This window comes from Haliotis rubra, unplaced genomic scaffold (genome assembly GCF_003918875.1).
Source record: "Haliotis rubra isolate DU_JTF1 unplaced genomic scaffold, ASM391887v1 Scf619, whole genome shotgun sequence".
NCBI lineage: Eukaryota > Metazoa > Mollusca > Gastropoda > Lepetellida > Haliotidae > Haliotis > Haliotis rubra.
The window spans coordinates 523,615-662,252 of record NW_025767323.1 but is presented as its reverse complement, the minus strand read 5'-3'; the positions used below and the strand labels follow the sequence as shown (position 1 = coordinate 662,252).

At 40.6% G+C, this 138,638-nt stretch overlaps 3 protein-coding genes and 1 long non-coding RNA gene across 9 annotated transcripts; all 4 read left to right on the top strand.

Moving 5' to 3' along the window:
• Positions 1-367: 367 nt before the first annotated feature.
• Positions 368-3,001, top strand: LOC124256120 (1,5-anhydro-D-fructose reductase-like). The gene is made up of 5 exons (XM_046690074.1): positions 368-385; positions 1,464-1,625; positions 1,718-1,834; positions 2,111-2,161; positions 2,948-3,001. The coding sequence occupies exons 1-5, from the start codon at positions 368-370 to the stop codon at positions 2,999-3,001; spliced, it is 402 nt and encodes a 133-aa protein (XP_046546030.1).
• A 53-nt stretch (positions 3,002-3,054) lies between these two features.
• Positions 3,055-9,968, top strand: LOC124256121. Its single transcript, XR_006892829.1, has 6 exons — positions 3,055-3,072; positions 3,228-3,334; positions 4,279-4,359; positions 6,315-6,398; positions 8,225-8,310; positions 9,358-9,968. It is a non-coding gene; the product is annotated as an uncharacterized LOC124256121 (long non-coding RNA).
• Positions 9,969-45,258: 35,290 nt separating this feature from the next.
• LOC124256119 lies at positions 45,259-66,079 on the top strand. Its single transcript, XM_046690073.1, has 21 exons — positions 45,259-45,391; positions 45,732-45,760; positions 46,434-46,539; positions 48,244-48,405; positions 48,498-48,614; positions 48,891-48,941; positions 49,728-49,850; positions 50,004-50,110; positions 51,055-51,136; positions 53,057-53,140; positions 53,824-53,909; positions 59,857-59,956; positions 60,684-60,845; positions 61,135-61,251; positions 61,657-61,707; positions 62,083-62,205; positions 62,555-62,661; positions 63,755-63,836; positions 63,962-64,045; positions 64,280-64,368; positions 65,124-66,079. The coding sequence occupies exons 3-21, from the start codon at positions 46,456-46,458 to the stop codon at positions 65,158-65,160; spliced, it is 1,848 nt and encodes a 615-aa protein (XP_046546029.1). The 5' UTR covers positions 45,259-45,391; positions 45,732-45,760; positions 46,434-46,455; the 3' UTR covers positions 65,161-66,079.
• Positions 66,080-68,065: 1,986 nt separating this feature from the next.
• On the top strand, positions 68,066-138,281 carry LOC124256117 (aldo-keto reductase family 1 member B1-like). 6 transcript variants are annotated; one of them, XM_046690068.1, is made up of 11 exons: positions 68,066-68,377; positions 68,775-68,880; positions 70,722-70,883; positions 72,420-72,536; positions 73,730-73,780; positions 74,418-74,540; positions 74,716-74,822; positions 75,340-75,421; positions 76,249-76,332; positions 76,564-76,652; positions 77,160-77,830. In XM_046690068.1, the coding sequence occupies exons 2-11, from the start codon at positions 68,797-68,799 to the stop codon at positions 77,194-77,196; spliced, it is 936 nt and encodes a 311-aa protein (XP_046546024.1). In that variant the 5' UTR covers positions 68,066-68,377; positions 68,775-68,796; the 3' UTR covers positions 77,197-77,830. The 6 variants fall into 6 exon arrangements, with proteins under 6 accessions (XP_046546024.1, XP_046546021.1, XP_046546023.1 ...); XM_046690065.1 differs by lacking the exons at positions 68,066-68,377; positions 68,775-68,880; positions 70,722-70,883; ... (6 more) ...; positions 76,564-76,652; positions 77,160-77,830 and adding exons at positions 68,391-68,511; positions 131,174-131,280; positions 131,992-132,153; ... (6 more) ...; positions 136,904-136,992; positions 137,760-138,281; XM_046690067.1 differs by lacking the exon at positions 68,066-68,377 and adding an exon at positions 68,412-68,511.
• Positions 138,282-138,638: the final 357 nt, after the last annotated feature.

The window sequence follows — 138,638 nt, the reverse complement described above, 5'->3', positions numbered from 1 at the left end:
AAGGCAATGTAGGGCTGACCCTGGCAGGCATATTAGCACCAGTTATTAATTCTGTCGATACCGTTAATACTTTGATGGCGTAACACAGGCAGTTAATGTTTGTATCAAATAAGTCCCTACCTTTTTTTAAAAGTTTTGGTATTTTCATCAGTAAGCATTTTAGGGCATGTCTCACAATTTATTCCCTCTGTCTACATTGGGTAAGATGTTTCTTAAAGATATATTTGCTATTTAAGTAACTGTAATACCTCTGAATTTTAAATATAGAGTCAAAAGTAGACCTCGAAGTTAGATGTTCAATCTAGAACTCTGTAGGAGATCGAAGGCCTCAGGCAAAGATGTTTACTAATGGACACACAGGTAGATAATGAATGTAGACCTCCAGGTACGTGATGACAGTAGACTTCGGTGCTCCGTTTCACAAAGCTGTCGTAGTGCTACGACTGTACGCAACTGTATATTTACAGTTACAGGAGTTACGACAGTCGCAACGCTACGATAGCTTTAATGGCTGGGAGCCCAAGATAGTTATTGTTGGAATCTAGACCTCGGGGTATATGTTCAATCTAGAACTCTGGGAAGATTGAAGGCCTCCAGGCAGATGTTTTGCTGTACACCTCCGGGCAGATGTTGACTGGAGACTTGCACGTTTAGGTAATGGACTGCCATGAATATCGGGCAGATGCTGACTGTAGACACCAGAGAAGATGCGGACTGTGAGACTCCCCGGTTGATATGTTGCTATTGAATAATTTGTTGGCGATTAGTTTCATTTTCAAAACCCACGAACCCAGCTGTGGTTTCGGACAGACAAAGGATCATTATTGGGGAATGTGGAATTCAAATACACGGATCCTGGCACCACTAAAGGTCGCAATAGCCTTTAAAAGATAACATATATGCAGTGTTACACGTTATTCAACAATGTTTCAACAGTTATACAACAGTAAAGCAGTTAATGGATCCATTAAGGGGCAGTTGCGTGCCATATTTAGACTTGCGCTATATTTAGACATAGTTCTAGTCGCTTCCATCGCGTTCTCACCCACAGAACTTTTTAGAAACTTTTTTTTGTGTATATGAAGCGAGCTAGCTATTGCCCCTCATCTCACATTACATCACAAGTTACCAGAATACCAGCTTTTTGTGTGATGGCCATATACCCTGCTTAGGCCTAGAGTTACTGGTCGGATTACCGTTGCTGAAGGTTAATATGCCTTTAATATATATTTATGGACTGTTATAATCACCGCTCGTGTATTATACTGCCTCTTGATATGTACTATTATATTTTGTAGTCTATGTTGTACTGTCATAGTACTAACTTTGTATTGATTTTATAACTTATTCAATTATAGAATGCAGTTGTTAATTATGTTACATTGTAATTTGTTTATTGGCTTCACACTCACTTCTTTTACGGACTCAGTAACAGTAGACACTCAATCTGTTTTTCCCAACAGCCAAACAAGGTTGGTGATGCAGTGAAGGCCGCAGTACAGATGGGATACCGCCATGTTGACACAGCCTTGATCTATAAAACGGAACCGGAAATTGGGGTCGCCGTTAAAGAACTGATAAAAGAAGGGAAAATAAAGAGGGAAGAGCTGTTTATTGTGACGAAGGTAGGATGTAAACAAGGTTAATTTGATACTGTCAACACCCTTTCACAACAGCTTTACATGTATGTCATCATTCTGGTGTGTTATCATTGCAGATGTGGGTGCACTGTCACGAACCAGATCAGGTGGAGCCAGCGTGTCGCCAGTCACTGGAGGCCCTAGACATGGATTATATAGATCTGTACCTAATACACTTTCCCATGCCTTTCGTTGTGAGTCAAGACGTCTCTGCCTTTTGTGATTTAACCATCCATGTTGAAGTCGGATATCAAATTATTGGTTATCTAAATGTTATGAAATATTGACATAAATTTGTCAACAGTTTAGTCTTTATCTGAAGGTGCAATGGAAGTTTGAACTTAAGAGACCACTTTATACTAAAGATTAGTTATCAAACGATTGTTTGATGTATTTAATGTCGTAACGAGAATCATGTTTCATTCCAAAGGATATTGTATGTATATGTCTGCATAATTGTGTTTCCCCAGGACAGGGAACGGACCAAGCCGACCATGACGGACTACCTGGACACGTGGAAAGTAGGTGCCTCCAGCCCAACTCTAACACTGAACCGTATTAGTGTACGCTCACAAACGTGGTGTGCTTGTTGTTTAACGCCGCATTCAGCAATGTTCAAGCTATATCTGTGAATAATAAAGTCTGGATGAGGCAATCCAGTGACCAACATCATGAGCATCGATCTACGTAACTGGGAAACGGTGACATGTGTCAAGTCAGCGAGTCTGACCGTCCGATCCCGTTTGACGTCTCTTACGACAAGGATGGGTTGCTGAAGACCAATGACAATCAGGATCTTCCTGGATTATAAACAGCACCGCCTCCCTTAGAAAACGAAACATGAGGAAAAGTCAAATCATGAAAATATACAATTCATTCAAAGTCAATTCAGTCAAAGTCAAAGCTGTGTAAGACAATGGGAAGGTATCAATACATACAGCAGAAACGAATCTGAATCTCAACTGCCACCACTCTAGTTGTTTTTAAGCTGTTCTGGTGTTGATGTTATTTGTACTTCAATTGTAAGTGTCCAATGAACATAAGAGGAACATACTTTAAATGCTTCGTTGTAACTTATTTCATTGAAGAATATAGTTTACCTTTGATTTTTTAAAGCTTTAGAAAATACAAGATTTAAGTAAAATAATGTATTTTGTCTATGTGCCCAAAGGAACTTTGTTTAAAATGTTAGATATTTTCTGGATCCAATGATTACTTCTTTTACTCTGAGAATAACCTGTGGTAGGAACTCGTTATATATGGCAAGGGAATACATAAGGTACTTAATATGACTCTCCTCCCCGCAGGCCATGGAAAGCTCGTGGACAAGGGTCTTGTCAAGAATCCATTGGTGTTTCTAACTTCAATAAACAACAACTGGAGAGGATACTCAAAATGGACGGTCTCAAGTACAAAGCCTGCGAATAACCAGGTAGATATGACACCACATGATTCCCCATATAATGCTTCTAATATGCCCTGTGCTCGTGGAGTTAACCAGACTAGTAAACATCCGATGCCTGCATCACTTCCCCTAACACATGGTTCAAAGACCTGACATAGTGTTGACAACGTTGTTTGTTTCAGGTGGAGATAACTCCATATCTGGCAGAGGACGAACTTCTGCAGTTCTCCCTCAAGAACGGCATCTCAACTACTGGCTACGCGCCGTTCGGGGCACCAGGACAGAACTAGTAAGTTGAGTTATCTACGCCTTTGATGCCAGTAGCAAATGTCCTTGCCTACATGAACACTACCAAGCCAGCTGTCGTCCATTTTCCCTGTTGTAAGTCCAGCGCAGGTTTACAGAACTACATTGGGCAACAATGTCTAAAAATAGCGTCCCACTGTGATGGTACCATCATATCAACTTTAAGGTAGATCGAGTATATATGAAGGATTACCTAAATGAAGCGTTATTTGCTTTTACAGAGATGTTTTACTTTCCAACCAACGAAATTTCACAGCTTCACACTGTCATGTGTGACATCGTGAAATACAACCGCCACTAGCGGTCACATCGGAAGTTAACGGAACGGATATTCATCACTTTTCAGCATGATTCGGGTCTGGATTTGATTCCAGTTCCTACATTACTGGATGTAACTTCCATTTCAAGTGTAGCACCAAGGACGTAACCCAAATGCACTTGTAGTAACGTTACGATGACGCCTCGACAGAAACTACTATCCGCGTAAATTAAGTTGGCTTTAAATAATTACGTTTTGTGTTTCATTGGCTTGTCTTGTTAAGATCTCCTGATGAACGTCAACAAACACACCTGCGCATTTTAGAGAATTGTTACAAACACACTCACTACCACACCAGGAAGAGTACCTTTATCAAAGAGTTCAAATGGAGAGTTGTTTTGTGTTAATCCCCAAGCTATGTACGTCCAGATCTAATCTGTGTACAAAATCAATAAATAGTTAACATATTTGCTATACCAAGCCTGCACTGACGAGCTCATCGATGAGTCTTACCATCAAATATTTCAGTATATCCAAAGACGTACCAAAGCTGCTTAGTTCCATATAACAGTTAAACACAGTTATAACTGTCAGAAGACAGCATGAGAATTCCGACACGACCCTGCATTGCAGAGCTCTTTGATGACGCTTGCCTTCATATATTTCAGTGTATCCAAGGATGCACCCAACCTCTGGAAAACCCGACCATTGTCGAAATAGGAAGGAAATACAACAAATCCTCAGCTCAGGTATACTGTCTTTTTAAAATAATATGCCAAAGAGTCACCCATACATACATCTTAATTATACCATGACTTTGGACAGTCAGAGGTTACATATTGCAGCAATAACATATATTGATAGGGACTTTCTAATAGTTGTATTCAGTCACGTTGTTATGAGAGTGTGTGTTTTGTATTTTGTAATATCACATTGATTAAGTGATAGTTATTATGGGTCACAATATTTAAAGTTTTGAGTGTGGGTTGTGGCTCACATCTCGCATCATATATGTTCCATGGCAATAGTCTTTTTAGCGGCACGCCTTTTTGATAGCGCTTCAGAGTTGCCTCTATTGGCTGGCTTTATGTTGCTTTGACTTCCGGGTCTGGTCGCGTCTTGTGTATACGATGGCTTTCGTGAATGTTCGTGAGTGTATAACGACGGAGCCTAGTTTTGCTAGAATGCTCGAGAACTCTGCAAGAGCTATGCAAAGGCTGGTTGTTGCGTTGTGCGACGGGACTTATCACATCACTGGAGTTATACACATCTGTCTGCCATCGTCAAGCCGACCTACATTTCAAGACTGACCGTGCTCGTCTATATTCAACTATTGTCATTGTAAACAACCTTCAATCAGTATATTTGTTCTCACTGTGAATGTCAAGACTCTGGTGAGCTAATATGTTATATTTGTGACGCAATACTGTAGATTTGTGACTCAATTACATTGTACTAGATATCAGTATTGTCATTCATTGTCGCTTGCTCATTGTTTGCTCAATATATTATTGAATATTTTAGACTTGTCTGTTTTCTATTTTGCTAGTTCAAAGGGGATTCTTAAACCTTTTGTCACGGCAAATATTAACCGTAACAACGTATATAGTGGATTGCGGTGGTATGTAACAAACAGGTGCAACAGAGAGGTGTGTCATCTTTTCTTGCTTTAAATGGGAGAATATAAACCCCATTGGCTCAGGTCACAATCAGGCGATGTCTGCGGGGACATAAAGACACTGTTACGTATATTATGGGCGAGGCGTCCATGCATGTCTTACATGTGTCATGACGTCTTACGTTACTGGTGCTTACGTCGTTCACTGACAGCCCAATGTCAATGTTTATCTCAGAGTTGAGTAGCTGGATATCTATAGAATAACCAACATTGGTGACAACAGTGTTTTTAGTCATTTGAGTGGCGGATGCTACCAGCAGGTGAGGACATGCAAACACCTGGTGTTCAGTGGATAATCTAGACTGGTTTTTCCTTTGCGTTGACAGAAGTATAAAGAAGATATTGGATGTTTTGGTTTTAATATTCAATTACTGTCTAACTGGTATTTAATGTTTCTTTAGCAACCGCCAATTAATCAGGTTTTCTGTTCCAGAAGACACACTTTAGACACGCATATATGCAGATGTGTTTTCCATTTTGTTCACTATTTCTTTGCACCACAACTGAGTTATTTACGATGTAATAACAACAAATATGTTATTTATGATATGTAATACGTGTCCTGACAGATTTGTTATTGACGATGTAATACTGTTCTCAACAGAAATGTACCCGTGAAGATCCGGGTTAGAATGACCCTTCAGTAACCCATGCTTGTCGTAAGAGGCGACTAACGGGATCGGGTGGTCAGGCTCGCTGGCTTGGTTGACACATGTCATCGGTTCCCAATTGAGCAGATAGATTCTCATGCTGATGATCACTGGATTGTCTGGTCCAGACTCGATTATTTACAGACCGCCGCCATATAGCTTGAATATTGCTGAGTGTGGCGTAAAACTAAACTCACCCACCCACTCAACAGAAATGTCACAGACGATGTTCTGCAGCTTCTGCTAGATGTGGAGATTTGTTCGATGTACCACCCACCACCACCCCCACCCCTGTAGAAAGGTTGTTATGATTCCAAACAAGATATCTGTTGCTACTTCCGATGTACTACTGACCCGAAGTATTCTTGTGCATCAGGTGATCCTCAGATATGGCATACAGAGAGGCTATGCTGTAATTCCCAAGAGTACGAATCCAGCTCATCTGGCCCAGAACATGGATGTGAGTATTTGTTCTCTTTGGAACTATACTTTCCATCAAAAGTTTAGACTCACTGAAAACAGTCATTATATGTTAGGTATATATATGGTTACATCGAAGATTGATTTCTCCACTAACTTGGGGGAACCAACTGCAAACCTGATGCAGATGAATTGCACGAGGATCATGCATCAAACAGCTGAAAAGCATGTGCGAATATTATACATGTGACCAGGTGTGTTTTGGTGTAAAGTTTTGCCAGGAATTCGCCAATTTACTGAGTTTTATCATTTCTTGAACTCATGACTCATTTTCAACTGAACGAAGTTGTTTTACATCAGTTCAGGTATAAACAGTATCTTTAAACAGAGTGGAATATTTTGCAAAATTTCAATAAGAACAGTTGACTGAAGCAAGTGGCTATATTTACATTTGTGAGTCTAAACTTTTAATAGGAAGTATATGTAATAATTCACAGGAACATGTGGCCTAGTTCGCTGCGTGTGTTTTGACTGTTTTACAATACATCAGTTCAGGTATAAACAGTATCTTTAAACAGTATGGAATATTTTGCAAAATTTCAATAAGAACAGTTGACTGAAGCAAGTGGCTATATTTACATTTGTGAGTCTAAACTTTTAATAGGAAGTATATGTAATAATTCACAGGAACATGTGGCCTAGTTCGCTGCGTGTGTTTTGACTGTTTTACAATACATCAGTTCAGGTATAAACAGTATCTTTAAACAGTATGGAATATTTTGCAAAATTTCAATAAGAACAGTTGACTGAAGCAAGTGGCTATATTTACATTTGTGAGTCTAAACTTTTAATAGGAAGTATATGTAATAATTCACAGGAACATGTGGCCTAGTTCGCTGCGTGTGTTTTGACTGTTTTACAATACATCAGTTTAGGTATAAACAGTATCTTTAAACAGTATGGAATATTTTACAAAATTTCAATAAGAACAGTTGACTGAAGCAAGTGGCTATATTTACATTTGTGAGTCTAAACTTTTAATAGGGAAGTATATGTAATAATTCACAGGAACATGTGGCCTTGTTCGCTGCGTGTGTTTTGACTGTTTTACAATACATCAGTTCAGGTATAAACAGTATCTTTAAACAGTATGGAATATTTTGCAAAATTTCAATAAGAACAGTTGACTGAAGCAAGTGGCTATATTTACATTTGTGAGTCTAAACTTTTAATAGGAAGTATATGTAATAATTCACAGGAACATGTGGCCTAGTTCGCTGCGTGTGTTTTGACTGTTTTACAATACATCAGTTCAGGTATAAACAGTATCTTTAAACAGTATGGAATATTTTGCAAAATTTCAATAAGAACAGTTGACTGAAGCAAGTGGCTATATTTACATTTGTGAGTCTAAACTTTTAATAGGAAGTATATGTAATAATTCACAGGAACATGTGGCCTAGTTCGCTGCGTGTGTTTTGACTGTTTTACAATACATCAGTTTAGGTATAAACAGTATCTTTAAACAGTATGGAATATTTTGCAAAATTTCAATAAGAACAGTTGACTGAAGCAAGTGGCTATATTTACATTTGTGAGTCTAAACTTTTAATAGGAAGTATATGTAATAATTCACAGGAACATGTGGCCTAGTTCGCTGTGTTCGTTTTGACTGTCTATATAATCTGCTGTTCTCAAGAGAAAACAAGGGACCGACAGATGAAAAAAATGTTTTCTTCTCATATTGAACGAAGATAAAACCAGGTTTTATTGATATTCCAGTGAAATGCCTTACTCAGTATCTGCAGAATGACACGTGAAGTGTATTTTGCATGTTGTTTCACATATCAAATCTACTTGTTTCAGATATTTGACTTCAAGCTCAGTGAGGAGGATATGAAGACAATGCTAGCTCTGGACAGAGGCCTTAGAAACAACTATCAAAAATTCGAGTAATCACAGTTGTTTATGTCAGTCTATAGAGGAGGGTGATGGAAACATGTACACTTATTTTAGGCTTATGTTGGTAGGATGGACTGACTGACTGAGATTGGTTTTACGCCGCTTTTAGCAATATTCCAGCATAATCAAGGCAGAGGACACCAGAAATGGGCTTCACTCATTGTACCCATGTGGGGATTCGAACCCGGGTCTTCGGCGTGACGAGCCAACGCTTTAACCCCTAGACTACCCCCCGCCCAGGATGGACTTTAAGTAACAAACATAAAGTGCTTTTGTAATTTGTTTCGGGGACATGTAAAAAGTGTAAAACAATACCCTATTTTGATGATTTTCCGAAACATATTCTGTTTGGTGTAAAGTACAAAAAAATGGTGTCAAAAATATTTGAATGTATTACTAAAATCAGGGTTTGTGGTGTTTGTGACAAACCAGACAAGCAAGTGATTGATGGTCTGGAACATACAGTTAGATTGTGAGCTTCAGATGCAAATAGGTAAAGAAACACGGGAAATGCTTTTTGTTTTTGAACATATTGGAGCTCAGTTTAATACTGGAGGGGTATAAATTCAACTGACCCAGAAAAATATATATACTCAGGGAAACGAAAAAGGGAACAAATGAAAGTACAAGTGTTCCTTTATTCTTTTCCAGGTTTCTTCACAAAGTATGTATTGCACTGTGAGTGGAATTCTGAAATTATATAAAGGAACACTTGTACTTTCATGCGTTTCCTTATTCGTTTCTATGGGTATATTTTGTCAGTAGTGTTGGGTTGGAACATCAGTAGTGGTTTTGCATGTCTTAGAGTTAGAGCATTTCTCCATCACTCGTACTCATTTGCCAAAGGGGCGCAACTCTGATGAGAATCGCGTAAGACGACTGAACCACCTGTAGTGAAAATAGTGACATACTGTATGCGGTCAATTGTCTCTGACTACCGTACAGGTAAAGAAAATACGGTAACATATGGTGGTGATAGAAAATACGTTGAACTTCACACTCTCGTCCAATCAACTGTCATGCTTCCTGTGTTCCAGATGGAAAGATCATCCCTTCTTTCCCTATAAGGAGTGACCTTGGACGGCGCTGAAGATCACACGGTCAGACAATCTACGGGGTCGAGGACGACTATTATCTGCACCAGTTGTTCCTGATATGTGTGTGATCGTCTTCAATGTGTAGCGAACACCGTTCATAATTTATGCATAGAGGGGATGATGATGATTTTAAGGGGGTGGGCACCCATTTGTCCTGGGGAGCATAATTACACAACAAATGTACACACCGATTCATTCACCTTTGTAATAATGGGGCGACTTGTGCTTGCTTTAATGGCGTTCTTAAAATCCTTAAAATGGTGCTCTGTATAAATGGTACAAAAGTGGATATATTGTACCTTCGCGTAACTTTTTATGTTACAAGGAATATTACAAACAAAACAATAGTTTGATTAACCGAGTTTATCCTGTGTTATACAATTATTCAAATTGCTGAACCAATATGTAATGGTTGTTGCTGCAGTAGTATAAACAATGGGGGTACGGGACCAGCCTATATAAGGCAAGGAATCAATAAGTATCCATTCCTAACTCATATTAATTTATAAATCCATAACACAACTACTTTTCATCTCCCCTGTAAAAAGTAACCACAGTCTTACTCGAAAGACTATGTGGTACGGGAACCATAAACCCATACACAAATACTTTTTATCTCCCATGTAAAAAGTAACCATAGTCTTACTCGAAAGACTATGTGGTACGGGAACCATAAACCCATACACAAATACTTTTTATCTCCCATGTAAAAAGTAACCATAGTCTTACTCGAAAGAGTAAGACTATGGAGTATGGGGTCATCCTATATAAGGCAAGCAATCAATAAGTATCTATTCCTCAATTTGTAAACCCATAAGATCACATCAATTTTAAATATTGACTTAAGCAAAACAATTTAATGTGTATCTTCTATGATGTCTTTGGTTTTCGTAATAAATGCTTGTTGGGCTTGTTGTATCCCTTGGTTTATGTTGGTTTTTTTCTCGTTCTCGCAGATAGCAGAACTTTTTTAATGAAACTTTGATCGAATCTCTTCTTTCATTTTGTTGTATTTTTTTAGTTCACATAGGATCAAACGAAACTCTTCCTCTGAGATTTTATTATCATTGAGTGCGGTGGAAATATGGTCTTCTATAGTGTTTAACTTTGCTTCAGCAAAAATTCTAATTTACGTTTCAATTTGCGAGATACAAATTTAAACACTGACCCAGCTATTCTTGTCACTACAGCTGTTATTTCAAGGCCTAACACCACTGGTGCGGCTACGATGGTGGTCAACAATCCAACTCCGACTGCTCCAAATCCCATGCTAGTTGTCACAAGAGTGGTATCAGCCCCATCCATGTAGTTTAAAGTTCTATTGTATTTTTTGTGTAGCGATGCCCTGATGCCCTAATATCACGGTCTTGTTCTAGCTGACGTTTTATTTCACATATCTGTTTAAGTCGAAACCCTTCTACACTTCCCTTTATATTTCCTTCTTCATCAAAGACTGGGTATAGCCCCATTTTATGTGTTTATAATATATTTTATAAATTATTTTTTAATTATATGTCATTTAATTTTTGATTAATATATTTGAGGCTTATAAGGTTTAGATTATTGTACAGGTAAATGGGTGAGACATTAATAGGTATGTTTTCGTCTAAAATACTAACCCCATCTAGGCTTATTAATGGTTTATAACCTTGTCTTATTATGATTCGGCAACGTTTATTCTCGTGTCTTTTAAACCAAATTATTCTCAGGCCGTCTAAAAGTATTCTTGGACTGGACATCTCTGCGAGATATAAGTCTATAACTAGCGTGGTGTGTGATTTCATACCATAATTTGAATCTGAACAAAAATCACGTTGGTAATCGTAAATGCTGCGAATGAATAAACTGGCATTCAAGTCGACTGGAGCTAACATGTTACCAGTGTGCCCTGGTATTTGTAATACTTGAACAGTATTTTCTTTGAAGGGATTAAAGGACGTGAGAAGAATCCCGTTGTTTGTAATTTTCGAAATGAAATCATTTTGATTAAAAAAGATGTAAGGTGAGGTTAGTGTTATTTTAATTAACCATTCAAGCTCTGAAAAATCTGCTGGTGGCATTCGTTCGTATACGTCGTCTTTATAGTATAGTAGGTACGGGGTGTCTTCCTCACCAGGTAAATTGAACCGCTTTGTGTCTCCTAGATCACCGAGTGTTACATTGGTGTTATGACTTACCATTGTTTATATACTAGTAACTGTTATAAAATAGTTTCCAATTGTTTTTCTGATAATTTCTCAGGCGTTAACGTCAGTTCCATAAAATGTATGTTCTCAGATAGAAAAATACTAGCTAGAGATATAGTGTCTTCCACGTTAACGGTGACATCCTGCAGACTGGTGTGTGAATCGTCTCTCACCCGCACGTAAATAGAGCAAACGCGATACTGGTGTTTTTTAGCCCACTGGAGTTTGATTCCCTTCACGATCTCAATCTCACTCTGCGTTGATTGACCTAGGTAGACTTGGATGAACAGCGTGGAATTCTCCGGTAGATTTTGCAAGATGTTGATCACGCCGTCGAAATCAGAAACCAACTTCAATACCGCGTTTTTCTCCCCTGGTTTAACCGATAGCATGTGGGCTGACATAGCCGAGTGTGGGCTGATGATTACACTACGTCTCTCTGATGGGACGTAAGCCACGATTAGGGTTCCGTTGTTAACGACTTTGTTTAGTAAGTGGTCTTTGTTTTCCGTGAATACGTATGGGGAACTTAGTGTGATGTTGAGAAACCAGTTGATTCGAGATGGTAACATCATCCACTTGTTATCGTTAGTGAGCATTAGATAGTACGGTTTGTTTTGATCAACGTTCGTTCTGTCAAAGTCTTCTAAATCGAACAATTTACCACCGAACGATGGGTATATTCTCCATTCATCCTCGTCGTTGCGAACTATATCGTATCGAGTGTTGCTGACAGATCTTGATGTGTCTAGGTTAAAAGTACTACCAGATCCACCGACGACGGGAACTTCAACTCATTTGTAAATGCTGTTTACAAGCTTTAAAGCGTAAATTTTACCATCTATTCCTGAGTCATCAAACCCCCTAGTATCACCTAGGTCTGATAATCCTACATTACTGCATCTTTTTACTCGCATTCCTGGGCCTTGATTGCTAGCCATTATTGTATATGTAGTGTTACGCTGAGTTATCCCAATTTATATTATTATTTTTTGTATCTAAAATTGATATTTTTAATTCAGAAATATTACCATTTATCAATTTTCTATACTGTCGCGATGAAAACGACTTGTATTTTTCTGTTTTAACCGGGACAGCCCTCAACAACGTGGAAGGACGTTCACTTTGTACATTATCTGTTGTGCTAAGCTGATCGAGATGAACGTATAGCTCGCGGTATAGAACTAGATCTGGTAACTTCGTACCTGTAACGGTAATCTTAGGGTTTATTTCTTCTGGTGTCAGCCCTAGTATCTTCACCAACGGTCGACCGAGTCTCAATTTGTTTGGACTGTTAATCAACACCACTGTTCCGTTTGAGTGATTTATTTTGAGTTCAGCTCCTAATGGTTTGAAAACTTCATCATTTAGAGAACACACGCTGTAGTATCCATATGTTATTTTATGTAGGAATCCACCAAAGAACACCTTATTATTATTGCTGTTGATGTTTGTCCATCGCGGGTAGTAGGTTATATCATATAGTGCTATTTCGAGTTGACCAGACGTGTTATCAATAACGTGCATAAGTTGAACGGCCTCACCGCTCGTTACACCCGGAAGCGTAATGTACATATTTATATATATTTATATATTATATAATATGTATAAACCCGAGGTACGTTACCCAAAAAACGACAACATAAAGGCTTATGACTTCACACACATAAAAATAGTGGTTGACACGGCTGGTTCGTACTTCAAAACCCAGTTTATAGACGTGTTTAAAAATTATAGGTTTTCGGTCACTAATGTTAAAACGGTTCACGATTGGTTTCACAACCCTGTGCAGTTCTGTCAGAATCAATTCAATTTTGCCGTGTGGTGTGCGACAACTGGATGTGGTTTGACATTGACAGACACTAGGCGTAATGAGCTAAGTAAATCCGTTTTCACTTTCCACGTGTATTACCGGGTAAGACGTATCCTCAAAGAAATCAGCGCCCCAGTCCCACAGGACAAGGCATGGGATGCAGTAAACAATCCGTACGATCGACGTGCGTATGAACGGATTTGTAATGAATTCGAACTAGACCCAAAAACGGATTGGCGTTTGACGAACCCGAACCATGGTTTGGGTATCCCTATCGTTCACAACATGCCCCTCGTGGAAGCCAGCAAAAAGCTAAAAGAATGGGGTGGTAAAACATATGCGAATGCTTACGTCACGAGTAACGAGTGGAGAGATGATCTCATGTCTTTCGACGGCAGCAAGGATTACCGAGTATGGAGGTTCGAGCAGGGTCCGAATGACTGGAAAATATTTATGCTGGACACGTCGAAGGGTTTTACTCCTGCTGGTGTTGTCAGATTGAACGATTCGATTCGAACGTACGTGTGGGCTATTCTAGGATCTCAATCACAGACGCGTTCTAATATTATAGGTAAGGGAACGGCTTACGATTCTCAAAAACAGTTAGTGGCTAATATTGAGGACGCTATCGCATCACCAGTAGATTTACCTAGTGCTATAAACGATATCAGGATACGTTGCAATACGCCAGGTCAAAAGTCGACTACGTGTTCGGTGTTGGATTGTACATGGCTCCGAGTGATATGCGTCTGAGAATCAATAAAAAAACAGGCTACAACAATGAAATAATCATCGACACAGCCGACCAAAAATTGGGTGTTAACGCCGACGTCTTCGTCTCCCATGTACCACCACCCACGCATACTGGTGAAACGGGTATAGTGGCATCACACCCAGAGTCTAGGGTTCAGTCCACACCACCACAACCCCAACCACCCCCAACCACCACACGTGCAGATGTCTAATCAGCAGCACATCGACCGTAAAACAGCGCTGGTGGTTGTTGGGACGGCGGTTGGCTTGGGTTTCATCTGGTTAAAATTCCTTTAGCGTACGCATTACACCAACCCGCAACGGCGACGATGAACGCATACAGGTTTTGCCACGTGACTGTTTTCGAGAGAGTGCTAAGCAACCACGAGACGATGCTACCCAGGATACCTGGCATGGCTTCGGCGGCTTTACCGGCGAGTTTAGCTAGGGCTTCCCCTAGTGATTTCAGATGTTTTTTATCCAGTCTCTGACGTCACCACCACTCGGTGGTTTTGGTGGTGTTGGTGTTCCTCCACCACCAGTCAGCGATACGACCATGGTCGATATGATGAAGCCAAATGCTGTAAGAACGCTGGCAATGGTGATGCCTTGCTCTCGGAACAATATTCTGATCCTTTCAGCCAACGTGGTATCCTCGTTCAGTACTTTCGATCGATGGTTTCCGCGCGGCTGATCTGAGATCGGCTGTTCTCGATTCGAGGAAGCGGATTCCAATCGGGTCTGTCTCTCGTCTTGTAAATTATGTAGTCGTTCTGTGATACGACGCTTCATATCATCGTCTTAAGTTTCGGTGAGTTTGGTTTTTTCACTTGCGATGTGATCGTCGAGTTCGTTCAGTTTACCCATGTTGTTCACGAGTTCTCCACGTACATGTTTCAAGGCTTCATCTAAGCCGTACAGTTCCCTCATTGGAAATTTAAAACCAGGCAATGGTTTGTCCCAGTACGTGCCCAACAGTTTTTCGATGCTGTCTGACGCTTCTGTAGCACGCTGTGTCATGTCACCACCACTACTGAGCTTGCAGATCTTGAACTACCTTCGGAGGAATCTTAGGTTTTGCACCACCATAATCCTGCATGGTTAGTTTATTACGGATAAATTCGGTACCATGGCGACTGGTTAGCGTTGACAAGGCAAGTGGTTTTCTAGTGCGCGTGTTCATGATATCAACCTCCGAGTTATCCTTAAGGCGTAGAATGCCCTTATCATCTATGGTAAACTTCGAATAGCCTTTGTACTGAGGCTCGACGTAGTTTCTATCGTTTTTTAATCCATCGTAATAATCGTCTACTGTTGTTTTAAGTAGTTGGCTGCTCAATGATGAGTTAGTAAACGAAATGTCTTCATCGTAATCAACATCAGCAGAGGCCATAGATCCAAAATCATCCATCGGAATATCGTCCATATTTTTGAAATTATATTATATTAATACAAATATATAACAATGTCATATGGTAGAAAACTAAATCCTTTTCGAAGATTAAGAGAACCACTAGGCGTCAAAGCCGTGCGTCAGTCGGTGACTATTACAAACACCCCAGCAAGATAGACCAGAACCAAGTACTGTTGGTTAGATTCCCCAACTTGGGGGAGAACGACGTCATAGTACCAGGTACGGTACGATTGGCATTTAACATCACGTTGAAATCAGACAACGACAAACGTGAGCTAGTGAATAATGTGGGCCGTTCTATAGTCAAGAGGACCTCCATAAAAATTAGTGGTAACGAGGTGCTTAGCATAGACGACAGCGATGTATATTACTGTTACATAGACCTATGGAAAAGTGAGGGAGAACGCGCCAACGACGTGTACCAGGGAATCAGTAAATCGACTAGGTTACGTATCGGGTACGCCTTCACACAAGACGAGACAGCCAAACTATCGAATAGTGAAAAAGCCATCGCCGAAGCGTATGGAAACAGGTTCTGTATCCCGCTAGACTTTGAGTTGCTAACGGGGCACGCACCATTTTACCAAGCCGCATTAGGTGACAGGTTGGAATATGAACTCACGTTCAATGATTACAGCAAAGTCGTGTATACGCCGAACGGTGAAGAGGGTAGTTACGAGATCGATAACATCTCGTTGGAGTTCGACATGGTGACTAATCCTGATCTCGCCCGGCAGATTCGAAATCAGTACTCTGGGAAAATGACCATCCTGTACGATAGGATACTGCGACATAGAATGATATTACGTGACAAGAGCGACACGGTATGGAATATCAACATGAACGTGCCGGCGCGATCGATGAAAGGTATATTAATCATACCCGTGGAGGAATACGATCCATTCGAAAGAGACAGCGAGAAATTTTTCAACCCAGGGATCACCAAAGTGGAAGTGACCATAGAGGGAGTGCCTAATCAGCTATTTAGCCATGGAATGAAGGCATATCAGCAGTGGGATGAAATAATGAAGCTACCGGCTATCAAACGAAACTCAATAGTCAACAACGTAGTCAATGACCTGGATCTATCCTCCGTGCATATCGGGGATTACCTAACCACAAAGTACGCGTTATGGTTGGATATGAGATCGACAGATGACGACACTCTTCACGGTAGTGGTCGTCGTATCGACAACGGAAGCGAGGGTATAACCATTCAAATAATGAAGAAGGCTCAACCAACTGGTAAATTAAAATTATATTTATATGTAATTATGGATGCGCAACTTAATATAGAGAATGGTAGATTTGTGCAAGCCATCTATTAATTTACCACGAGATCCGCACTGCGCCATAATATGTGGGCAGACGGGTTGTGGCAAGACAGTTTTCGTACTAGATTTGTTGGAGGGGTACTATAAAGACGTATTTGACAATATCATTATCTTATGTCCTACTATAAATATGAACAAGACTTACACGGATAGATCTTGGGTGATGACGGATCCCGATGTATATAAAATCGATCCGGGAACACACCTGCAGGACTATTTGAAAGTTTATCACAACAAATATAAAGGGAAGCCGACGCTATTCATCCTGGATGACTGCAGCGCTAATAGAGAGATAACGATAAAGAGAGATATGCTGTCCTACCTAGCGTTTTCAGGTCGACACGCAGAACATAGCGTCTGGGTGCTGACACAAAAATTCAACTCTGTGTTAAAGGATTTACGTGAACAGACGCTATGGGTAGCTCTATTTCACTGCAAGGACAGGGATTCGTTCGAGGAATGCTTGAGAGAGAACGATGTGATGAATAAAATAGACCGGGAACGGGTTAAGAAACAGCTCGCCAAAACTAAACATGCCAAGCTCGTGTTGAAAACCGACCAACCAGTGGATTACCAAGTAATAGTTCAGTAATTGTTAGTAAATTTTAGTAATGTTTTAGTAATTTTTAGTAAATTTTAGTAATGTTTTAGTAATTTTAGTAAGTTTTAGTATACATGTCGGTTTTTGAAGTTATAGTCGTGTGTAACCTAACCTTTATCTCTCTGTATTTAGTGTGAGTTGGTTATTATTTAAAAAAAAATTAAAACTAGATTACTATATTATAAAATGGATTGTGATGAATTACTAGAACAGATATTAGTTTCAGATGAACAAAAGGACGACAAGCAGCGAGACAGACTGGTAACACTAGTTGTGGGTGGTAAGGCAAAACAATATTTAGGAGATAATATAACTACTGATAAAATTCAGAAAATGTCAGATGAGGAAATAAATGAATTATACGCCAGGTATGAGTCAAAACTCGGGGCTGAGATGACAAAAGTTATAGGTTCTACTATTACCCAGATTTACACAGGTATAGCGTCATTATTTTTACCCATCCCACCGGAACGTCGACTCCATTTGTGGGAGGACCTAGAGAAAGACCCGTTTATTGAACACGCCATGAGCTCGATCAGCTGCGTGCTGTACCACAAATACGGGATGTTTTTAGCCCCGGTGACGGCGGCGATTATCACAGCAAAGCATTGTCAATTTAAAGAGGAAAAAAATAATAATAATAATATACAAGATGGATACTACCCAGGAAGAAATAACCAAGATTCCAGAGGAGGAAACACCGAAGACGGAGCCAGTGACGCATGTCACAAAGAAGAACAAAAAAAGAGTTGAAGCTGGTAGAAAAAACGCCTTAGCCAGGCACCATAAAAATAATTACACAATGTGGTTTACCGTAGGTGGTGTAGTAGCCACTGCTGTTGTTTCATTATTTATGTTATATAAACCAAAACAAACACAACCACAGCCATCACCAACACCCCCAGAGGAGATCAACCCTCATATTATGTTATAATTAAAATTATATTTCTATTAATATATATTATGTCTGAGGGAAAAACATTCGTTAATGATGCATACCACGCCTTAGTGGTTTCCGGATTAGCAGTAGGATACGCTCGGTTGACTAAAATGATTATAAAACAACCGACTATAAAACTCGACTTCGACCTGCAGGATATTGCTTAGTCTCTCGTACAGACCCTGAAGCAAATATATCCAAGAAAGCCCACACAAGTCTAGAAAATGTGGCAAGTCTAGATTTCCTCAGCTTCAGGAAAATGAAGAAAGTCTCAGGGCTCCTTTTCATTATATTTTATATTTTTTTTTACTATGAACTTTTTTCAGTAAAATATGTTCATTTCAGAGACTAGTTGTTAGTCTAGATATTGCTATGCTTACTATGAATATTGGTATGGCGATGGCCACCAAGGACGTTCTGATAAAACAAGGTATTATACCTGAAAATATTTTAAAGTAATATATATAATATGACCACGATAGCAATGATGGTTGGTGGAGCTCTTGTGAATGCCCTAGCATTTTCCGGGAGTAATTATCTATTTTCTAAATAACGAGAGTCAAACTCGGCTGAGGTAGAAGCGGAGAGAAAACGACACGATATAGCTGTAGAAAAACTGCAGACCGCACAGGCTGAATACACTAAGAGACGCATGAAGAGATTAGATTTTATCAATAATCAACTACAACGCGAAAATCATTCTCTTAGAACTTTCAAGGACGTCGATGAAGCTATGAAAGAATACTACGTGCTAACAGGTAAACAACTAGAACCATTAGGCAATGCACCAACGATTTCACAGTATTACACTCCTTCCGATGGGCAAAAAGATCGTGAGTTGGTATTCGTGGCACTGGGTTTAGCATCGACAGTGTTAACTGTGAAACAATTAGACTAATTACACAAATTATTATATCAAAAATGAGATACGCACCATATCTTTGTCAATGGGTTCTTATGGGGAAAACTGAAATTTGTGGTAATAAAAGCCGCATTGAGGGTTATTGTTGTTTTCACCGTAAAGGTTATACTAACTATATGTGTTCGGTGTGTGGTATAGGAGTTAAAGGTAATTACCGATTATGTAAATCCCATGGCGCGGACAAATTACGATTTAAACTTATTTATGATAAGAAAAAAGACTACATCTGCGAAGTTAAACGTTTGTTAAAGATAATGGTATAAGTATATTTTTTTTATCACTGTGGTATGATTTGTAATTCCTCTCGTACGAATCCTCTACGTGGTCCGTCTTTCAAGAAGTATAAGTTAGGTTCCCCGTCTTTGACATCCACTCGACTGATATTGTACGTTTTCATAGACCATATAGGATCTGTAGCACGTTTACGGGTGTCTCCCTCGTATTCACCTGGTTGATATAAATATCTAACAAGCGCGCGATCTGGAATTTCTTTTCTCCAGCCCCCAACATTCCACTCTAACAAACGACACAACACATTGTATCAACACAGGGCTCGCTGTGCGCTACACGGCCGAGATTTATTACATTAACCACCATCATCATAGTCATCATCATCATCCCATTGTAGTTTACATGTAAGATACTTATTTACACAATATGTAATATATACCACGCATGACAAGTCACAGTTACACCATGCCGAAGCCCGACACGTAAAACCAGAGATAAACTTTTAAAGAAAAACTCTGGAACCGTGTTCCCTCAACGATGCAGCAGCACATGACTGGAGGGTTTACAGTAACTGTGTAAAGCACAAATATGTACATTATATACAATCTCAACCTCAATCCATCGTTATTATAACAGTATTATAACGGCTCTTCAGCCCATATTACACAAGTCGTTCAATCCCAACATAGTATTATAACGGCTCTTCAGCCCGGAATACAACCGAGTTAATTCAATCTGAACACAGTATCACAGCGGCTTTTCAGCGCTGAAAACACGTGATAGAACGGCTCTTATCTCCAACTAGGACATAACATCCATTCATTATCAACACGGTATTATAATGGCTCCTCAACCAAAATTCCACATTTATTTCATTCAATCTTAAGATATCATAACAGCTCTTCAGCTCTTAGCAGGCACAAACACATAAATTGCATGCATGCAGTATTATAACGGCTCTTCAGCACCAATACAAACCACCGTCTGTATACTTCTTGTCAAGATTCTATTCACACTTATTTACAATGTAGAGAACCCAAGTATTCTCATGGCTCTTCAGCCAGCAGGAAACATACCCCTGAAACACAGGAAATTATATCATTCATACATATATATAAATGTTACAGATTTATAAAAGTTGTAAGTTAAAACAATAAATAAATCAACAGACCGTAGCTGCACGTGATGCGAGAATGACGTACACGGCTTACACTACCTTTATATACCCTTATAGCAACGCCACCTATCAACATCCACACCTACCCTGTCCAGAGTTACATACCCTGGAGCAAGCAATTCCTTCTTATTCATCCTTCAACCGAAGGAAATATAATTTCTCCAGCCCCCAACATTCCACTCTAACAAACGACACAACACATTGTATCAACACAGGGCTCGCTGTGCGCTACACGGCCGAGAGAAACAAAGAAAGTCAGAGCCCGAGAGAGGGAAACCTTTAGCCTGTTTTCTAAACTATCCTTGATGTATCCATCTTTAGCTTTCTCACTTCGCCAGCGTCCATGTCTCTTAAACATCCGATCTGGAATTCCATTGTTAGCTGCTGCAGTAGCTCCACCACTACGCAGGCTGTGCAGTCCATATTTCTTAATGTTATCAACAAAAGGACTGAAAGCTTCTAAAAATATTTCCCTCAGCCTACTATATGACATAGGCGTATTAACCTTCCTTAGTCTATAGCCACTGGCACATTTAGATAAATTTCTGAAGACAAAACAGTCAGAATATGGATCAATATTGGCTTGAACCAAATACCTTTCTAGACAACTTACAGGACACAACTTTGTACCTGTCCGACCAATAACCAGCCAGGCACCATCCCTGTAGATATCTGTTTTAGATTTCTCAATAAACAGCATCATGTGAGACTGGCAAAATACAATATCAGCTCGAGTGATATTCAATAACTCAGCAGATCTAAGAAATCCCGCATACCCAAGCAAACAAATAGCTAATATTCTCAAATCCATTAGAGAATCACTATGACCCTTTACATCATACAACTGCTCTAAAACAGACACTGTAACTGGTTCTTTCTTATCTACTTTTCGAGTCAATTTTCTCTTTGCAGCTTCTACAACATTTTTAACTAAGCCATTCTCTGTAGGACTAACCAAGCCAACACTGCAATGAGCATGTCTCAACCCATAATAAGCATTTAAAACAGGCGATACTGAATCACTTTCTTGCACAATAGACAATAAATAAATTGCACAATGCAAAGGAGATATAGGGAGCGCATCAGACATGTTATTACTCTTCGCCCACCTTTTCCATGCTGCATAACCCATACTATACTTCTTTGTTGTGGACTCAGCTCTTGCATGAGATATTAAATCAGGCAGTTCATATGCGAGATCCCGAACATGGGAAGGGAGACAACCAATCTCATCTTGATAAACGTCGTGAAACACACCTGTAACAGGTACATCAACATTAACGAAAATCAAGCAACAATGCTAGCATGTTGAAATGCAAATCATGTTCACCAAACAGACCTCCTCTTATTCTACTAGCAACATATGCTTCTTTTGATCTTGGCAGATATATGCAATCTTTCACTTGTGATATGTACCGAGACTGTGAGCACAATATTGGCCAAAAAGCAGACGACTTCCACTCTGGAACAACAAGCGTGCCTACAGCGTGACATTCAGACATGTGTCCAATAACTCTGGGTATCAAACACACAGGGGGGGGACAACCCAGTTCATGACTCCTCTCCAGCTCACAGTGAAACAATCTACAGCCGAACACCCTGGGTTGCTATAGCGGGAGTTAAAAGTTGTCAGCTTAGCATTGTAGTATGAAGCACATCGATCAACCTGATGTGGTCCCCATTTCTTGTCAACACTCTGAAACACACCTTTACTAATCCCCCAATCGTCATGGTCCACTAATCGACTGAGAAAATCAGCTTCTTCATTTTCATTGCGAGGGATCCACTGGATTTGCAAACCTATATTGTACTCAAAACAAATATTGAATACTTGTAACGCAATAGATTGCAGGTGTGTTTTCATCCTACCTTTTTTCAACGATGTTAACTACATTTTGATTATCAGTAAACCACTTGACCCTTTCATGTCTCAAACCTGGTGCTAAGCTCTTCAAAACCATATTCACTGCTTGAAGCTCACGCCAAGTGGAACTATTACCACGCTCTTCATCAGACCACTGACCATGTGACACCACCTTGTTCACATCCACACAATAACCACCATACCCAGTGTCACTCGCATCTGAATACAACAGCTTCCTCATACCTGCTGATTGAATCAAACGTCTTGACACGTAACGCCCAGTGTTATCTAGCCAAAACTGTAACTGGTGCTTACTACTGTCAGTAAGTCTTATTTTACTGCTCCAAGACCTAGCAGTAATAATATCCATACTCAAAGATCTAGTCATTAATTGAGCAAGGCCACCAACCACCAATTTCATAGAAATGATCTGCCCTACAACAGAGGCTACACTCTTCACTGGCACCGGATTCCAACTAAGACTCTGTACATGACGTATCGTACTGAGAAGCTTGTCAATTTTCCTGTTAGGCACACTCAATGACATTGTTGTAGTGTCAATGCTAAAACCTAACCACTCCAAAGATTGTGAGGGAGACCACAAGGACTTCTCTACTTTTGGTACAAAATCCGAAGCAAGAATGTCATCTTTGACAGCAGAACCTATAGGCAAGTGTATGCAGATTCGAATCTCCTGATAAAATACCATCGTCCAAAAGTAACAATCCTGTAACCTTCTGCCCGCCATTTCCTTACAAGCTGTCTAGTAATCTTAGTAAATACATACGGTGCCGAAGTCAAGCCAAATGGCAAAACCAAAATTTGTAGAAATGTATCATTCCAGTACTATCTGGCCAAGCAAAACCAAGGAAACCTGTATGAGATGGAAAAATGTCAACATGGTGATATGCCGAATGTATATCAAATTTAACCAAATAGTCATTCTGACGTATATAAACTAAAGCCGTTTTCCAGTCCTCATATTTCACACTAGATTTTGAAACATAGTTATTCACTTTCGACAAATCAAGAATCAACCGTTTTTTGCCTGAGGACTGCACTGATACAGAGAGCGGGTTGACGACAACAGGGGCGTATCACATTTACAAATCAATTTTTTCTTCTTCAGCTCATCAATAGCTTTTTGTCACAAAACTTGCATGTTGTATTGCCGACTGGTTGTTTCTGGAAAACATATCAGGAGGTCTGGTTAAAAAAGGAATTTTATATCCATTTTCAATAATATCGATTACAAATTGTGATGCACCCATGGATATCCAAAATGGTAAACAGCGTTTAAGCCGACCCTTGACCAAAATCTCCGACATTCCCTGTTCATATTCAGAATAGTTGTCAGTAAGGCTTTCAGTATAAATATTCTCGACAGCATTTAAACATTCTTGAAAAGTATACTTAACTGACAAATCCTGCCTCTGCTCACTGGCCCGACTGGCCTGCACTAACTCCGATTGACGTTCCCTGACTTCCGCAACTGGTATAGGGGCAGTCTCTTCGGAAGTGGGTAAACTCGCCACAGGCGAAACAAGCTCCTGAACGCTGACCTCTGGTACGAAAGGGCTGGTTAACAGACTGGATATGCTGAGGGCCGTTAGAAACGCTAGCCGCTTGCTGCACGGGACGACTAACTGTAGAACTCCTACGAGCAGCTCTACTTGCATACGGCGCGTATCTTCCCCGCTTTTGTCGCAATTTCCTGACAGCTCTGCTGTTAGCACGGAAAATAGCCCGATCATCGTCAGAATTGTCAGCGAGTTCATTAGAAACATATTGTCTCACCGTCTCCCAACTGCCTTCAGAGGAGTCCGCGATCCTGATGTGCTTGTTCCTCAGTTTCAGTCGGTCACATTCTGATACGATCATGGACTCTGCCTGTTCAAGCATCTCGTTGTGAATAGATGAAATTACATGATTTAAACACTGAATAGTCTCTTGATTAAAATTGTACTGAATCTTATTACCCTCCTTCGACCAAATATAGTCCTTGTCCGCCTTAAGCTTCTTAACGTCAGTTGTGGTTTGACTGAACTCTTCTCTGAGGGCCGATATCTTAGTATCCAGAGCATCATGAAGCTCTCGCTGACTTGTCTCCAAGTTCTTCAAAATGGCGTCAATCTTAGCCTCCATTGTAAGGTTTGAAAATAAATCAACAGACCGTAGCTGCACGTGATGCGAGAATGACGTACACGGCTTACACTACCTTTATATACCCTTATAGCAACGCCACCTATCAACATCCACACCTACCCTGTCCAGAGTTACATACCCTGGAGAAAGCAATTTCCTTCTTATTCATCCTTCAACCTAAGGAAATATAATTTTCCTGTTTACGACGGGGTGCTGCTGCCTCTGATACAACGGATTTCATACGGATTGCTTGGACTGGTCTCTTATCAAGTAGTCTTGTTATTTCATGATTCATGAAGTCAACCACCCGTGGAAGTCGTTCTACCCATTCAGTGTTTCTGTTATTAGGATCCGCTAAATCACGTGAATATTGGTGTGAAAACAAACGTTCGGCTATGGAGCGATTGAATCTCTCTACTATAGCTTGACTTCGATGGGCTCCCACCTCACCGCGTCTAACTTCTACGTTATGCTTGGTTAGCAGTTTCGACACGGATCCCATGAATTCCCGGCCTGGATCGACTTGCAATAAATCAGGCCATGTAAGCCGACTACGCTTGTATTCTCGCTTAAACGCTTGTGCTACTTGATCCGAGTCTTTCATGGTTAATGGTTCAGCTTCCTTGTAGCGGCTGGCTACGTCTACAACTGTCAGGGCGTACTTATAGGTTTTACCTCTCACCCTGTCTTGTGGAAGAAACAACAGGTCGGCCTGGTGAACTTGATTAGGTGTATGTATACCGAATTTTCTCCTCGGTATATATTTTGGTGCTGGTAAGTATATTTGCCATATAGCTTGTTTTTTGTAACCAGGCTTTGGCTTTTTCTTCCGAAACACGTGCGGCTTTAGATAATTTTGTAATAGCGTCTACCCCTTTCCAATATCCTCGTGGGCTGTAGTAAATTTTCTCCATTATATATATAAATTTAATTTTTTTTATGACCGTAAGCAAAGGTTTTGACACCATCTGAAGCTATCCATCGTTTTGTATCCATTGGTGATAGAGACGTCTTATTTATAGTCATCCCGTATATCTTGTGCCCGTACTACGAAGTATGTTCATCTGGTGATGGAACGTTTTCTTCTCGAACAGGGTCTGTTTGTAGAGGGTATGTTTAATATTTCGTTTCACCACGTTCTTTTTCACCCCTTTAGCCTTTCTTATTTCAGCGTCGTCTGCTTTTTTGATAGAATACATCTTAGGTCTCAATCCAACGTATTCGGTGATTGGTGTGCCAGCACATTCATCCTTCATCTTACCTAACACCTTTTTGTTGACTTGGCTATGCATGGGGTGGTCTTTTGGGCAATCGCTGGTATCGTATAGGTGTATATTGTTTTTAATATCCTCGTACACGTCCTCGGTTTGAATTTCCATGAGTAATGAATCCGTATCAGTGTACAACACCTCACACCCTTCACCGTATTGTTTCTTGAGCTCGTTATAGTAGAAGTCATACATGAGATGTTTGGATAGGTCTAGAATGCTCATACCAACATAAACCGGTCGATTAAGTATAATGTGGCTCTTTTCCATATGTATCGCTGCCAAGTCATCATCGAATATAATACTTCTATTGTACGCCGGGCTGGATATCAATTTCCTGAGTTTGTTTTCCTCACTCGACCGGACTAGCTTCACGTTAACGCGTTTTCGTAAATTCTCCATCGTTTTACCAAATACAGAGTTGTTCATGAGTTTATACAGGTTTTTCTCGAAGTCGCTGGTGGCTATCTTACGTAAATCCGTGTTCATTCTGATGTATGGTTCCATCCACTGGCTTTGATTGAATTTTAGTACCCTATGTATTTTAGTCAGCTTCATACCCAGCGACAGATATAGTTGTAAATTGCGATAGTGAATGATGTACTTGGTTTTATTCATCAAGTTAGGTACGAGTTTTTCAACGTTTACCACCCGTCCTGTAGGACCCAGCAAATTTCGTTGGTAGTCAGACATCCATTCCGTATTCACCTTCAAACGCTCTGGAGCCAGGGGATAACTGTTGTGTGAGGTGTGTAACTCCTCCGGATATTCTAAATCCACTTCGAGTATATAACCCTTGTTCGAATCCGGTGCGATGATCATAACATCATCGATCTCAGACGTCCACTCGAAACCACAGGTAGGTAGATACTGGCTCATGGCCCAGCCGTACAGGTTGTTTGCATCGAGGTAGAGTAGATAGTTTGTAGGTTTTTTAGGGTTGTAGCCTTTCACATACTCGTTGTTAGCTTTGGCATAACGTTTTGATACCATGGAAATACCACCGCGTAACCCTTTCTCTATAAACAGATGCATATCGTAATCGGTGAATAATTCTAATTTCACACCGGTTTTCTTCAGTAGGGCATCCCACGAGAGCCCAGGACTTGAATAATACCATGCCGGGTCCAACCTGTATTGCTTCGAACACGTTTTTCTGAATATTTCGAAAACATCAGCCAGCAATAACACATCTGTTTTCAAATACAAATCGTGATAATCACCTAGATTCTGACACCCCAGTTTTTCCCATACTTTTTTCGCGTGTTCGTAATCGTCTTGTGTGATAGACGCGTCAGACAGCTTGCTATAGAAGCGGTCAATGGGAGGTAACTGTATCTCATTAAACTTAGACCAGTCATCCATATATTCATACGGGTAGATCCCCTTAATAATAATAAAAATAATCATAGGCCATTTATTTATATAGCGCCTTTCCACGTCACAGGGATATGCTCAAAGCGCTTCCTGAGCTCAAGTTAAAACTATATACAGTTGGCAGGTACGGATGATTGGAAGTCACTTGTAGCGAAGAAATAGATGAGTCTTTAGTCGTGTTTTGAATGTACTTAGGGAAGGAGATGATTTTAACTCGATAGGGAGAGAGTTCCACAGAGAAGCTGCTGCATATGAAAAGGTCCTTGAGCCAAAGGATTTGAGATTGTAGCTCGGGACAGCAAGTAACAGTTGTTGTGATGAGCGCAGGGTTCTTTCTGGAGAGTAATGTGTCAGAAGGTCTTGAAGGTAGGAAGGTCCTGAGTTGTAGAAAGACTGGTAGGTGAGGCAGAGAATCTTGAAATCAATCCTTTCACGAATACGGAGCCCGTGTAGAGAGTTTAGAATGGGAGAGATGTGACAGTGAGTACTGGTGAGAGTGATGATGCGTGCAGCTTTGTTCTGGATTTTCTGAAGACGATGGAGTTGAGAGGAAGAGATGCCAAACAGTAAACTGTTGCAGTAATCCAGGCGGGATAAAATCAGTGTCCGCACAAGGGTGACAGTGGCTTCTTTTGTTCGGACTTTGCGGATGCTGCCGATGTTCTTCAGATGGTAGTGGTAGGTCTTTACTAGATGATTTATTTGCTTGTCCATGCTGAGGTTTGAGCCCAAAAGAACGCCAAGGTTTTTCACAAGAGGAGAAAAAGGAATCGAAGATTGCCCAATGGAGATATCTTTGATGATAAGGTTTCGTTGTCTTGAGATTGTGGAGATGACCATTGTTTCTGTTTTATAGTCGTTAAGTTTCAGCTTGTTAGCAGACACCCAGGATCTTGTGCTGGAGAGGCATGCTTCAAGGTTGGACTTGCACTCTAACTGACTTTGTTCTGACGACTTAAAACTGTCAAACAATTGGCTGTCGTCCGCATAGAAATGATGAGGCACATGATAAGCAGACATCAGTTTTCCGAGCGGTTGAGTATACAGGGAGAAAAGAATTGGTCCAAGAACAGATCCCTGGGGAACTCCACAGGTTAGGGTGTGGCTGAATGATGAAGATGTTCCGATGTGAATGGACTGGGTTCTGTCTGAAAGGTAGGATCTTAGCCAGTCAAGAACTGTATTAGTCAAACCAAATTCTTTCACCAAACACTCAAGAAGAATTTCATGGTTAATTGTGTCGAAAGCCGCAGATAAATCCAGGAGGACAAGCAAAGCAGATTCACCATGGTCGACTGCAGATCTGACAGAGCTCAAGACATAATTTAGAGCAGTTTCTGTGCTGTGAGCCTGCCTGTAGCAGATTGGTAACAATCAGTCAAGTTATGCTGAGAAAGATGATCCGAGAGTTGTTGTTTGACTACTTTCTCCAGAACTTTAGACATTAACATCAAATTTGAGACAGGACGATAGTTTTTTAGGCTCTGAGGGTCAAGCGTGGTTTTCTTGATGAGTGGTTTGACTACAGCTCGCTTAAAGCATGAGGGTACACAACCTAATGATAAACTTAGGTTGATGATCTTGGTAATGATTGGCAGAATGATATCCAGTATTTTCAAAAGGAATTTTGTCGGGATAGGATCAAGCTCACATGAAGTTGGTTTTGACGAAAGCATTATTTTCTTGACCTCAGATTCTGTTACTGGATGGAATGAACTGAGCTGGTACCAATGGGCTCCCCGAATACAACGTCCTTACGTAGCAGCAAAGCTCGAGTTTCCTTTTCTGTGTAACGATTAGTTACAGCTAAGATGTTCGGGTTATTAGCCTTGACCAAGCTGTCTAGAGACGACAACAGAAACTGAACACTATCTATGAATCTCAACCCATTTAGCGAAAAGGATATATATCTTTCCATATTGTTTGGGATACAGGATATGTTGCCTTTTACCTTTGAAATAGCTTGCATAATCAAGTGTGAATCATACCCGCGAAGATTGTGAAACACCACTGGTATATGAATAAGTTTATGATTTATTCTTAGCTTCAAGTTACATTCATTGTGAGCCGCACCTCTGTATTTACCAGTAATGTGACAGTGATCTCTAACTGAATCACCATTCAGAGGTTACAGCACACATGACAATGTGTGCTTTTGTTGTGGGCTTCCCGGTCTGCTTGGGTCATACGCATTGGTGTTTTGTTGCATAGTTTTTTAATAATCTTTTTCTCTTCGTGTTGTAAACACTTTAGAAACTCTTCAGCCGCGTCTGGTCTTCTATAAATAACGGGAGGGTTAGTTTGACCATCACAACGAACGACCACATACCCGAACCCACACGCTTCGTGCTCTTGTACTTTTTGTGTGAAACTTTGATTAGTGGATTGAGCTACTGCATCTATTGGTTTAATGATAGCTTCGAAGTCGACGTAGATAATATATGGTACTGGCATTTGATTTTTGTGGTTGATAAATTTCAAGATGTTGTTTTTTTCTCTCGGCATATCTATTCGTACGGCTGTCTCCCCTACACCTAGGCAATCAACCCTGTGCGAATCTAGCAGATCAGCCCTAGAAAACCCGTGAAGGCACCTTTCACAAAAGTGTTTCTTTTCCCTGTGTTTCGATTGATTGTACAACAGTCGGCTGAAATTCTTTATCCATGTGTAGTGATATTTTTCACCTTGTTGGATCATAAATATATTGATCATTTTACGACAATCCTTATACAATAAAGGACTTATTCTGTGTACTATTACGTTTTTTACCTTCGTGTCCGAAAACGTTTATGGCTAAGTCTTGATTCTGTTGTTCTATTTTTTGGACCTGAGAGATGGGGGTGGGTTCGTCTATACCTTCCCAATTGAGCCCATCATCTTCTGGATAACTGGAAAGTCTATCTGAATGTTTTTCAACTGGAAATTTAGCGGATCTTATCGCTATCCTCATACAATTGTTACCTCGGTTTTTAACGTTAACCATAGCTTGTTTTTTCTTGAAATACTCAGACAGGGGTAAGTACGATCCACCTTTCAACGGTATATAGTTTGCTATATCCAGGTAGACCATGTTAATCTTGTCAACAACCCAACCAGAACCCATATTAGTGTAACGTTCTAGTGTTTCTCGCATTTTTTCTAATGATCTGTCTATAGAAGAGTTGATAGTGTCTGGTTGCGTTGTAACTTCTTGATTACCTTTGAAGTAAACATTGGTGTATTCAGTTGTTTCATTCGACTGTTGTTTCTCTAGTGTCAAGTTTAACTTGAGTTGAAATTTAATACCTCTTAAATCTTTCAGTTCTTCGTTTACTTTGTCAAATACCAAAGGTTTTATATCTTCAACGTCTATATTTCTTTGAACTTCCATCTTCCACCCCTCAAATATTTACCTACAGCATGCTCAGTAGGTGTGAATTGTAATTCTATAGGTTTTTGTTCTTTCAGTAATTCAATTAACTCAGATTTCCTCATACGAGAATAACCTCACATTCCACGTTCACGAGCTTGCTTTGTTAGTTCTTTCACAGTAGGTGTTGTTTGATACTTAAAACCTAATAAATCTAGTAATTCATGTTTTCTCATACGAGAATAACCTCAAAGTCCACTGCCTCGTGCTTGCTTTTTCAATTCATGTTCTGTCAACAGATCATAAACTTACAAACAAAGTTTGTTGATACTATATGTGAAAACAATTCTCTAAATAGAACAACATACTTCATGTTAAACATAAGATGATGTAATGGATATAGGATTGTGTAATCTAACCCGTAACATACACCTTTCATACATCGAGGGACTTGATGCCCTTTGCTTCATGAAATGTGACACTCTCATGGTTAGAAAAAGACATAAACACAGTCTTCCTCGGGAAAACTATTTTTACAGGGTAGATAAAAGTTATAGGTTTACAAATTAATAGGATACTTATTGATTCCATGCCCCGTACCCATAGTCTTCTTCTTTCGAGTAAGACTATAGCTACTTTTTTACAGGTGAGGTGAAAAGTAGTTATGTTATGGAATAGATACTTATTTATTGCTTGCCTTATATAGGATGACCCCATACTCCATAGTCTTACTCTTTCGAGTAAGACTATGGTTACTTTTTACCTCCCTTAAAAGTAACCATAGTCTTACTCTTTCTAGTAAGACTATGAATACTTTTTACAGGGGAGATAAAAAGTATTTGTGTATGGGTTTATGTTCCCGTACCACATAGTCTTTCGAGTAAGACTATGGCTACTTTTTTACAGGGGAGATGAAAAGTAGTTGTGCTATGGATTTAAAAATTAATATGAGTTAGGAATAGATACTTATTGATTCCTTGCTTTATATAGGCTGGTCCCGTACCCCCATTGTTTATACTACTGCTGCTGTTGTTTTTGTTGTTAGTAGTGCTGTTTTCATACTGCTGCTGTTTGAAATTCTTTACATGTGAACTTGTTTGGTAATATATGACAAGTACGTGCAATCAGATTGTTCACTTAGGTTAATGTTTTAAAATACTATGACGTCAAAAACTAAAAACTAGTCCTGTTGTTACTGAGAGTGAGATCGTGTCATTGTCTGGTCATCCGACATTCGTAGCTTCATATTGTTCGCATATGAACAATAATGTTAACATATTGATTTTGATAACATCTCGATTATGTTTTCATGAGGTTCGGTTTTCGTCCTTCCTAAAGGATCTAAAATGTAAACTATGGTTTGTGATATGTTTATATGCATACAATTCAAAGAGCATTTAGATATATGTAAGTAGGAGATATTGTGAATCCAGGCCTTGATTTGACTTGCGTTTTGACCATTTACCAAACCTATCTCCTATGAACCTATGAATAAAGTTCATCACTGAACAAGCATCATCTCCTCTGTAACAGCAGGATTAACGAGTCTGAACTTTGTCATGGATAGTTCTACTTATCATGGTACAGTGTTTTCTAAATATCATTGGAACCTAATCGAACTCTTTTTGTGGAAATTATTGAATGAAGCAAAACGAAACTTGCAAAAATGTTCGTATTTCTTTCGTCTGAAACCACAAAGAATGGACATTTGGGTCCAATCCACACAGCGATCATACGATCATGTTATTATGTCATGATTCGACTAACGAAGGAGCAAGGAATAGCCCAGAAACATTGTGGATACAATAAAGAAGATACTAGATCATGTTAAACTATAAGAGTCTTGATCATAGTTGCTATTGTCTGGAACCATTCTGTGCATAATAATTTCTCGAGGACAACTCATGGTCATGTGAGACATTATTTCCTGTAGACAAAGAGCCCGGCATCTCTGATATATACACAGAACATATTTGAATATCAAACATGTGAGGTGTCTGTATGTGTTCATATTATAATCTATTGACAGATTATGTATGTGCGCACAGTGCACTGGCTCTCTGTTTCATATCTAGGCTTGACGATATTAACATATAGTATTAGACACAAAATACATCAGGGTTTGACATCACTCAGACTTCTACATAAGATAATAACATGCATCATATCATCCTGATGTTAAAAGAAGGAAATCCAAAACGGGATTTTCAATGCATCATAATACCAATAAAGTCAATGTTATTTGTCTAAAATGAAAACTGTTACGTGAAATCCGTTTAATCTAATAAATCCATATTAGCGGACAACATAAGATAAATTCACACCGCATGAAGTATGTGTAAGTCTTGAGGAATGTTCGTAAGTACTTTCGTTCCGAAGACAATTTAAACTGTATTCGCAAAAAGGAAGGAAGCAATGTGGAGTATACCAATGGGCAGGGTGTGATTCGTGTATTGACCTTTAGCGTTCACGATAACCACATTAGCATCTTACTTGGCCTTAAATCAAGTCTGGTCTCCACCCGTGAAGGTCCGGGTTAGAATTAATCTTCAGTAACCCATGCTTGTCGTAAGAGGCGACTAACGGGATAGGGTGGTCAGGCTCGCTGACGTGGTTGACATATGCCATCGTTTCCAATTGTGCAGATTGATGCTCATGCTTTTGATCCCTGGTTTGTGTGGCCCAGACTTATTTACAGACCACCGCCATTTAGCTGGAATATTGCTGAGTGCGGCTTAAAACTTAACTCACTCACTAAATCAGTCTCCACATATAAAAAAAACAATATATAAAATACACATTTTGGAATATGCAATGTGATATGTTCAAAGTTTTGCTGCAGTACTTTTATCAGGTGACCATTGCGTGCCTGTCACCTCCAGAAGAAGCTGAAAACGTGAGACCAGTATTTACTGACTATGGCGTCATCACTTATGACATCACGCAGCGACGAGATCACTCATAATAAGCGTGGCACTGCTGCGATGTAAACCATACCACGTACTTCTACAACATCCAAAATCATAGAGTAATGAAACACCACAGAATTATTCGGAAAAGCAGCTGTACCTTAAATGATTTGAATCGTATTCATATATTGCATGATCGGTTGTCATTTAAAACTGTTCGTTATTCAACAATGATGTACTAAGGGGAAGAAGTTCGCTCCCCTTCTCCTTGTCACATGTTAGGATGACCAAACTGACACAATATATATTTTGGATTACTCCTAAATTTATACTCTCCCAAAAAAGAAACGCATCATGAAAATAGCAATTTCATGTAGCAATGAATTAAAACGTGATTCATTTTACAAAATGTTTTGCTCTGTTTATGAGTCCTATGGTGTTTATGTTTTGAAAAATCACAACAAAACTCACCATCCGAAAAATACCCGTATTAACAGCATGATTGTCAATTTCGGCGTGTAGTGTCACAGAATACACAATTCACATGCAAAGCACGTGAAAGTCGGGGATCAGATAGTCTCAATGATGGGTATAAAAGGTTGATCGCTGTCTGTCGATTATTCACTGTATTTGGAATATTGCTGACGAACGCAAAATGCCACGTCTAAGTGAAGCCAACCGTCATATCGCCATTGGTTTGCTTGAAGCTGGCCAGTCTCAACGCAGTTGCCCGACGCATGAATGTTCACCAACGCACCATTTCACGGCTCTGGGAGAGATATCGCCGGTAGAATGCGGTAGCAGATGCCCCTCGTAGAGGGCGACCTAGAGCGACCACTGCCGTGCAGGATCGCTACATCCGTGTACATCACCTGCGTCATCGAACAGCTACGTCGACCAGTACCGCTCGACAAATACCCGGATTGAGGAGGCTTTCTGCACAGACCGTCAGGAACAGGTTGAGAGAGGCTGGTTTACGTGCCAGAAGACCTTATTTTGGCCCTGTGCTTCGACAACAACATCGTCGACATCGAGTTCAATGGTGCACCAACGTTCAGGCCTCGAACCTACCGAATTGGAGTAGAATCTGGTTCAGTGATGAATCATGATTTCTATTGGAACGACGCGATGGAAGAATGCGGGTGTACAGACGTCGACGTGAACGTTTCGCCGACGCTTGCGTTCACCAGGTGGACAGATTCGGCCGGGGAAGTGTTATGATGTGGGGAGCGATCACCTGCCGTAGGAGAAGTGATTTGGTGATGATCCAGGGCAACCTGACAGCTCAACGGTACTGTGACGAAATCCTACGCCCACACCTCCTTCAAATCATTGATCGCCAGAGGGAGTTGTTTCAACAGGACAATGCCAGGCCCCACACAGCACGTCACACTAGAGACTTCCTCCGGAACCACAACGTCAATGTGCTCCCCTGGCCCTCAAGATCACCGGACTTAAACCCGATCGAACATCTGTAGGATGCCCTGGTCAGACGGGTGCGACGCCGTAACCCTCAGCCCCAGACACTTCAGCAACTCGCACAGGCACTACAGGCAGAGTGGGCTACGATTGGGCAACACGAGATTCTGAGACTTATTCGTGCGATGCCGAGGCGATGCCGTACAGTTCTGGATGCCCACGGTGGTCACATGAGGTATTGACTTCAGCGCCACCCCACGTCTCCATGTGACACTCAAACTGACTTTCCTCGAGTTGGTACCAAAGACAGATAAGTCTGCATTCCCATTGTGCAATTTCGCTATATTTCATTGACTCATAAAGTCTACAAGATGTTTCAAAATAAACATAAAAATACAGTTGAAATTCCTATATGCGTTTCTTTTTGGGGAGTATATATATGCCTGACAAATCTGTGCCTCATCACGAATGTCGGAGTTTCGTAAATCTTGTGTTAATCACAGGAGAAGCAGTTTTTCACTACAGTCATGTATGTGCGAGCACTGTTGACACAATGGTAGGTCACAAGTGACAAATGCATGTGGACTTCGTCAGACTTCACACACTGGGATTAAAGCATGGAGTGTGACTAAAATACCTGATGTTTACCGCTTTAATGAACCCCATTCGACATTGGTTCGCAATCGTCGCAGTGGAATTACATAAAGCGAACCGATCACTGATCACAAGGTGAATGAAGAAGGGGCAAGGAAAACCCCAGAAACGTTGTGTATAGAATAAACAAGAAGTTGACATCCATAATATTGTGTCTTTTCAATAAATAGTTAACAAGTTACATTGAGACGCACTGGATTTTGCTGTACAATTACAATATTATGGGTTAGATATACGGCAGTTAGATATATGCCCATACACGGCAATCTTCCATAACCGGAAGTATTACAATACGGCTTTTGTGTCGGCAATATGTCGATATTTTGGGACGGGGGCCCCGAGTACACATAAGTGCCCAATTGTTCTCATTTCGCTTATTTATAGGCACACTCTATTTTACGAACGCTTCAATTTGCTGTTACAACAAACCTCCAATATATACTACCCATCAAAAGTTTACACTCACTTAAAGCACTCACTATATGTTATATACTTCTCCCTGAAGATAAAAGTGAAACATGTTGGAGAAGATCCGTGTCGTGTGATTATTTCAGAAAGTTCTTCTTATATATGTACTACTGCACGCTCGGTATTCTCATCACTTTCTGTATATATATATATATATATATATATATATATATATACACACACACACACACACATGTGTGTGTGTATAATATTCCGTTATCATTTACATAACAAAAAGCATCCGATATGTACTAATTCCAAATAGCAGGTAAATAAAGCCGATTGCATACGACAGCACGAAAGGAAACGACAGCGCGAAAGGAAAACTGTTATTTTAAAACCTTTGTATCATATATCACATATGTAAATATTGAAACAGGGAAAAATATACGATAAGAAGAAAAAATAGTAAACTCTATACACTAAACGCCAAAAGAAACGTTACATTCCTAACTTTATGAATTATTTAAAAACTATCAAAGATATGTTAGAACGTATTAGTTTACAAGAAAGCTTAACAACACAGCTTTATGCAAAACACGAAATAATTCTCAATGCATTCATATTTAGGTGAAATGCATCTTTTTTCAGAAGAGTTAAATTGTCCTATTTTCGACGAAATAAACCAATAACACTGGTTTTGATGGCTAAAAGAAAGGTTAAAATAAAATTCTGCTTTGAGACAACGATAAAACATTTAAAGTCACCATTTTTCAGCTTCTAAAACAAGAAACAACTGTTGTAGAGTGTGTAAAATTGTAAAAGAAACGCCTATGATTTCAGTCTTTTAAAACATTTTCTGCTAATTTGCATTATTGAAAGTAAGTAAAACGTGTCTTTGATATTGTGAAAACGTGTTTAGGAACATCTAAAATTATCTTTGTTAACATTTTTGGTTGCAAAGTAACATTTTTCCATTTTCTGTTTACACATAGCAATATCAAGCGCCCAAACGAAGCAATATTCAAGCAGTATTTGCATCAATTTCACCTGTAGAAGGATTCTATAGGGTCTAAAGAGAGACTAGAATGCATGATATGATACACACGTACGAGACATATGCCACGTTTAAAAGCTGAAGAATGGGATGGTGTAGATGGGATCGTCATACAATGCTGTTGCCAACGCTTTCGAATGCCACCGTATGACGGTTATAAGACTTATTCAGCGCTACAGACAGACTGGGGTCACCGTAGACGGACCGAGAAGTGGACGTCCACGCATCAGCTGAAGATAGGTACCTGGGTAATTAATAATGGAGGGTAACGTTTGTTTTGGCGCTTAGTGTATTTATACCAATAGCAATGGAATTTTCCAACACCAATATTGTAAGCATCCATCATCATTTATCAGTCGCTGCTAGAATCGATTAGGAACCGAATTCTACGACGTTTTGTGGTCGGATTGTTCATGATGTCACAGTTCATGTTTATGGTCAGTGCTCCCTCAATATAGGCGCCGGGTAGGAATCATGACCCTTATGATGAAGGAAGTGTTGAGTTGGATGTGTTCACGTTTAAGGGAAGTTCAATAACAGAGGGCGCGTCTTCTTCGTTTTGCAAAAGGCAAATTAATGCCAGAGGTTTCATGACTGTCCATATTCTCTAGACTGTCTTCCACTACGGCAGCTGCCGCGGCTAAGTCACCGTCATCATCATTCATCCATCCATTATCAACTACACTGACCTCAGACTTTGACATCGTTGACAATATATTGGTCATATCCTTATGTTGTTCTAAAGATGCTGAGCCATAGTTGTTTATGGATGTGACATTGTGACCTGTCACCTGCAAGATTTGGGTTGGTGCAATTCTACTGTGAAGAAGGCACATCACCGCCGTCTTCCGGGTGGAATGGTTAACTTTCCTGTCTTTGATGCCAGCCTCGGCGCACATGGTCTTCACATGTTTCCTATCCTGTTCTTTCCCATATTTTGGCGCGCAAACCAGACTTCCGAAGACCGCTGTTTAACTGTATGGTAAAACGCCGAATCAGGATTGCTGAAATCAGACTTGTGTCCCTTTACGTATTCATTGTAGGCTTCAACTGGACAGTGTTTGTCATCTGAAAATAAATATTTATAGATATTTTTAAAGGCGGTTGAAATTAAACGGAATGCTGTTGTTCTATATTATTCTATTTTAGAATTTATGTTGTAGAGTTTTAGTTTAGATTTTTAGATTTTTTTTAGATTTAGTACTGTTTCATCCACACTATCACATAACTAAATCATAACATTCTTAAAATCTTTAGACCTGTCTCTAACCTGAAGTTCATATCCAAAATACTCGAGAGAGCTGTTCACATTCGTCTCAGGGAACACTTTTCTGTGTTTTCACTTTTGGATAAATTCCAATCGTACAATAGATCGAACCACAGTGCAGGGTCGGCTCTCCTCAGAGTGTCCAATGACAGCTGTTGATGAAGGCAAACTGACTACTCTCATCTTCCTCGACCTCTCCTCTAACTTCGATACAATCGACCACCAACTCCTTCTGGGTATAGGGACAATTTGGCATCCATGGAGTGCCCTTAATCTGATTAAAATCTTCTCTTGAAAGCAGAAGTCAGGCTGTTATCCTAGAAAACATCCAATCACGAAGCTCCTTTGTCCACTGTGGTGGACCCCAGGGATCTGTACTTGGCCCGCTTCTTTTCAATAACATACACGACCAATGCGGCGGATACGATTGACAAGCATGGTGGTATTATCCATCATTTGGAAGGAAATAATTTGCTTGTTCTGTCCCTCTACTGTGGAACTCTCTCCCTTTGGCCATAAAATGAGCAGTTGACTTTACCCCATTCAAACGTTTGCTGAAGACCCACCTGATTTCCTCTCATTACAGCTAACTATATTTCCCTCCTTATTCATATGTATATTATTGTAACATGTCAGCGCTTTGAGCATGTGCCTTGTACATGGAAAAGGTGCGTTACAAAAGCACATTTATTATCATTATTATTTTACGGATCTATTATGGTTGTTGTTATTGTTGTCATACTGCTGCTGGTGTATTTTATGAACACGAGTCTTTTAGCAATTTTCTATATGAACTAATAAAAATTAATGATATTGTTCACTTAGCGTTTTGTTTAAAACAACTAGTCCTGCTGTTACTGTTACTGACACTGTGCTTGTTTCACTGTCTAGTCATCCCACATTCATCGCTTCATATGTTTCTCACATACAACAGGACATGAGGCTGTAAGTAAGCATGCCTGTTGTCATGCCAACTCTGTTGAAAATCAGATATGAAAGCCGTCTGAAAATAGACTGTTGTTTCCGGTTTCAAAATCACTCATCAATCTTGTGTGGTCATTTACTGATATCTTAGTTAGGTTTTGAGGTGCAGATTATTATCTGAATCAACCTCTGCATTTCAATTTGAAAATCATCGCGTTGCAGTAACCTCATGCAGAAAATGTATGTCAATGTTATTTTTCAATATGTATAAATCTAATAAAATATGTATAAATGCAATATTCATCTTACAACAAACTGATGGACTAAGGCATAGAAACATATTGCCCCCCTCTACTCCTTGTCTCATGTTATGGGATTCTAACAGATATGTTATTTACGTCGTGAAACTGCTCCTAGCATATGTTATTTACGATGTGCAACTGCTCCTAACATGTATGTTATTTACGATGTGCAACTGCTCCTAACAGATATGTTATTTACGATGTGAAACTGATCCTAGCATATTTTATTTACGTTGTGCAACTGCTCCTAACAGATATGTTATTTACGATGTGCAACTGCTCCTAACAGATGTTATTTACGATGTGAAACTGATCCTAGCATATGTTATTTACGATGTGCAACTGCTCCTAACAGATATGTTATTTACAATGTGCAACTGATTCTAACATATGTTATTTACGATGTGAAACTGATCCTAACATGTATGTTATTTACGATATGCAACTGATCCTAACAGATGTGTTATACTGTGTGAAACTGACCAAAACAGATATGTTATTTACGATGTGAAACTGATCCTAACAGATATGTTATTTACGATGTGAAACTGATCCTAACAGATGTTATTTACGATGTGAAGCTGATCCTAACAGATATGTTATTTACGATGTGCAGCTGATCCTAACAGATATGTTATTTACGATGTGAAACTGATCCTAACAGATATGTTATACGATGGTACTACTGGTACCCCTCCGCCAGTTGTTGTTATTTATGATTCCCACCAAGATATGTTTTGCTATTTCCGATGTACTGACAACTGAAAAAAATGTGTTCTTCCCAAACTGAATGAAGATAAAATCAGATTTATTGCGATTCCAGTGAACTGCTTCACTCAATCGATTTAGAATGACACATGAAGCATATTTTGCATTTGGGTCGTGAAAAAAGACACACATATTTGATGATTGTCTCGATAGGATTGATATTCGAAAAGAAACAAAGTGTTTGTTTCCGGGGACGCGTATAACGTGTGAAATTATCGATAGTCAGTGCAAAGCAATACCCAATCTCGACTATTCTCAGAAACAAATGACGTTTGGTGTAAAAATAAAAAAGACGTGAAATTTATATGAATGGATACCTGGTGTTCGCAAAAACGGTAAGCATGTCTGCCCTTCCGGTAGTACCGATGGACCGAACAATTATATCCAAGATATTTTTATGGATTAAACGTCTTTATAATTTCCCTCACGACGTTTCGAGACCATTCCAGGTCCCTTCATCAGGATGGAGGGACCTGGAATGGTCTCGAAACGTCGTGAGGGAAATTATAAAGAAGTTTGATCCATAAAAATATCTTTGACATCAATGTACAACTTCTAAATGCCACTGAAAAAAACCGAACAATTATAGATAGTTACACTTGTCAATTCTGTATGAATGGATCACTAAATGTCAGTGATGACACCGGGTGTTTGCGAAAAGCATGCCCCGCCCTGCCCTGCAGGAAGTAGCTGTTGTTCAAAATGTGCCAGTAAATGGAATTACGTATTGCCTGACACAATTCTGCAGTGCTTCTTTCATGCGACATCGGTCTGTAAACAAACCAGACAATCAAGTGATTGGTGGGCCGGAAAATCAGGCTAGATAATTGTGAGATTTCATGCATTGGAAGTAATTAGTAAATAAGTAAAGAAAAACGTTTTAAGAAATATTGATGTTTTATAACACATTGGGGTTCAGTTTTAATGTCTCGGACCAACCATGGGAGGGGTATAAATTCAACTGACCAGACAAATATAGTTTTTCATTAAAGTGTTGGGCTGGATTATCAGTGTTTTGGCAGACCAAGCCTTGATTAGGTCTTGATATAAGTTAGAACATTTCTCCATCACTCATACTCACTGCTGTGAGTTTCGATTAACACTGTTTGAAATAGTATTACAGTTATATCAGGATGGGATTAATGCCGATCATAGTGGTACAGGTCTAAATCGTTCGCCATTAGGTGAAACCCACTGCTTGCCCAAGGGACGCAACTCTGACGAAACTATTGCGGCGGGTAAGACGGCTGGGCCTCCTGCAGTGACACCGACAGTGTCCCAAGCAATGGTTTCGATACGACTATAGTAAACGCAACGAAAATACGGCAACATAGGTAGTCATAGAAAATACGTTTTCACACTCTCGGCCAATGGACTGTCATCATTCCTGTGTTCCAGATGGAAAGATCATCCCTTCTATCCCTTTGAGAAGTGAACGTGCACGGCACAGGATATCATACAGTCAGAGAATCGACGACGGTCAGAGTATTGCCTGCAGCAGTTGTTCCTGATATTTGTGTGATCGTCTTCAGTGTGAAACACATGTTGAATATTAAGAGGTTATTACATGACAGTTTTCCTGGCTGGCGAAAGGAAAACTGTTATTTTAAAACCTTTGTATCATATATCACATATGTAAATATTGAAACAGTGAAAAAATTACGATAAGAAGAAAAAATACTAAACTGTATACACTAAACGCCAAAAGAAACGTTACATTCCTAACTTTATGAATTATTTAAAAACTATCAAAGATATGTTAGAACGTATTAGTTTACAAGAAAGCTTAACAACACAGCTTTATGCAAATCACAAAACAATTCTCAATGCATTCATATTTAGGTGAAATGCATCTTTTTCAGAAGAGTTAAATTGTCCTATTTTCGACGAAATAAACCAATAACACTGATTTTGATGGCTAAAGGAAAGGTTAAAATAAAATTCCGCTTTGAGACAACGATGAAACATTTAAAGTCACCATTTTTCAACTACTAAAACAAGAAACAACTGTTGCAGAGTGTGTAAAATTGTAAAAGAATCTTTCCTATGATTTCAGTTTACACATAGCAATATCAAGCGCCCAAACGAAGCAATATTCAAGCAGAATTTGCAGCAATGTCACCTGTAGAAGGATTCTATAGGGTCTAAAGAGAGACTAGAATGCATAATATGATACACACGTACGAGACATATGCCACGTTTAAAAGCTGAAGAAAGAGAAAGAGCCATTGGGATGGTGTAGATTGGATCGTCATACAATGCTGTTGCCAACGCTTTCGAATGCCACCGTATGACGGTTATAAGACTTATTCAGCGCTACAGACAGACTGGGGTCACCGTAGACAGACCGAGAAGTGGACGTCCACGCATCAGCTGAAGATAGGTACCTGGGTAATTAATAATGGAGGGTAACGTTTGTTTTGGCTTAGTGTATTTATACAAATAACAATGGAATTTTCCAACACCAATTGTAAGCATCCATCATCATTTATCAGTCGCTGCTAGAATCGATTAGGTACCGAATTCTACGACGTTTTATGGTCGGATTGTTCATGATGTCACAGTTCATGTTTATGGTCAGTGCTCCCTCAATATAGGCGCCGGGTAGGAATCATGACCCTTATGATGAAGGAAGTGTTGAGTTGGATGTGTTCACGTTTAAGGGAAGTTCAATAACAGAGGGCGCGTCTTCTTCGTTTTGCAAAAGGCAAATTAATGCCAGAGGTTTCATGACTGTCCATATTCTCTAGACTGTCTTCCACTACGGCAGCTGCCGCGGCTAAGTCACCGTCATCATCATTCATCCATCCATTATCAACTACACTGACCTCAGACTTTGACATCGTTGACAATATATTGGTCATATCCTTATGTTGTTCTAAAGATGCTGAGCCATAGTTGTTTATGGATGTGACATTGTGACCTGTCACCTGCAAGATTTGGGTTGGTGCAATTCTACTGTGAAGAAGGCACATCACCGCCGTCTTCCGGGTGGAATGGTTAACTTTCCTGTCTTTGATGCCAGCCTCGGCGCACATGGTCTTCACATGTTTCCTATCCTGTTCTTTCCCATATTTTGGCGCGCAAACCAGACTTCCGAAGACCGCTGTTTAACTGTATGGTAAAACGCCGAATCAGGATTGCTGAAATCAGACGGGTGTCCCTTTACGTTTTCATTGTAGGCTTCAACTGGACAGTGTTTGTCATCTGAAAATAAATATTTATAGATATTTTTAAAGGCGGTTGAAATTAAACGGAATGCTGTTGTTCTATATTATTCTATTTTAGAATTTATGTTGTAGAGTTTTAGTTTAGATTTTTAGATTTTTTTTAGATTTAGTACTGTTTCATCCACACTATCACATAACTAAATCATAACATTCTTAAAATCTTTAGACCTGTCTCTAATCTGAAGTTCATATCCAAAATACTCGAGAGAGCTGTTCACATTCGTCTCAGGGAACACTTTTCTGTGTTTTCACTTTTGGATAAATTCCAATCGTCCTATAGATCGAACCACAGTGCAGGGTCGGCTATCCTCAGAGTGTCCAATGACAGCTGTTGATGAAGGCAAACTGGCTACTCTCATCTTCCTCGACCTCTCCTCTAACTTCGATACAATCGACCACCAACTCCTTCTGGGTATAGGGACAATTTGGCATCCATGGAGTGCCCTTAATCTGATTAAAATTTTCTCTTGAAAGCAGAAGTCAGGCTGTTATCCTAGAAAACATCCAATCACGAAGCTCCTTTGTCCACTGTGGTGGACCCCAGGGATCTGTACTTGGCCCGCTTCTTTTCAATAACATACACGACCAATGCGGCGGATACGATTGACAAGCATGGTGGTGTTATCCATCATTGGGAAGGAAATAATTTGTTTGTTCTGTCCCTCTACTGTGGAATTCTCTCCCTTTGGCCATAAAATCAGCAGTTGACTTAACCCCATTCAAACGTTTGCTGAAGACCCACCTGATTTCCTCTCATTACAACTAACTATATTTCCCTCCCTATTCATATGTATATTATTGTAACATGTCAGCGCTTTGAGCACGTGCCTTGTACATGGAAAAGGTGCGTTACAAAAGCACATTTATTATCATTATTATTTTACGGATCTATTATGGTTGTTGTTATTGTTGTCATACTGCTGCTGGTGTATTTTATGAACACGAGTCTTTTAGCAATTTTCTATATGAACTAATAAAAATTAATGATATTGTTCGCTTAGCGTTTTGTTTAAAACAACTAGTCCTGCTGTTACTGTTACTGATCACTGTGCTTGTCTCACTGTCTAGTCATCCCACATTCATCGCTTCATATGTTTCTCACATACAACAGGACATGACGTTGTAAGTAAGCATGCCTGTTGTCATGCCAACTCTGTTGAAAATCAGATATGAAAGCCGTCTGAAAATAGACTGTTGTTTCCGGTTTCAAAATCACTCATCAATCTTGTGTGGTCATTTACTGATATCGTAGTTAGGTTTTGAGGTGCAGATTATTATCTGAATCAACCTCTGCATTTCAATTTGAAAATCATCGCGTTGCAGTAACCTCATGCAGAAAATGTATGTCAATGTTATTTTTCAATATGTATAAATCTAATAAAATATGTATAAATGCAATATTCATCTTACAACAAACTGATGGACTAAGGCATAGAAACATATTGCTCCCCTCTACTCCTTGTCTCATGTTAGGATGATTTTATGACTATCTTTGACTTTGCATGCAGGCATGAAAAACCCTGTGTTATCAAGAATGTCAGGGTCACCGTGATCTGTAACAGACACGAATTCCAGTTTCTCTCGCCAGTCACGAATGTGCGAGTACTGTCCTCGGCCGGTCACCGATTGAGTGGACTGCTGACAAATTGGTTGTCGGCTTAGGTAAGTAGCTGTTACGTTGGCGCCTGTGTAACTGGTATGTAATCGTATGTAAACGAGAGACACAAATCTACTGAATGAAGGCCCGGTAGTTGCAGAGGATGATGCGATCACATGGGTTACATCTTGATGTATTTCTACATCAGTGACCTACATTGCTGCGTGGTTTGTTACACTCCGTCTACGCACTGGCGTGTCAACGCGGCAAATATTTGTTGTTGTTTGTGTTTCATATTGTTTCATATTTTCTCTTCACTTCTCTTAAATGCGAATGCTAGTCTGTACCATTCTCACGTTCAAATTGCAATTAAAACTACTACAATGTTGTCCAAATATTTTTCAGACCTCACACACGAGGAGGGAGCGGGAACTGTGAGTACTTGATGTTTACCGCCTAACTGAAACATGTTCGACTTTGGATCATAATCGTCACATAAAGGGAACGGTAGTGTTCCCCACCCCAATTTAACTGCGCAGTCCCCCCTAACACTAGACAAACACTCACCCAACCCATCTCTTGGTGTTCTGTTTTCCAGGGGCAGGTGGGATGGCCAAGTGGTTAAAGCCTTCGCTCCTCACGCCGAAGCTCCGGGTTCTATTCCCCAAATGGGTACAATGTGTGGAGCCCATTTCTGGTATCCCCCGCCGTGATTTTGCTGGAATATAGCTAAATGCGGATAAAACACAACTCACTCACTCACTCACTCACTCATATGCATGTTAGCGCCGTCTTGGAGATGGCATAAAAATGGAAGTCACTGTTCCTATGTTAATGTCAATGGGTATTTATCATGTCGGGTTTTTTTTTTTATTTTGATAACTGGTGTGGCCTTGACGAGTGAGCCCTTATCGACAAAACGCGTGTTGACAAGTCACTGCACCTGTGATCGACCGGCGGTTCAGTTGTGTTCAATTTTCTGTTTTATACCATAGCATGTACCAGTCAATGTAGCTGTATATATATTATTGTTTTCAATTTATTTATGATCAGTAGTTATTCATTGAATAATTTAGATGCGCTGTCTTAATTTATGTTTTTGTCAAGGTGCTGAGAGGGCGGTTTCAAGATGGCGGAAAAAGTACCTTCCATACGTCTTAACAGCGGATACGACATGCCTATGCTGGGCTTAGGGACCTACAACAGTTTCAAGGTTGGTAGTTGAACATATTATGTCAAAATATTACACGTTCAAGTAAATTATATAGAATGAATGAATGAATGAATGAATGAATGAAATTATATAGATAAGAATATAGATATGAACATGAAAGTTTGTATGAAGTTGATTGTGGTGGACATGTTTTGAATCTTGACCTCCCAGCAGATGTCTACTGTAGACTCGCAGGTAGATGCAGAATACCTCCGGGTACATGATGACAGTAGACTTCAGGAGGTTGTGGAATCTAGACCTCGGCTTAGATGTTCAATCTATAACTCTGGGAAGATCGAAGGCCTCCAGGCAGATGTTTACTGTAGACTCGCAGGTAGATGTGAATGTAGACCTCCGGGTACATGACGACAGTAGACTTCAGGATAGTTGTGGAATCTAGACCTCGGGGTAGATGTTCAATCTAGAACTCTGGGAAGATCGAAGGCCTCCAGGCAGATGTTTACTGTAGACTCGCAGGTAGATGTTCTGAATGTAGACCTCCGGGTACATGATGACAGTAGACTTCAGGATAGTTGTGGAATCTAGACCTCGGGGTAGATGTTCAATCTAGAACTCTGGGAAGATCGAAGGCCTCCAGGCAGATGTTTACTGTGGACACACAGGTAGATGTGAATGTAGACCTCCAGGTACGTGATGACAGTAGACTTCGGTGCTCCGTTTCACAAGCTGTCGTAGTGCTACGACTGTCGCAACTGTATGTTACAGTACAGGAGTTACGACAGTCGCAACGCTACGATAGCTTTGTGAAACAGGGCCCAGGATAGTTGTGGAATCTAGACCTCGGGGTATATGTTCAATCTAGAACTCTGGGAAGATTGAAGGCCTCCAGGCAGATGTTTGCTGTACACCTCCGGGCAGATGTTGACTGGAGACTTGCGTTTAGGTGTGGACTGTAGATATCGGGCAGATGCTGACTGTAGACACCAGAGAAGATGCGGACTGTAGACTCCCCGGTTGATGTTGCTATTGAATAATTTGTTGGCGATTAGTTTCATTTCAAAACCCACGAACCCAGCTGTGGTTCGGACAGACAAAGGATCATTATTGGGGAATGTGGAATTCAAATACACGGATCCTGGCACCACTAAAGGTCGCAATAGCCTTTAAAAGATAACATATATGCAGTGTTACACGTTATTCAACAATGTTTCAACAGTTATACAACAGTAAAGCAGTTAATGGATCCATTAAGGGGCAGTTGCGTGCCATATTTAGACTTGCGCTATATTTAGACATAGTTCTAGTCGCTTCCATCGCGTTCTCACCCACAGAACTTTTTAGAAACTTTTTTTTGTGTATATGAAGCGAGCTAGCTATTGCCCCTCATCTCACATTACATCACAAGTTACCAGAATACCAGCATTTTGTGTGATGGCCATATACCCTGCTTAGGCCTAGAGTTACTGGTCGGATTACCGTTGCTGAAGGTTAATATGCCTTTAATATATATTTATGGACTGTTATAATCACCGCTCGTGTATTATACTGCCTCTTGATATGTACTATTATATTTTGTAGTCTATGTTGTACTGTCATAGTACTAACTTTGTATTGATTTTATAACTTATTCAATTATAGAATGCAGTTGTTAATTACAGCACATTGTAATTTGTTTATTGGCTTCACACTCACTTCTTTTACGGACTCAGTAACAGTAGACACTCAATCTGTTTTTCCCAACAGCCAAACGAGGTTGGTGATGCAGTGAAGGCCGCAGTACAGATGGGATACCGCCATGTTGACACAGCCTTGATCTATAAAACGGAACCGGAAATTGGGGTCGCCGTTAAAGAACTGATAAAAGAAGGGAAAATAAAGAGGGAAGAGCTGTTTATTGTGACGAAGGTAGGATGTAAACAAGGTTAATTTGATACTGTCAACACCCTTTCACAACAGCTTTACATGTATGTCATCATTCTGGTGTGTTATCATTGCAGATGTGGGTGCACTGTCACGAACCAGATCAGGTGGAGCCAGCGTGTCGCCAGTCACTGGAGGCCCTAGACATGGATTATATAGATCTGTACCTAATACACTTTCCCGTGCCTTTCGTTGTGAGTCAAGACGTCTCTGCCTTTTGTGATTTAACCATCCATGTTGAAGTCGGATATCAAATTATTGGTTATCTAAATGTTATGAAATATTGACATAAATTTGTCAACAGTTTAGTCTTTATCTGAAGGTGCAATGGAAGTTTGAACTTAAGAGACCACTTTATACTAAAGATTAGTTATCAAACGATTGTTTGATGTATTTAATGTCGTAACGAGAATCATGTTTCATTCCAAAGGATATTGTATGTATATGTCTGCATAATTGTGTTTCCCCAGGACAGGGAACGGACCAAGCCGACCATGACGGACTACCTGGACACGTGGAAAGTAGGTGCCTCCAGCCCAACTCTAACACTGAACCGTATTAGTGTACGCTCACAAACGTGGTGTGCTTGTTGTTTAACGCCGCATTCAGCAATGTTCAAGCTATATCTGTGAATAATAAAGTCTGGATGAGGCAATCCAGTGACCAACATCATGAGCATCGATCTACGTAACTGGGAAACGGTGACACATGTCAAGTCAGCGAGTCTGACCTTCCGATCCCGTTTGACGTCTCTTACGACAAGCATGGGTTGCTGAAGACCAATGACAATCAGGATCTTCCTGGATTATGAACAGCACCGCCTCCCTTAGAAAACGAAACATGAGGAAAAGTCAAATCATGAAAATATACAATTCATTCAAAGTCAATTCAGTCAAAGTCAAAGCTGTGTAAGACAATGGGAAGGTATCAATACATACAGCAGAAACGAATCTGAATCTCAACTGCCACCACTCTAGTTGTTTTTAAGCTGTTCTGGTGTTGATGTTATTTGTACTTCAATTGTAAGTGTCCAATGAACATAAGAGGAACATACTTTAATGCTTCGTTGTAACTTATTTCATTGAAGAATATAGTTACCTTTGATTTTTTAAAAGCTTTAGAAAATACAAGATTTAAGTAAAATAATGTATTTTGTCTATGTGCCCAAAGGAACTTTGTTTAAAATGTTAGATATTTTCTGGATCCAATGATTACTTCTTTTACTCTGAGAATAACCTGTGGTAGGAACTCGTTATATATGGCAAGGGAATACATAAGGTACTTAATATCACTCTCCTCCCCCGCAGGCCATGGAGAAGCTCGTGGACAAGGGTCTTGTCAGGTCCATCGGTGTTTCCAACTTCAATAAACAACAACTGGAGAGGATACTCAAAATGGACGGTCTCAAGTACAAGCCTGCGAATAACCAGGTAGATATGACACCACATGATTCCCCATATAATGCTTCTAATATGCCCTGTGCTCGTGAGTTAACCAGACTAGTAAACATCCGATGCCTGCATCACTTCCCTAACACATGGTTCAAAGACCTGACATAGTGTTGACAACGTTGTTTGTTTCAGGTGGAGATAACTCCATATCTGGCAGAGGACGAACTTCTGCAGTTCTCCCTCAAGAACGGCATCTCAACTACTGGCTACGCGCCGTTCGGGGCACCAGGACAGAACTAGTAAGTTGAGTTATCTACGCCTTTGATGCCAGTAGCAAATGTCCTTGCCTACATGAACACTACCAAGCCAGCTGTCGTCCATTTTCCCTGTTGTAAGTCCAGCGCAGGTTTACAGAACTACATTGGGCAACAATGTCTAAAAATAGCATCCCACTGTGATGGTACCATCATACCAACTTTAAGGTAGATCGAGTATATATGAAGGATTACCTAAATGAAGCGTTATTTGCTTTTACAGAAATGTTTTACTTTCCAACCAACGAAATTTCACAGCTTCACACTGTCATGTGTGACATCGTGAAATACAACCGCCACTAGCGGTCACATCGGAAGTTAACGGAACGGATATTCATCACTTTTCAGCATGATTCGGGTCTGGATTTGATTCCAGTTCCTACATTACTGGATGTAACTTCCATTTCAAGTGTAGCACCAAGGACGTAACCCAAATGCACTTGTAGTAACGTTACGATGACGCCTCGACAGAAACTACTATCCGCGTAAATTAAGTTGGCTTTAAATAATTACGTTTTGTGTTTCATTGGCTTGTCTTGTTAAGATCTCCTGATGAACGTCAACAAACACACCTGCGCATTTTAGAGAATTGTTACAAACACACTCACTACCACACCAGGAAGAGTACCTTTATCAAAGAGTTCAAATGGAGAGTTGTTTTGTGTTAATCCCCAAGCTATGTACGTCCAGATCTAATCTGTGTACAAAATCAATAAATAGTTAACATATTTGCTATACCAAGCCTGCACTGACGAGCTCATCGATGAGTCTTACCATCAAATATTTCAGTATATCCAAAGACGTACCAAAGCTGCTTAGTTCCATATAACAGTTAAACACAGTTATAACTGTCAGAAGACAGCATGAGAATTCCGACACGACCCTGCATTGCAGAGCTCTTTGATGACGCTTGCCTTCATATATTTCAGTGTATCCAAGGATGCACCCAAACCTCTGGAAAACCCGACCATTGTCGAAATAGGAAGGAAATACAACAAATCCTCAGCTCAGGTATACTGTCTTTTTAAAATAATATGCCAAAGAGTCACCCATACATACATCTTAATTATACCATGACTTTGGACAGTCAGAGGTTACATATTGCAGCAATAACATATATTGATAGGGACTTTCTAATAGTTGTATTCAGTCACGTTGTTATGAGAGTGTGTGTTTTGTATTTTGTAATATCACGTTGATTAAGTGATAGTTATTATGGGTCACAATGTTTAAAGTTTTGAGTGTGGGTTGTGGCTCACATCTCAAATCATATATGTTCCATGGCAATAGTCTTTTTAGCGGCACGCCTTTTTGATAGCGCTTCAGAGTTGCCTCTATTGGCTGGCTTTATTTTGCTTTGACTTCCGGGTCTTGTCACGTCTTGTGTATACGATGGCTTTCGTGAATGTTCGTGAGTGTATAACGACGGAGCCTAGTTTTGCTAGAATGCTCGAGAACTCTGCAAGAGCTATGCAAAGGCTGGTTGTTGCGTTGTGCGACGGGACTTATCACATCACTGGAGTTATACACATCTGTCTGCCATCGTCAAGCTGACCTACATTTCAAGACTGACCGTGCTCGTCTATATTCAACTATTGTCATTGTAAACAACCTTCAATCAGTATATTTGTTCTCACTGTGAATGTCAAGACTCTGGTGAGCTAATATGTTATATTTGTGACGCAATACTGTAGATTTGTGACTCAATTACATTGTACTAGATATCAGTATTGTCATTCATTGTCGCTTGCTCATTGTTTGCTCAATATATTATTGAATATTTTAGACTTGTCTGTTTTCTATTTTGCTTGTTCAAAGGGGATTCTTAAACCTTTTGTCACGGCAAATATTAACCGTAACAACGTATGTAGTGGATTGCGGTGGTATGTAACAAACAGGTGCAACAGAGAGGTGTGTCATCTTTTCTTGCTTTAAATGGGAGAATATAAACCCCATTGGCTCAGGTCACAATCAGGCGATGTCTGCAGGGGACATAAAGGCACTGTTACGTATATTATGGGCGAGGCGTCCATGCATGTCTTACATGTGTCATGACGTCTTACGTTACTGGTGCTTACGTCGTTCACTGACGGCCCAATGTCGATGTTTATCTCAGAGTTGAGTAGGTGAATATCTATGGAATAACCAACATTGGTGACAACAGTGTTTTTAGTCATTTAAGTGGCGGATGCTACCAGCAGGTGAGGACATGCAAACACCTGGTGTTCAGTGGATACTCTAGACTGGTTTTTTCTTTGCGTTGACAGAAGTATAAAGAAGATATTGGATGTTTTGGTTTTAATATTCAATTACTGTCTAACTGGTATTTAATGTTTCTTTAGCAACCGCCAATTAATCAGGTTTTCTGTTCCAGAAGACACACTTTAGACACGCGTATATGGAGATGTGTTTTCCATTTTGTTCACTATTTCTGCACCACAACTGAGTTATTTACGATGTAATAACAACAAATATGTTATTTATGATATGTAATACGTGTTCTGACATATTTGTTATTGACGATGTAATACTGTTCTCAACAGAAATGTACCCGTGAAGATCCGGGTTAGAATGACCCTTCAGTAACCCATGCTTGTCGTAAGAGGCGACTAACGGGATCGGGTGGTCAGGCTCGCTGGCTTGGTTGACACATGTCATCGGTTCCCAATTGAGCAGATAGATTCTCATGCTGATGATCACTGGATTGTCTGGTCCAGACTCGATTATTTATAAACTGCCGCCATATAGCTGGAATATTGCTGAGTGTGGCATAAAACTAAACTCACTCACTCACTCAACAGAAATGTCACAGACGATGTTCTGCAGCTTCTGCTAGATGTGGAGATTTGTTGGATGTACCCTCCCCCTGTAGAAAGGTTGTTATATATGATTCCAAACAAGATATCTTTTACTATTTCCGATGTACTACAGGTGATCCTCAGATATGGCATACAGAGAGGCTATGCTGTAATTCCCAAGAGTACGAATCCAGCTCGTCTGGCCCAGAACATGGATGTGAGTATTTGTTCTCTTTTGAACTATACTTTCCATCAAAAGTTTAGACTCACTGAAAACAGTCATTACATGTTAGGTATATATATGGTTATATCGAAGATTGATTTCTCCACTAACTAGGGGGAACCAACTGCAAACCTGATGCAGATGAATTGCACGAGGATCATGCATCAAACTGCTGAAAAGCATGTGCTAATATTATACATGTGACCAGGTGTGTTTTGGTGTAAAGTTTTGTTAGGAATTCGCCAATTTACTGAGTTTTATCATTTCTTGAACTCATGACTCTTTTCAACTGTACGAAGTTGTTTTACAATACATCAGTTCAGGTTTAAACAGTATCTTTAAACAGTATGGAATATTTTGCAAAATTTCAATAAGAACAGTTGACTGAAGCAAGTGGCTATATTTACATTTGTGAGTCTAAACTTTTAATAGGAAGTATATGTAATAATTCACAGGAACATGTGGCCTAGTTCGCTGCGTGTGTTTTGACTGTCTATATAATCTGCTGTTCTCAAGAGAAAACAAGGGACCCACAGATAAAAAAAATGTTTTCTTCCCATATTGAATGAAGATAAAACCAGGTTTTATTGATATTCCAGCGAAATGCCTTACTCACTATCTATACACGTGAAGTGTATTTTGCATGTTGTTTCACATATCAAATCTACTTGTTTCAGATATTTGACTACAAGCTCAGTGAGGAGGATATGAAGACAATGCTAGCTCTGGACAGAGGCCTTAGAAACAACTTTCAAACATTCAAGTAATCACAGTTGTTTATGTCAGTCCATAGAGGAGGGTGATGAGAACATGTACACTTATTTTAGGCTTATGTTGGTAGGATGGACTGACTGACTGAGTTTGGTTTTACGCCGCTTTTAGCAATATTCCAGCAATATCAAGGCGGGGGACACCAGAAATGGGCTTCACTCATTGTACCCATGTGGGGATTCGAACGGCGTGACGAGCCGACGCTTTAACCACTAGACTACCCCACCGCCCCAGGATGGACTTTAAGTAACAAACATAAAGTGCTTTTGTAGTTTGTTTCGGGGACATGTAAAAAGTGTAAAACAATACCCTATTTTGATTATTTTCCGAAACATATTCTGTTTGGTGTAAAGTACAAAAACATGGTGTCAAAAATATTTGAATGTATTACAAAAATCAGGGTTTGTGGTGTTTGTGACAAACCAGACAAGCAAGTGATTGATGGTCTGGAACATACAGTTAGATTGTGAGCTTCAGATGCAAATAGGTAAAGAAACACGGGAAATGCTTTTGGTTTTTGAACATATTGGAGCTCAGTTTAATATTGGAGGGGTATAAATTCAACTGACCCAGAAAAATATATATACTCAGGGAAACGAAAAAGGGAAAGTACAAGTGTTCCTTTATTCTTTTCCAGGTTTCTTCACAAAGTATGTATTGCACTGTGGGTGGAATTATATAAAGGAACACTTGTACTCTATGCGTTTCCTTATTCGTTTCTATGGGTACATTTTGTCAGTAGTGTTGGGTTGGAACATCAGTAGTGGTTTTGCATTTCTTAGAGTTAGAGCAATTCTCTATCACTCGTACTCATTTGCCAAAGGGGCGCAACTCTGTTGAGAATCGCGTAAGACGACTGGACCACCTGTAGTGAAAATACATACTGTATGCGGACAATTTTCTCAAAGCAATTGTTTCGATACGACTACCGTACAGGTAAAGAAAATACGGTAACATATGGTGGTGATAGAAAATACGTTGAACGTCATACTCTCGTCCAATCAACTGTCATGCTTCCTGTGTTCCAGATGGAAAGATCATCCCTTCTTTCCCTATAAGGAGTGACCTTGGACGGTGCTGAAGATCACACGGTCAGACAATCGACGAGGTCGACGACGACTATTCTCTGCACCAGTTGTTCCTGATATTTGTGTGATCGTCTTCAATGTGTAGCAAACACATGTTGAATATAATTAATGTGTCTAATATGAATGTGTCATAAGGGACCGTTCATAATTAATGGCTAGAGGGGTTGATGATGATTTTAAGGGGGGGGGAAGGGGCACCCATTTGTCCTGGGGAGCATAATTACACAACAAATGTACACACCGATTCATTCACCTTTGTAATAATGTAGCGATTTGTGCTTGCTTTATTGGCGTTCTTAAAATCCTTAAAATGATGCACAGTATAAATGGTACAAAAGTGGATGTGGATATATTGTACCTCCGCGTAACTTTTATGTTACGAGGAATATTACAAACTAAAACAATAGTTAGAATAACCCAGTTTACCCTGTGTTATACAATTATTCAAATTTCTGAACCGATATGTAATGGTTGTTTCTGCTGTTGTTGTTGTTAGTAGTGCTGTTTTCATACTGCTGCTGTTTGAAATTCTTTACGTGTGAACTTGTTTGGTAATATATGACAAGTACGTGTAATCAGATTGTTCACTTAGGTTAATGTTTTAAAATACTATGACGTCAAAAACTAGTCCTGTTGTTACTGAGAGTGAGATCGTGTCATTGTATGGTCATCCGACATTCGTAGCTTCATATTGTTCACATATGAACAATAATGTTAACATATTGATTTTGATAACATCTGGATTATGTTTTCATCATGTTTGCTTTTTCGTCCTTCCTAAAGGATTTAAAATGTAAACTATGGTTTGTGATATGTCTAATATACATACAATTCAAAGAGCATTTAGATATATGTAAGTAGGAGATATTGTGAATCCTGGCCTTGATTTGACTTGCGTTTTGACCATTTACCAAACCTATCTCCTATGAACCTATGAATAAAGTTCATCACTGAACAAGCATCATCTCCTCTGTAACAGCAGGGTTAACGAGTCTGAACTTTGTCATGGATAGTTCTACTTATGATGGCATAAAGTTTTTCTAAATATCATTGGAACCTAATCGAACTCTTTTTGTGGAAATTATTGAATGAAGCAAAACGAAACTTGCAAAAATGTTCGTATTTCTTTCGTCTGAAACCACAAAGAATGGACATTTGGGTCCAATCCACACAGCGATCATACGATCATGTTATTATGTCTTGATTCACCTAACGAAGGAGCAAGGAATAGCCCCGAAACATTGTGTATACAATAAAGAAGAAGTTGACATCGATAATATTGTGTCTTATACTAGATCATGTTAAACTATAAGAGTCTTGATCGTAGTTGCTATTGCCTGGAACCATTCTGTGCATAATAATTTCTCGAGGACAAAACATGGTCACGTGAGACATTATTTCCTGTAGACAAAGAGTCCGGCATCTCTGATATATGCACAGAACATATTTGAATATCAACGCTGGCAACATGTGAGGTGTCTGTATGTGTTCATATTATAATCTGTTGACAGATTATGTATGTGCGCACAGTGCACTGGCTCTCTGTTTCATATCTGGGCTTGACGATATTAACATATAGTATTAGACACAAAATACATCAGGGTTTGACATCACTCAGACTTCTACATAAGATAATAACATGCATCATATCATCCTGATGTTAAAAGAAGGAAATCCAAAACGGGATTTTCAAGGGATACCAATAAAGTCAATGTTATTTGTCTAAAAAGAAAAGATAAATTCACACCACATGAAGCATGTGTAAGTCTTGAGGAATGTTCGTAAGTACTTTCGTTCGGGAAACACCCGAAGACAATTTATGCTGTATTCGCAAAAGGAAGGAAGGAGTGTGGAGTATACCAATGGGCAGGGTGTGATCCGTGTATTGACCTTTAGCGTCCACGATAACCACATTAGCATCTTACTTGGCCTTAAATCAAGTAAGGTCTCCACCCGTGAAGGTCCGGATTAGAATCGATCTTCAGTAACCCATGCTTGTCGTAAGAGGCGAATAACTGGGTTGACATATGTCATCGTATCCCAATTGCGTAGATCGATGCTCATGCTGTTGATCCCTGGATTGTCTGGCCCAGACTCAATTATTTACAGACCACCGCCATATAGCTGGAATATTGCTGAGTGCGGCGTAAAACTTAACTCACTCACTAAATCAGTCTCCACATATAAAAAACAATATATAAAATATACATGTTGGAATATGCAATGTGATATGTTCAAAGTTTTGCTGCAGTACTTCTATCACGTGACCATTGCGTGCCTGTCACCTCCAGAAGAAGCTGAAAACGTGAGACCAGTATTTACTGACTATGGCGTCATCACTAATGACATCACGCAGCGACGAGATCACTCATAATAAGCGTGGCACTGCTGCGATGTAAACCATACCACGTGCTTCTACAACATCCAAAATCATGAAGTAATGAAACACCACAGAATTATTCGGAAAAAAAGCTGTACCTTAAATGATTTGAATCGTATTCATACATTGCATGATCTGTTGCCATTTAAAACTGTTCGTTATTCAACAATGTCGTACTAAGGGGAGGAAGTTCTCTCCCCTTCTCCTTGTCACATGTTAGGATGACCAAACTGACACAATATATATTTTGGATTACTCCTAAATTTATACTCTCCCAAAAAAGAAACGCATCATGAAAATAGCAATTTCATGTAGCAATGAATTTAAACGTGATTCATTTTACAAAAGGTTTTGCTCTGTTTATGAGTCCTATGGTGTTTATGTTTTGAAACATCACAACAAAACGCACCATCCGTAAAATACCCGTATTTAACAGCATGATTGTCAATTTCGGCGTGTAGTGTCACAGAATACACAATTCACATGCAAAGCACGTGAAAGTTGGGGATCAGATAGTCTCAATGATGGGTATAAAAGGTTGATCGCTGTCTGTCGATTATTCACTGTATTTGGAATATTGTTGACTAACGCAAAATGCCACGTCTAAGTGAAGCCAACCGTCATATCGCCATTGGTTTGCTTGAAGCTGGCCAGTCTCAACGTGCAGTTGCCCGACGCATGAATGTTCACCAAAGCACCATTTCACGGCTCTGGCAGAGATATCGCCGGCAGAATGTGTAGCAGATGCCCCTCGTAGTGGGCGGCCTCGAGCGACCACTGCGGCGCAGGATCGCTACATCCGGGTTCATCACCTGCGTCATCGAATAGCTACGTCGACCAGTACCGCTCGACAAATACCCGGATTGAGGAGGCTTTCTGCACAGACCGCCAGGAGCAGGTTGAGAGAGGCTGATTTACGTGCCAGAAGACCTTATTTTGGCCCTGTGCTTCGACAACAACATCGTCGACATCGAGTTCAATGGTGCACCAACGTTCAGGCCTCGAACCTACCGAATTGGAGTAGAATCTGGTTCAGTGATGAATCATGATTTCTACTGGAACGACGCGATGTAAGAATGCGGGTGTACAGACGTCGACGTGAACGTTTCGCCGACGCTTGCGTTCCCCAGTTTGACAGATTCGGACGGGGAAGTGTTATGATGTGGGGAGCGATCACCTACCATAGGAGAAGTGATTTGGTGATGATCCAGGGCAACCTGACAGCTCAACGGTACTGTAACGAAATCCTACGCCCACACCTCCTTCAAATCATTGATCGCCAGAGGGAGTTGTTTCAACAGGACAATGCCAGGCCCCACACAGCACGTCACACTAGAGACTTCCTCCAGAACCACAACATCAACGTGCTCCCCTGGCCCTCAAGATCACCGGACTTAAACCCGATCGAACATCTGTGGGATGCCCTGGACAGACGGGTGCGACGCCGTAACCCTCAGCCCCAGACACTTCAGCAACTCGCACAGGCACTACAGGCAGAGTGGGCTGCGATTGGGCAACACGAGATTCTGAGACTTATTCGTTCGATGCCGAGGCGATGCCGTCCAGTTCTGGATGCCCACGGTGGTCACACGAGGTATTGACTTCAGCGCCACCACACATCTGAATGTGACATTCAAACTGACTTTCCTCGAGTTGGTACCAAAGACGGATAAGCCTGCATTCCCAGTGTGCAATTTCGCTATATTTCATTGACTCATAAAGCCTACAAGATGTTTCATAATAAACATAAAAATACAGTTGAAATTCCTATATGCGTTTCTTTTTTGGGAGAGTATATATGCCTGACAAATCTGTGCCTCATCACGAATGTCGGAGTTTCGTTAATCTTGTGTTAATCACAGGAGCAGCAGTTTTTCACTACAGTCATGCATGTGCGAGCACTGTTGACACAATGGTAGGTCACAAGTGACAAATGCATGTGGACTTCGTCAGACTTCACACACTGGGATTAAAGCATGGAGTGTGACTAAAATACCTGATGTTTACCGCTTTAATGAACCCCATTCGACATTGGTTCGCAATCGTCGCAGTGGAATTAAATAAAGCGAACCGATCACTGATCACAAGGTGATCCCTCTCACCCACCCAGCCTTTCCTAGCTCCACGCGAAAGTTTGACATGCATGTTTGCACTGTCTTAGAGATAACAAAAATGCAAGTCATTGTGAGTACGTGAAAAATTTCATTGGATATTTACCCAAGCGTTTTTTAAATTTGAAGAGCCGGTGTTGTCCCGGTGAACTTTTTCGGTGAACTCTGTTGGACAGAAAGCTTGTTGACAAGGCCTTGCATCTGTGATCGTAAGTTGTATATACTTTTCTGTTGTATACAATAGTATGTGCCAATATTCATTGTTGCTGAACAGATACATTGCTGACATTAAATGTATGACCATGAATTATTCATTGAACAATTCAGGTGTTTTTTTTGCATATTTTTGTCAAGGTGCTAAGAGGGCAGTTTCAAGATGGCGGACAAAGTACCATCCATACGAATGAACAGTGGATACGACATGCCTATGCTGGGCTTAGGAACCTTCAACAGTTTCCGGGTTTGTAGCTCAAACTATTATGTATGAATATTACACATTCAGTTACATCCCATTTAGGTACACCTCAAGGTAGATTTGTGTGCAGACTCTTTCAGTGTTGGCACAACACCCCACCCCCCACCCCAAGTTTACAGTACACAACCTTGTGCACTTAAGAGAACCCAGGAATCCATTGGTAAATGACCAAATGGTGGCCACCGAAATACATACAAACACCTACTTGCGGGTACAAAGTACTGTTGCTATGTGTCCCAGTCCACCCAGCTGTGAATGGGTACCTCGTAAGGATGGGAAAGCCACATTAACTCGGTGCGCCTAGTGGCTGCAAGAGTTGTATGATCCCCAGGGAGTTGTGATTGATAGTACGATCTGCCGTTGAGATTGCCATCCAATGATCGAGGGGAAAATACCAGCGCCTTGAGCATGTACTAGTTGCATGGATATGTGGGCTTTATAAATATCCTAGTAAGTAAAATAAAGGCACATATGGACTGTAGATTCAAGGTAACCTCAGTTGTCACGGCATGTCAGCTATATTTTGTAGGCGATTAAGGTTGCACTCATTTTCCATTTCGTTCAAAGTATATGAACCGGTTATGATTCTGACAGACCAAGGATAATAATTTTGGAAATCTGGAATTTGTATACATGCATCATGACACGACAAATCCGTACATCCCCCAACATGCAACATATATGTAGATTATCAATATGTGTTCCTCAACAGTCCAATGAGGTTGGTGATGCCGTGAAAACTGCAATACAAATTGGATACCGCCATATTGACACAGCCTGGATGTATCAAACGGAACCGGAAATCGGCGCCACCATTAAAAAAATGATAAAAGAAGGAAAAGTGAAGAGGGAAGGGCTGTTCATTGTGACTAAGGTAGGAAGAGAGTGTTGCCATGCTTGTCATCTAAGCCTGTCTCACCAAACAAACCTCGTTATCTGATTTGATGATTAACAGATTATGGGTGTACATTATGTATATATATCTTGTAGTTGCGGTCACAATGGGTTCCAGTTTAACCTAATCCGGACTAACAAGGTTCTATTTTATGATATGTACACTCTGTAACTACTGAATATACGTCTCTTCAGTATAAGCGGCATGCCAAGGGCTCATTATTTCTAATGATTATCTACGTTATCAGTCGCCCGTGTTATCATTGCAGATGTGGGTTCACTGTCATGAACCAGATCAGGTGGAGCCAGCGTGTCGGATGTCACTGGAGGCCCTAGACATGGATTATATAGATCTGTATCTAATACACTTTCCTATTGCTTTTGCTGTGAGTTAAGAAGTCTGTCTTTCACTGTTTAACCATCGAAGCTGTAGCAATCAGGACTGACATACTGAAGTATGATTTTAAATTATTGAAGTATAAATGTAACGAAATGAAGACACTTTAGTCTTCATGCGAAGGTGGACCGACGTAGTTAAATTGGAGTTTAACACGTAATCAGCAGTACATAATTTAGCTCGTAATCTTGAGAGAGCGTTCTCAGGATCAACATCTACTTTCAGATAGATATCAAATTCTTCCGCTCTCTTCCTCTTCTAAGAACAATTTTGTACATTCCATGCGCCATGTGCAGGCGCTGACGCCTTTAGAAATAGTCACTATTGTTATTATTTATTATTTAAAATTACTTTATCCTTTCGTGTTGGTGTCAACAGAATTGTGTTTCCCTAGGACGAGGGGATGTCCATGCCTACCAAGACGGACTACCTGGACACATGGAGAGTAAGTAGCCTCCAGCCTAACTCCTACAGGGAGAACACACTAAACCATTAGGTGATACGTACATTGCAAAGTTAGGCGCTGAGTAAAACAAATGAATACACAAAATCGTTACAAATACATAAACAAATTATTGTCCACACAACTTACACGACAGTGCTCTGAATGCACAAGTGGTCTTGACAATATTTGTAGTTTACTGGTAAGTAAACATGATATAGAGGAAAAGGCTTTGCTGAAGATTACTGCATTGGATGCAATATTGAAAATACTAGTAAAATCCCTATACGTAGTAAAATAATGAATTGTGGATAGGGATCAATGTTCGAAGAATCTCTCTATATATAAGCTACCTAATACCACTCTCCTCCCTAACAGGCGATGGAGAAGCTGGTGGACAAGGGCCTTGTAAGGTCTATAGGCGTCTCAAACTTCAATGCACAACAACTGGATAGGATTCTAAAAATGGACGGTCTCAAGTACAAACCTGCAAACAACCAGGTACATAGTATTTGATGTTATATGACACCATGGAATCTTCCTTTTTATGCTTTTAATATGCCCAGAGCTCGAGTGGATCGCCAAAAGGGTAAGCGTCTGAGAATAATCTGTAAATAATCGAGTCTGGACCAACTGGGATACGATGACATGTATCAACCAAGTCAGCTAGCCTCACCACCTGATCCCGATAGTCGTCTCTTACGACAAGCATGGGTTACTGAAGATCAATTCTCACCCGGATCTTCACGGGTGGTAGTATGAGTGTAATACTGTTACAAGCGTTATGAAAACCTAGTTAAGTCACTCTTATTCAGACCTGACACGGTGTTGACAACGTTGTTTGTTTCAGGTGGAGATATCTCCATATCTGGCCCAGGAAGAACTGCTGCGATTCTCCCTCAAGAACGGCATCTCAACCACTGCCTTTGCTCCATTCGGGGCACCGGGACAGAGCTAGTAAGTTGAGTTATATTCTCCTATATCAATGTTGCAAAACACTTCTGGCAAACTTCGGAAACACTCTGACGACCACAAATTGAGCAGTGAGGTTTTACATGTTGATTCCCAATTTGAGACGAACGTTAACTCAGACGTTGGAACGTCCAGAAATTAAATGTGTTAAAATTGTATACAAAAATCAATAAAGAGTTAACAAGTCACATTGAGACGCACTGGATTTTGCCGTACAATTACAATATTATGCGTTAGATATGCGGCAGTTAGATATAAGCCCATACACGGCAATCTTCCATAACCGGAAGTATTACAATACGGCTTTTGTGTCGGCAATATGTCGATATTTTGGGACGGGCTCCCATCTACACATAAGTGCTCATTAGTTCTCATCTCGCTTATATATAGGCACACAAAATTTTACGAACGCTTCAATTTGCTGTTACAACAAAACTCCAATATATGCCACCCATCAAAAGTTTACACTCACTTAAAGCACTCACTATATGTTAAATATATATATATATATATATGTATATATATATATATATATATGTGTGTGTGTGTGTGTGTGTGTGGTTACGTCGAAATTTATCAACTTGGGGGAACCAACTGCAAACCATATGCAGATGATTTGCACGAGGATCATGCACCAATTTTGCTGAAAAGCATTACTGTGCAAATATCGTGCATGTGAACAGGTGCGTTTCCGTGTGAAGTTTTGTTAAGAATTCACCAATGTTCATTGGGTTTCATCATTTATTTAGATCATGAAAATAATCTTTTCAACGTTATGAATTTGTTTTACAATGCATCAGTTCATGTGTCAATAGTACCCTTAAACTATATAGAATATTTTGCAAAATCTAGTTTAGATCAGTTGACTGAAGTAAGTGGTTATATTTACACTAGTCAGTCTAAACTTTTGATGGGGAGTGTAATATTCCGTTATCATTTACATAACAAAAAGCATCCGATATGTACTAATTCCAAATAGCAGTTAAATAATGTCGATTGCATACGACAGCACGAGTATTTCCTACATCTAGAATGCTCTGGAGAGAGCATTCATGACTCTTACCTTCATATATTCCAGTGTATCCGAGGATGCTCCCAAACCCCTCGAAAACCGGACCATTGTCGAAATCGGAAGGAAATACAACAAATCATCAGCTCAGGTATATTCAGTCTGTCTGAGACATAAATGATGTGCCAAAGAGTAGCACATGTACTCTTGATGCTTATTTCTCCACGGATATAATTTGTTATCACTTCTAACCCAAAGTTTTCTCGTTTGCACCAGGTGATCCTCAGATGGGGCGTACAGAGAGGTTTTGCTTTAGTTCCCAAGAGTACGAATCCATCTCGTCTGGCCCAGAACATGGATGTGAGTGTTCGTTATCTTTCAGAACCCAAAAACAGAACTTAACAATTCAAACAGGATTACGTGTCGTGAATTTGATGTTCGTAAGAGAACATAAGCGCCAGACAGCTAAAATGGTTTCTTTCCGACATTGAATGAAAGGGAAATCATATTCCTTGTGATTCACTGAGTATATGTGAAATGACCCGTAAAGCTTATTTTTCATGTTGTTTCACATATCAAACCAACATGTTTCAGATATTTGATTTCAAGCTCAGCGAGGAGGATATGAAGGCAATACTAGCTCTAGACAGAGGCTACAGAGTCAACCTTCCAAATTTCATTGAGTGAGTACAATTTTTCATGACGGTATCTATGCGAGGGTCATAAAAATAATACACATATATGTGGATTGTCAATTCATCCAGAAAATATATGTTTGTATAACAGTGTTGGGCTGGAAATGTACTGTTTGGACTGGTCAAGATTTGAGTATAGTTTCGATATAGTTATAACTTTAATATTTCTCCAGCATGAGTAACTCGGTTTGGATTTGGAGTTCGATCCCCGACCGCGTCATACCAAAACACGTTAAAATGTGGTACTTGTTGGTCCCTGCCTGGCGCTCTGCATTAATAATTGGTACAACAAGGACTGGTCGGCTCGGAGTCAGTAATGTGTCAAAGGGGGTATTCATGCTTAACTGTATGGTATCTCAGAGAGCTAGCACTATAAAACCAGTTTAAATCTGGGCTAGTACACGCAGCCACACATACACACGGATGCACGTCGTCATATGTGCGAAATATTCTTAAGTACGACGTTAAACCCCATTTCACCTCACCTCACCTCACCCAGACGTTCCCCTTTTTGGTGAAACCCACCGCTTGCTCATGGGAGGCAACTCTGTCGAGACAATTGCGGCGTGTAACACGATACGATCCTCTTATAACAGTGCTAAGCATCATACTGATATTTTCCTCAAAGCAATAGTTTCACGTAACGCCAATAAGCCAACATGGGTTTATGTGAGAAGTATCATAAGCGGACTTGAAAGTAGCATTTCCCAGTCCATTCAACCATCATCATTCCTGTGTTCCAGATGGAAAGATCATCCCTTCTATCCCTATGAGAAGTGAGCTTGCACGGCACGGAAGACTCACGGTCAGACAATTGACGTCGGTCAGAGTATTGTCTGCATAAGTCGTTCCTTTATTTTTGTGATCGTCCTCAATGTGGAACAAGTTGAATATAATTGTAGGTGTGTCGAATACAAATTTGTCATAATGCTATTGTGTTATAAGGAATGAAAATCAAGTACACACCGATTTATTTACCTGGGTAATAATGTAAATAATGCAGCGATTTGTGCCTTCTTTAAAGGGTAGAATTGACGCATTATTTAAAGATGAATAGTAGAAGTAGTTGTAGCAGTGGTAGTAGTTGTGGTTTGTTGTTGTTTACAGCCACACAGAGAAATATTCCAGCGGTTTGTTAATAATAGAATGTGAACCACACCAAACGGTGATTGTCATCATGAGCATCGATCTGCACGATTGGAGTACGATGACTATCAAACAAGCCAGTCTGCCTGATTGCCGAACATGTTAAAGATCAGTTCTAGTCGCAAATCTGTGATAAATAGTTCAATGCTTCATGGCGACACTCAACGAAACTTCGTAAATGGTACCCAGGTGTAAATATTGTACTTTGCAGCCACTTTCACCTTTATGTCACAGGAAATGTTTTAAGACTAAATCAATGGTTTGAATATCCTACGTAATACAACGGTAAAAACAATCTGTATCGAAACTTCGCACTCATGAAATTAATACAAAACTGTGTTATCTATAAAGTTTGTCAGTATTCTACGTTATACAATTGTTTTAGTTGCATTTAGCTTAATGTCTTTCTCTGGTCATCCGGTGATGTATGCAGGGATGTACATAAGTATGGAGCTTTATATCTCTTGTTATAGTTTGCGTTTATAGTGTTAATGTACTGTTTTGTATTCAAATACACATAAGATGCGAATAAAAATTATAAAGTACCCCGGTATTTGGTATTGGACTTATCACTTTAACATACGGTCGGCAGACCGAAATAAAATATATGGCCCATGATAAACTCGATCGTTCGAGATGTTTCTTGAAGGAACACTTTCTTGACGGCTGATTGTACCGGTATGAGGGCACAGGAAAGCTATTCGAGTCCTCTTCGGCCAGACTTGTTTCTTATCTACTTGCCAGGTTTTCAGATAATATTGCCTGTTTGGAAACACAGACGTATATTACCAGTTTTCAAAACAAATGCAGATTAACAAATGACGACAGACTTCTTGCCCAAACTCTCATATGTCGACATTCGTGATTGCACTAGCATTATTTCCAGGGCCCATCGTCACTCTTTTCAACCACTGAAGGACACATATACTGTAAACATATAACTGAGAATATTTGAAATATATACATAAATCATTAATCACTCATCGATCTTGTCAGGTCGTTTTCTGATGTCGTAGTTTAGGTTTTCAATTTGAAAATCATCTCGTTGCAGTTACCTCATGCAGTAAAGTCACATCAAAGTGTTATTTTAAAATCCTTCCATGGAAATAAAGTACATATATACACAATACTCATCTCTAGACAAAGTCATGGACGTTTACAGTAATTGGAATGTTTCGGTAATATTTACAGTTATATTAAAAATATAACGAGGAATATTTTAATATTTATCATTATTCACTTATGTATCCTGTGTGTCATTAACTGATGTCACAGTTTTGGTTTCTAGATGCATATATCTGGATTAAGTTCTCCGTTTTAATTTGGGATATTCATCTTAAATCAAACTGATGGAAATCTTCAGTAATTAGGATGTTCCTGTAATATGTATCTAGGGACCAGTCATTTATTACGGGGGTGGGCGGTTTATGATGCACTAGGCACAGAAAATCATTACTCCCCTCCTCACCTTGTCACACATTAGGATGACCCAGCTGACACAAAACATGTCTGAGATTATTCTTGAATTTGCAATCCTGAAAACTTTCTGTTATCACGAGTGTCAGTACACTTCCACAACAGCGTTATATGTACGTCATCATTGCAGATGTGGGTTCACTGTCACGAACCAGATCAGGTGGAGCCAACGTGTCGGATGTCACTGGAGGCCCTAGACATGGATTACATAGATCTGTATCTCATACACTTTCCAATTGCTTTTGCTGTGAGTCAAGAAGTCTCTGTCTTTTGCTATTTAACCACCAAGGCCGCAGCAATCAGCACTCACGTACTGAAATTATTATGTTATTATCACGAATGTCAGGGTTTCGTAGATCCTATATTAGTCTGTCATACAGACCCTGAAACAAACATATTTAAAAAGACCATGCAAGTCTAAATTATGAGGCAAGTCTAGATTTCCACTGAAAATGAAGAGAGTCTCAGGACTCCTTTTCATTATATTTTATTTGTTTTATTATGAACTGTTTGTTTCTGTAAAATATGTTCATTTCAGAGACACGTTGTTAGTCTACAGGAGACTAGTTGTTAGTCTAATCTTATATCAGCAACACGAGTAGCGGTTTTTACCTCAGTCATGTATGTGCGAATACTGTTGACACAATGTTAAAATACCCGTCCGCGGCCTGTCACGGTTGAAAAAATTCATGTGGGGCTGTTATGATTGCGAAAGGCGCCTGTGTAACCGGTATATCATGACATGTAAAGTGACAAACACCCATCTGCTGAATAGGCGCATTAGTTACATAGGATCATTCACGCACGTAGATGTCATCTTGACATTTTGTACATCAGCGACCTACATTGCATGCTGTTTGTTAAGACATGTCTAAGACTCGATTTGTTTACGAACAACATCGTACAGCTGTAATACTGCTGAAACAAATGTATGCTGATGATATTGTCACAGTTGTACAATCGACTCTGCTTTAGCAGAGATTTCTTCTGGATGTGGAAAGGGTTTTGTCGCTTCTAATATAATGTGATGCATTGTACCTTTCGCTCCACTTGGGCAACATGGGTTACATAAGTGTTCACGCGACAAATATTCGTTGTTGTTGACGTCGTTGTTTCATATTTTCTCTTCATTTCATTTAAATGCCACTCAATACCTTTCCCCCGTCTAAACTGCGTCTGAAAACAGTAAAATGTTGGCCAATTTGTAGAACAAAACACTAGCTCACAGAGAGATTTGCCAGACTGCACATGCTAGGAGAGAGAGCGTGGAGTGTGAGTCAAATACCTGTTTATTACCTCGTTAATAAATCCCGTTCGACCTTGGTTCACAATCGTCGCAATGGATTCAAATACAGCGGATGTCACAAGTCACAAGGTATTCCACAAAAACTTTAAGTGCTGCCTCTCACCCAACCCGTCTCCTTCGTGCTTTTCTTAGCTCCTCGCAAAAGTTTGATTCTCATGTTTGCATCGTCTTGGCGATAACAGAAGAAATGCAAGTCATTGTGAGTACGTTCAAATGTCGTTGGATATTTACCCAAGCGTTTTCTTAAGAACTGGTGTTGTCAAGGTGAACTTAGTTGAGTGCTGTTCGACAGAACGCTAGTTGACAAGGCCTTGCGTCCGTGATCGTGAGTTGTATACGATTTTTGTTTTATACATTAGCATGCACCAATATCCACTGTAGATGTACAGATATATTGCTGACATTTTTTATGATCATAGATTATTCATTAAAGAATTTCAGTGTTTTTCGTTATATTTTTGTCAAGGTGCTGAGAAGGCTTTTTCAAGATGGCGGACAAAGTACCATCTATACGTCTGAACAGCGGCTATGACATGCCTATGCTTGGCATAGGGACCTTCAACAGTTTCCGGGTGGGTAGTTGAAGCTATTATGTCCAAATATTACCCGTTCAATTAAAACAAATATAGGTAGATTTCAAAGTCGTTTAAGTTAGTATTGTATTCATTGTGGTTGGGGTCCTCACCTAATAATCTGACAATCTGACGTTGACTGTAGACCTTCAGGTCTGTGTGGACTGTAGACCTCCAGTTTCATGTTGACTGTAGACCACCAGTTTCGTGTCATCTGTAGACCTCCAGTTTCATGTTTCATGTAGACCTCCAGGTAAATGTTGACTGTAGTCCTCCAGGTAGATGTTGACTGTAGACCTCCAGGTAGAAGTTGATTGTAGACCTCCAGGTAGATGTTGACAGTAGACCTCTGGATAGATGATGACAGTAGACCTCTAGGAAGATGTGTGGACAATAGACCTCCAGCTAGATGTGGACCGTAGACCTCCAGCTAGATGTGGACTGTAGACCTCCAGGTAGATGTTGACAGTAGACCTCCAGGTAAATGTGGAGTGTAGACCTCCAGGAAGATGTTGACTGTAGACCTCCAGGTAGATGTTGACAGTAGACCTCCAGGTAAATGTGGAGTGTAGACCTCCAGGAAGATGTTGACAGTAGACCTCCAGGAAGATGTTGACAGTAGACTCCCAGGTAGATGTGTGGACTGTAGACCTCCAGGTAGATGTTGACAGTAAACTCCCAGGTAGATGTGTTGAGTGTAGACCTCCAGGTAGATGTGGACTGTAGACCTCCAGGAAGATGTTGACTGTAGACCTCCAGGAAGATGTTGACAGTAGACTCCCAGGTAGATGTGTGGACAGTAGACCTCCAGGTAGATGTTGACTGTAAACTCCCAGGTAGATGTGTTGAGTGTAGACCTCCAGGTAGATGTGGACTGTAGACCTCCAGGAAGATGTTGACTCCCAGGTAGATGTGTGGACAGTAGACCTCCAGGAAGATGTTGACTGTAGACCTCCAGGTAGATGTGTGGACAGTAGACCTCCAGGTAGATGTTGACTGTAGACTCCCAGGTAGATGTGTTGACTGTAGACCTCCAGGTAGATGTGGACTGTAGACCTCCAGGTAGATGTGGACTGTAGACCTCCAGGTAGATGTTGACTGTAGACCTCCAGGTAGATGTAGAGACTGTGTGTGTGGACAGTAGACCTCCGGGTTACGTGATGACTGTGAATTTCAGGTAAGTCGATGTAAATCTAGACATCGGGGTAGATGTTTACTCTAGAATTCGAGGATCGAATGCCTACAGGTAGATGTGGACTGTAGACCTCCAGGTAGATGTTGACTGTAGACTCCCAGGTAGATGTGTGGACAATAGACCTCCAGGTAGATGTGGACTGTAGACCTCCAGGTAGATGTGGCCTGTAGACCTCCAGGAAGATGCGGACTATCGATCCCCAGCAAGATATTGACTGCATGCCACTCTATATTACTCAAATTTTGATAAGGATCTTCCTAACATTCAATGACACAATAAACAGGTAGCATAAAATTTGGAACATATTCACCAGAAAGATTCAGTTTGTTGTAATCCCTGTCAGATGTATCAATAATTGTGGGATATTTGTATTCCCAGTACGCACCTTATCAGCCAGTGCAACAATGAATGTTCGTGTGAGACTTCAGGATTCAGTTGTCACGGCATGTCAGCTTTAGTTTGTTGGAGGCGATTATGGTTGCACTCATTTACCATTTCGGTCTCAGCCTATGAACCCGGTTATGATTCTGACATAATTTGGGGAATCTGGAATTTGAATCCACGCATCATGACACGACAAAATGTGGCAACACTGCATAGCCCCCAACATGTAACATATAGATTATCAATTCTTTTTCTCCAACAGCAAAACGAGGTTGGTGACGCCGTAAAGGCTGCAATAGAGATTGGATACCGCCATATTGACACAGCCTGGCTCTATCAAACGGAACCGGAAATCGGGGTCGCCATTAAAGAACTGATAAAAGAAAGTAAAGTAAAGAGGGAAGAGCTTTTCATTGTGACAAAGGTAGGAAGACTGGCTTGCTTCCAGTATTGCTATGTTTATCATGTAGTTCTCTCCACATAACACTGTGAAACCTCGTTATAAGATTTTAGGATTAAGAAAACATGGGTATACGGGGACGGTGGGGTAGTCTAGGGGTTAAAGCGTTCGCTCTTCACGCCGAAGACCTGGGTTCGATTCCCCACATGGGTACAATGAGTGAAGCCCTTTTCTGGTGTCCCCTGTCGTGATATTGCTGGAATATTGCTAAAAGCGGCGTAAAAACAAACTCACTCACGCAGAATTGGTTTCCGGACTAGCAAAGGTTCCGTTTTGATTCGTACATTCTCTAGCTACCTACTGAGTACATATCTCTTTAGTTTAAGCAACATACCAAGTGTGTATTAATTATAATTAACGAGGTTTGACAACGAACTAGATGTATGTGTTGTTTTGTGAGTGATCAGTGGTTTGCCAGACCACGTAAACAATGTCAAATACAAATATATAATGACGGCCCAAAAACTTTTAACACTTAAAAATAGAAACAAAGCTAAAACTGTAAAATCTCACGCATAATTGATGTAAAACATATTGTACCTGGCTACATTGTGTCAATATTGTAATGAGACATTAGAAGTGCAAATTGTTGTTGTATATATGTTTTGGCTATGTATGTCTAATGTCCCTTAAAGGCACAATGTCATGCATTTTAGACAACATTTTGTGCCTATATTGGGGCTAATACACTCACTGAAGCTTCCTATTGATGCAATAAAAGACTCTTTATCCCTTACGACTTGCCTGAATTCAATAATTGAAACTTTGAGGCGAACAGCTTCCAAACAGAGAACACTTGCCATATATGGAATGTAAACAATTGCTGCGTACATCGAAAACTGTCGCACGCGGTGTTGCAAGTTGTGTGTACTAGGATATTCGTAAAGAGCGCCCCAAGGGAGATAACTCTATGGGGTTCGCTTGAAATGATGTTCGTCCGGTCGAGGGCGCGAGAGTCGATTTAACGCAATGTTACACTAATTGATTCAAACTTTTTAATTCAACATTGTAATGTAAATGTTTAAGCCCCCTATATTTCAGATCCTTAGCAAGGATTAACTATATTTTAATATCGAAAAAATGGAAACAGATTTTAATCTGTAAAACGTTATCGTTACTAACAGTGAGTCCAATACTACCCAAAACCGTTTTGATTCAACAGCACGTTGGCTAACTGCATATTTCGATGACAAAGATATAGTTGACTATACGCCAATATATTTGTATGTATTCACAACTGACAGTTCTGTACCTTTTAAAAACCATTTTTCTCAAGCTGCTAGTTTTCCGCCTTTTGTAATACCATTATATTGGATTTACTCATATTTACATTTAGACAAAATTGTGTCTATCTTTTCAAGTTTATAAACTAGACTAAATTGAAACAATGGTAAAGTCTTTATGCCGTTAGTTTTTAACAAACACAGTGCGTCATAACGACAATACCCTTTCACAACAGCGTTAAGTGTACGTCATCATTCAGGCGTGTTATCATTGCAGATGTGGGTTCACTGTCACGAACCAGATCAGGTGGAGCCAGCGTGTCGGATGTCCCTGGAGGCCCTAGACATGGATTACATAGATCTGTATCTCATACACTTTCCAATTGCTTTTGCTGTGAGTCAAGAAGTCTCTGTCTTTTGCTATTTAAACCACCAAGGCTGCAGCAATCAGTACTGACGTACTGAAGTGTGATATGAAATTATTAAAGTATATATGTAGCGAAATGTTGAAATAATAACTACTGGTTGGAAAACAGGTGGACATACAACACATGGAGTTTGCTTGTGGGGTGCTATTAAAGTCTGACCTTTCCATAAGGGCACAAGTTGATAATCTGTGCAATACCTGTTACAATCACATTCCTATCATAAGCACAATCAGGAAATGCATCGCCAAAGAAAATGCACATAAACTTGTTAGATACCATATATCCGCCTCAGTAAGTTGATGCTCTGGAGGATATGTCTCTAATCAGCACACAAGACCGTCTTGGGGTCCACACGATTTATTCTGGTAGTTACAAGGGGTGGCTCTGGACTCTGAGTTTCAGTCCGGACTGCCCAGCACTGATGGTTCACAATTATTTATACCTTCTATTAATTAACATAGCTGACATTCCTTGCCCGTACCCGGCTTTTCCCCCATTCCATGTTTGGTGTAGGTCCCTGTGGTCAGTTTGTGTCTTTCGCCATGGTTATGTCTCCCCCCATCGGATTCTTGACCGATGGGGAAGGGGTGACTCATGTCGCCAATTCCAGTTCCCTAATACGGAGACCGATCCGTCATTCTTGCCTCTGATACTTGTTGTGTCACGTCGAGCTTTCTAACTGGGCAGCCAAAGGAATTCGAACAAATACTAAAGCTCCATTGAGTACAGACTACTGACGACCGGGTTTTTCCCCTCACTCTGTTATGAAAACTGTTCATTGGCTTCCTGTTAAGTTCCGTATTGTCTTTAAGGTTCACTGTGTACTGTTGATGTCTCAACAATCTAGTTCCAGAATATCTCATATACCTCTCCTCAGCCAGAACTCTCCGTTCTCAGGATCAGCATCTACTTTCCGTTCCACCTCTCTCGTGCTTTGGAAAGATGAATTTCACGGTCTATGGAACTTTCTACCACTACATTTGAAATTCTCCCGCTCTCTTCATCGTCTAAAAACAATTTAAAGACACGCCACTTTAAAGTTGCGATTGATTTGTACATTCCATGCACATAGTTTTATTGCGCTATGAGAATGTTTATTATCATTGTTATTATCTGTTAGTTCAAATCACATCATCTGTTCGTGTATGTGTTTCCCCAGGACGAGGAGATGACCAAGCCGACCATGACGGACTACCTGGACACGTGGAGAGTAGGTAGCCTCCAGGGATGAAACACTAAACTATTAGGCGATACTTACATTGCACGGAGTAGAAAGTGAAAAAATATATTTCGTTACAAATGCAGAAAATTGTCAATTAACGGCTTTGACGAGGTTTTCCACACAACAGATCCAACTCTAGGCTGTCACTACATTGCACAATTCAAAATGTTGTCCACACAACTGATACTACACTGTTGTAGAATGCACAATTTAGGTGTTTGTGAAGCTGCTCTGTGTTCATATAGATTTAACGATTACATTGGCCGTGAAGAGACTTGCACTCTACTGATAATGTGGTCAATAAGCATGGCAAAGAGGAAGAGATTGTAATGCTGAGTTGTAGATTAGTATTGGACGCAATACCTTTGTTTTTAAGAAAACGAAATAGCTTGAAAAGCTAGAAAATCTCAATATCAAATAAAATAATCAATTCTGTCTGTCTGCAAAGAGCACTTGGTTAAAAATCCTAGATGTGTCCATGATCTCGTGATTACTCTTTTCTTACGCTCAGAATAAATAACCTGTTGTATGAACAAACATATTATGTCATCGGTATTATGCATCTGCTTTCACAGAATCTCTGTATGTGATAATATCATTTTAACACCACTCTCCTCCCCAACAGGCCATGGAGAAGCTGGTGGACAAGGGCTTGGTCAGGTCTATCGGCGTCTCCAACTTCAATAAACAACAACTGGAGAGGATACTCAAAATGGAGGGTCTCAAGTACAAGCCTGCGAACAACCAGGTAGATATTATTTGTTAAATATGACACCATAGACTTTCCCTTTGTATGCTTCTAATATGCCCTGAGCCACTTCAGGATTTCCCCCTTGACAACATATGTGGCATACTGTTCAAAACGTCGTGAAAACCTAGCTAAAGACCTGGCATAGTGTTGTTAACGACGTTGTTGTTTTCAGGTGGAGATATCACCATATCTGGCTCAGGAAGAACTTCTACAGTTCTGTCTCAAGAACGGCATCTCAACCACTGCCTTTGCTTCATTCGGGGCGCCGGGACAGAGCTAGTAAGTTCAGTCATATTCTCCTATATCGATGTGACAATGTTCTGTCGAACTCCGGAAACACATTGACTACCACACCTGGAGCAGTGAGGTTATAGACGTTGAGCCCAAATTTGAATTGATGGTTAACCTAGAAGTCGAAACTATGTGCAAGATCAATAAAGAGGGTTAACAATTCATATTGAAACGCACTAGATTTGGCTTTGCATTTACAATAATATATGGCAGCAGCAATACACATGTTTGTATATACAAATGCATACGGAAGGCCCCCATTAAATAAGTCTCAGGATGTTCCAGTATGTTTCACAGTCGCACATGCTCCGTTTTTTTTAAAATAGTGTTGGAAACAAGTCTGTTTTAGGATCAGTATCGGTGTCCCTGAAGAAGCACTCATTTATAGGTACACCATCTTTTACGAGCGCTTCAATTTGCGAACTTCGTTACACAGAACAGTTAAGCAAATGTCGATATCTGCATGGAAGGGCACATTGCTGATTCCTGCCTTCATATATTTCAGTATAACCAAGGATGCTCCAAAGACCCTTGAAGACCCGACCATTGTCGACATTGGAAGGAAATACAACAAATCTACAGCTCAGGTATACTGCTCTATAAATAATATGCCAAAGAGTAGTATATGCATATATCTTGCTTATACCATAACTTTGGGAAGTGACTACTTCCGATTGGTCAATCAGAGGTTACAAATCACAGTAATGACATATGTTGACAGTGACTTACTAATGGTTCAAATGGTTTAATGCAGTATAATTCAGTGACATATGCAGCAGATTGCTGTATTAACAAACAAGCCAATAAATGAAACTTCAGAAAGTATTGCAAATTTAAAAAGTAATAAATCTGCCGGTGAAGATAACTTGATTCCTGAATTCTTTAAAAATTCATCCGAAATCCTCCTCCCCTACCTTGAAATCCTTTTTAACGATATGGTTGAAAAGTCTAAGGCTTTGGGGATTGTAATTCCCTTGCACAAACAGGTATCAACTAATGACACCAACGATTATAGGGGTATAACTCTTTTGAGTGTTTTCAGTAAGATTTTTACCAGTATTATAAATAGACGTTTAGTATTTTGGGCCGATTCCTTTGATAAGATGGATGAAGCACAAGCCGGTTTCAGGCACGGGTACCCTACAACTGATAATGTCTTTATTTTGCAGACACTTGTGCAGAAATATTTAGCCCGAAAGGGAGAAAACAATGTATGCCATATTTGTAGATTTTGCTAAAGCGTTCGACTCCTTTAACAGAAACATGCTGTGGTCCCTTTGTAAATCTCAAGGTATCAGTACTAAAATTGGTAAATTATTCACGATGGTTATTCACGATGTACTATTGATGCTAAATCCTTCGACGGATATATTTTGTTATTACTTCTAACCCAAACTTTTCTCATATGCACCAGGTGATCCTCAGATGGGGCATGCAGAGAGGTTTTGCTTTGGTTCCCAAGAGTACGAATCCTGCTCGTCTGGCCCAGAACATGGATGTGAGTGTTTGCTCTCTTTGTGAACTTAGTAACAACATGTGTTGTACGACTGCCGTGAACCTGATGTTCGCAAGAGAACACAAGCGAAAGACAACTGAAATGGTTTCTTTCCGACATTGAAAGAATAAGAAATCAGATTCCTTGTGATTCAGACGAAATGTTCGCTCATCACATTTAAAATGAAAGCATGATTTACATGTCGTTTTAACGTATCAATTGTACGTGTTTCAGGTATTTGACTTTAAGCTCAATGAGGAGGATATGAAGGCAATGTTAGCTCTGGACAGAGGCTACAGAATCAACGTTCACAAGTACAACACGTAAGCACTGTTATAGAAATAGGCGATGTTCGTATGAGGATTGTCTCGATAAGATTGACATTTACTGTCTGTGCTGGGACAGTGTCTGAAGCCCATTTCTGGTGTGCCCCGACGTGATTTTTCTGGAATATTGCTACAAAAGGAGTAAAACTAAAACTCACTCACCCATACTCACATCATTGAGTGACTCGGTTTGGCTTAACGCTACTCGAAACAGTATATCACGATGTATCCGGTTGGGATTAATGCATGTCTTGGTGGTGCAGGTCTCGCCACCATGGTGAAACCACCGCTTGCCCAAGGGACACCACATCGGAGAATTCCGGCACTTCAGAAGACTATGCCACCAAGATCCTCTTATAACAGCGATATACATCATACTGATATTTCCCCCAAAGCAGTCGTTTCACGTAACGCCGATATTGGCATAGGATAGTCGTGTCATTAGCCGACTTGAACGTCGCACACACTTTCGTCCAATGAACTGTCATCATTCCTGTGTTCCAGATGGAAAGATCATCCCTTCTATCCCTTTGAGAAGTGAACTAGCACGGCACGGAAGATCACACAGTCAGACAATCGACGACGGTCAGAGTATTGTCTGCAACTGTTGTCCCTTATATTTGTGTGATCGTCTTCAGTGTGGAACAAACACACGTTGAATATAATTACAGGTGTGTCATAATGATGTTGCATAATTACGACGAAAGATGAATGTAAATCACGTACATACTGATTCATTCATCGGTGTAATGATGTAGCATTTTGTTCTTGATTGCTTTAATGCCTGGATTTAACGTATTGCAAAATTAAAGCATTCATAAGATTCAGATGGACAAAGTAGGAAAAGGGTTACTGTTGTCTGGCCTAGGTTAGATGATGGCAACGTAAATACAAACCTACAGCTTACCATAATCTAATCAAGGTCAGTCAACAGTAACCCTCTCCCTACTTTGCCCATCTGGCTTCATACCTATCATCTGTAATCACAACTATCAGTAATGTAATCACGATGTACATCAACTTCCTCAATTGTATTAACTCGAATGTCCTTCATGTACATATTCCCAAACTTGCTATTAAAGTGGTGTTGTGCTTGATGATGTGTTAGTGTTTGCAGAGAAACAACGTCGCATCTATTGCAAGGACTTGTCATTTCATAAAACTTCTTTTTCGCCCCAAATCTAGTCCTGTTATTGCTGACATAGTGCTTGTGTCATCCAACATATATGGCTTCATATTTTATTCATATACAACTGGGCATATTTTGGCATATGGTTGGTAAGACAGCAGTGTGTGGAGTTTCCGGCTCAGCATAAATCAGGTAAGCGGTGCGCCAGCTCTACCTCAGGGCGTTTCGTAAGAGCGGAACATCCTGCTCGTGGTCGTCATTTACACTACACTAGCAGTCGAAATACCAGACTGCCTGACAGTGAGTATGGCTTTAGTACCCATACGGGGAATCGAACTGGGCTCGTGGCGAGCGGACGCTTTAACCACTAGGCTATGCTACAGCCCTGCCTCACAGTATATATGTAAAATTAACAGTATATATATATATAATTATATATATCTGAAGACAACCTTGGAGAGACGAAGAAACAACATATAAAGTTATAGTGGCATTTGCAAGGAAGTGTTGATGTGATGACACACAGTCAAGGGTATAGCTAATTAAGGTCATATGAGGCATAATACAACTAACATTAAGGAGACAGAGTGGCATGGGCTTGCTGACAATGTACAATGCACTGGTGATGAGGATTGAGAATGGGGATTAGAATATAGAATTGATTGTAATTAAGGTATACATGTCTTGGCAACATTTTGGGGGATTTGGAAATTATTCGGACAATGGCTGTCCTGGAACAGTCCATATGCCAATACCTTTAAAGCAAATATCTTTTGGGCATCTGTGTGATTTGAAGTAGCTATTTTACAGTTGCCTTTTGACAGTTCATCAAACTTATCTAATAGCACAGTTCAATTCCTCCGTACCAGCAGGAATGAGGTGTCTGAAGTTTGTCATGGATGTTTCTCCTCATTATATAGTTGGGATTATATCAAACTCACCTTGTTGAAAATAGTTTTAGAATCAAAGTTAACAAAATCTGAAATACAGTATGTGAGTTACAGAAAAAAAGATAAAGTCAACAGAGCTTCCATTTCTGTTGGTAAGTAAATTAAGAAAAAACCAACATATATATTGTCGAGAGTATACTTATAGGTGGAACAGCTTTCCTGGTTCAGCCTGCTCCCGATGTCTATTGATTTGTTGCTGGATTTCAAAGATGCATGTGGGTACAAAAGTAGTTATGGATTTCCTGATTACCTCCAAGCCAAGGCTCGAAGCCACTCACGAGGAAATACAAGTGCTCAGCGTCCCATACACCTTCAATATAAACACAAACACTATCTTTCATAGTATTCACAATCAATTCGGATTTACGTTAAGCATTATTTAGTTATAAAGCATAAACATTATATAGACATTTATCTTGTAAAACGTATAAAACTGTATAAGGTTAATATACGTGTTTGTAATATTTGTGTTCTTATATCAGATTGGTATATTTTTAATAAAAGTAAACCCCCACACTTTTGTCTTGTTCCTGAATTATTGATCACTCACTGATCTTGTGTGGCCATTTACAGTCTAGGTTTTTCGGTCAACCCAGAAATCGGAACCGAAGTACCTAAACTGTTCATCTTAAACTGATGGAAGTCTGGAGTAAATGGGATGTTTCGGTAATATTTACTTCACTTATAGTAACTTATAAGTATATACTTATACTATTAGTTATTTATTACATGGGTGGGTGGGCTAGAAGTGAGAGAAAAGTATTACTCAACCCTATTTCTTGTCACGTATTTTGATGCCCTAATTGACGCAAAATATATTTCGGATTATTCTTGAAGTTACAACCTCGAAATATCTATGCCTCATCATGGATGTCAGAGTTTCGAAGATACAGCCACATGAGTAGTGTTTTTTTCCACCTTAGACGTGTATGTACGAGTACTGTTGACACAATATTCAAATAACCGTCATCAGCATGCAGCGATAGCGTTGACACGCCTGACAAATACCTGTGGGTGGTACACGTGGGTGACGGGTAACTGCGGAAGGTAAGAGGCTGTGACGAAACGGTCTGTGTGACTGGTATGTTGTAGCATTTACACTGATAATAATGCACTAGTATAATGGTCTATATTTATTGCATGTCATTTTCGTGACACAGATAGTTTTCGTCCAGCACTAATTGTCATTATTGACATTGAAGTACCATGACCTTAGCATCCGTGCAAGGGACGTATCACACATGTCTACGTAAGATCACATTCCTCCGCCTGACGTTATCAGTCAAGTGCCAGGTTCATTAGACTGCCGAACGTCGAAGTGCAATACGGAATTCTCCTATGCTCGCGGAATTGCACGGCTGTTTTGTTATCGTAATATTAAACATGTATGTAATAAAAGTTACAAACGTGTTCACGCAACGACCATTTGCTGTTGTCGTTGTGTCTTATCTTTATTCACATTCAGTGGCAATATGTACTGTTCTCAGCCCACATTGCGTTAGAAAACATTTATATGTTGGCCATATCGGTGGCTAGTGCTAATTTTAGATGGTTTCCGATTTTATGAATTCTGTTTGATTTTGGATCATAATCGTCATACGGCGATGAGTAAAGCTTCACACATCCTTCAACTGTTCCCAATCCGTGAAATAGACTTTAAAAAAATCCCACACTTTCCCAATCCGTCTCCCTGTGATTTGTTCTTAGCCCCTGTGAAAGTTTGATTCGCATGTTTCGATCGTCTAACTCAGAAAATGCAAGTCACGGAGACTACGTTAAAAATGTGAAGGACAATTACCCAGCGTTAGATATGTTTGCAGTTTGAGTATGATTTTGTCAAGGTGCTGATAGATCCTTTTCAAGATAGCGGACAAGTATCTTCCATAGTCTGAACAGAGGGTAAGACATGATTTTGCTGGTTTAGGGACCTTCAACAATTTCCGGTTGGAAGTTGAATGTCCAAATATTACCCGTTCAAATAAATCAAATGCAAATGCATTTCAAAAGCGTAATTTAGTACAGGTGCATGTTGACTGTAGACTCCGGGTAGATGTTGACTTGAGACCTCTGAGTAGATATTGATTTTAGACATCCAGGTTATTGTTAGCTGAAGATTTCACGGAAGATCTGGGGTGATCAGTAAGTGCAACATAAATGTTCGTGTGTGACATGAGGTTCGGAGCAGATGAAATTTGCATTCACTCACGTATCATTTCGGTAGGGTATGACTGCCAAAGGATCATAATCGGGAGGAATTCGAATACACGGATCCTGACAAGACAAAGGATCTGTACAACCTCGAAGATGTAACACAATTTTAAATACTGTTTCCCCAGATTTTGTGAAAGATAATGCCTGCGTCACATCATTTGCCATGTCCTCCAACGACATTGAATCGTATTTTAACATTTCTGCAATATTGTCATATTGTATTGATAGTGAAATGTATCTGCCAGGATTGTCAGCCAAATGTATTGACAGGGAAAGTAGCTAACAACGACCCAGACCTCAAAACTAATGAGTTGAATTCGATGGATGGTGCCAAGAAACCATGTGTCAATAAGGATAAATCCGATGTTGATATTTGGCTGTAAACAAATTGGAACGAAGATAGATTTTTGTGAATACTAATACAAACAAACGGACAGATCACAAGCTACTTGAAACGACCAGAATTCCACTGCTCGGTTTCTACGGCTTCATTTCTGTAAATGGGTACCCGGACGGATGTGACGGTAACGTGAATGTTAACCTTCTAGCGCCTGATAAGCAGATCGGAATGAATATCATGCTCACGCTGATCCATTTGCCCATGTAATAATGTTAGCACATGGAGCGAGCGTCATACCCGAGTCCGCTCAGTGTTTTTTGACATTTCAGTAGTGTATACGCCATCGAGTTGAAAGTGACACGAAGCGCAATATTTTGAATGTGTGTTGTGATTATGAATTTTGTTGTGATTATGTATTGGAAACTGACAACTGCACTTCGAGTTTTGATGATTATCCAACTGCGTAAACAACACGGATGTACATTTCCTGAGAGATTCTATTTGACAAGAGGAAGGGCATAGATTGTTTACTGTCGTCGTGCGGATTTTGTGAACCCCTCCACGCACGGTCATCTGTGTTCGTTACACTTTTCGAAGAAGTGCTGTGAAAGAGACGAAATATGGATACGAATAGGCAAAACTTAAACTAGTAGTCTTATATGGTAGTATATTTGCTTATAGTCATGGAGTGTCTCTCTCCTTGCAAACTTTCTGCCACTCTTCAATGTTTGTATTTTCAAACATGCTTGTACATCTCTAATCAGACAAATTACATCTGATTGTGTATACTATTGGCCTTTTGGTATGCCTATAGCCATATGTGCCTTTCTTGAACTTTGCATCTCAAACAATCATATTAACTAAATTATATCTGACTTTATGTATCACTGGCATACAACCATGAAGTTTACTTTCTTCGGTAAACATTGTGCCATTCTTGAACCAGCTTGTATAACTCTAATCAGATAAATTATATCTGATTTCATACAGCAGTTTTATATATACTGAACAAGATAAGTTAGGGATATTGTTATTTTTATGATTGATATTTTATCAGTGTGTCAATGAATAAATAGATCATCATTCATAATTTCAAAATTTACATATATCCCTAACTATGTTTGTCCAGTATAGCATTGGCTCATTGCCACAGCTACTCCCCCTTTAACCCCCCCCCCTCCCTTTATAAACAGTGTGCCTGGAACATTATTTCAAACAAATCTGGTACAGCCATAGAATTCCTTCCTTGTGCTTTCAATGTCCATCTCCTTGAACTTTGTTATGAAGCCTGTACAACATGCTGATGACTGTCTTTAGCCATGTGAATGTACCTATTATGCTGGAATAAAAAAACAAACAATAAAATAAAAAAAATAAAAACAAACAAATAGAAAACAAACTTAAACTTAATAAGGATGCTATATGTCGGGCATTCCTTTCGACATTCCAAACAAACACAGAGGCCGAAATGTCAACTTGGGACTGAGACCGAGAGAGTTGCATTCCGGACGCGACGTTGGTTGCAGGTGAGTTTTAAGATGTAGTTGTTTTGGAGCAACATAAACACTCCAGTAGCTAGCTATATAAAGCAATAGTCGATGAAAAAGTACGTCATAATTTGCGCTCATGTCTTATTTTCGATCAGAGATATATTTTCACAGCCACTTTTACTGTTACTCAGTAGGGCCAAGTCATCTATATATTTCCCGATACGGGTGTGTTGTGGTGTGAGTGTGTGTGGATGGATTGGGATGGGGGTGGGCATGGACAAATGAGAACTTGCAACATATGGGTGGGGTGGTGAGAGAGAGCACATAATTATTTAAACATAATTAAAAATGAGTCATATCAAAAAATTATCCACCTGTGACTGGTCCCCTGCCATGTTAAAATGAAATGTGAATTGTGTGTGTGCGCGTGTGAGCGCGTGTGTGCGTGTGCGTGTTAGTGCATGATTAAAATGTTGACTCGCACTCTTTAAGTCAATGTACAATAAATAAAATGAAAATGACTGCTCTGCACCGGCATAGGTATACTTAGGTATTTATCGACCCCTTGTAAAAACAACATGACAGCTGTATATATATAGGTAACTTTTAACCCACTTTCAAAAATGGGAAATCAGGGAAATATGTTCATTCAGATAATGTATTTCTTTGTGGGTTTGATTTTGGCAAATGTAAAAATGCTACTGTAAAGCTATTTTTTAGGATGTACATTTCACATCAATGAAAACAGCCTAAATACCCTAGAAGTGACCAACACAGGAGAACCCAAGTGGGCAATCGGCTACCCCTAGGCCTAAATCAAGAGGCCAAGCCAGTGAACAAGAAACCAACACGTGGTAAATATAATTCAGACAATCAATAATTTTTTATTGAACTGGTGCACTCCAGTTTGAATTTAAAAAAACACTGTTCATATTACTGCATGTTTTTCCCTAACTAATGAGTCAACACTAAGTCTTGTTTGCAAAGACACTGGTTTTTAATCCTCATATCTATTTTCCCTCTCAGCATTTGTTAAAACAAAAGTACTTACTTTTTAGTGCAGATTTCAAAGAAAATTATTATTATGGTTGCCAAAACAAAATACATATACTGAAATTGTGTTACAAAATGTCTCTAATTCAATGTAAAATATATTCACAGAGTATGTGGAATTCCTACTCAGGGCCATTCTCGAGAGAAAAAACATGTTTCCTTGCTACATACTTGCAGGACACAAAGTCCTATTTTTCAAGGATATTCTGCCAGACACTTTCATATAATTTATAACTAGTAAACAGGAACTGGTGAATTCACTGGCATCAAGATATAAAATGAAATCATGTTTATATGTCTAGGGTGTGAACTGAAACCAGCTGTGCCTGATGTCTTAAGGTCTATTGTATTCGTCTGTTTGAATCCTGGGACTCGTTCAGCTGGTAAATGTTCCAAATTGCAGTCACCACTGTGTCACATGATGTTATTGGAGAGCAATCTTGTTTTCTTATTATGCTATCGGTTTATGTATCACACAAACAAAATGAAAAGGGCTACAATCATAAGTTACTATTGAACATGCTATGAATAGTCGGTAACAGTTGATGACAATACCAATCATTTTGTACACTCCATGGGAAGTTTACTTTTTGATTTCATGATGTAATCTAACTTTTTGCATACCGCTGATGCAATTAACAGGAGAAGTATTTATATCTGGATGCACTATCAAAAAGTACATATTTATCAAATCGGACGTGATTGATTTTAACGCAACAGTAACATCATCTATGAACACATAGAAGACTGTTTTCATCATGTAAAGGGCATATGTAAAGGGTAGAGTCGAGTTTTCCATTTCTTCTTCCTACTGGTGTTTATGATCAAACATTCTCCGGAAGCCTAAAACCCAGTTGAAGTGAATCACTTGCAACAGTGCTTAAATATACATTGAATTGTAGCAATTGTTGATACATTGTTCAAAGGCAACATTTCTTTAATTTGGCACAAGAAGGACCGAATGGAAAGCTCATGAAACATCAAACAAATATTTACAACCAGAAAGTGTTGGCTAGCACCTGGTGTCTTGGCTAATAACCAGTATATGTTTCAGTACAATTGTTCCCTTTATGATTAGCGAATTCTCTTTCATCAACAGATCGATATTAAGAAATCCACAGTTACTTTAAAGAAAATAGGTGTAAAATAAAGCGACACAGCCCTTTTTGTAATTGTCAGGAATATCCACTGTTTTCAGAAGAAATCGGTGCTTTGTTTTTAACAACTAAATGCGTGCTGTGACAAGTGATAGTGACAGTCCCTTTGTGAAAAGACACTAGTATATGTATATAACATTTGGGAAATAAAGCTATTGTAGTATTTTGTTTCAGTGTGGTGAGATTGTTAACATTGGGGGAGAATATTATGGTATTGGGATTTCTGCAGTATAGTAAGCATGCAGCCATCGTATGGACAGGCTGCAGTATTACACGTAGATTTTTGCATAGTGACCCCTTGTAGCACAGTGATACTGCTGTAGTGTGGCGACGCTGTACTAGTACGTTGCTTCAATTGTCCCCTATTTTGTAATTTCGTCTCAGGCACATATGTCATAAGGTCCGATTTTACATAGCTCCATTACATGTGTAATGGATACACAGCTCTCAAACCACTCTCTAATATTTGCTGAAAACTGGTGAAAAGTGGGGTAACTGGAAGTTGTTTAAATGCAGTTAAACCCTGCCGTAGAGAGAGGAGAAAGATAAGAAGTTACACCTCCGCCCTATTATATACCGCCCTCTACTTCCTAAATGAATGTTCATGTATACCAACACACATGTATAGCCTCAGGGTGATAACCGCAGGCAGAACCTTTGAGGCGAAAAGAATGATCAGTTTACATCATTAACGTTAAGGTGTGTTGCTTACCTGGAAGTGGCCAGCCCAAGGTAAATCAATCACATATAGTCCACCAATGGTATATATATAGGAGAGGGGAAAAGTATTCTATCATCTCTTATTTTCACCTGCTGTTAAGACACAGATACGTGTTAACACCAAACTGTAAGTACCATTTCAAGGTTTGCCTGTGGTAAACATGTATATTTTGAAGTTTTCGTTCTTCTGCTGCACACCTCTCCTTCTTCAACTTTTATATTGATCCAATTCATCGAAGTACGAATAAGTAAGGAATATTTACCGTTCTTGTAAATTTGGAAGTATGTGGATGCATATGAAATAAAAATGATAACATTATTCATTATGAGTGGCGTGAAGTAAATTCTCCAGACGATTGAGGGATAACATGTTGCTTCCCTGTCTTGAAGATGATTTTTATGTTACTGAACAGATACTCAAAATGATGAAAATAGTCGCCGTCCTTGTTGCCTGCCTGGCTGTTACCGCCTTTGCTGAGCCAACCGGTCTGTATGGAGCATATGGAATGGCTGGGTTGTATGGAGGAATGGGCGGAATGGGTGGAATAGGCGGAATAGGCTACGGAATAGGTGGAATGCACGGAGGTCTTTACGGAGGCTATGGCGGTGTGTACGGAGGAATGGGCGGTCTATACGGAGGCAAATACGGATACGGCATGGGAGGTCTGTATGGAGGACTTGGAGCACATGGAGGACTTGGAGGCTATGGTGGTCTCTACGGAATGGCAGGCTACGGAATCGGACTAGGAAAAGGTATTTCACAACACATGCTGTCATTCTTTCTTCTGTTATCCCATTTAAACTTCACTTATAAAGTGATATCATGTACCCATGTATTTATTAGTACTATTTTACGCAAATAAGCTGTTGTCAGTTGATAAACATCTGTAAAACTGTTGTCAGCTGTTTGAAATGCTTGGTATAGTTTATGGTGCAAGCAGTTTCAACATTTCCATGTTACTTTTCCATAAATCCCAATTTTATATATAACTATTTTTTCTGTTTCAGGAATCGGCTACTACTAAGTTACTGTCACCTGCAGTGTGAAGAAGACTATTTATTTTGTATACCCATGACAATACAATTGGTTCAATAAAACTTGAAATACAAACGATTTGTGCTTTGTTTGAGAATCTTAAAGCTGAATTCAATGTTTACAAAATGGACGAGTTACTATATGTCTCCATATTATTAACTCTGGATATATGTGTTGTTCAACGATATCCCCACACTTAACTGGTAATCAGTTTTGCTTCAAGCAGTGGTGTCAACTAATGAAATATGCTTAGAATTTCCTGACGAAATCAGATTGAATATGAGAGGAGGGATTTTAGGCTTGACATACTTCATACAGGCCATCTCTTGCTTGATTTCATGTCTCATGCGAATATACCATTTGTGCTGCCACGAAGGGTCTTGATGAAATCCGAAAATATCCGGAGTTAAGTCATATTTACGTGTTGGGGTGCAGTAAGTCTTTTAATAGTAGCTAGTGTGTACAGTATTCGATTCGAATGCAAGCATGTAACCTGTCCTAGAATTTGAGAGAGTGTTCTTTACGGAATACGCATTGTGCTTTGAATGATGATTATCTAAGTTGCTGTGATAAAACAATGATACCATGGTCTTGAAGAATAAATAACAATCACATGCTGTAGTATTCTTACTGCCTATATTAGAAGGGATTGCGTAGCAGTTGGAATTTCATTACATTAGCATATGCTATCGGTTTATGTATCACACAAACAAAATGAAAAGGTCTACAGTCATAAGTTACTATTGAACATGCTATGAATAGTCGGTAACAGTTGATGCCAATACCAATCATTTTGTACACTCCATGGGAAGTTTACTTTTTGATTTCATGATGTAATCTAACTTTTTGCATACCGCTGATGCAATTAACAGGAGAAGTATTTATATCTGGATGCACTATCAAAAAGTACATATTTATCAAATCGGACGTGATTGATTTTAACGCAACAGTAACATCATCTATGAACACATAGAAGACTGTTTTCATCATGTAAAGGGCATATGTAAAGGGTAGAGTCGAGTTTTCCATTTCTTCTTCCTACTGGTGTTTATGATCAAACATTCTCCGGAAGCCTAAAACCCAGTTGAAGTGAATCACTTGCAACAGTGCTTAAATATACATTGAATTGTAGCAATTGTCGATACATTGTTCAAAGGCAACATTTCTTTAATTTGGCAAAAGAAGGACCGAATGGAAAGCTCATGAAACATCAAACAAATATTTACAACCAGAAACTGTTGGCTAGCACCTGGTGTCTTGGCTAATAACCAGTATATGTTTCAGTACAATTGTTCCCTTCATGATTAGCGAATTCTCTTTCATCAACAGATCGATATTAAGAAATCCACAGTTACTTTAAAGAAAATAGGTGTAAAATAAAGCGACACAGCCCTTTTGTAATTGTCAGGAATATCCACTGTTTTCAGAAGAAATCGGTGCTTTGTTTTAACAACTAAATGCGTGCTGCGACAATTGATAGTGACAGTCCCTTTGTGAAAAGACACTAGTATATGTATATAACATTTGGGAAATAAAGCTATTGTAGTATTTTGTTTCAGTGTGGTGAGATTGTTAACATTGGGGAGAATATTATGGTATTGGGATTTCTGCAGTATAGTAAGCATGGCAGCCATCGTATGGACAGGCTGCAGTATTACACGTAGATTTTTGCATAGTGACCCCTTGTAGCACAGTGATACTGCTGTAGTGTGGCGACGCTGTACTAGTACGTTGCTTCAATTGTCCCCTATTTTGTAATTTCGTCTCAGGCACATATGTCATAAGGTCTGATTTTACATTGCTCCATTACATGTGTAATGGATACACAGCTCTCAAACCACTCTCTAATATTTGCTGAAAACTGGTGAAAAGTGGGGTAACTGGAGAGTTGTTTAAATGCAGTTAAACCCTGCCGTAGAGAGAGGAGAAAGATAAGTTACCCTCCGCCCTATTATATACCGCCCTCTACTTCCTAAATGAATGTTCATGTATACCAACACACATGTATAGCCTCAGGGTGTTAACCGCAGGCAGAACCTTTGAGGCGAAAAGAATGATCAGTTTACATCATTAACGTTAAGGTGTGTTGCTTACCTGGAAGTGGCCAGCCCAAGGTAAATCAATCACATATAGTCCACCAATGGTATATATATAGGAGAGGGGAAAAGTATTCTATCATCTCTTATTTTCACCTGCTGTTAAGACACAGATACGTGTTAACACCAAACTGTAAGTACCATTTCAGGGGTTTGCCTGTGGTAAACATGTATACTTTGAAGTTTTCGTTCTTCTGCTGCACACCTCTCCTTCTTCAACTTTTACATTGATCCAATTCATCGAAGTACGAATAAGTAAGGAATATTTACCGTTCTTGTAAATTTGGAAGTATGTGGATGCATATGAAATAAAAAATGATAACATTATTCATTATGAGTGGCGTGAAGTAAATTCTCCAGACGAGTAAGGATAACATGTTGCTTCCCTGTCTTGAAGATGATTTTTATGTTACTGAACAGATACTCAAAATGATGAAAATAGTCGCCGTCCTTGTTGCCTGCCTGGCTGTTACCGCCTTTGCTGAGCCAACCGGTCTGTATGGAGCATATGGAATGGCTGGGTTGTATGGAGGAATGGGCGGAATGGGTGGAATAGGCGGAATAGGCTACGGAATAGGTGGAATGCACGGAGGTCTTTACGGAGGCTATGGCGGTGTGTACGGAGGAATGGGCGGTCTATACGGAGGCAAATACGGATACGGCATGGGAGGTCTGTATGGAGGACTTGGAGCACATGGAGGACTTGGAGGCTATGGTGGTCTCTACGGAATGGCAGGCTACGGAATCGGACTAGGAAAAGGTATTTCACAACACATGCTGTCATTCTTTCTTCTGTTATCCCATTTTAAACTTCACTTTTATAAAGTGATATCATGTACCCATGTATTTATTAGTACTATTTTACGCAAATAAGCTGTTGTCAGTTGATAAACATCTGTAAAACTGTTGTCAGCTGTTTGAAATGCTTGGTATAGTTTATGGTGCAAGCAGTTTCAACATTTCCATGTTACTTTTCCATAAATCCCAATTTTATATATAACTATTTTTCTGTTTCAGGAATCGGCTACTACTGAGTTACTGTCACCTGCAATGTGAAGAAGACTATTTATTTTGTATACCCATGACAATACAATTAGTTCAATAAAACTTGAAATACAAACGATTTGTGCTTTGTTTGAGAATCTTAAAGCTGAATTCAATGTTTACAAAATGGACGAGTTACTATATGTCTCCATATTATTAACTCTGGATATATGTGTTGTTCAAGGATATCCCCACACTTAACTGGTAATCAGTTTTGCTTCAAGCAGTGGTGTCAACTAATGAAATATGCTTAAAATTTCCTGACGAAATCAGATTGAATATGAGAGGATGGATTTTAGGCTTGACATATTTCATACAGGCCATCTCTTGCTTGATTTCATGTCTCATGCGAATATACCATTTGTGCTGCCACGAAGGGTCTTGATGATGTCATAGTGAAATCCGAAAATATCCGGAGTTAAGTCATATTTACGTGTTGGGGTGCAGTAAGTCTTTTAATAGTAGCTAGTGTGTACAGTATTCGATTCGAATGCAAGCATGTAACCTGTCCTAGAATTTGAGAGAGTGTTCTTTACGGAATACGCATTGTGCTTTGAATGATGATTATCTAAGTTGCTGTGATAAAACAATGATACCATGGTCTTGAAGAATAAATAACAATCACATGCTGTAGTATTCTTACTGCCTATATTAGAAGGGATTGCGTAGCAGTTGGAATTTCATTACATTAGCATATGCTATCGGTTTATGTATCACACAAACAAAATGAAAAGGTCTACAGTCATAAGTTACTATTGAACATGCTATGAATAGTCGGTAACAGTTGATGCCAATACCAATCATTTTGTACACTCCATGGGAAGTTTACTTTTTGATTTCATGATGTAATCTAACTTTTTTGCATACCGCTGATGCAATTAACAGGAGAAGTATTTATATCTGGATGCACTATCAAAAAGTACATATTTATCAAATCGGACGTGATTGATTTTAACGCAACAGTAACATCATCTATGAACACATAGAAGACTGTTTTCATCATGTAAAGGGCATATGTAAAGGTAGAGTCGAGTTTTCCATTTCTTCTTCCTACTGGTGTTTATGATCAAACATTCTCCGGAAGCCTAAAACCCAGTTGAAGTGAATCACTTGCAACAGTGCTTAAATATACATTGAATTGTAGCAATTGTCGATACATTGTTCAAAGGCAACATTTCTTTAATTTGGCAAAAGAAGGACCGAATGGAAAGCTCATGAAACATCAAACAAATATTTACAACCAGAAACTGTTGGCTAGCACCTGGTGTCTTGGCTAATAACCAGTATATGTTTCAGTACAATTGTTCCCTTCATGATTAGCGAATTCTCTTTCATCAACAGATCGATATTGAGAAATCCACAGTTACATGTACTTTAAAGAAAATAGGTGTAAAATAAAGCGACACAGCCCTTTTTGTAATTGTCAGGAATATCCACTGTTTTCAGAAGAAATCGGTGCTTTGTTTTTAACAACTAAATGCGTGCTGCGACAATTGATAGTGACAGGCCCTTTGTGAAAAGACACTAGTATATGTATATAACATTTGGGAAATAAAGCTATTGTAGTATTTTGTTTCAGTGTGGTGAGATTGTTAACATTGGGGGAGAATATTATGGTATTGGGATTTCTGCAGTATAGTAAGCATGCAGCCATCGTATGGACAGGCTGCAGTATTACACGTAGATTTTTGCATAGTGACCCCTTGTAGCATAGTGATACTGCTGTAGTGTGGCGACGCTGTACTAGTACGTTGCTTCAATTGTCCCCTATTTTGTAATTTCGTCTCAGGCACATATGTCATGAGGTCCGATTTTACATAGCTCCATTACATGTGTAATGGATACACAGCTCTCAAACCACTCTCTAATATTTGCTGAAAACTGGTGAAAAGTGGGGTAACTGGAAGTTGTTTAAATGCAGTTAAACCCTGCCGTAGAGAGAGGAGAAAGATAAGAAGTTACACCTCCGCCCTATTATATACCGCCCTCTACTTCCTAAATGAATGTTCATGTATACCAACACACATGTATAGCCTCAGGGTGATAACCGCAGGCAGAACCTTTGAGGCGAAAAGAATGATCAGTTTACATCATTAACGTTAAGGTGTGTTGCTTACCTGGAAGTGGCCAGCCCAAGGTAAATCAATCACATATAGTCCACCAATGGTATATATATAGGAGAGGGGAAAAGTATTCTATCATCTCTTATTTTCACCTGCTGTTAAGACACAGATACGTGTTAACACCAAACTGTAAGTACCATTTCAAGGTTTGCCTGTGGTAAACATGTATATTTTGAAGTTTTCGTTCTTCTGCTGCACACCTCTCCTTTTTCAACTTTTATATTGATCCAATTCATCGAAGTACGAATAAGTAAGGAATATTTACCGTTCTTGTAAATTTGGAAGTATGTGGATGCATATGAAATAAAAAATGATAACAATATTCATTATGAGTGGCGTGAAGTAAATTCTCCAGACGATTGAGGATAACATGTTGCTTCCCTGTCTTGAAGATGATTTTTATGTTACTGAACAGATACTCAAAATGATGAAAATAGTCGCCGTCCTTGTTGCCTGCCTGGCTGTTACCGCCTTTGCTGAGCCAACCGGTCTGTATGGAGCATATGGAATGGCTGGGTTGTATGGAGGAATGGGCGGAATGGGTGGAATAGGCGGAATAGGCTACGGAATAGGTGGAATGCACGGAGGTCTTTACGGAGGCTATGGCGGTGTGTACGGAGGAATGGGCGGTCTATACGGAGGCAAATACGGATACGGCATGGGAGGTCTGTATGGAGGACTTGGAGCACATGGAGGACTTGGAGGCTATGGTGGTCTCTACGGAATGGCAGGCTACGGAATCGGACTAGGAAAAGGTATTTCACAACACATGCTGTCATTCTTTCTTCTGTTATCCCATTTTAAACTTCACTTTTATAAAACGATATCATGTACCCATGTATTTATTAGTACTATTTTACGCAAATAAGCTGTTGTCAGTTGATAAACATCTGTTAAACTGTTGTCAGCTGTTTGAAATGCTTGGCATAGTTTATGGTGCAAGCAGTTTCAACATTTCCAAGTTACTTTTCCATAAATCCCAATTTTATATATAACTATTTTTTCTGTTTCAGGAATCGGCTACTACTGAGTTACTGTCACCTGCAATATGAAGAAGACTATTTATTTTGTATACCCATGACAATACAATTAGTTCAATAAAACTTGAAATACAAACGATTTGTGCTTTGTTTGAGAATCTTAAAGCTGAATTCAATGTTTACAAAATGGACGAGTTACTATATGTCTCCATATTATTAACTCTGGATATATGTGTTGTTCAAGGATATCCCCACACTTAACTGGTAATCAGTTTTGCTTCAAGCAGTGGTGTCAACTAATGAAATATGCTTAAAATTTCCTGACGAAATCAGATTGAATATGAGAGGATGGATTTTAGGCTTGACATATTTCATACAGGCCATCTCTTGCTTGATTTCATGTCTCATGCGAATCTACCATTTGTGCTGCCACGAAGGGTCTTGATGATGTCATAGTGAAATCGAAAATATCCGGAGTTAAGTCATATTTACGTGTTGGGGTGCAGTAAGTCTTTTTAATAGTAGCTAGTGTGTACAGTATTCGATTCGAATGCAAGCATGTAACCTGTCCTAGAATTTGAGAGAGTGTTCTTTACGGAATACGCATTGTGCTTTGAATGATGATTATCTAAGTTGCTGTGATAAAACAATGATACCATGGTCTTGAAGAATAAATAACAATCACATGCTGTAGTATTCTTACTGCCTATATTAGAAGGGATTGCGTAGCAGTTGGAATTTCATTACATTAGCATATGCTATCGGTTTATGTATCACACAAACAAAATGAAAAGGTCTACAGTCATAAGTTACTATTGAACATGCTATGAATAGTCGGTAACAGTTGATGCCAATACCAATCATTTTGTACACTCCATGGGAAGTTTACTTTTTGATTTCATGATGTAATCTAACTTTTTGCATACCGCTGATGCAATTAACAGGAGAAGTATTTATATCTGGATGCACTATCAAAAGTACATATTTATCAAATCGGACGTGATTGATTTTAACGCAACAGTAACATCATCTATGAACACATAGAAGACTGTTTTCATCATGTAAAGGGCATATGTAAAGGGTAGAGTCGAGTTTTCCATTTCTTCTTCCTACTGGTGTTTATGATCAAACATTCTCCGGAAGCCTAAAACCCAGTTGAAGTGAATCACTTGCAACAGTGCTTAAATATACATTGAATTGTAGCAATTGTCGATACATTGTTCAAAGGCAACATTTCTTTAATTTGGCAAAAGAAGGACCGAATGGAAAGCTCATGAAACATCAAACAAATATTTACAACCAGAAACTGTTGGCTAGCACCTGGTGTCTTGGCTAATAACCAGTATATGTTTCAGTACAATTGTTCCCTTCATGATTAGCGAATTCTCTTTCATCAACAGATCGATATTGAGAAATCCACAGTTACTATAAAGAAAATAGGTGTAAAATAAAGCGACACAGCCTTTTTTGTAATTGTCAGGAATATCCACTGTTTTCAGAAGAAATCGGTGCTTTGTTTTTAACAACTAAATGCGTGCTGTGACAAGTGATAGTGACAGTCCCTTTGTGAAAAGACACTAGTATATGTATATAACATTTGGGAAATAAAGCTATTGTAGTATTTTGTTTCAGTGTGGTGAGATTGTTAACATTGGGGGAGAATATTATGGTATTGGGATTTCTGCAGTATAGTAAGCATGCAGTCATCGTATGGACAGGCTGCAGTATTACACGTAGATTTTTGCATAGTGACCCCTTGTAGCACAGTGATACTGCTGTAGTGTGGCGACGCTGTACTAGTACGTTGCTTCAATTGTCCCCTATTTTGTAATTTCGTCTCAGGCACATATGTCATAAGGTCCGATTTTACATAGCTCCATTACATGTGTAATGGATACACAGCTCTCAAACCACTCTCTAATATTTGCTGAAAACTGGTGAAAAGGGGGTAACTGGAAGTTGTTTAAATGCAGTTAAACCCTGCCGTAGAGAAGATAGGAAGATACACCTCCCTCCGCCCTATTATATACCGCCCTCTACTTCCTAAATGAATGTTCATGTATACCAACACACATGTATAGCCTCAGGGTGATAACCGCAGGCAGAACCTTTGAGGCGAAAAGAATGATCAGTTTACATCATTGACGTTAAGGTGTGTTGCTTACCTGGAAGTGGCCAGCCAAGGTAAATCAATCACATATAGTCCACCAATGGTATATATATATATAGGAGGGGAAAAGTATTCTATCATCTCTTATTTTCACCTGCTGTTAAGACACAGATACGTGTTAACACCAAACTGTAAGTACCATTTCAGGGTTTGCCTGTGGTAAACATGTATATTTTGAAGCTTTCGTTCTTCTGCTGCACACCTCTCCTTCTTCAACTTTTATATTGATCCAATTCATCGAAGTACGAATAAGCAAGGGATATTTACCGTTCTTGTAAATTTGGAAGTATGTGGATGCATATGAAATAAAAAATGATAACATTATTCATTATGAGTGGCGTGAAGTAAATTCTCCAGACGATTGAGGATAACATGTTGCTTCCCTGTCTTGAAGATGATTTTTATGTTACTGAACAGATACTCAAAATGATGAAAATAGTCGCCGTCCTTGTTGCCTGCCTGGCTGTTACCGCCTTTGCTGAGCCAACCGGTCTGTATGGAGCATATGGAATGGCTGGGTTGTATGGAGGAATGGGCGGAATGGGTGGAATAGGCGGAATAGGCTACGGAATAGGTGGAATGCACGGAGGTCTTTACGGAGGCTATGGCGGTGTGTACGGAGGAATGGGCGGTCTATACGGAGGCAAATACGGATACGGCATGGGAGGTCTGTATGGAGGACTTGGAGCACATGGAGGACTTGGAGGCTATGGTGGTCTCTACGGAATGGCAGGCTACGGAATCGGACTAGGAAAAGGTATTTCACAACACATGCTGTCATTCTTTCTTTTGTTATCCCATTTAAACTTCACTTTTATAAAGTGATATCATGTACCCATGTATTTATTAGTACTATTTTACGCAAATAAGCTGTTGTCAGTTGATAAACATCTGTTAAACTGTTGTCAGCTGTTTGAAATGCTTGGCATAGTTTATGGTGCAAGCAGTTTCAACATTTCCAAGTTACTTTTCCATAAATCCCAATTTTATATATAACTATTTTTTCTGTTTCAGGAATCGGCTACTACTGAGTTACTGTCACCTGCAATGTGAAGAAGACTATTTATTTTGTATACCCATGACAATACAATTAGTTCAATAAAACTTGAAATACAAACGATTTGTGCTTTGTTTGAGAATCTTAAAGCTGAATTCAATGTTTACAAAATGGACGAGTTACTATATGTCTCCATATTATTAACTCTGGATATATGTGTTGTTCAAGGATATCCCCACACTTAACTGGTAATCAGTTTTGCTTCAAGCAGTGGTGTCAACTAATGAAATATGCTTAAAATTTCCTGACGAAATCAGATTGAATATGAGAGGATGGATTTTGGAAGCTTGACATATTTCATACAGGCCATCTCTTGCTTGATTTCATGTCTCATGCGAATCTACCATTTGTGCTGCCACGAAGGGTCTTGATGATGTCATAGTGAAATCCGAAAATATCCGGAGTTAAGTCATATTTACGTGTTGGGGTGCAGTAAGTCTTTTAATAGTAGCTAGTGTGTACAGTATTCGATTCGAATGCAAGCATGTAACCTGTCCTAGAATTTGAGAGAGTGTTCTTTACGGAATACGCATTGTGCTTTGAATGATGATTATCTAAGTTGCTGTGATAAAACAATGATACCATGGTCTTGAAGAATAAATAACAATCACATGCTGTAGTATTCTTACTGCCTATATTAGAAGGGATTGCGTAGCAGTTGGAATTTCATTACATTAGCATATGCTATCGGTTTATGTATCACACAAACAAAATGAAAAGGTCTACAGTCATAAGTTACTATTGAACATGCTATGAATAGTCGGTAACAGTTGATGCCAATACCAATCATTTTGTACACTCCATGGGAAGTTTACTTTTTGATTTCATGATGTAATCTAACTTTTTGCATACCGCTGATGCAATTAACAGGAGAAGTATTTATATCTGGATGCACTATCAAAAAGTACATATTTATCAAATCGGACGTGATTGATTTTAACGCAACAGTAACATCATCTATGAACACATAGAAGACTGTTTTCATCATGTAAAGGGCATATGTAAAGGGGTAGAGTCGAGTTTTCCATTTCTTCTTCCTACTGGTGTTTATGATCAAACATTCTCCGGAAGCCTAAAACCCAGTTGAAGTGAATCACTTGCAACAGTGCTTAAATATACATTGAATTGTAGCAATTGTCGATACATTGTTCAAAGGCAACATTTCTTTAATTTGGCAAAAGAAGGACCGAATGGAAAGGTCATGAAACATTAAAAAAATATTTACAACCAGAAACTGTTGGCTAGCACCTGGTGTCTTGGCTAATAACCAGTATATGTTTCAGTACAATTGTTCCCTTCATGATTAGCGAATTCTCTTTCATCAACAGATCGATATTAAGAAATCCACAGTTACTATAAAGAAAATAGGTGTAAAATAAAGCGACACAGCCTTTTTTGTAATTGTCAGGAATATCCACTGTTTTCAGAAGAAATCGGTGCTTTGTTTTTAACAACTAAATGCGTGCTGTGACAAGTGATAGTGACAGTCCTTTTGTGAAAAGACACTAGTATATGTATATAACATTTGGGAAATAAAGCTATTGTAGCACATTTGTATTTTGTTTCAGTGTGGTGAGATTGTTAACAATGGGGGGAGAATATTATGGTATTGGGATTTCTGCAGTATAGTAAGCATGCAGTCATCGTATGGACAGGCTGCAGTATTACACGTAGATGTTTGCATAGTGACCCCTTATAGCACTGTGATACTGCTGTAGTGTGGTGACGCTGTACTAGTACGTTGCTTCAATTGTCCCCTATTTTGTAATTTCGTCTCAGGCACATATGTCATAAGGTCCGATTTTACATTGCTCCATTACATGTGTAATGGATACACAGCTCTCAAACCACTCTCTAATATTTGCTGAAAACTGGTGAAAAGTGGGGTAACTGGAAGTTGTTTAAATGCAGTTAAACCCTGCCGTAGAGAGAGGAGAAAGATAAGAAGTTACACCTCCGCCCTATTATATACCGCCCTCTACTTCCTAAATGAATGTTCATGTATAGCAACACACATGTATAGCCTCAGGGTGATAACCGCAGGCAGAACCTTTGAGGCGAAAAGAATGATCAGTTTACATCATTGACGTTAAGGTGTGTTGCTTACCTGGAAGTGGCCAGCCCAAGGTAAATCAATCACATATAGTCCACCAATGGTATATATATATATAGAGAGGGAAAAGTATTCTATCATCTCTTATTTTCACCTGCTGTTAAGACACAGATACGTGTTAACACCAAACTGTAAGTACCATTTCAAGGTTTGCCTGTGGTAAACATGTATATTTTGAAGCTTTCGTTCTTCTGCTGCACACCTCTCCTTCTTCAACTTTTATATTGATCCAATTCATCGAAGTACGAATAAGCAAGGGATATTTACCGTTCTTGTAAATTTGGAAGTATGTGGATGCATATGAAATAAAAAATGATAACATTATTCATTATGAGTGGCGTGAAGTAAATTCTCCAGACGATTGAGGATAACATGTTGCTTCCCTGTCTTGAAGATGATTTTTATGTTACTGAACAGATACTCAAAATGATGAAAATAGTCGCCGTCCTTGTTGCCTGCCTGGCTGTTACCGCCTTTGCTGAGCCAACCGGTCTGTATGGAGCATATGGAATGGCTGGCCATGGGTTGTATGGAGGAATGGGCGGAATAGGCGGAATAGGCGGAATAGGCGGAATAGGCTACGGAATAGGTGGAATGCACGGAGGTCTTTACGGAGGCTATGGCGGTGTGTACGGAGGAATGGGCGGTCTATACGGAGGCAAATACGGATACGGCATGGGAGGTCTGTATGGAGGACTTGGAGCACATGGAGGACTTGGAGGCTATGGTGGTCTCTACGGAATGGCAGGCTACGGAATCGGACTAGGAAAAGGTATTTCACAACACATGCTGTCATTCTTTCTTCTGTTATCCCATTTAAAACTTCACTTTTATAAAGTGATATCATGTACCCATGTATTTATTAGTACTATTTTACGCAAATAAGCTGTTGTCAGTTGATAAACATCTGTTAAACTGTTGTCAGCTGTTTGAAATGCTTGGCATAGTTTATGGTGCAAGCAGTTTCAACATTTCCAAGTTACTTTTCCATAAATCCCAATTTTATATATAACTATTTTTTCTGTTTCAGGAATCGGCTACTACTGAGTTACTGTCACCTGCAATGTGAAGAAGACTATTTATTTTGTATACCCATGACAATACAATTGGTTCAATAAAACTTGAAATACAAACGATTTGTGCTTTGTTTGAGAATCTTAAAGCTGAATTCAATGTTTACAAAATGGACGAGTTACTATATGTCTCCATATTATTAACTCTGGATATATGTGTTGTTCAAGGATATCCCCACACTTAACTGGTAATCAGTTTTGCTTCAAGCAGTGGTGTCAACTAATGAAATATGCTTAGACTGACTGACTGAGTTGAGTTTTACGCCGCTTTTAGCGATATTCCAGCAACATCACGGCGGGGGTCACCAGAAATGGGCTTAACACATTGTGCCCATGTGGGGAATCGAACCCGGGTCCTCGGCGTGACGAGCCAACGCTTTAACCACTAGGCTACCCCACCGCCCCGAAATATGCTTAGAATTTCCTGACGAAATCAGATTGAATATGAGAGGATGGATTTTAGGCTTGACATATTTCACACAGGCCATCTCTTGCTTGATTTCATGTCTCATGCGAATATACTATTTGTGCTGCCACGAAGGGTCTTGATGATGATGTCATAGTGAAATCCGAAAATATCCGGAGTTAAGTCATATTTACGTGTTGGGGTGCAGTAAGTCTTTTAATAGTAGCTAGTGTGTACAGTATTCGATTCGAATGCAAGCATGTAAACTGTCCTAGAATTTGAGAGAGTGTTCTTTACGGAATATGCATTGTGCTTTGAATGATGATTACCTAAGTTGCTGTCTTGAAGAATAAATAACAAACACATGCAGTAGTATTCTTACTGCCTATATTAGAAGGGATTGCGTAGCAGTTGGAATTTCATTACATTAGCATAATAATAGGCTTTTACCAGTCCATCCAGTTAATTTACACGCGCAAGCCTTTGCCTTCATGACGTTGGTGTATACACTGTATTCATGATATTGTCATAAACAGGTTGTATGCAAATAAATTATTTGCTTTAGGTTTTGTGAACTGGTTTCTTGAATCAGGGTCTTTCCTTTGTACTGATCAAACTTTAAATTACTACTAGAACACAATAAAGAATTTTCTTTTCACTTGACAGTTAAAGTTTTGTCAGTTCTATTTTTTCTTTATTTAATTTGATCAGCTGTTAAGGAGGTTACAGGTCTTTATCATTTTACATTTTATGTATATTTTGCAGATTTATATGACTAAGTATTACGACATATAACCGATGCTTTACACGTGTATGGAAATTGAAAATGTAATAAAACTGATGTTTGATGCACCATACCAGAGACGATACACCGACTTCTCCGAAAACATACACTAATGAATTTAGGGTACATCTCTACAATACAGTAGTGAGATCGAACTTTTCGACTTCCGTAACGGTACGTATTTCATAGAAAAGATTTTCACCATACTAAAACCTTAACGGATAAATTTAGCAGAAGACGCACTTTATGAAATAAAGCTGAAAGTTACTTAATAACCTTCATAAAATCATGAACCTCGAACGTAACTATTACAGTGTTTACCTTCCCATACCGATACCGGAAGACTTAAGGCTCAACACATTGATCGAACATTGCAGTTATCATGACTGCAAATTTTACCGTGACCGCGGAAAAATTAATTCAGTATCTAGTCAGTTTTCCATGAACATGTGATAGGCATGTGACTTGCATACCAGTCTGCAGTAGGTCTATTCAAAACATAGTCGGGATCGGGGTCGTCCCACTGCTGTACTTGTTGTCAACTGGTGGAATCGTCGTCAATATTCCTGTCGGCCTTGCCGCTAGAAATACTTTCAAATTGAAAAGGTTGTATGTATGTGATATTATCTGTATCTAGTATGCCATCTAAATCTAGGTTTGACTTCGGTGATTGATTTATTTGATAAACTAGAAGCAGACCTCAGTAAGCGAACAGGCTCGGTACCACTGTATTTTCCGTGTGTTGATGTAGCGACTCTCCGGTATGACGTCACGCGACCACGTGACCATATCTACCTCATTATCTTGCGTAATCGCGAAATGCTTTCGAGGGAGGTGTATAACGAGATATTACCGTTTTTAACTGTATTTTGTGAATACTACATATACCCAGGGGTTCATTAAGAGCGAAAATAAACAATGTGAAGTGACCTTTAGTAGTAGTAGAAGGAATGATTGTACGGGACCAAGTCCAACAAAAGCCTCTGCAAAGCCTTATTCCCCAAATAAGGCTTTGGTCGGACCCTTAGCTCTTGCTACCATTACCCCTACTATAAAAAAGTTTGGGACGCTAGCGGGATACGAACTCCGCGGCTGAAGTGTGTGGGATTGCGTATAACGTGCCGCTATGACATAGAAAGATAGAAAGGTTCTAAAAAGTAGTAAAATGTCCCGGCAGCCACAATTCCCCAAGGGTGAAATCGAAAGATGATGTTGCGCTTCCTCCCCTTGGGGAATTGTGCCGGCTGCCTTTCTCTCACCATGAGAGTGCCCCTCTCAGCTAAGTGCTTTAAGCGACCCAACTGATATGATCTTGATTCCTTACCGAAACACCTCACATCACACAAAGTTGCAAAGGAATCTCCTGAGGCAACGGCGGGATACGAACCCACATGTATAGCTCGCGCAAACTATACATAATGGGCCGCACCACTCAACCGATTGAGCTACCGGGGACATAGCTGAATCATCTCGGTTTTAACGGGTCTATCCTGAACTAGCACTTTCCTGATCACGTGACACTATGCGGTAACACTGTGCCGTACGGTACGATCAATAATTCTTCTCTTACAAAACCCTCTGCCCGGCCCATCCCTCAAGTAGTACAAGTTAGGCTCGTCTGCTTTAATGTCCACTTTATCTATGTTGTAAGTTTTGACTGACCATATAGGATCGGTGGCTCGCTTACGGCTATCACCCTCGTGTTCCCCGGCTGGTATAGATACCTCACTAGGACCCTGTCTGGTATCTGTTTCTCCTTCCACACAAAGGAGCGGCCGACTGTGCAACTATTGATTTTTAGTTTGATAGCGTCTGCCGGCTTTTACCGGTGAGACAGGTGACTTCATGGTTGATTGCCGACACCACCTTAGGTAACCTCGTGACCCATTCAGTCGATCGCTTCCCGGGGTGGCCATCTCTCTCGCATACTGATGTCCGAATAAGCGCTCAGCCAAAGTCCTATTAAATCTCTCAACTATGGCAAACTGGCTGCGATGGGCTCCGGCCGTGCCATCTGACCTTTGTATCGTGTTTGGCTAGCAGTTGTGACACGGCACCCATGAACTCCGCCCTGGGTCAACTTGCAGCTCTGTTGGCCACGTCAGCGGACTGCGTTTGTATATACGTTCGAATCCTCTGGCTACCTGGACCGAATCTTTCGTGGTCAAGGGTTCGGCTTCCTTATAGCGACTGGCTACATCCACGACTGTTAAGGCATACTTGTACCTTTTATCGTGAGGGTAGGAACAGTAGGTCTGCCTGGTGAACGCTATTAGGTATGTTAATACCGAACTTCCTTCTAGGCACGTAGCGTGGTGGTGGTAAATAGATCTGCCACAGGGCTTGTTTTCAAGCCACGCTTTGGCTTCCTCCGGCGGTACTCGCGCCATTTTAGCCAGCTTATCTACAGCGCTAGCTCCTTTTCCAATACCCACGCGGGCTATAGTAAATAGCCTCAAACTTTTCTGGTTCCGTGACATGTCTTGGTTCAATTTTCTCATGCCCATACGCATACGTGTTTATCCCATCAATAGCTATCCAACGTTTAGTGTCCATAGGCGACAGAGACGTCTTGTTTATAGTCAGCCCGGTATATCCTATGGCCATCACTTCTAAGTGTGTTCATTTTATGTCTAAAGGTACGGGTCTTGAACAGGGCTTCCTTGAATCTGGCGTGTTTGATGTGTTGTTTCACCACGTACTTCTTAACACCCTTAGCCTTCCGGATCTCACTATTGTCGGCTTTCAGTATGGAGTACATCTTAGGCCTCAACCCTATGTACTCAGCTATGGGCGTGCCAGCACACTCGTCCTTCATCTTACCTAGGACCTTTTTATTTACCGTACTGTGTATGGCATGGTCCTTGGGGTAGTCGCTGGTGTCATACAAATCGAGGTGTTTTTTCATGTCCTCGTACACGTCCTCGGTTTGAATCTCCATCAGCAGGGAATCCGTGTCAGTGTACAGCACTTCACACCTGTCGTCGTACTGTTTCTTAAGCTCGTTGTAGTAAAAGTCGTACATCAGGTGTTTGGATAAATCGAGGATGCTCATCCCCACGTAAACAGGCCGGTTGAATTTTATGTGGCTTTTCTTCATGTGTAGGGCAACTAGGTCATCGGTGAATATCTTGCTCACGGTTGAATGCGGACTGGCTATCAGTCTCCTGAGCTTGTCTTCCTCATTCGACCGAACCAGCTTCACGGTCACGCGTTTCCTCAGGTTCTCCATAGTCTTACCGAACACCGAGTTGTTCATTGGATTGTAGAGATTTTTCTCAAAGTCACTGGTGGCAAGCTTTCGGGAGGTCTGTGTTCATTCTGATGTAGGGCTCCATCCATGGGCTCTGGTCGAACACGAGCACCCTGTGTATTTTGGTCAGCCTCATACCCAACGACAAGGTACAGCTGTAGGTTGCGATGATGAACGATGTACTTGGGCTTATTCATTAAGTTAGGCACGAGTTTTCCAACGTCTGTCACCCGCCCACCTAACAAGTTATGTTGGTACTCAGACATCCAGTCTGGGTTAACCCTCATACGTTCAGGGGCCAGGGGTAACTGTTATTAATGATGTGTGTAATACCTTGGGGTATTCTAAGTCAACCTCGAGGATATAACCTTTGTTTTGAATCTGGTGCGATGCTCATAACATCGACCTCCTGTGGCACCCATTCGAATCCCCTGTGGGTAGATACTGGCTCATAGCCCAGCCATTACAGGTTGTTGGCGTCGAGGTAGAGAATGTGATTGGTTGGCTTGCTAGGGTCGTAACCCTTCGCGTATTGATTATTTGCTTTCGCGTATCGTTTGGTTGCCATGGAGATCCCACCTCGCAAAGCCTTTCTCAATGAATAGGTGCATGTCATAATCTGTAAGCAATTCCAACTTAACTCCGGTCTTTTTAAGCAAGGCATCCCACGACAGACCTGGGCTGGTGTAATACCATGCGGGGTCGAGTTTATACTGCTTGAAACATGTCCGCCTAAACGTCTCAAACACGTCGGCTAACAGCAGTACATCTGTCCTCAAGTACAGGTCGTGATAATCCCCAGGTTCTTACAACCAGTTTATTCCATACGTTAATCGCGTGCGAGTAATCGTCTTGGGATATTTCGAGTCAGTCAGATTGCTGTAAAATTCTCTGATGGGAGGTAGTCTGGTCTCGGCGAACTTGGGCCAACTATCCATGTACTCATAGGGGTACACACCCTTCCTCATAAGCAGGGGTCTAGTCTCGGCGTCTGTGTATCGGTCGGTGATAGGGAAGGTATCGTTGGCCTTGACCAGACTGTCTAATGAAGACAATAGAAATTGTACTGAATCTATAAACCTAAGGCCGTTTAAGCTGAAGGAGATGTATCTCTCTCCATGTTGTTGGGGATGCACGTTATATTACCATCGATTTTCGCGATGGCCTGCATGATCAAATGAGAGTCGTACCCTCTCAAGTTGTGAAAGACAACAGGGGATGTTTATTATCTTAGGGTTGATTCTAAGCTTGAGGTTACGCGGCTGTGGCGCCTCTATACTTACCGGTTACGTGACGAGTGATCTCTCACGGAATCACCATTCAGTGGTGAGTCGCACACGTGACAATTAGTGCTACAGGCGTGAGCTAGTCCGGTCGGCTCGGGTCATACGCATGGGAGCGACTCTATACAGTGCATTCCTAATAATTTTTTCTTCCTCCTGCAAACACTTTAGAAACCTTTCAGCCGCGTCAGGACCCTGTACACTACCGGAGCTTTCGTTTCCCCGTCACAACGGACGACCACGTATCCAAACCCACAGGCTTCATGCTCCTGTGTTTTTGAGTGTGGTTGGGGTATCCCTAACAACCTTAATAGGTTTGACCAAGGCTTCAAAGTCGGCGTATATGATATAAAGGCACAGACGGTTTGGTTCTTGTGGTTGTCGAATTTTAGGATATTGTCACCTTCCTTGGGCATGTCGACGCGTATGGCCGTCTGCCCCACCCTTGGCGAAATCCTCGGTGGGATTCTAATAAATCAGCTCAGCTGAAACCCGTGTAGGCATCGCACACAAAGTGTTTTTCCCCAACGTGTTTCGACTGGTCGTGCAACAACCGGCTGAGATGTTTTATCCACGTGTAGTGATACTTTTCACCTCGTTGGATCATGAATATATTGATAACTTGGCGACCCTTCTCCCCAAGCGATGGGCTGACCCTAGTGCTGTATTGTTGTGTTACCTTCGTGTCCAAAGACATTTATAGCTAGATTATTCTGTTTTCTTACTTTAGTGATCTGGGATATGGGGTTGGTTCATCTATACCATCCCAGTTGAGCCCATCATCTTGGGGATAGCTAGAAGCCTGTCTGAATGAGTGTCAGCTGGAAACAAGGCTGACCTGATAAGCTACCCTCAGGCAATCGTCTCCTCTATTCTTGACGTTTACCATGGCCTGTTTTTTTCCTATAGTAGGGGCAAAGTCTAGGTATGACCCGCCTCTGAACGGCACGTAGTTAGCTATGTCTGAGATGGACATTATCGATTTTATCTACAGCCACCCGGACCCCAAGTGTGTGTAGCGTTCTAGAGTATTCCCGTATCTGCTGAAAACTGGCATCGATCGATGCGTCTATGGTCTCTGTATGCGTGACAACCTCTTGCCTACCTCTGAAGTAAAAGGCTGAACGTTACTCAGTGACCCTCCCCAACTTGCTTATCGAGCGACATTTTAACTGTGATCTGAAACTTGATGCTTCCTTAGACTGGTTAGTTCCTATTGATTTATTTTATCAGCTATCAGTGGCTTAATATCTGTAATGTCTATGTTCCTATCAACATGCATGCGCCAGCCTCTTAAATAATTACCACAAGTAGCAAGCGCTCAGTGGGTATGAACTGTAGGTCAATAAAGCTCTATTCTGCCGTAACAGTTCTACAAGCTGTGGTTTCGTCATACGGAATACCCACCTAACCCCAAATCGCGTACCTGGGTTTTAATTTGTTTTACAGTGGGAGGTTTTGCTACAGGGGCATGTGATAACAATGCAATTAACCCAGCTCTCCCAGGTTTGAATAACCCGTGAACCCAAGCTGTTTTAGCTTGAGCTTTTAATTGTTTTACCGTGAGAGGAGTTTCTAAACCTAGTAATCTCAACAAGGCTGGCTTCCGCATTCTAGAATACCCTATCACACCTCTCTGTCTGGCGATTTGCTTAAGCTCGTGTATAGTAGTCATAATTGCGTACACACCTAAGAGAATTAATGTCCTAATTGGACCACAGTAAAGGGAGGTAACTCATAAAAATATAGTGAGTGAGTTGTTTCAATCCAGTACTCACTACCACTATTATCTTGAAGCCGCCTACGTTCTTTTATGTAGGCCTTTTATTCTCGTAGATGAGGAGTGATGTCTGACTACGTTCGCTCCGTGAGCTTTACATAAACAGTAGTGCCCTTTGACCCCTATGCCACACACAGAACACGTGTAGTTCGGGCTTCCCATGTGGAAACAACAGTACCCTGAGTCCTGCATCTCCTATCACGGGCTTCTTTCTTCCCCATAAGTAAGTCCAGTATTCACTCGGTATGGAGCAGGTCTCATGTTTAGCATACTTATATGATATTTAGATCATAATTGTTTCGCAACCAACGCAGTCGCTGCAATACCCAGCGCTATGAATGCCAGTTCACGGTCCGTTTGCCCCTTGGATGGTGTGTAATACTGAGCGAGTGTGGGTTTATTCAGTGGTTCCAATTGTTTACCAGTTAATAAGTAGTATTCTTTAAGCTGCATGCATCGTCGACATCGTGGAATGTTTGAGCGGCATGGTTTCCACGCCTGGGAGTTGTTCGTTAATGTAATCGATCCTCTGGAGGCGTTTTTAGCGTACTCAGCCTGTGCTGTTTGTAATTTCCCTCAATAGCGAGATCGTGCCTTCCTCTCTTCCTGTATTTCAGCCGCGTGTGACTCTCGTAGTTTCGAGGAAGAGGAAATTACTCCCGGAAAATGCCCGGGGCATTCACTAACGCCCCACCAACCATCATGGCAATCCGTAGCCATCTCCATATTTACTTCATAATATTTTCGGGTAGTATCCCTTGTTTTGCTAGGATGTCGCTGTGGCCATCGCCATACCAAGGTTCATTATGGGGCATGCCCATATCCTGCAGGTTGAAATCTAGCTTGATAGTCAGTTGTTTTAAGCACCATTTTAGTCAACCGAGGCGTATCCTACGGCTAGACTGGCGACCACTGTGGCGTGGTATGCGTCATTGACGAACGATTTTCCCCTCAGACATTATGTATATGATATAAATATATTAAATTATAACATGATATGTGGGTTGACCTCTAATTGTGGGGAGGTTTCCCTCCCTGGGATCTAATGTCAAATTAGTATATAACCACGAGAATAGCCACGTCAACAGTTGCGCATACAACTAACAAGAGTCGCTCCGGGTGAGTCACCCTGATAATTTTATGTTAAGTTTACACCACCCGTTTTTTACCGGCAGCTACTCTCTTAGGATTCTTCTGCCTGGTTACTGTGGGAGGGTCACCTCCCTGGAGGTTTCCTCCAGTTGTTGGAGAATTAGGGTCTCCTCTGAAGGGAGTCTCCTCCTTGGGAGTCTCCTGTGCAGCATCCATCTATACTATTATTATTATTTTTTTTCCTCTCAAATTGACAATGCTTTGCCGTAATAATCGCCGCCGTCACCGGGCTAACAACATACCGTATTTGTGGTACAGGCTCGCAGCTAATGGGGAGCTCAAGGCGTGTTCGATAAAGGGTCTTTCTCAAGGTCTTCCCACAGGTAAAGTCAGCTCCGGGGGATGGGAAGGAAGTATGACGCAATACCAGTGTATATCTGGGTCATAGCCGATCCTATTGTTTTGTCATTTCTGAACCTAGTCTAGCCTCGTATCTAGCGTACAGTTTATCGATTTCTTCGGCTGACATTTTGTGAATTTTATCCTGGAGTATGCTCCCCAAAGTAATGTTTGGCTTTACACCGCCAACAGCCAACGCCACCAGTTTCTCTCGCTTGTCATCGTCCACCTGTGGTGATTGGGGTACCAACAATTGTTCGAGCAGTTCATCACCTCCATCTTATAATGTAACAAAGTAAGTTTTAGTTTTAACAATATAATACCCGATGCAGGCAAAACACAGGGGAAATGAAGGTTAAGTTGCACCCGACAAACACTTCAAATACCATAGCTATAACTAAATGCTAAGTATTTATACTAAGCATTGCTAAAGCGTGCTAAGCATTTACTAAAGCATTTGCCTAAGCATTTACTAAGCATTGCTAAGCTAAAACACCCTATATGCTACTGGTTGGTCGGTCTTGAGCACAGGCTTAAGCGTGTTTAGTTTCAGCCGAGCTGTTTCTTCACCCGTTCCCGTTCTAATTTACTCATCACATCGTTCTCTCTCAAACACTCTTCAGACGAATCCCTGTCCTTGCAGTGAAATAAAGGCCACCCATCGCGTCTGCTCCCTGAGGTCTTTCAACACCGAGTTGAACTTCTGCGTCAGTACCCAGACGCTGTGATTTGCGTGTCGGCCAGAAGGCCAGGTACGATAGCATGTCTCTCTTTTTTGTTATCTCACGATTAGCGCTGCAGTCATCCAGTTATGAACAACGTCGACTCCTTTAAATTTCATATGGTAAGCTTTCAACCAGTCCTGCAGACGTGGTCCCGGTCGACTCTGTGTACGTCCGGTCCGTCATCACCCAAAGGTCTTTCCGTGTACGTTTTATTCATGCTCAGAGTAGGGCACATGATAGCGATGTGAGTCGAACACATCCTGTAGTACCCTCCAACATATCCAACACGAAAACGGTCTTCCCACAGCCAGTCTGCCCGCACACTATGGCGCAGTGTGGGTCAGCGGGAAAATCAGTAGATGGCTTGCACGAATCTCCCATTGTCTATATTTAAGTTCTTGGCGTCCATAATCACGTTACAGATATAATTTCAACTTGCCAGCGGGTTGGAGCCTTCTTGGTAATCTGGATAGTAATCCCTTCCGGCTGCCATTGTCTATCGGTAGTCCAGCTACCGTGCAGTTTATGCGTCATCCGTGGATCGCGTAATCCAACCACAGCTGTACTTGGTGACCAGGTATTCCACCGATTTGCACGGAGGATAGGTCCAGGTCCTTGGTTATGTATGGGTGTTGTTTGATGACCGGTGGCTTTTTATCTCATCCCACTGCTGGTATGGCCTCATACCATGACTGAACAGCTGGTTGGGCACGCCCTCTATGGTCACTTCCACCTTTTCAATCTCGGGGTTGAAAAACTTCGCTAATCCCTCGGAACGGCTCGTAATCCTCCACGGGGACGGTCCAGGATGCCTTTCATCGATCGCGCCCGGCCGCGTTCAGGTTGATATTCCACACAGTGTCGCTCTTATCTTGCACGACTGATCTATGCCTCAGTATGCGGTCGTACAGGATGGCCATCTTCCCAGGTACAGGCTTCGAACCTGCCTGGCCAGCTCCGGGCTAGTGACCATGTCGAACTCCAGAGAGATGTTGTCTATGGAGCGTAACTGGCCTCATCACCGTTCGGTACGCGCACTACTTTGCTGTAGTCGTTAAGCGTTAGCTCGTATTCAAGCCTATCACTCCAGCGCGGCCTGGTAAAACGGCGCGTGTCCGTGAGCAACTCGAAGTCGAAATGCGCACGCCAGAATATCTGTTCCACGTTGCGGCAGGGCGATGGCCTTTCACCGTCAAGTGATCTTGGATAACTGGTCTGCCCGTGAAGGTATACCCTATGCGCGACCTGGTCGATTTGTTGATACCCTGGTACACGTCATTGACACGTTCTCCCTCGCTTTTCCAGAGGTCCCGTAGCAGTGAAACACGTCGCTGTCGTCGATGCTCAACACCTCGTTACCCTGCTGATCTTGATGGTGGTTTTCTTGATAATGGCTCGACCTACGTTCTGCACTAGCTCACGTTTGTCGTTGTCGGAGGTCAACGTGATGTTGAACGCCAGTCGAACCGATGCCTGGTACAATGAGGTCATTCTCGCCAAGGTTTGGAAATCTAACCAGCAGAGTTTGGTTCTGGTCTATCTTGCTGGGATTGTTGGTGATGGTCACCGACTGGCGCCGCAGCTCTGGCGCCTAGAGGCTCTCTTGATCTTCTGAAAGGATCTAGTTTTCTACCGTACATTGTTATATAAATGATATATATAAGTTTTAATACTAAATAATGGCTGAAGGCGGTCATGAAGACATACCTATGGATAATATGGGGATAATACCCAGGCATTCGAGGATGATGAAACCTCATTCTCATAGGGCAACGAACTAGTGCAGCAGGCCGTCAGCGGGTTTTATGATGGTTTAAAGGGGATAGAAATTATGTAGAGCCGTTGTTGGGGCGAGACTATTCCAAGTTTTTGTTGATGGCAATGGCACGCTGCGACTGAGGGTCGCCGGAGATCGATCTCATGAATAAAGCATGCGAGAGGGCAGCTTGCCTTATCAACACTCACCAGTCGCCATGGGGGTGACTTTATTCGCGATGAACTAGGCTTCATAGATTACGGGGCCACGACCTAAAAGCCCTTCCCTTCAAGATCTGCAAGACATCAGGGGCGCCACATCGGATCAAGATATGACTGATAACATTGAAAAGCTGTTGACCACATACCATAACAAACCCTTACCGGGTTCAGATTTACCGCTCGGGAACTACGGGGGCTGGACAAGGCCATACAAACCATTCGCGGACATCTCGTGAACAACACGGCCAAACTGGACGCGATAGACGACCACATCGCCCATGAAAAAGGCCAAACTCGGTGAAACGGAGGACGAGTCTCTGAAAGCCACCATCGAGGAACGAATACGTAGTTTGGAAGATGAAAAGAAGACCCGGCTAGAAACGGCATCCTCCTTCCGAGACCAGCTTCGATCCCAGGTCAGCCGTGTGCGGGAAACCGTTGATCGAGTCCTCCACCAAGACACCACGTTAGCTGACAGGATTCGGATCCTGTTCCGGGAGCAAGGGATCACCATCGCCAGCATTCTGACCGCATTGGGGTTCATCATATCAACCCTGGTAGTGTCATTGAGTGGGGGTACCCCCACACCCCCAAGTGGCGGCACACCACCAAGTGGTGGGAACTGGATAAAAAAACTCGGGGAGGCCCTGGCTAAACTGGCTGGTAAGGCTGCCGAAGCCCTGCCTGGCATCCTGGGTAGCATCGTCTCGTGGTTGTTGGGCGCTCTGGCTAAAACTGCCACGTGGCTCAGTCAAAACCTGTGGGCAGCCATCGTCGCCGTGGTGGGTCTGGTGTACGTAGCGGCTAAGGAATTTTTAACCAAATAAGCCCCAAAGCTACCCCACCAACCACCAGGGCTGTTTTACGATTGATGTGCTGTGAACCCACAGTGGGTGACCCCACAGGGGGTGTGTGTTGAATCCTAGGCTCCGGGGGTGGCGCTACTATACCCGTTTCACCGGTCGTGGGTGGTGGGACGTGGGGGACGTTGACATCGAGGTTGACGCCCAACTTTTGACCCGCCGTGGCTATGACTATTTCGTTGTTGTAGCCCACCACTTTTTTTACTCTCAGTTGCATATCGCTCGGAGCCATGTACAACCCCACGTCGAAGACGTAGTCGACTTTCGACCTGGCATATTCCAACACGTTTTGGTAGCGTTTGATGGCACTCGGGAGATCAACTGGAGCATTGATAGCATCCTCAACGTTGACAACGAACTGTTTCTGAGCGTCGTAAGCAGTCCCCTTACCAAGGATATTGGAACGCGTTTGCGTCTGCGCACCCAACAGCGCCCACACGTACGTTCGAATCGAGTCGTTTAACCTGATTACCCCGGCACGAGTAAACCCTTTCGATGTGTCCAGCATGAACTTTTTCCAGTCATCCGCTGCCCCCTGCTCAAACCTCCAGACTCTGTAATCCTTACTGTTGTCGAAAGCCATGTAACGGTCATCCCACTCGTTGGTTGTGAGGTGATGATACGACTCGTAATCCCATTCTTTCAACTTCTCGCTGGCTTCCACGAGGGGCATATTGTGAACGATGGGGATACCCAACCCGTGGTTCGGTCCCGGCAAACGCCAATCCGTCTTCGTGTTTAGTTCGAATTCGTTGCAAATACGTTCGTAGGCCCGTCTATCGTATTGGTTGTTTACTGCATTCCACGCCTTTTCCTGTGGGAGCGGGGCGCTGATCTCTTTGAGGATACGCCTGACCTGGTAGTACACGTGAAACGTGAACACACAGACTGACTCAGCGATCCACGCCGAGTGTCGGTCAATGTCACACCACACCCGTTGTAGCGCACCACCGGCGAAGTTGAGTTGATTCTGCCAGAACTGCATCGGTTTGTTGAACCAAGCGTGAACTACCTTAGAGTTAGTCACCGAAAACTTATACTTATCAAACACATCTATGAACTGGGCGTCGAAATACAACCCGGCAGCGACCACGATCTTCATGTGGGGGAAATCTACGTCCAGTTTAGGGTAAAAACCTCCAGGGGAGTACATTTTAAAACTATTATATAATGAGCATATATACTCTAACATGTACATAACACTTCCAGGAATAACGGCGGTGAGGCCGTTCAGCTGACGCCGCGATCGATAATACGTCGGGTCAACTCGAAGTAGCACTGTGCGATATAACCTACCTACCGCGATGGACTAACATCAACGCTAGCAACAATAAACTGTTAAGTAGGTGGTGCTGCAACCAGATCCAGAGTGCCGGCTACTACAGCGTGTGTTCTCTCTAAGCGATGAGGTCTTCAAACCCATAGGAGCCGAACTCAAGATGAACGACTCAAACGGCACAGTGGTGTTAATCAACAACGGAAGAAACTCCTTGAGACTTGGCCGACCATTGGCGAGGACACTCGGTATGCAGCCTGATGAGATAAAACCAACGACTACCACCACAGGCACTAAGTTACCCGACCTAGTACCGTATCGAGAGCTGTGCATTCATCTCAGCCAGGTTAGCACAATGACAACATTCAAAGGGTCACCCTTCCACTATACTGAGAGCCGTACCGGTGAAAACGGAGAAATACAACGACGGTAGAACTGAATCGTTTTCACCTCGGCGGTATAAGAGGTTAACCCAGGGCAACATCCCTGAGCTGATAATATCGGTGTTAGATATAAATCATAATCCGTGAATATAGGATACCTTAGCATAACGCTGCACATAAAATGACCAGCGCACAAGGTCCCGGAATGAAGTTGAAAAAATGCATCAATGTGGGGATCTCCGACCTCGGGGACACACGCGGATTCGACGACCCCGGAGTAGATGGTAAATTGTACGCCTTGCAACTGAAAAACAGCATTTACAAACGCGTTGAAGTCCTCCGGTGGTACTAGCAACCTAAGTGATATAGTAGATACCACAAGGCGGCAGTCAACACTAAATTACACCCTTGTCAACACCGGTGATAATTGGATAATATACCCATCGTTCGGAGGTAAACTGTTCGACTTAACCGATGTTGAGAGCAACGTGACGGCTATCACCAAAAATAAGCCATATACACTCGTCTTCACCGATGATGATAAGTGGGTGTTGTTACCCGATAAAGCCGACTGGTTTCTCAATATTAGGCTCGGCTCCCCCCTACGTGTTCACGGATAATAAAGACAACCACCTAAACAAAGTCGTGAACAACGGAACCCTGCTCGTGGCTTACGTCCCGACTCAGAGACGTAGCGTAGTCATCAGCCCACTCGCCAGTATGGCAGCCCACATGCTATCGGGTAAACCCGGGATGCAAAACGTGGTATTGCAGTTGGTGTCTGAATTCGAAGGCGTGGTCAAGATCCTAGAGAGTCTACCGGCGAACTCAACACTGGTCATCCAAGTCTACCTAGGGGAACCATCGCGGAATGATGCTGAAATCGTGAAGGGGGTCAAACTCCGGTGGGGGAAACAACAACAGTATCACGTTTGCAACGTTTACGTGCGGGTGGGTGTCGACTCCAAAACCAGTCTGCAGGGTGTCACCGTGATCGTGGAAGACACGATATCACTAACCAAGATCTTCCTACCCGACAACATACACTTCATGGGGGTGAAGTGCACCCCTGAACTATTATCAGAAAACCAGTTGGAAATTATATCGTAATAGTATTATAGCAATGACCAGTCATCGTCCCAACACCACGCTTAACGACCTAGGGGACACGGAGGGATTCGACCAGCCTGGTGAGGAAGACACCTTATACATCCTGCACTTGAAAGACAACGTGTATAGGAGGGTGTCGTTATCAGATTTTAAAGAGCTTGAATGGTTTACTAAACTTAACTCTCACCGCACCTTATATCTCCCTGAAACAAAATAATACTATCTCCGAGATTAGGAACAACGGCATGATTATAGGATCATTCGTTCCGGAATCTAGTGTACAAGTCGTACCAATACCAGACCACTCGGGCAACATGTTAGCTTCCAGTGGGAGGGTAAAGACAGAGATAAAATTACTCGATCACCAAGAGGTCTTTAGAAATGTCGCGGAAAACTTCACATTCATCATAGACGTCTATCTCGGAGATATAAGTTTGACTGCGAGTTATATTAACATTATAGATGATATGATGATAGGTTGGGAAGCCAGGTGTAATAACCAACGTTGTTGTATTATTAAGGTATCGGGAAACGACCCTGTACCAACCCTTGATGGGGTTCGTCTCTTTAATGGCCGTAGAGCTAAGACCCCGCTTTTTTTACACACACGTTAATCTAAGTATTATCGGCTTTAAGTACATTAATCGAAGGTTAAATACAACCCAATTAAAATATATTATGGGATTGAGCTATATCCCTGAACTAGTACCAGAACACTAGATAGGCTATTAACTGAAACCCAATTAAAATATCTTTTGTAATATATATTATAGGCACACAGGATGGGGCTGTACCCAGTCGTAGAGGAAGTAGCGAAGACCCTGGAAACCGTAGACGGGTTCCGCTTGAGGCAGTTATGCGATGTAAAACGCCAACTAGAACAAGACCGCGACAAGCGGAAAGCACTATATAAGAAGTACCATAGAGCTTTCAATGCCGTGGACGGGACTGATACTACCCTTATGGTAGCCAGCATGGGCCTAGGGGTGGCAGGTGTTGGGTTGTTAGCTACCATCGTGGCCGCACCTATAGTGATGGGGCTCGAAATAACAGCTGGGGTGACAGGGGTGTTGGGGGTGGTGCTTAAGCTTGTATCCCGCAGACTGCATCGTAAAGCATTGAAGCATAATGAGATCGGGGTTCTAGCTGAAGCAAAGCTTAACACCATAAGCGATCTTATTTCCACCGCACTCACTGACAGTAAGATCTCAGAGAGGAGTTTCGTTTAGTCCTCTCTGAACTCGCAAAATATCATAGAATGAAACAAGAGATTCGATCCAAATCTCGTAAGTCTGCTATAAGCGAGGATGAGAAAAAAAAGTACATAGAACAAGGGGTGAAAAAAGCCCAGCAAGCCTTTATTACGAACACCAAAGAGATCATAGGCGATTCACATTAAACTGTTTCGTAGAGGTAAACATGGCATAGCGGCACGTTAGACGCAGCCCAGATAATACAATCCCAGGATACCAACATACTTTCAGCAATGTCCCCGGTGGCTCAGTCGGTTAAGCGGTGCGGCTAAGAGGTGCGTTCGCATCCCGCTAGCGTCCCAAACTTTTTTATAGTAGGGGTAATGGTAGCAAGAGCTAAGGGTCCGACCAAAGCCTTATTTGGGGAATAAGGCTTTGCAGAGGCTTTTGTTGGACTTGGTCCCGTACAATCATTCCCTCTACTACTCCTTTTAAAAACCCCTTTAAGTCACTCTAATTCAAACCTGACATAGTGTTTGTAACGGTGTTTGTTTCAGGTGGAGATAACTCCATATCTCGCCCAGGAAGAACTTCTCCAGTTCTCCCTCAAGAACGGCATATCAACCACTGCCTTTGCTCCATTCGGGGCACCGGGACAGAGCAATGTTGCAAAACACTTCTGGAAAACTTCGGAAACACTCTGACGACCACAAATTGAGCAGTGAGGTTTTACATGTTGATTCCCAATTTGAGATGAACGTTAACTCAGACGTTGGAACGTCCAGAAATGAAATGTGTTAAAATTGTGTAAAAATATCAATAAATAAGGTTCTTGAGAGGGATATAGAAGTTGGTATTCAAGTATAAGACAAACAAATGGATGTCAACTTCTTGTTTATTCATACACAACGTTTCTGGGCTTTTCTTTGCCCCTTCGTGAGGTGAATGACGAAGGGGCAAGGAAAACCCCAGAAACGTTGTGTATAGAATAAACAAGAAGTTGACATCCATAATATTTTGGCTTATCAATAAATAGTTAACAAGTCACATTGAAACACACTGGATTTTGCCGTACAATTACAATATTATGGGTTAGATATGTGACAGTTAGATATATGCCCATACAAGACAATTTTCCATCGCCGGAAGTCTTTGAATCCGTCTTTTGTGTCGGCAATATGTCGATATTTTGGGACGGGGGTCCCATATACGTATCAGTGTCCAATAGTTCTCATCTCGCTTATATATAGGCACACTCTATTTTACGAACATTTCAATTTGCTGTCACAACAAAACTCCAATATCATATTCCGTAATCATTTACATAACAAAAGGCATCCGATATGTACTAATTCCAAATAGCAGTTAAATAATGTCGATTGCATACGACAGCACGAGTATTTCCTACATCTTGAATGCTCTGGAGAGAGCATTCATGACTCTTACCTTCATATATTCCAGTGTATCCGAGGATGCTCCCAAACCACTCGAAAACCGGACCATTGTCGAAATCGGAAGGAAATACAACAAATCATCAGCTCAGGTATATTCAGTCTGTCTGAGACATAAATAATGTGCCAGAGAGTAGCACCTGTACTGTTGATGCTTATTTCTCCACGGATATAATTTGTTATCACTTCTAACCCAAAGTTTTCTCGTTTGCACCAGGTGATCCTCAGATGGGGCGTACAGAGAGGTTTTGCTTTAGTTCCCAAGAGTACGAATCCATCTCGTCTGGCCCAGAACATGGATGTGAGTGTTCGTTATCTTTCAGAACTCAAAACAGAACTTAACAATTCAAAAGGATTACGTGTCGTGAATTTGATGTTCGTAAGAGAACACAAGCGCCAGACAGCTAAAATGGTTTCTTTCTGACATTGAATGAAGGGGAAATCATATTCCTTGTGATTCACTGAGTATATGTGAAATGACCAGTGAAGCATATTTTCTATGTTATTTAACATGTCATTATACTTGTTTCAGATATTTGACTTCGAGCTCGGTGAGGAGGATATGAAGACAATACTAGCTCTAGACAGAGGCTAAAGAGTCAACCTTCATCGAGTAAGCACAATTTTATATGACGGTATCTATGCGAGGGTCATAAAAATAATGTGGTGTTGTATTATTTTCTTTTCGGGGGCATGTAGAAAGTGTGGAGGGGTCTACATTCAATTCATCCAGAAAATATATGTTTGTATTACAGTGTTTGGCTGGAAATGTACTGTTTGGACTGGTCAGGATTTGAGTATAGTTTCGATATAGTTATAACTTTAATATTTCTCCGGTATTCATACTCACAATAGTGAGTAACTGGGTTTGGATTAACGCTACTTGAAGTAGTATTACAGTTATATCGCGGTGTAAGGTTAGGAGTAGTATTACGCTTATCACGGTGTATGAGGTTAGGAAGTAGCTTACAGTTATATGGAGGTTAGGAGTAGTATTGGACGGAGGTTAGGAGTAGTATTACAGTTACTCTGACTCTGACGAGACATTTGCGGCGTGTAACAACTCTTATAAGCCAACATGTCAGTAGTATCATAAACGGTCTTGAAAGTAGCATTTCCCAGTCCATTCAACTGTCATCATTCCTGTGTTCCAGATGGAAAGATCATCCCTTCTATCCATATGAGAAGTGAGCTTACACGGCACGGAAGACACACGGTCAGACAATCGACGACGGTCAGAGTATTGTAAATATTGACTACCTCCGTGTAGGTTTTGACTGCATGCAGATAGGAATCTTCTTAACAGTCCATGACACAACATATAGTTTGTATATAATTTGGGACATATTCACCCCAAAAAATTCCATTTGTTGTTATCAATGTTATGAGATGTTTCATACGATCCTCTTATAACAATTATGAATACTTGAAGTCATCCCTTCTATCCCTATGAATTTGTATTCCCAGCATGAATGTGAAGGTACTCAGCAATATTCCGGCTATATGGCGGCGGTCTGAAAATAATCGAGTCTGGACCAGACAATCCAGTGATCAACAGCATGAGCATCGATCTATGCAACTGGGATACGATGACATTTGTCAACCAAGTCAGCGAGCCTGACCACCCAGTCCCGATAGTCGCCACATACGACAAGCATGGGTTGCGGAAGACCAATTCTAATCCAGATCTTCACGGGTCAATGCAATGAGGCTTTGTGCAGTATTCAGTTGTCACGGCATGTCCGCTGTATTTGGTTGCATGAAGGTTGCACTCATTTACCATTTCGGTCACAGATGTTGTTATTCACGAAGTAATCTTGATGCTTTTCTTTCTACGAATATATTATTGTTATTACCTTTAACCCAAAGTTTTCTCATGTGCACCAGGTGATCCTCAGATGGGGCATACAGAGAGGTTTTGCTTTGGTTCCCAAGAGTACGAATCCATCTCGTCTGGCCCAGAACATGGATGTGAGTGTTTTTTCTTTGTAACTATGTAACAATTCAACAAGGAACATGTGGTTTTGTGTTTAATGACTGTCGTAACCGCGATGTTCGCATGAGAACGCAATACAGACAACTGAAATGGTTTCTTTCCGACATTGAAAGAATGACAAAATCAGATTTACTGGAATTCCAGCGAGATGTTTAGCTCAATACATTTGAAGTTTACATGTTGGTTTAACGTATCAAATGTACTTGTTTCAGGTATTTGACTTCAAGCTCAGTGAGGAGGATATGAAGGCAATGTTAGCTCTGGACAGAGGCTACAGAATCAACGTTCACAAGTACAACACGTAAGCACTGTTATAGAAATAGGCGATGTTCGTATGAGGATTGTCTCGATTGATGGACATTTACTGTTTGTGATGGTACAATGTGTGAAGCCGCCGTGATATTTCTGGAATATTGCTAAAGATTCACATCAACTGGTTTGGTTTACCGCTACTTGAAACAATATGTCAGGTGTATCAAGTTAAGATGCATGTCTTGGTGGTGCAGGTCTCAAACGCTCGGCACTTTGGCGAAACCCACCACTTGCTCAAGGGACGCAACTCTGACGGGAGTTTTCTGGCACTTCAAAAGACAATTCCACCAGATCCTCTTAAAACAGTGATATAAACCATATGAAAGCAATCGTTTCACGTAAAGCCAGAATGGGCGTATGATAGTCGTATCATGATATAAGCCGACTTGAAAGTCACACACACTTTCGTCCAAAACAAAAAAACTTATGGCTGTGTTTTAGATGGAAAGACCATCCCTTCTATCCCTTTGAGAAGTAAACGTGCACGGCACAGATGATCACTATCAGACAATCACCGACAGTCTGAGTATTGTCTGAAACAGTTGTTCCTGACATTTGTGTGATTACTGTGGAACAAACACATGTTGAATAGAGGCGGCGGGGTAGCCTAGTGGTTAAAGCGTTCGCTCGTCACGCTGAAGACCCGGGTTCGATTCCCCACATGGGTACAATGTGTGAAGCCCATTTCTGGTGTTCCCCGCCGCCGTGATATTGCTGGAATATTGCTAAAATCGGCGTAAAACTAAACTCACTCACTCACTCACACTTGTAGGTGTGTCGAAAACGAATACGTCATAATGATGTTGCATAATTACGACGAAAGATGAATAGAAATCACGTACAGACAGATTCATTCATCGATGTGATAATGTAGCAAATTGTGCTTGCTTTAATGCTTGGATTTAACGTATTGCAAAAGTAAAGCATTCATAAGATTTAGATGGACAAAGTATGAAAAGGGTTACTTTTGTCTGGCCTAGGTTAGATGATGGCAACGTAATTATAAACCTACAGCTTACCATCATCTAATCAAGGTCAATCAACAGTAACCCTCTTCTTACTTTGTCCATCAGGCTTCATAGCTATCATCTGTAATCACAACTGTGAGTAATGTCATCACACTGTACATCAACCTCCTCAATTGTGTTAACTCGAATGTCCTTCATGCACATATTCCCAAGCTGGCGCTTAATGTTGTGTTGTGCTGAAGTGCAGGGGCTTATGTAGCAAAAACGAGTCAAGATACTTTCCGTGGGAAGTGCATGTTAATTTTGGAACCACTGATAATTGTAATCAGTATTGCATATGGATTCAGAAAAACACATGGTTCCATTTTTTCTGATGATTATAAGTGTCATTCTGGGGTAACTGAACATCGGTACCCATAATCGAGCTGCAACACCAATGTGAGAAAAACATATTTTTATAAACCTATCACAACATAGGCATGTAGTATATCAAAATGTACCTTGTGATGTGTGTTTTACAACTACCATTATATATCATGAATCTCAATAATATATGTATGCATAATAATCACTATGATCATAATTGCTGCTACCAAAACCGAAGGTTTGTTGCAGAGGGTATGCATTCAACCCTGTTTGTGTGTGTATTTATGTGTTAGCATCTTTACTCAAAACCTACTAGATGGATTTCATTGAAACTTACTGGATCACTTTGGTATGTCCCAAGGACAAATCAACTAGACGTTGAAGAAAGTACACTCTTCAAAAAAAAGAAACGCAAAACCAAAATATCATTGAAACATTTGGTCTTATTCAATTATGTAAATCAACGAAAATAACGGTACAGCATTGAAATTATGTAGAGCAATACATTGGTATCTCGTGCACATTTCACAAGAATGATAGTCATCATAGTCATTACTGCTGTCCACGAGGTGACGTTGACGTTAATGCCTTGTATGGCCACCTCTTACTGCTAGAACTGCACGACACCTCCTTGACACAGATTGAATCAGTTGTTTGATGTTTCGTTGTGGAATCCTTCTCCATTCCTCCTGCAGCATGTTGAACAAAAGTTACTGTTAAAGCCTCAATGGCTGATTACGACGTTGACGGACACGTTTATCTATCTGATCCCACAGGTAATCACTTGGTTTCAGATCCGGGCATCTGGAGGGCCAGGGGAGGACATTGATGTTGTTATTGTCCAGGTATTCCACTGTAGCACATGCTGTGTGAGGTCTGGCGTTGTCCTGTTGGTACAGCTCCCTTTGGCTGTCGACAAGGCGATGCACGTGAGGGCAGAGAATCTGGTCGATATATCGAGCGGCCGTAAGATTGCCTTGGACGAGCACCAATTCCGATCTGCAGGTGTGTGAGATGGCTCCCCACATCATCACACCATCTCCACCAAATCTGTCCACTTGCCTGATGCAGTTGGATGCAAAACGTTCAGTGCGTGGTCTGTAGACACGTCGCTTGAGGGGATACCGCGATTCATCACTGAACCATATGTGCCTTCAGTTTCCAAGGTTCCATGGCTGCTCCGCGTTACACCACCTGACTCGCGGACGTTGATGTAATCGTGTCAGTGAGTGAGTGAGTTAAAATTTAAAGTCACATCGGCAATATTTCAGCCATATCGTGACGTCATCGTGTCAGAGCGGGGGCAACTTTTGGACGTCTGGCACGCATACCTACCTCTCGGAGACGGTTCCTGATTGTCTGGACGGACATTCTCCGGGCTCAAAACCGTTCTTGTGCTGTGTCCCGGGCGGAACGATGGCAGTCACGTAGGTCACCCGGATGTAGCGATCTTGGGCTGGTGTGGTGACCCACGGTCTTCCTGGTCTTGGATGGTTATTTGTCCAAATGGAATGCACAAAACGATCCCACAAACGAGTTATTGTACTGGGAGGAATGCTGAATGTCCTCGCCACTTGTAATCGTCCAATGGCAATATTTCGGTGGGCATCGTTGAGACGTCCCATTTTCTCATCCCGTATTTGCAAGGGTCTTGGATGAATTTGCGAGATGCATTTGGGTCTTTTATAGTCAGAGGTTGTACTCATGCTTTGCATGCTTTTGGTTGTGTTCCATAACAGCCAAGCTCATCATGACAATCATGATCGATAAAACCATTCAAAATCGTATATGGTTGTTCTTCTAAACCATACCAACTACAATATTCAACCCTCAAAACATGCTTAATTTGACATATGCGTACAAACTTTCGATCATTATTTTCAAATTTTATTTTGCGTTTCTTTTTTTTTTAAGAGTGTATGTTAAAGCACATGTAAACAGAGGTACTTTGAAAATAATCGCAATGTTAAATAAATGGAGAATATGAATAATATCTCAAAAAGTTATGGATGGATTCGAATGAATCTTGGTGGTTATGTTAAGTATGACACAAGGTCTATCTGCGTACGGTTTGGTGAAAGTACATTAGAGTACAAGTACACAGTAGTACTTTAAAAATGTAAAAAATGTAATGTTCTCTAACGAGGGCCCTTCTAGTTTCCAAATTAAGAAAAAATATGCGTAGAATCCATGCTTGTGTTTGTATTGCAAATAATGTCGAAGCTTGTATTTCAACAGCATATTTTGTTCTTGCAGGTTAATGACGGATTGATTGACAATGGAAGTTACTTAACAATGTGAAAGTTAAAATAGATATAATATTGCACATTATATATTGCACTTGCATACCCCACATGTAATATGTAGCTATCTGTTAACTATGATGTAATTTGTCACTCCTGTATGAATACATTCAGTTTATATTGACTGCAGATTTGGCTTTATGTCATTTAATTACCCAGACACGAGTGTCAGTGTGTCACTTCTGACTGTACTGGTAGGCCTGATTTCACACTTGTGCATGACTATATGGTGGTCACGTTAACCTTACCTGGGTACTATTATTACTACATAAGTGTGTCATGCTAGTATATATTATGAAATGGGAGAATACATTAATTGAATAAATGGTTTCCATTAATATAGGCCAATACTTACAATGTTGGTGTCCGATGAAGAAAAGACAATATTATTAAGACAATAATTTATATGATTATGTCATATCTTATGTCACCAAATTGAAATTAGAAGCATATTATGTGGTTATCTCTATATCATACAAGCTGCCTTTTGATATGCTACATGACTATGTTGTGAAAGGTTTATGAAAACATGTGTTTCTTGAAATGGTGTCACAAGCAAGTTTGGGAACTCATATTCAATCACCCCACAATGACACTTATAGCTAACAGAAAAAATGGAACCATGTTCTTTCCTGATTCCATACCTGATTACAATTAGTATTGGTTCCAAAAATTAACACGGAATTACACAAGCCCCTGCACTAATACCTTAATGCAAATATCATTTGGGCATCTGTGTGATTTGAAGTAGCTATTTTACCGTTGCCTTTTGACAGTGCACCAAACTTATGTAATAGCACAGTACAATTCCTCCGTACCAGCAGGAATGAGGTGTCTGAAGTTTGTCATGGATGTTTCTCCTCATTATATAGTTGGGATTATATCAAACTCACTTTGTTGAAAATAGTTTTAGAATCTAACTTAACAAAATCTGAAATATACTCAACAAAATTAGAAACTTGACACTGGTAAAACTCGACACCACAAACACGCCTTTTTAAAAATAGATGATTTCATCCTAAACTGCGCTTAAGCCAGCATTTACTCAGAAACAGACACACACAATATTGTTTTCAGGATCATTTTGAATCGATGAAGAGGGTACATGTGTAGTGACTGTCAGGAAAAGAAATCACATTGGTAACAAAGGCAATCAAAGTAATGTCAGTATCGTGTATGCTCCCGTCAAACGCTAGTACCGCTGAACAACGTCTCCTCATTGACCTCAAAACTTGAACAAAGAATCGTACCGGAAGTCGACGTCTTTGGTTCACCAAATCACATCCCAGATCCTGCAACGTCTGTGGTTGAATCCTTTGCATGCGTAATCGCCTGCCCAGTTCATCCCAGATGTGTTCGATTGGGTTGAAGTCAGGTGAGCGAGATGGCCACGCCATGACGCCAACACCAGCATTTTGGAGAACGTTTCTGGTCAATAACGCAGTGTGAGGTGTAGCGTTATCATGCTGAAACGTAAGACCTGGGCCATGCTGCCTGTAGAAAGGAAGAAGAACGGGAATGAGAGAATCTGATCTCTGTATTCTCTGGCAGTTAGTTTGCCTTGAACAATCATGAGTTGAGTACGTCCATTCGCCATGAGGGCACCCCACACCATGATGCTTGCACCCCTGAACCTGTCAATTTCCCTGACGCAGCACTGAGCATGTCATTCCCATTTCCGACGCCTCACTCTTCCGTCGGCTAAACGCAATGTGAAACGTGATTCATCACTAAAGATTACTCTGTTCCATTGTCTTAGGGTAAATCGCAGGTGACGTCGCGCCCAGAGAGAACGTTGACGTCGATTGCGTATTGTCTGTGGTGTCACTCTACCATTGAACAATTCTCTACTAGTGGAAGCAGCGGTCACAAATCGATTACGAAGATGACGCAGCCGTATTGCAACGTCCTCTCGTTGTGACGTCACACAGGGCGCCCCTGGCCGTGGGCGATCAGCTGTTGATCCTGTTTGAAGCAGGCGTGTCCTGAGGTTATGAATTGTCTGTCTGCTGCATCCAAAGGCGCGTGTCCAGCGTTCAGCCTACCAATGGCGCGCTCCCGGTCCTGATTTGACAGTCTTGGCATTTCAACAATTTTCAAATTATTCCAATTTTAAAGTGTTTTCCTGTATGAAACAATCAACTTCAGCCGTGCAGACAAACAATTTCCTGATTGATTACAAATTTGTCAGGGTAACGCCAAGTTTTGTGTTTTTCCATGTTGTTCAGTTTGCACGTGCAATAAAGGCATTTGGTGAAAAAGTTTGGCTGTGTTGCATTGTTTATTGACAATGTTCACTAACTGTACAATATTTGGAAATTTGCATTCGATTTTTTTCCACCTCAGAAAATACATGTGTCAAGTTTCTTTTTTAGTTCAGTAATATGTGAGTTACAGAAAAAAGGATAAAGTCAACAGAGCTTCCATTTCTGTTGGTAAGTAAATTAAGAAAGAAAACCCAATATATTGTCGAGAGTATGGTTACGGGTGGAACAGCCTTCCTGGTTCGGTCTGATCCCGATATCTACTGGTTTGTTGCTGGATTTCATAGATACATGTGTGTACAGGTCATTCAAACACAAATACACGTAGAAATACACCGGCTCAAAACATAAGACTTGAAAATGAACGCTAACGTTTCCGGGTTCTACCACAGTGGACACGATTTTTTTTATAGAATACAAGGTGGTTGGGTATTTGTGTGCTTAATTTTCATTTGTTCCTGAATTATTGATAACTCACTGATCTTGTGTGGTCATTATTTACAGTCTAGGTTTTTCGGTTAACCCAGAAATCGGAACCGAAGAACCTAAACTGTTCATCTTTTAAACAAACGGATGGAAGTCTGGAGTAAATGGGATCTTTCGGTAATATTTACTTGACTTCACTTACAGTTTAGCGCAAAGCGGGGATCTAGTATTAGGCCCTGTCCGTCCGTACGACCGAATTGGAATATCTTAAGAACCGTTGACTAGATTCTTAATTTCATATTTGGTATCTAGGTTCATCACAATATAAGACAGGTCCCAGTCAGGTTTGGTGACCTTCACCTTTATTTCAAGGTCACAGGGGGACTTTAACGTTTTACCTTTGCTAGCGAGATATCTCAAGAACCGTTCTTCATATGCGATACCAAGCTCTAGGGGAGGCGCAGAACCCAGTCGATTTTTGTGACCATCACGTAATTTTCAAGGTCACGGCGACACTTTGAAGATGTCAGCGTGTTAACCTGCATGTTAAGATTGTCAGCAAGATATCTCAAGAAAGGTTCACTGGATTTTCTTCGTAGACTTTCAAGACTTCTCTTGAATGTTTTTGATATTAATAAGAAATTTCTTTATTACTATTTTTGCATATTTCATACACCATGACAATTATGTCAAGGTCAAAGTGAGTGTTGAAAATATTTGTGTGTTTGAACAACTACAAAGCAAGATATCATGAGAGGTTGACTGGTCATGTTTTTGTTGATTCAACTTCATCTTCAACTACGACCTTCACTTTCATTACTTTTTAAGTTTGATTTGATAATTTGCAGCGGGAGATTATGTCATCTTAGTGGCACTGCTTGTAAGTATATACTTATATTACTGGTCTTTTATTACTTGGGTGGGTGAGCTAAACGGCTTTGATGCCCTAAGGGAGAGAAAAGTATGACTCAATCCTACACCTTGTCACGTACGTTGATGCCCTAACTGACACAAAATATATCTCGGATTATTCTTGAATTTACAAGCCCGAAATATGTATGCCTCATCACGAATGCCAGCGTTTCATAGATTTTTATCATCCACATGAGTTTTTTTCACCTCAGTCATGTATGTGCGAGTACTGTTGACACACTATTAAAATAACCGTCATCGCATGTCAGCAATAGCTTGGACACCTGGCAAATACCTGGTGGGTGGTACATATGAGTGACGGGTAACTGCGGACGGTAAGAGGCTGTAACGAAGGGGTCTGTGTGACGGGTATGTTGTAGCATTTACACTTATACAAATGCACTTGTAATTGTATAATGTTCTATGCTTATTACATTCTCTTTTCGTGACACAGACAGTTTTATTCTATCTCTAACTGTCATTATTGACATTGAGATTACCATGACCTTAGCATCCGTGCAAGGGACGTATCACACATGTCTACGTCACATTCCTCCGCCTCACGTTATCAGTCAAGTACAAGGTTCATTGGACTGATGGAAATCGGAGTGCAATACGGAATTCTCCTATGCTCGCGGGGCGGTGGGGTAGCCTAGTGGTTAAAGCGCTGGCTCGTCACGCCAAAGACCCGGGTTCGATTCCCCACATGGGCACAATGTGTTAAGCCCATTTCTGGTGTCCCCCGCCGTGATATTGCTGGAATATTGCTAAAAGCGGAGTAAAACTAAACTCAGTCAGTCAGTCCTATGCTCGCGGTATTGCACGGCTGTTTTGTTATCGTAATATTAAACATGTATGTAATAAAAGATACAAACATGATCACGCAACAAACATTTGCTGTTGTCGTTGTGTCTTATCTTCTTTTCACTTTCAGTGTCAATATGTACCGATCTCTGTCCACATTGCGTTAGAAAACAGTTAAATGTTGGCCAAATTGGTGGCTAGTGCTAATTTTAGATGGTTACCGATTTTATGAATTCTGTTTGATTTTGGATCATAATCGTCATACGGCGATGAGTAAAGCTTCACACATCCTTCAACTGTTCCCTATCTGTGAAATAGACTTTCGGAAAATCCCACACTTTCCCAGTCCGTCTCCCTGTGATTTGTTCTTAGACCCTGTGAAAGTTTGATTCGCATGTTTCGCAGCTAATGCAAGTCACGGAGACTACGTTCAATGTGAAGGACAATTATCCAGAGTTAGATATGTTTAGAGTTTGAGTACCGGTGTTTTTGTCAAGGTGCTGAGAGATCCTTTTCTAGATGGCGGACAAGTACCTTTCTATACGTCCGAAAAGAGGGGTACGACATGCTGGGTTTAGGGACCATCAACAATTTCCGGGTTGGAAGTTCAATGTACAAATATTAACCGTTCAAATAAATTCTATGTAAATACTTTTCAAAAGCGTAAGCCAGTATGGCATTCATTCTGGTGGGGGTCCTGATCTAATTATCTGAGATGACGTTGACTGTCGACCTCCAATGTCGGTGTTGACTGGAGACTTCATTGACGATGTTGACTGTAAACCTCCATGTTGATGTTGACTGTAGACTCTGGGTAGATGTGGACTGTAGACCTCTGGGTACATGTTGATTATAGACCTCCAGATAATTGTGTTGTCTGTAGACCCCAGGTAGATGTGGACTGTAGACCTCCAGGTGGATGGTGATTGTTATTGTTGGCTGAAGACTTCACGGTAGATCTGGAGTGATCAGTAAGTGCAACATAGATATCTGCGCAGTATTTTGTTGTCACAGCCTGTCAGCAGGAGGAAATGAAATCAGCACTCACTCACGTATCATATAACAGTCAAAGGATCATAATCGGGACCAATTCGAATACACGGATCCTGACAAGACGAAGGGTCGTAACTCTGTACAGCCTCGAAGATGCAACAAAGTGAAAAATACTGTTTGTCATAATGCCTGCGTCAAGGATAACAGTTATCACCCACATCACGTGCCATGTCATCCAACGGCATTGAATAGTATTTCTCACACAGAAGCTGTGCGTGTATTATTCGAAGATTTAACATTTCTGTAATTTTGTCATATTGTACTGACAATGAAATGTATCTGCCAGGATTGTCAGCCAAATGTATTGACAGTGAAAGTAGCTAACAACAACCCAGACCTCCAAAAGTAATGAGTTGAATTCGATAAGTGGTGTCAAGAAACCATGTGTCAGTAAGAATAAATGCCGATGTTGATATTTGGATGTAAACATATTGGAACGAAGATGGGTACCCGGAAGGGTGTATGGTAACGTGACTGTTAACCTTCTAGCGCCTGATAAGCAGATCAGAATGAATATCATGCGCACGCTGACCATTTGCCCATGTAATAATGTTAGCACCTAGAGCGTGCTCCGAGTGTGTGGAGGCCAGTGCAATAAAAATACACTGTATAATGTTATCATTAAGCATTAAATACCATATTTGATAACTTCAGAATCTTCATCAGTTACATCGACATAAATAGCCATAGGTTTTTCTATGTTTCGTTAATGCTTCGAGTTTATACGGATATGAAAAGCTATTGTTCAAGAGCCATTATTTTGAAACTCGGAAGCTATGTCCTTGGAATAACAATAACATCAAGGTATTTTACTTTACTATTCTGTTAATGGTTGGCTGGTGTTTATTAACGTCGCACTCAGCAATATATATGACGGCGGTCTGTAAATAATCGAGACTGGACCAGTTCTTGAAGGGCATTTAGAAGTTGGACGAACATGAATACATGAAACAAAACGTGTCATGTATTTGAGTCTGGACCAGACAATCCAATGATCAACATCATGAGCATCGATTTACGCAGTTGGGATATGATGACATGTGCCAAGTTACTGTCAACAAAGTCAACGAGCCTGACCACCCGATCCCGTTAGTCGCTTCTTAGGAGAAGTATGGGTTGCTTTAGACCAATTCAAACCCATTCTAAAGGAGCATTACACCTCGTTCATAGTTTTTCTTATAGTTTTAGTGTACTGTTTTTGTTCCAAATACATATTAGCTGGGAATATGAATTAATAAATACCACGGTCTCCGATAATCAAGTTATCATATTGTTTTAACGTACGTTCCTTAGAACGAAAAAAGATACAGTTATAAGTAGAGTTGTCTGACCTTGGCTGGGTATATGACCGCGAATTCCTGCCAGCTTCCCAAACAAATCTGAACAAAAAACCCGACGACACCCTGCTTGCAAAACATTTCAACATGCCATTATTTTGGACATCAAGGGGTGGTTGGTTGTGGTTTTAAATCCTCACCATGGTCATAAACTCTGTTCATCTTAAAAGAAACTGATGGAAGTGTTCAGTAATTGGGATATGGTTCTAGGGTATGGTCATTACAGGGGTGGGTGGTTTAGTTACAGGGGTGGTTTAGTTTGTGATGCACAAAGACACAAAGAACTATTAACCCCCCATCCCCTCGCACACACACACACACACACACACACACACACACACACACACACACACACACACACACACACATGTTAGGATGACCAAACTGAAATATCACTGGGATTATTCTTGAATATATGTGTCTGACTGACTGACTGAGTTTGGTTTTACACCGCTGTTAGCAATATTCCAGCAATATCACGACAGGGGACACCAGAAATGGGCTTCACACATTGTACCCATGTGGGGAATCGAACCCGCGTCTTCGGCGTGACGAGCGAACGCTTTAACCACTAGGCTACCCCACGGCCTCGAATATGTATGTCTGAAAAACTCTGTGTCATCGTGGATATCTTGTACGAATGTCCGAGTTGCGACTGACATGACTAAAATGCTGGCATCTCTTTCATGTTTTGTTTTAAAAGGGTGATATGCATATTTGCATCGTTTTGGAGATAACAGAAAATATACCAGTCATTGTGACTACGTATGGAAATATCATGAGGGATTCACCCCGATGTTAGATATATATATATTTTTATTTGAAGTACCTGTGTTATCGAGGTGACATTGTCGGGTTTGCACTGTTGAAAGGCATTGCATCTGCGATCGTCCGACGGGTGAGTTGTTCTGTCTGAGTGTAACTCAATACGAGTTTCTGCTTGTTTCAACAGCATGTGCCAATGACAATGTAGCTGTACCGATATATTGTTGAAATATTCATCATTGATTATTCAATATATAATTTAGTAACATTGCATTTCGTTATTTTCTTGGTAAAGGTGGTGTGAGAAGCTTTTTCAAGATGGCAGGCAAAGTACCTTCCATACGTCTGAACAGTGGGTATGACATGCCTATGCTGGGGTTAGGAACCTACAACAATTTCAAGGTTGGTAGTTGAACCTTTTACGTCCAGATATTATATGAAGGTAGATTTCAAAATCACTGGTTGGTACTGTATTCATTGTGGTGGGGTCCTGACCTTCTGATAGGTGCTTGTGTAGACCATACCTGCAATTAGATGTGGACTATAGACCTCCAAGTAGAATAGTCCTCCAGGTAGATGTTGATTGAAGACCAAGAGGTACATGTTGACTGTAGACCTCATGGGTGATGTTTTCTGTAGACACCCGGGTAGATGTGGACCGTAGACTTGAGATTAGATGTGGACTGCAGACCTCCGGGTAGATTTTGACTACATGCATACTACTCAACTTTTGATAGGGATCTTCCTAATATTACACGATACAACAAATATCTTGGAACACCATTAGCCCACAAAGGTTTCGGTTTTGTCGTTATCCATGTCAAACCTTGTAATACATGTAGGGAATATGTATTCCCAGGATGCACTGTAATCTAGAGAGTTCAGTAGTGTAACATAAATGTGTTTGGGTGACTTGAGCCTCTGCACATTATTCAGTTGTGGAGATATGCCAGGCTGGGTTTGTGAGAGGGATGACAGTTTTTACGGTACTTATTGACCAATGATCATAATTGAAATTGAAAACACGGATTATGGCACGACAAAGGGTCGCAACTCTGTATGACCTCCAAGATGTAACATGTATGTAGATTTTCAGTCTGTGTTCCCCTACAGCCAAACGAGGTTGGTGATGCGGTGAAGGCCGCAATACAGATCGGATACCGCCATATTGACACAGCCTGGCGCTATGAAACGGAACCGGAAATCGGCGTCGCCATTAAAGAGCTGATAAAGGAAGGGAAAGTAAAGAGGTCGGAACTTTTCATTGTGACGAAGGTAGGAAAACTGGCTTGCTTACAGTATTGTTATGTTAATTATGTACTAGACAGATCTGACCACATGGCACTGATAAACCTCGTTCATGCGGACTGTGATGAACCCAGGAACATCGTTATCAAATTTTCTGATTCACAATCATGTGTTTACAGGATTTCTTTGAGTACATATTTGCGATAACAAACACGCATGGTTTCCGATATAACGGGAACCAGTCTAAGGAGGTCCAACTATATCCAAATTCCATAACTACGTACTGAGTACACGTCTTGTCGTGTTAAGCGGCATTACAAGGGTGTATTAATAATATCAAACCTTACGTATATGTTGTGCTGTGAGTGATCATACCAAGGATTAAATGTCGCAACGCTACTTTTCGTAGTTTACAGTAATACACAGTCGTTTTAAAGTAGTTTCAAAAAAGATTTACGTCCTCGAGTGGGAGTGATTCAATTTCCTTCAAGTGTTTCATAACATATAAACGTCCACTGTCTATGTAGTTCAATGTGTGTCTCCCTGCATAAAAAATATACTGACGGCCAAAAGAAACTTTACCTCTTATCAAAGAAACTGCACAAATGTGAAAACACATGTTTACATACGATCAATCCCAAATCAATCCAACACACTGAACGTGCTATCAAGGTGTATAAAGATACGGACGCTTGTGAAACGCTCACGCTGATAAAAAACCCAAAACAAATGCCTCAATTATCACCCGAACAACGCGAGCCATCCATTTCCACATTGCAAATTTTGATTGCCCCAACTTTTGGTTGCTGTAACTAACCAACATAACAGACAGACATCAGACAAGCCAAGAACAGGAAGACCAAGGGTAACTACACCCAGTGAAGACTGGTCCTTTGCTACCCCGAATTGACGAATGCCTCGGGGCATTTGGTTAGTCGACAGACAGTGGCCAGGCAACTCAAGGGTCTAGGAATTTGGGCGTAGAGACCTTATAGTAAACAGTTATTGACAGAGCAATATCGTCGTTAGACATTGAGATAGGCTCGGACACAATTGAAATTGGCAGTGACGTGACTGACAGACGTTCTTCTTCACAGCGAAAGCTGGTTCTGTCTGTTCAGAGCAGATGCAGTAGTGGGGAAAACGAACGGCGGCATGCTACGGTCGGGGCTTCTGATACTGTGGGTATTATGGTGTAGGGAAGAATGTGTGGGCATGAGAGAATTCCAGTACTGGTCATCTTTAACGGCGATTTGACAGCTTAGCGTTACATAGATGGCATTCTTTGTCCACTAATACTTCCATCTCTACAACAGCTGTCCCGCGATGTACTCCATAAGCATGACAACTCCATGTCGAATTGTTCAGAACGTAATTACACACAAGAACGTCAACGTGTGGCACACTCTCCAAAGATTTTCAGATACTCCCACAAGTCGACAAGAAATCATCCAGGCCCTCCGAGAGACATTGCAACATATACCAATCTGTCTTGTAACAGGGGGTGGTCATATCCACTATTAGAGTGACTTGTCACTACACATTAGCGATTTTAGACGTGTGTGCCCAAGATCCATTACGTTTGCTACCTCACCTCAATTCGGGCAACTGTCATGCCAATATTAGTCTCTGAATAACTAACATCTTAAATGTTTTTTTATGTACATTTAGATTTTGATTTCTTAAATGCACTTTACGTCATGCGCCTATCCCTTGTGGTTTTTAAGGTAGATTGACGTAATCCTATGCTGAAGATTTTTTAAACAGTCAATATATAACCAACTCTCCGCGCCATTTCGGCAAATACCCTTTCACAACAGCGTTAATGTACGTTATTATTCAGGCGTGTTATCATTGCAGATATGGGGCCACTGTCATGAACCACATAAGGTGGAGCCAGCGTGTCGGGAGTCATTGGAGGCCCTAGACATGGATTATATTGATCTGTATATGATACACTTTCCTGTGGCCTACGTTGTGAGTCAAAACATTGGTATTGGAATATAAATGTTGAGAAATATAGATATAGGTTCGTAGACACTTAAGTCTTTATGTGAAGGTATATACAACACAGACGTAGTTTGGAGCACTGTTTGCGTTCCACAATCACCAGTAGTGCAGCTGAGAGACAAACGAAATACAGTGGAAACCTGATAAGTAAAATCTCAAGGGACTCGCCAAAATTGTTTACTTATCAAATATTTTACTTATCTAAACTTATAAAAACCTGCAAATGACAACCATATGTGTGTATAATTATGCCCACACGTTTTGTTTCCCCAGGACAAGGTCAGGTCCAAAACGACCATGACGGACTACGTCGATACGTGGAGAGTAGGTAGCCTCCATCCAAAGTCATCTAAGGGGAGAAACAACAAAACATATTGGGCGATACGTACAAACTTGGTCCCCCAGAAAACGAAACATTACGGAAGGTCAAATCAAAACATCTTTAAAAATATTCAGTTAGGCCCTGAGTAATACAAAGAACAACATAATGTCAATACTATTACAAACGAGGTGCAATCCACTCATGAGTCAGATCCAACTCTCAACTATTACATCGGCCTTGAAGACACTTGTACTCTGATCACGGGTCCCATAAGCATTATACATGTTTCAATGCTCAGTTGTAGATCATTGCTTTGAATGTAAATGCCTTTGAATTTAAGAAAAACAGTTAGCCTAGGAAAATCCCAATGTTGAATATAATAATGAATTTTGTCTGTCTGCCACGAGTACATGGTTAAAATGTTCGACATGTCCATGGTGTCATGATCCCTTCTCTTGTGCTCAGAAAAAAAACAGTGGTATGAAATCGTTATATATGACTAGACATACAATCACATTGGTGTTAGGGATCTACTTTTAAAGAATATCTGTATGGAAGCTACTTAATACCATTCTCCTCCCGAACAGGCGATGGAGAAGCTGGTGGACAAGGGCCTTGTCAGGTCTATCGGGGTCTCAAACTTCAATAAACAACAACTGGAGAGGATTCTCAAAATGGACGGTCTCAAGTACAAGCCTGCGAACAACCAGGTAGATATTATTTGTTAAATATGACACCACGGATTCGCCTTAATCGTGCTTCTAAAAAGGGTTTCACCACACTGGTAAATATCTGAGACTTGCATGTAACATAAATTTTACCGCTCTTTCCTCCGTAACCTACAGTGTAACTGGAATACTGTTCAAAGCAGCGGTAAAACTCATCTAACTCACCTTCTTTAATACCAGACCTGACATAGTGTTGACAACTTTGTTTGTATTCAGGTGGAGATAACTCCATATCTGGCACAGGAAGACCTTCTCCAGTTCTCCCTCAAGAACGGCATCTCAACTACTGCCTATGGTCCGTTCGGGGCACCGGGACAGATCTAGTCAGTTGTGTTCTATTCTCCTTTGTTAATGTTACACTTCTGGCGAACTTCAAAAACACTTAGACCACCACACTTAGAGCAGTACGTTCAGCAGTGAGTTCAGTTTGAGAGTTTCTAAGCGTACATTTCCATTTTGAAATTAAGGATTAACCAGAAGGTCGAAGCGTCCAAAAAAGTTGTGTAGACAATTATACAAGGTTAAAGAAAGGTTAACAGATTATATTCAAACGCATTATATTTGGATTACCTTTCCAGTAATATGGATTAAATACGTGGCGCAGCAATACATCTGCATGTACATATACATTTTATATTTTTTAAATTTTTTTTTTTTTTATTGTACATATACATTTGATAGGCCCCATAAGATGTGTCCCGAGAATGTCCAGTATATTTCACAGTCGAATGTCTTGAAGTTAGGCACGGGCTCCGTCCGTGAATCCAGGAAACGGTGTTTCCAGGCAACAGGTCGATGTTTGGTATGTCCTCTACACTTAGGATGTTGATAAGACACTTGAGACCTCAGTAGTTGTCTAATAGCCTTCATCTCGCTCTTTCATAGGTACTCTATATTTTACGATCGCCTCAATATGCTGCTTCAACATATTCTTCTACATACCAGTCAAATAAATGTCAATTTCAGACGGACAGCTTGAATTGTGTTCCGTCAGGTCTACAAGAGCTAATTGATGAGTCTTACCTTCGTATATTTCAGTAGAACCAAGAATGCTCCAATGTTCCTGGACGACCCGACCATTGTCAAAGTCGGAAAGAAATACGGCAAATCTTCAGCTCAGGTATACTGTCATACCTGACAAATTTGTCATACCAAATGCCAAAGAGTCACTCATGCATAATTATACCTAAAGTTACCGTATATAAACATGCGATGAACGTACGCCTGGAACGAATGCTAACGATTAATTGCTATAATGTTTCTCATTTGCAATGCACTGCTTTTGCTAATAGATATGTTCTTTTACGATATACTACTGCCCCAAAACATATACGCTATTTACAATGTACTCTCGAGTCTAATCTATCTACGTATGTCTTATGTTTTTGCGATGGACTACTGACCCAAATTATTTTCGTGTGCACCAGGTGATCCTCAGATACGGCATACAGAGAGGCTATGCTTTGGTTCCAAAGAGTACGAATCCTGCTCGTCTGGCCCAGAACATGGATGTGAGTGTTTGTTCTATTTCTAAACTTTGAAATAATTCACAGGAACTTTCGTTTGATTTTTCTCTTTTTTTAACTGCCCTGAAACTGATGGTCTCAAGAGACATTTAATGAAGGAAAAGAATGCCTTATTCCCTGAACTACATTTAAAATGTCATTTGAAGGATATTTTGCATGTTGTTGTAACGTATCAAATCTACTTGTTTCAGATATTTGACTTCAAACTCAGCGAGGTGGATATGAAGACAATGCTGCTTCTGGACAGAGGCCTTAGAGTCAATCTCCAAAATTTCATCGCGTAAGCACACTTATTTATCGGTTCGAATCCCCACGTGGGTACAATGTGTGAAGCCCATTTCTGGTGTCTCCCACCGTGATGTTGCTGGAATATTGCTAAAAGCGGCGTAAAACCAAACTCAGTCAGTCAGTCAGTCAGTCTTATTTATCGCATTTTCTAGAGGAAAGGCATAAAAATAATATACATATTTGGAGATGGTCTCCATATATTGATATTTAATGACAGAAATAACGTGCTTATATATGTCTTTTGGTGGTATGTAAAAAGTGTAGAAATACATGGGGATCGGTATAAATTCAATGGACCTAGTTTTCATAACAATGTTTGGCTGGATCATTAGTGTTTGGGCTTTTCAAGGCTTAATTAGGTCTGGATATTGCTCGAACGTTGATCCATCACTCATACTCACTGCTGTGAATGACTGGATTTGGTTTAACGCTGCTTTTAACAGTATTCCAGTCACAAGGCGTCAGCTTGATATTGGCGGAATACAGGTCTTAGTAATGCAGGCCTCACTTTGGTGGAGCCAACGCCTTGCCCAAGGGACGCAACTCTGCCAAGTGAATTGCCGCGCCTATGACGACTAGGACACCCGACCCTCGAATAGTAGTGGCATACACCATATAGATATTTTCCACACCATTTTCGATACGACTATCGAACACGTAACGCCAATACGCTATTATGCACTTATGGTAGTCGTGGTGAAGAAGCTTTCGTGAACATCGCACCTTCGTCCTTTCAACTGTCATGTTTCTATGTTGCAGATACAAAGATCATCCCTTCTATCCCTTTGAGAAGTAAGCTTGCAAGGGACAGAAGAACCCATAGTCAGACAAATCAACGACGGTTAGAGTATTGTCTGCATGAGACGTTCCTGTTATTTGTATGGTTGTCTTCCATGTGAAACAGACGCCTGTTTAGTAATTGTAGCTGTGTTAAAAAGGAATATTTCACAATGATATGAAGAAGGAGCTGATGTGAATAAGTGAGCTTGTACGACACAAATCACAGTCAGAAAATCACTGACGGTTGAACATGCTGGAGATTAATTCTAACCAAGACGTATTGGTAGCAGAAGGAGACCAGTAGTAGTACCGTACATTTGAATAAATCTGTGATATATATTGCTTCACACCATGACAACGAAACTTAGGTTCCTTAAGTACTGTCGGAAATAGAAAAAAACTGTTTTTAGGCTGTTACTCTGTATCCCGGAAATTGACACAAATGCAAATAGCATATGTCGAAATAACCCACTTCGGCCTAACTGGGCGTTCAGTGGGATGCGTAATACGATATCCAGAAAAACATGTTTACTCGTAAAATCGGGCAAAACTTAGGAAAAATACGAATAGCTGCTGAAAACAATAGATCAGACTATAGATGGCAATTAGGTCGCTCAGCCAGGTATGACCACGGACCGTCGACTCACGTGGCATGAAATGCACGTGCTGCCTACAAGCACAAGGGGTCATCTCAAAGATATTTTGTGCTTTTTCATGTGTGTTGACTATGTCTCATCTACTGATTAACATCTTACGTGTCTTTCTTTTTATAAAGTTTATGTTGAGATATGTAAGAGAGAATGATACCCGAAAACCATAGAAACGCATCGTAGTATATAGGTGGCATGACCACCCGAA

Bases quoted from the DNA above. Each gene is read 5' to 3' on its own strand.
- LOC124256120 (XM_046690074.1), top strand. The intron at 1,835-2,110 runs GTGAGTCAAGAC...GTGTTTCCCCAG, and splicing joins ACTTTCCCATGCCTTTCGTT to GACAGGGAACGGACCAAGCC. The intron at 2,162-2,947 runs GTAGGTGCCTCC...TCCTCCCCGCAG, and splicing joins ACTACCTGGACACGTGGAAA to GCCATGGAAAGCTCGTGGAC.
- LOC124256119 (XM_046690073.1), top strand. From the start codon at position 46,456: ATGGCGGAAAAAGTACCTTCCATACGTCTTAACAGCGGATACGACATG. The intron at 48,942-49,727 runs GTAGGTGCCTCC...CCTCCCCCGCAG, and splicing joins ACTACCTGGACACGTGGAAA to GCCATGGAGAAGCTCGTGGA. The intron at 64,046-64,279 runs GTGAGTGTTCGT...AACATGTTTCAG, and splicing joins GTCTGGCCCAGAACATGGAT to ATATTTGATTTCAAGCTCAG.
- LOC124256117 (XM_046690065.1), top strand. The intron at 134,461-135,045 runs GTAGGTAGCCTC...CCTCCCGAACAG, and splicing joins ACTACGTCGATACGTGGAGA to GCGATGGAGAAGCTGGTGGA. The intron at 135,169-135,402 runs GTAGATATTATT...GTTTGTATTCAG, and splicing joins ACAAGCCTGCGAACAACCAG to GTGGAGATAACTCCATATCT.